At 38.7% G+C, this 142,095-nt stretch overlaps 3 protein-coding genes across 3 annotated transcripts; 2 read left to right on the top strand and 1 right to left on the bottom strand.

Moving 5' to 3' along the window:
* Positions 1 to 414: 414 nt before the first annotated feature.
* LOC138733412 (betaine--homocysteine S-methyltransferase 1) lies at positions 415 to 17,931 on the bottom strand. The gene is made up of 8 exons (XM_069880580.1): positions 17,844 to 17,931; positions 14,021 to 14,153; positions 9,803 to 9,921; positions 7,692 to 7,883; positions 6,987 to 7,134; positions 5,913 to 6,095; positions 2,017 to 2,245; positions 415 to 1,539 (listed from the first exon to the last, which is right to left on the bottom strand). The coding sequence occupies exons 1-8, from the start codon at positions 17,880 to 17,882 to the stop codon at positions 1,365 to 1,367; spliced, it is 1,218 nt and encodes a 405-aa protein (XP_069736681.1). The 5' UTR covers positions 17,883 to 17,931; the 3' UTR covers positions 415 to 1,364.
* Positions 17,932 to 18,070: 139 nt separating this feature from the next.
* DMGDH (dimethylglycine dehydrogenase) lies at positions 18,071 to 60,541 on the top strand. Its single transcript, XM_069881169.1, has 16 exons — positions 18,071 to 18,129; positions 19,441 to 19,606; positions 26,155 to 26,253; positions 27,536 to 27,700; positions 28,132 to 28,336; positions 33,344 to 33,592; positions 34,809 to 35,007; positions 39,663 to 39,832; positions 40,001 to 40,154; positions 41,023 to 41,188; positions 43,729 to 43,859; positions 45,118 to 45,335; positions 46,149 to 46,306; positions 47,371 to 47,430; positions 59,481 to 59,615; positions 60,325 to 60,541. Exons 1-16 carry the CDS (start codon positions 18,071 to 18,073, stop codon positions 60,538 to 60,540), a joined length of 2,550 nt encoding a protein of 849 aa, XP_069737270.1. The 3' UTR covers position 60,541.
* An 8,841-nt stretch (positions 60,542 to 69,382) lies between these two features.
* On the top strand, positions 69,383 to 133,755 carry ARSB (arylsulfatase B). Its single transcript, XM_069880731.1, has 8 exons — positions 69,383 to 69,629; positions 72,726 to 72,912; positions 75,277 to 75,467; positions 76,022 to 76,229; positions 99,388 to 99,631; positions 109,497 to 109,567; positions 132,675 to 132,803; positions 133,340 to 133,755. The coding sequence occupies exons 1-8, from the start codon at positions 69,384 to 69,386 to the stop codon at positions 133,603 to 133,605; spliced, it is 1,542 nt and encodes a 513-aa protein (XP_069736832.1). The 5' UTR covers position 69,383; the 3' UTR covers positions 133,606 to 133,755.
* Positions 133,756 to 142,095: the final 8,340 nt, after the last annotated feature.

The raw sequence follows: 142,095 nt of genomic DNA, 5'->3' as shown, positions 1-142,095 counted from the left end.
ACCTCAAGTTTCCTATTAGAGTGTTGTGTATTTAAATGTTTCCTGAACTGCAGAATATCAGCATGAGTAGAAACAATGAAATAAACATATACATAAAAAGTAGTCCAACAAAAGCTTTCAACATTAACTCTGGTATTTTCATAAAGGTAGCAGCTTCAATGTAGAATGCGTGGGAACAAGATTCTAAAAAGAAATAAATTGCGTAGTATTTCACAAAAATAAATTACAGAAATGTGTACTTTTTGGTTTCCAAGAGTAGTGATACCCTTCTTAATATAACCATTCTCAACAAGTTCAGTGCATGGGTTATCTTAACTCAGGTGGAGTGATATATTTCCTAAAAGGTTTTTTCATACCTTCTTATAGCAAAGATTCTGGGGCGAATCAGTCAGCTTAAAACAAATCATGGAATGTTCCACTGCTCTCATAAGCAGGAGTTACATTTTAGGAAGCTTCTGGTTTTAAGTGCTATTTTGAGATAACCAAGTATTTTCAATGAGGTGTCCAGAAATCATCTGAATATTTTGAAGATCAGTTGTTTACAGCAGGTACGCAATTCTGTTTGAGCTCTTATGATTTAAGGTGTGAAGATAATACAGTACTCTTCCATCATCTTACTTTTAATTTATTTGACTTTTTTTCAATTCCAGGATAATGTCTTAAGCCTTTCAGTCTTCAGAGGAGTAAATTTTGTATACATGGCACCTTGTGTCTAGAACAGTGAGTTATTTACCTTGTAATTTCTCTTTCTGAAAAGTTCTCTCAATTTTTCTCCTGCATATAAAAAATTTCTGCAAGATCTCCTTCTCCTTACCTTTTGATTCTAAATTTAAGATGTATTTTCCAGTTTACTCTTATTCTCTTGAAGGAAAGAAAGCAATTAGAGATAACTGTGCATCTGAAGAATTGGCAGCTTGGCTACTTCAGCTACCCTGAAGTAGACCTCAACAAGTCTCGAGCTCTGAGGAATATCCTGGATAATCCCAAACTGAAAACAGACTCAGGAGTGCAGCTCCATTGATACTGTATTTATAGCTTTTTCTCATTCCACAGGTGAGTTGAGCCATTTATTACCTTCCATGTATTTCTTTGTCTACCTCATTAATGGCATCTAGCTAACAGAAGCACAATTATTATGAGAATCCAATCCTTCTTCTATATATTACCTAAACTAATTGTCTAGAGAAAGATTTTACTATCAAAGTTTGACACATTTAATCTGTAATCACATTCTTTCTGCATTTTGTCTCTTTCATTAGGTGCTAACCTATAAATCAACAGGGTACTCATCTTCACAGATTTTCTTGTGAAGCATGAGATGGTCTTAAGATAAATCATTCCAATATTTACACAGCTGCTGTGGATTAGATCTTCTGTTTCTGGAAGAGCTCCTTCAGCTGTTGTTCGCTAGTTGGTTCTTTCTGTTGCATCAGCTCCTTGGCTCCTTTGGTCACTCCCCAACCATCTGGCTTTGACATTGAAGGACAATATGGCCTGCCTGAAGCAGGCTTCAGTTTCTCCCAATACTCCTTCCTTGCCCTGAAGAAAGAATAGGAAGTTTAGGTATCTTCCCCGCACCTCACAATACTAAATGAAACGTGGCAAAGGGTCATCTAACTTCCACAGAGTACTTAGATACAGAAATATGAATGAAAGCATGCCATGAAATGCTATACGCCTTTCATCATTCAAAGCAATACTGTAAGACAATCACCATCAGGAGCTGGTTTACAGCAGTCTCTTAGTTTTTGATCTTAACCTTCATGAACTATTTTTGCAGTAATTCAGGCCAAATCTTCACTTTAAAGAGTGATGAGAATTTCTGGAACTCTCCTACTGCCCCCTTCACCCCTCTCCCTGCTCCCATATCAGATTTAATTCTTCAAACTTATTAACACATAGAATGTTTACAGTGATATTTAGATGACCGTATCAATTAAGCCCGTCTACTGCTTGGACTAATGTAAGATTTTGTAAGGAATGTGTTGGTGTGTTTTCTAGTTCAGATAGACGTACCTTGCTCTGACCCATGGTTTGGTATGCATGCTCAGGCTATTGCCCCAGCTACCATGTTTATCAGAAGCTTCTGGGAAAAATCCTCTTTCAGGAGCCAGCTCCTCAGCTATTGCTCGGATATGATATGGCTCAAATCCACAGCAACCTCCAATGTAACGAACTCCTAAGTCATAGGCCTTCCTTGCGTATTTTTGAATATCCCATCTGGTTGCAATTCTTGGCTCCAGAGCTGCAAAGACATTCATATGTCAAGTTTCCACCATGCTCCATTTCAGCACATTTTAGGTAAGAAATTGTGTTGCTAAGATATTTGCATGCTGTTTGCAGAACTAGTTATAGATGTACATGTTTGAGCTGTCATGCTAGAATTAATGATGGTAACTTTCAGAGGTTTACCTTTTAGATTTTGCTATGCTTTGTTGATCTCTGCTTGTTGTGAGCTTTTCTGGCCTTGCAAAACAGTACCTCATATATTCTGAGACTGATCAAGCCCTAAGTCATGCTTGCCATTCTGCCAGAGTCCTTAGCTGGAGTATTGGAGTACTTCCAGTGTTATCCCTGCATTTCCAAAGAGTTCGTAATAAGCAATCACTATCTGGGAAATCTTACGACAGTACTCTAATCTGTGGAAGGAGAAGGTATCAGTCTACCAGAAAAAGGAATAAGCTTGCTCTGTATTCCTCAGGAATGCTTGCGATACTTATTTACATTATCAGTTGGTAGCAGCCAGTCATTTCACTGAGAGCTGGGATCTATGGCTATTTCTTAGCCCATCCCTTACTTAGTTAGAATCCCAGCCATAAGCAGCTTGCTGCCTCAAACCATCTCATTCCTTGTGGAAAGTTCTGTGTGTATATAAGCTAGGATGCAACCTTTATTTTGAACCCTTCTCCCTGTTGCAGGTTGTGATGAGCACAGAGAAGGGATAACAGAGCTAAAAGGAAGGACGTGTGGAAGAAAAGGAACAAGAAGTGAAAAGAAGAAGGAAAAGCACGTCTCAAAGGGAAGGACTGGCAGAAATCAAAAGAAAAAAACAAGGTCTGACGAAGAAACTTTAAGGAATAAAAATACAGGAATAAAGGATCAAGAATCCTCCCACTTCTTTATGCATATCAGCAGGAGATGGTTATCAGGTGAGTGCAGCGTTATGTCTGTGCACTGAACAGTCCACTGGGTGATGAAGCTGTGGCAAGGTAGTAAGACTCCAACACAGCAGAGAAGTAGGATTCTTCTCCCTGCACCCTTTCAACAAAATGCCTAGAATGTAGTAAAGTGATACAAAGCATCTACTCTAAGTCCACTGAGTATTTAAGAGGTAGATTCAGAAAATAAAGGCAAAAGGAAAAAAAATAAAGTGTTCTCAAACAGAAAATTATTGGTCTCAGAGGGGAAGACTGGACAAGGGAAAAGTAGATTGTTTAATATCAAAAGGAAAACCAGATGAAGCTATCTTAAAAAGCTGTTTAAATAGAAGTAAGCTTGTGTGCAGTCCTGCAGAAGAAAGAAAGCACCAAAAGGACAAATTAATTAATTCTTTGTCTCTCATATATCATTAAAAAACTTATGCACCTTGCACTCGATTTATATCTGCATAAGCAATTAAAGTCCAAAGGAACAGTATGGATTATGAGAGCACTGGAGCACCTCACATACAAGGAAAAGCTGAGTTGTTTTTATTTTAATCTAGAGAAGGATCTGGAGAGACTTCTATCATTTCAGGGCAGTCTGCAGGAAAGATGGGGTGGGGGCTCTTTACCAGGGATTGTAGAGATAGGACAAGGGGTAATAGTTTTATGCTGAAAGAGGGGAGATTTAGATTAGATATTAGGAAGAAATTCTTTACTGTGAGGATGATGAGGCACCAGCATAGGTTGCCCTGAGAAGTTGCGGATAACCCATCCCTGGAGCTGCTTAAGGCCAGCTTAGATCAGGCTTTGAACAATCTGACCTAGTGGAAGGTGTCCCTGTCTTTGTTCCTTTCAACCCAAGCCATTCTATGATTCAATGAACCAATCCCTGTGTTTCAGGAGTGCAAGGACAACAACAATCTGACTTCTCTGAAGAAAAAGGGATAAAGCCCACCATAAAAATCAGGCACACATGGTGAAACATGATGATTGAAACAAGCAGTGTTGTATGAAAAGAAGTTGCCCCATAGATCAAGTTTTCTGGGATTTTCCCCTTCCCAAAACTGATTAACATTCTATTTTCCATGCTTGTCAAAGCATTTCTTTTCTTAGCTTTATTCAGAAATAGATATCTATAGCTTAACTGTATATGATAACATTTATAGTAAAAAGAGAATGAAATTTTCATCAGTTTTTGATGAGAAGTTTGTAACCTGCTCCTGGACTTACCCACTCTCTATATATCTACTTTTGAGATAATTGGGTATGCTTTGACTGAACAGGACATTTTTTTCTAAAATATCGTCCTTGCTTAACTTATGGCATTTGAGAGCAATTGCAGTAACACAGAAAGGAAAACACAGAAAACCTGAAAAAGTTCTACAGATAAATAAATACTGCTGGCATTTAGATGCTGGAGTTTGCTGATAAAACATAGCCAATGCTTTTCTAGAAACTGAGATCTTGTCAGTCTGTACAGAGGTTACGTACACTTCAAATATCTAAATACTGCTTTGTGCACATTGCCTTCCACAAAATACAGTTAACTGGGTTTAACAATGATTTACCAAACTGCTTATCTGCTGTCAAGTAATTAGTTGCTCCTCCAAACCAAAGAACAAATCCTTCAATTTGCTTGATTACTTACTGCATCTGTTCTATATTTTTTCCTTGCAATAAGAGGAGTTATCAGAAGCAATGAATAGGACAAATGAGTTCCTACCGCTTTTAATCATCTCAGAGTATTTTCAGAATTCAGACATGTTATTATCATTTAGTGAATGCCTCAGGCTCATGCTTTATTCTCTTCTCTTTGGTTATGTAAAGATTTAAAAAAAACCAACCTTCCTGAAAATCACATTTATCTTTCAAATTTTTTTTCTACAAATTGAAGTTTCAAATGTTTTAATACCTTAGAGTCTGATCTTGAAAAGTACAGTGCACGATACCTGAAAATGAAAGCCTTTTTCTAATAAGCTTTAAGATGTTGGGGTTGATTTTGTCTTCTTATCTCAAAGGGAGTGTGATCTACATCCCAAGTAAAAATAAACCCTAAATACACACACCTTAATACACAAAGTTGCTGAATCTTTCAGTCTTTGTAGAATTTCTCATGAACATACGTGTGATGAATCTATCTCCAACTTGCTAATCCATTTTTTAGCAAGATCAAAGAACATATTCCCTCTTCTGGTTTCTCTCTAATCTTACTTATATTAGACAGTTATGCTTGCAAAACTGAGCCATTAGGAGTACAATAATCATGTACCTATATCTAGCTCTATATGTACTTCGTACATGAGATCCCTATGCAGGTAAACATTATAGGACTTGTGGGATAGATGTCATAATACAGAATGCTGGGGAGCTCCAATGCAAATGGACTTAAATCTGTGTGGGTTTTAGTGTATTTGCTCTCATAAATTTCTTTCAGGTGTTTACAGCTGTCCTTAACAAGGTTCTATAACACAAGGAAGAAATACATCCTTTTAACTGAGTTTAAGTTGTGGCACTTAACACTGTTTTCATCATAAATTCACTTTCAGTACTATCACACATTGTGATACTACTGAAATACTCTCACTATGTGGATGATCTTTAATTCAATATTACATGGCAGTCCCTCTATGGGAAATATCAGACAGATTAATCGGGACTGATCCTGTTGTATAGAATTCACCTTGCAGCTTCAGCTGCAGTAAAAGCTGGAGGCGGGGAGGGAAGGGAGCATGGAGGAAGAGAAAATAATAAAAGATACCCGTGTCTTACCAAAGGGAAATTCTGGAAGATCGATAAAACCCTGCTTTCCACAATCAGGTGTATGGAAAGCAAGTGGCTGGGACATCAGATGGGCTTTCAGTTTAGCAGCCTGCAAACCCTCTTTCATCAGTTTCACAGTTTCCAGCGAAATATCTGGATCAAAATGGCAGTTGACTCCAACAATAGAAGCACCTAGGAGAAGGAAGATAACTTGAAGTCACACTTCCTGAGGAACTGGGAGTTGAAAGTTCTTAGCAGTACCACTCCAGGAGCAAAGCTGTCCATTTTTATTCCATTTTTATTATGAAAACATAAGTTTCAAACAAAGTTGGGTTAGAGCCAGCCTCAAACCTCCTGAGGCTGATCATTACATCTACACCTCATTTGCACTGCTTTTTACCTTCCTGATAATGAAACATATCTCACACCCTCATGCAGCTGCTTTTCTTATCAGTGCTTAATCCATGAAGACTGATTGTGTACAGCTACATATGCAAATACTGGCAGGTTCCTAACATAGGTTCTGCCTTTGGATTTCAACTCTAGCTCCTAAGAAGAAGAGTAATTCAGAAGAGATGTAATAAGACCCTGTACCATCATTCATCGTGCCTCTTCCCATTGTCCTGCAGAAAACATAGTCTTTGGTAGGCAATTTTTTTTCCCTTCATCTTCCTATTCTTTTATCGTGGATTTGAACAGTGCTTCATACTCTTCTAAAAACATGAATTGATAATCAAAGATGGCTTTGGATTCTGCTTGTTTCATAATTGTGAACCTAGAATTTGTGGTTGGCTCTGTGTTGAAATTTGAGTAGGTTTATGATTTTGCTTTATTCAGTAATAGCTGCTATGGCTATTGCTCCTAATACCATCCTGGTTAACAAGGATTTCATAGCTGCACTTTCATATGCTATTTACATGACTGCTATGGTAAAGTACACATAAAGAATTTTCTACAGGGTCAAAACTTTTATCAGACATAATTGGGAAACTACCTACTTGAGATACACACCCATTTATCTCAATACTTAAGGACTTTACTTTGTTCCATGTTTTTAAAGGGCATATTAAAACAGATTCTTACCAGCCTTTACCAGCTGGACAGCACATTGTCCAGGCGACACACCGTGCATGTCTCCTTCTGGACCAATGCACATTGTAGCTGCAACTGGCTTTCCAGACTCCTTCAGAACTTCCACTGCCCAGACAGCCTCTTCAACATGTTCGAAATACTGAAAGAAAGGAAAACTGGACTACTTTTTTTTCTTGGTGATGAAACATAAACACATTAATCCAGACCCCAAATGCACCAGCAATACAATTTCTTCATTCTTATCCAATTTCTACTGACAGAACTAAACAGAGATCACTGGCCACATATTTATAAAATTATTTTAAGTCAGTAATTACAACTAAATTATAAAGCATACATATATACATACGTATATATATACTCTTTGTTCAGAATAAGAATACCTATACAGGAAGTTAATGAGAAAGCTATCCGCAAAGAACACTTCTGATCTAGAAAAGTCACCTTAGGTTGACTGCTTGCTGTGTATAGGAAGAAAGAGGAACTAGTCAAGATCACATTAATCTAGCCTCTTGTACCAGTACAGATTTCAAGGTCCTGTTCTAGGAAGCCTACAGATGCCACTGTGCATTTAGAAAAATACCTGATATACTGGAACAAAAGCATAATGGAAAATTTTAAAGGATGAAGAACTACATGCTTGGACTACCTAAAGACTAGACATCTTAAAGACATGCACTTTTTTTACAGATTTACCTCTGCAATTAGGAAGTCCACATTCTTCTTCATAAAGACTTCTAGTTGCTTTCGAAAGGCTGCTTTAACCTCTGCTTTATCCTTGCAGCTTAAGTATGATGGTGTTTGACTGACTCCTCCAGCCACTAAAGCATCACCTTCATTAGCCACTTCTCTTGCAATGTCACAAGCAGCTTCATTCAGTTTCTGGCACTGTGTAAATTTAGATTGTCAATTTTTTCTGGTCAGAGATATGCATGTAATTTCAGAGCACAAAATGAACAAAAGAATCAAAAGTCATAATGGCTTCTTCATATTGTTTTATAATTTCCATTTATTTTTACATAATATTGACTAGGAAAATGAGCAACTTTCAAAAAATAACAGACACTAGGAAACAAATTTCTTGACATGTCTAAGTTATCATATTATCAAATATTACAAAAAACATATTACCTTTAACATATCTTACAGAAGCAGTCTATAAAAAGCAAATATTTGGTGTGAAGTGGAATTTTCTTTGTCTCTTATAAAATCAGTCAGTTACATTTAAGCGTATGCTTTTATTCTGATGTTTTGAAGGTGAAAAACAAAACACGCAGTGATTTCAATTGATTTTTCATTTCTTAAAATGTATTTTAGTACTATGATAGTTTTTAAGATTTCAGATATAATATTCATATAGAGTTATTTAAGGCATTTTTAAAAAGATAGCATTATTTATCTGATGTTCGAGTTACTGATTTGAGAACAGTAAAGGGAAGTACCTCTCTATATATGTTTTGTTAAAACACCTACACTGAAAGACCTATTTGGTCTGTATCTTAACTAGAATGACTAGACAACTAGAAGAGCTTGTGAAAATGAGGTTAAGCTGGGAAAAAAAAAGATTTTGGGAAAAGAGTCATTATTTTGTATAGATAACAAATACTGACTAGAGCAGGTTTCTCTGCAGTCCATGGGCTACTTAGAATGTACACAGGTTTCTCTCAGCTGAAGTTTTCCATGGCTGCCTCAAAAGACCTAGCTGATAGTCTTAAAAAAGGCTGTTACAGACAGATTGTCTTCCATTTGCACTTCTGCTCAGGTACGTGTTTGGGAAATCCAGGAGGTGGAGCCATAAACCAATTAAAGCCTGAACGAATCTTTTTCAGGAACTGACAGCACATCACCTTGAAAGCTTTCCTGCAATGCATTCTGAACACCAAATCCTCTCCCACCCATTCTTATAATTTTGCAGTGCAGCAAGAGTTGCAGCGTGGCCTGTTCCAGAAGGACTGTTTCTGGGACTACCATCCCAGACATTTAAATGTTGCTTTTGTCGAATGTAAAGGTGCACCATTTGAGATAAATTTGGTCATATGACATTTTGGTATGATCTCTTAATTAAGCCCCAAGTGTTTCCCTGGTGTCCAGATTGCTCTAATTTCTGACTTGGCATATCTTCACATATACAAACATATTCTTTCCTCCCTGCCCCCTGGACCAAAAGGGAAAGAATCAGAGAAAATACTGAATGCCAAACCTCCTGGTTTCAAAGGAACTATCTAGGAATGCCTATGCCAGGAGTCTCAGAGGAACTGGGGCCTGCATCTAGTGAATATACCCAGCATCCTACAGCTCCTTTGTGTAGCAGGTAAGAAAACACCAAGATGGTATTTTGGTTGCTGTAACAGATTACCTTCATACATTAGAAGGGGAATATTGACCACAGTGTACACCTTGGATTTTTCAGTTGTCATTGAAGACATCTAAAAAAACATTCCTTTCTCTTTAGCCACTCATTCTCTATGACTCTTCACTGTTTTTGCAGTTGATTTGTTTCTTTGGATGTTAAAGCACTTATTTTTTGTAACAAACCTCAAGTAAACTATCTCCTCAGATGGGAAAAACATGATGTGGGCATCCTCTTTCCTCTCTTCTCAATGCCCCATTTTGTTGGGGGCTTTTGTGCTTTAACCTTGTCTTTCTTACTATTCCAAACTCTGAAATTGCATCATCTTATTTATTGGTCCCCAAATACAGGCAGAACTGTTACAAGAAATTGTGAAAGTACTCAATAATCTCTCTACTATGCCTTTTGAAATAAATCTATATATTTCATATCTCCACCAAAACAGAGTTTTACTCACACTTATTTTCTCAGCTACATAATTTCCCCGGTTCTCTAGTTTGTCCTCGCTAGCATAAAAAGTGAATGTCTGAAGAACATTGGATCCAGCTCGGAGAAATTCCCGGTGAAGCTGGCGAACTGCAAAGAATTAAAACAGACAAAGAGGAGATGTTTTATAGAGATATTACTGCTGTTGTCCCAAAATTAAATGGTTATAGTAATAATGTTACTGCAAAATAAGTGATACTGTGTTTACTATAAGAGCTGTTAGGTAAGAGTAGAAGCAGTACACTAGTCAGCGTAGAATTGCTTTCTTTTCACCCTCAGAACATTAGGCATAAAATGTTCTCCTTAGTCTCTGCTAAGAATGACTGAAGATCTTCATTTAGTTTATCAGTAGATTCAGTTTTGCGTGCCACCTTGCCTATCTTTAACTTTCTGAAGTCCTTCAGGTATCTGAATTTCATGTTTTAGAACCGCATAGTGGTTTAGGAAGGGAAAACAGATCTCTGATGAAAGAACAAAACAAGGAGTAGCAAACAAAAAGATCATCAAATGAAAAAGCCATATTTTCTCAGCTTCTAGACTATGAATAAGAAAAGAGAAAAAAATCTATGGCAAAAAAATTAAGGGACAAAATTATATTTACATGTAATAATATGGCATTCCATTACCTCCTCCCTCCTCTATTTTTTATTTTCTAGTTTTCTTCTCCTACAAAGCTCTAGTCAGCCAAAACCAAAGCTCTATTTTGCTAAATATACCCTGAATTAAAAGATTATTTGTTGTGAAGTGACTCACAACACAGACTTAATTCTTCTCAGAAGCCAGCACATGATGATTTTACCACAGAACCAACACTTTCTTTGAAGGAAAGGCTGGCGCTGCTTTAAATGGACAGATTTCCTGCATTAAGACTTTGACAGGCCCTGTAATGGTAGTTCTGCTTCTTTCGCTGTAAGCAGTACACTGCAATCACAGCAGGAAAAGAACATGAGCTGTCAATTTATTTCATATACATACCCACAGAATAATAATTATCATAAATTCTAGAACGCTACTGATCATGTGAAACAGAGTTAAAGTGCTCAACAATGTATAGCAAGTACAGGAGTAACTTACTTCCTAGATACTGTGCACTGACACAAGAACACAGCAGTTTCTGGGGCTTGAAAATGTTTTCCTGAAGTTCTAGTTTATCATACCTCATTGTCTACAGACAATCTGTGTCATTAGGGAAATGTGTGAATGTGTGAATGTGTCGCGAATTAAATCACTCCCTTCAGGTGCAACAAATGCAGACTCCTATGCCAGAGAAGCTGAAACGGTGGTTTGAGTTGCTAGAGTCAATCTGCATACATGCAGGCATGCCTGTTTTCAGTGAGGAAGCAGTGTAGTGCAGTGCCTCTTGCCTTTCTCAACTAATACAGTATTTGATTTCTAATTACAACCTTGGGTAACCACAGTCTGATTTAACACAGTGCTTCCTTTCCCAGCAGTCACAAAGACCTATCCAGGAATAGAGATTATAGAAAAGCCACAGCTCAAAAAGTTCCTAGAATCTGCCTGAACTACTAGGGTCAGATTTCAGTCTTACAACCCTTATGCAGAGTCAAAACCTTCCTTGTGTAGGTAGTATTTTTTTTTCCCCACAGCATTAAAACAGGCTATTGATCTTAACCGAAAGGCCTGTCTGTGTATGTTTCTAGTGTCAAGTAGTTTGTTTTTCTATTGTATCCCATGAGAAATCATTGATGAAAACTAGTCAAGAAATGGGAAAAGGAAAAAAGAGCTATAAATACTTTCCACAAATGCTTCATGGCACTTCCATAATAAACCAGAGTTGTTTAAACCAATGTTTAATGATCTTTAAACATGGTTCTTGCACTCCAAGAAGAATGCTTGTGATTCGTGTAAACAAGGATGGTCACATAGGTAGGCAAATTAAATATAACCTATCATATATGAACAAGAACGCTATACCCCAAACTACCAGCTATGTCAATAGGAGACTCTTGAATGTGTCTACACTTTGAGGAAAGAGTAGTGTCATAAGTGTCAGCCTGGATCTCATTCAACTCCAGGCAAATTGTTTTCATTAGTATGGTTTACCGTTACTGTTAGCAAGCCCACAAGAGTCTGCGCTATCAAAACCCCATACCACTCTAATTTACTTCTTGTGTTGACTTCCAGGATGCTGCTGAAGCTGTGTTTTCCTCCACTATTTGAGAAATGGTGATAACAGCCACATATGAGGCTAAACAATTTTTAACAATTTGATGCAATTTAGGACTCAGGTGTGTAACACTGAGTTTTCACTTCAATCCACCATGAGTTGGACATTTCACAAAAGACACAATTTTAAGCTAACAGAAGATGGAGGCAAAAAAATGCCTATGCATATTGCTCATCACAGAGCAATATCTGACCTGGCTCAGTAGATGTCCTTTAATCCCATTTCTACCGTTGTCAGTCTGGCAAAATTTCTCTCTTATAATGATGACACTGGGCTTGAACTCACAGTTTCTTTTTTTTTTTTTTCTTATTACATTCCTCACTACATTCTCAGAACCTCCCTCCTTTTTCCTCCTTCCTTATAAAGGCAAGAAGGTCTAGTAGTTGCATGGTTTTTATACCAGCTGGCTCAGACAGTTGCTCCTTCTGTTCTCTACACCTGCTTTCAGAGAAACATGACCCGCAAGCACGCAGGAGCAAAAAGAGTAATGGATAGAAGGCAGCACACTGCACTAAAAGAAATGAACGCATTTCCAGCAAAGCCTGTATTTATAAATAGCCTGTAAGGGGGTTATAAAAATTGTATTACTATGTGACAGATATAAGCAATATGTTCTAGCAACTCTGTAGCAATTCTTAGAAGGCTGGATCTGCGACTGCTCATCACTTATTAAGAGCAAATGTGTGTGCCAATTTAAGCCATCCACAACTGTCTCCATGTAAGGCAGTATCTTGCATTCCCCATTGACTGAGACTTGCACTTCCTGAAGGGACATGTGGAGAGGGCCAAGAGCTTCCCCTGAATGGGAAATAAAGAGCATGGGATAAGTGCTATGATTTTTAAGATAGAATGTGTAGGGGCCAACGAAGACAGAGGCAGAAAGAAACAGGGAGTGTTAATAGGACGTTTCTTGGTTAGATGAGAGTCAGCAAATGAGGTCTTCACCCCTTAAGCCTTGCTGGATGTTTCCATTATCTAAGATTGTCTGTGACCCTAAGTTAGGCATGCTACACAAAGTGACACTTGAAGGCTGAAATAAATAAGTAGGATGAATAAATAACTAAGGTGTACAAAGCAATTTAATAGAGACTGCTAAGAGCTCTCTTCTTCCCCTCCTCTTCTTTCTTCCTCTTGTATAGAGGAAGGACTAACTTGGAAGTGCAAACACTTAGAACAAGAAATCTTGTTTCCTCAGGATATTCAGAATTGACTTGTGGAATTAACTGCATATCATATTACTAGGGCAAATTCTTTCTTGTAATGAAGCATACATAAATAGATTAGCATCTGCTTTTGCACTATTCAAGCTAAACACTACAGTCTTTATGCTGGAAGGCATAGAATGATTGCTCATTTTGTCTCCCTGTGCTTTAAAAGAATTAGTCCATTAAATGTTTATTGCAGTTCTTAGGTTCTTATGAGGTTTATCATTCCCCATTTCACAGTAGAGTCAGATACATTAAAAACTCCTCTTCCATTCCACTGTTTATTAAAAACTGCTGTTTTCCTCAAAAAACTAATAAACAAACAATATTAATTTACAACAATATAAAATTCCAGAATGGCTAGAACTCAACAAAATGGACAACTGTGGAGTTCTTTTCACAAGATGTTTTAAATGATAAGCTTTATATCAGCTCAAGGACAGACTGAACAAATCCATGACAGACAAATCACTGAATGTTATTAAATACAAAGGTACCATATCTAGGCCAAAAAGTCCCTGGGCTGCAAATTATTAAAGATTGGGAGAGCATTCAGAGAAGTATCACTATATGTTTACACTACCCATATTCTTATTCAGCCAACTGATTTTGGTCAGTGTTAAGAGTAAGAAAAAAGGGCAAGATGAGCATTTGGTCTATGGATCTTCAGGCAGTGTAATTCTACAGTGTCAAGGATCACTTCTATTTAAAAGCTTACTACAAGTTTGTATACACTTATTGTTTATCCAACCATGTTTACATTCACTACAGGATTACTATTTTGAGCAAAACTGACCTGCTTCTGGGTGTTCTACCGTCGCTTCAGGAGTCCAAGGTCCAGCTTTTACATATCCCCTCTTTTCAAGAGCAATAACAAATCCCCCATCTCCAATCACAATTTCTCCAGCATCTAAGCGCTCTAGAATACCCTGAAGAAAGCAGGGGGAAAGGTTAACAATTACAGTTCTTCAGTTTCAGGGGCTTCCTTTGTCTTCCTTGCCATTTCCTGTTTTTGCAAAGCAGAGTAAATATTTATGGGCTACCAGAAACATCTTTGCCATAATAATAAAAAGTAATCAACTTTCTTCTTGAAATTCTCTTTAAAGAATGGTAGATGGTCTATTTTGGAACATAAAGCTTTAATATGTGCATGTATATTACATAACAGTTCTCATTCATCATTTTTATTGTATGCCAGAGATACAGCCCTCAGAATTAGAAATTAATGGTCTAACTCGATTCCTATGAAAGTAAAACACCATCTTAAATTTTCCTGTAAAATATAAGAGAAACTTCTTAAAATGAAATGCTGGTATCACTTAGTTCTACTTTTTGTTGTACTTTAGCTATGAATTGCCATCTTGACAGAGCCTTAGGAAAAGTAGCTCATGATACAAGATGGCATAAGGCATTATAGAAAAGTGAGCATGTAAAATTCTCCTGCCAAATAAGACACATTTCAAAATGCTGGCCTCCATTTTCTGACAGGCTTTTTACTGGCCTGGGTTTGCTTGTGAAGGCTCACAAAATGGAAGAAAATCCTGCTTGTTTTGCACAGCCCTGAAATGTTTTAAGATGCCAAACTGCATACCTTACAGTACTCTATGATTAACCTTCCTTCTTCCTAGAAGCAAGGAAAGGGAACTGGTAATTAATTTTTTTGTAAGACTGAAAAACATGAGAATAACATATTGGTTGCAACTGATGTATATTTATCACTTCATTCCTTTCATTGGTTCATTGGCTTGTCCAAATTTTTAAAAAAAGTACCTCACTATTACACAAATAGTATCAATTTCTGCAATTGGATTACAACCGTAATTCTATTTACTTTAAAAGTGGGACAACAGCAGACCCGTTACATTAACAAAGGTACTGGTACAGGGAAAGAGTTAATCAAAAGTAAGACTGAAATTTCTTTCCCCCCTAGAAGTTCAGTAGATGAAATTTGAAGGAATAGGAAAAAGAAAAGCCTTGTGGCCATCAAGTTGAGTGTGGTTTTCAGCTGAGAGGAAGGTTAGGGGTTTTTTTCACAATTATTAATTTCTCCTTCATTAATTAAATTATCTCACACCATACACCCAGGAAAGCAAAGCAATTCTATGTGACAGTGAAACACTTGTACCTCAGCATTGCCTTTTAGGTTTAATGAGAGCGTGTCTTTCCGGCAAGAAGAAGCACCGTACCACTATGCTGGTGCCAAGTGTAGCAGTGTAAGGCTACTTGGAGGCCACAAAGCCTGACTGAGAGGGCCAGCATTTTTAGCTCAGGCACTGACACAGCAGCAAGGTGGCAGGACTCCTCTGTACGTTCCTGCCGCTCAGATACATGAGCTTGGCTGCATGTTGGCGTGCAAATCTGCATCACATTCCATTACACATCGTGGACTTGCCAAAATACTGACCTAATTAATACAGTGTGTAAGCTTTTATCTTTATTTCAGCAGGACCAGGGCAAGACTCAATCTTCAATACTCAGTCTCTAAAACTCAATAATTTTCCGTAAGTCTACCAGTCATGGTGGTCTACTAGAGCAATTCTCTTCTAAGCGTAACTGTCAGGAGGCTTTGTAAAGATTGTGTTTGCAATTAACTAATTTGCATTTGTAACGCAATTCCTCAGACAGGGCCAGAGAAAGACACCCAAGCGATCACTGTTTGAATCCCCACTCCCTTTGCCTGCCAAAGAATCTTTTGTAGATGGAGCCTGCTTCAGAAGCTTACTATGCAGAAAACAGGAGAGTAAAAAAACCTTTTAAGTACAAGCAGCCTCAGTCATTACTTGTTAACTGACCATTAAGTAACAGATACATGTTGATATCATAGACAGATACTATATTTCAATGCACTACGACTAACAGATCTTTTTTTCTTTTAAGAAGTCACTTCAAAGATTTAACAGTTTTCCTTCACAGTTCTAGCTTTTTCTAACTGCATTTTAAAATAATCTTCACTTTTGACAGAAGCAACATAAGCCATGACTGAAATGACCATGACATCTTAATACATAATATATTGTGATATATTAAACCCAGCACTGGGGCATCTAATGAAGATGACGTAACCATAAAGAACAAAGTACTTAATACACACTTTGTCAGTTCAGATTGGCTTAAAATGGTAATAACTTTTAAAAACTTTTTTGCATGTCTGATATAATCTCTTCACATCATTTTTACTTTACCTATTCTGGGTAAAGTATCATTAGTTCAACCAGCATACAGCTAGCATAAGTTCTGCATCAACATTATTCTGTTCTATCATGGATATCTACAGCTGGGTGCTCATGCCCAATCCAGATCAAAAATTGTATTGTCAAGTAATCCCGTAGTACACCGATCTGGTATTAAATAACAAGAAATACTGTCTGTAAAAAGCTACCCAAGACTTTTTGGTTTTGTCCATCTTTTCACTGCTTTACTTTTGCTACTATGAGTGAAGTTGAATCATGTCATCTATACATCTATCCACGGAAAGAGTGCAAATATCTGTATGAAGATAATCCCTCAGTCACACTTCAGGAATGTAACCAAACCATATCAGTGAAAAGCTTACTTGGTCTGCCTACCCTTTACTCAGAGGAAAGAAATGCGTCTCAAAGCAACTATTCAGATCTTGGGTGGGACCTCAAGAGAAGAGGTCTCTTCTCTAGGAGGACCCCCAAGTGATTGCCTTCTGCTAGGTGTTTTAAGTCGTGTAGTGTGAGTATATGCCAATACAAAAAAAAAAAAAAAAAAAAAGAGGCAAAGCAAATACCTTCTCCCTTCCTTTATGACTGACTTATCTGCAAGTCCCAGACAGAGCTCAGTCTTCTTTCCATATCCTGTTCTCTTACTCTAGACTGAAATGCTACACATAAAAATGAGTAAACCCAGTTCTGAGTAAGAAATGTTCTACTAGTGATCATTGTGTTCTTCTAAATGGAAGACAGGATAGGTGGTTCTTCTGACCTTCCCAAGCAGCAGTGCAAGGTAACAGTACTGCTACATGTCAGAATTTGATTTAGACATTCGCCTTAACAGCCAGGATGCCTGGATGACTCTTTACACTGGCTTTTTGCTTTAGCTAAATGAGAGTGCAAAGGCCATGAGCATGTGCACCAATATTACAAGCGCTGTTGATATTCAGCCATTTAAAGCAAGGGAAGAGCAATTTGAGGCTTTTAAACAGAGATAGCAGGGCTCTGGAGACAGAAACAATAGGTTATGCTTAAAATATTTACAGTTTTAACGTGCTGCAAGCACTGCTTAGTTTGCATATTAAATAACACAAAGCAAAATTACTGTGAACTTAGGTGGCTCCAGTCTGTGTGTTAGAGAACTCTAAGTTACACAAGGTGTTACAGCATTAAGTTCAATCTATTCTATCTATCTCGTAACCATGTCCTCATGCCTTTAACGTCTGGGCAGGCAGGTAGAGTCACCTTAGCTCTTCGCCACACGAAGACAGTTGGACTCAATGATCCGGTGGGTCTTTTCTAACCTGGTGATTCTATGTTTCTATGATTCTATGACCTCACCTACGGAGGCGCAGATCCCTCCCGGTGCGGAGGGGACAGCGGCGGGGCATGGGAGGAACAGGGAAGGAGGAAAAGAAGGCAGGCAGGCAGGGGAATCGTTACCCTTTTTCCCTGCTTCGCGGTCTTCCCGATCGGCAGCATCTTCCTCGCTCAGCGACGCCCCGACGGCTCGTCACGAAGCGCGGGATGCTCCAAGCGCTCCGGACGCGCTTTTTATCGCCGGGGGACGGGGCGGGACTGCGGGAGACGCCCCCTCAGCCGGCCCCTGACCCCGGGAAGGCGGCGGGAGAGGCGCGGAGCCGTCGCCCTGCATCCCTGAGGCGGCCGGGATGAGCGCGGTGCTGCGCGGAGCCCTGCGCCGGCTGCGCCCCCCGGGTGCCCAGCGGCGGTGAGTGCTGCGCGGCCGGGGGGCGGGAGGTTGCTGGGCTCCGCCGGGCTCTGCTGGGCTCTCCTGGGCTCTGCTGGGCTCTCCTGGTCTCTGCTGGGCTCTGCTGGGCTCCGCCGGGCTCCGCAGGCTCAGTAGGGGAGCTGGTTGTCAGCGTCTGTCTCCGGGGTGTTACACAGTTTACTGCAAAAATTAATGTGTAATCTCAAAGAAGAAGCAGTGTGTGGTACACCTGATACAGAAAACCTGTGGCATCCCATGCTCCCAGTTATTTTACTTCTCATTCTTTTCCACACAGTGAGTGAGCCTGATGCGTATCCAGCACCTGCATCTTAAACGTCGTATTGTTTTATAAGATCTCCATTCGTAACACATGCAAGCAACAGTTGTGGTTTCTGAGTGTAGAATGGGTGAAAGACTAGTTACACATTAGAAAGGCTTCTGCCAGAGAAGTTGCAACAGCAAATGTACAAGGAGGGAAGAGATAAAATTGAGTATTGATTAACTGTCCTGAAGGGAGAGGTACTGTGGCTTCACAGTACCGTTACTGTATTGCTACCTTGTCTCACAACCAAAATAAAAAGGCTTTTATAAAACTAGCATAAAGTTCCTAATCTGGCTGGCTTGCTTGGCTGCCCGTGGCTGGGGCTACAGAAAGGAGGATCAGATGAGATGGAAGAGAACGGTGTTGCCTGTGGCAGTCGTTTTGGTTTATGGTGGCTTGAAGCGGTTGTGAAAATGCAGCATGTAATAGCAGGTGTTGGCCATTGATGACAACTTGTTTCTATAACATTTTTACTTCAGCAAAGTAGAACATGTCAAAATAGACAGAACATGAAAACAGATACTGTTCCTTGTTCCTGAACACATACACCAATGTAGTCTGCTGATATTTGCTATAGAAATTTATTGAAGAGCCTTATTAGGCAGACATTCTTTAAAGACTGTCTCCTTGTGTTGCATGTACCATAACACTTTTGAAAAGGCAGGATTGGCACTGTCATTTCAGGGGTACAGTTTCTTATTCAGAAGTAAGATCTACATATAGAGGTATATTGGACAAATAATAAAGATTTAAACTTGCAAGTGGAAGCCAACTTGCTTTGCTTATTGTGTTATTACTGCTTATGTATATGACCCTTGAAGAGCATTTACTGCAAAAGAAGGTAGGAGTGAACAGGTTAGCTTTTAAGTCAGGTGTGTCTAGACTCCCAAACAGTCACCCAGTTATGTTATGACTAGAGCAGTAATCAAAAGAGATGAACAAAAGTGCAATAATTTTTGTAATTATCTGTAATTTTTTTTTTCCTCCAGGGAAGAAACCTCATCTCCTTCCTTGGGGAAAGATAGAGCAGATACCGTGATCATTGGAGGTGGTTGTGTTGGTGTGAGTCTAGCCTATCACTTGGCTAAGGCTGGCTTGAAGGATGTTGTTCTGCTAGAAAAATCTGAGCTCACTGCGGGATCTACATGGCATGCAGTAAGAAATGTTTTGCTAATCTGTCAGTTTAACAGTGGTCTGTGTATCTAATGGTGGTGCAAGTTTCTTTACCTTTATATTCCCTGGCTTTCCAGACATGAAATATCTTGGTTATTTTATACATATTTTATACATCTACATGTTTTTTACTTAATTTTATATTTTTAGTGCTGAGGTCTTTATAGATTAATATAACATAATCTATGAATTTTGAAAAGTTGCCTCAGCTATCCGTAGTTTACTTTTCTCATTTGTAAAAATTGGGACAAAGAGTGTATTTTGAAATTACTGGAAGGTGACTTAGTAGTATACATTTTTTTGCCAGTTAACTGGATTTAGGCTTTAAACATTATTTTAACTTGGACTTTTAAAATTTATTTTCTTTCTAAGGAAATCTAATTTATACTGCAGACATTACCATTGGAACTGATTGCACTGCTATGCATAAACCAAGAATGTGAAATTTGGCTTAATAGTAATGTAATTTTTTTTTTTATGTTTGTGTTATCATGAAAAAAGAAAAAAGGTGGTTGAGAAGCAGCATCAGTGTCCAGTTTGCAGAGAATATTACTGTCCCAGAAACTGATTCTTATTAGAGAATTGAGTTTTCTTTCCGGTCACTGCTAATGTTACACAAAATCTTGGAGGAGTAAAGCTAACACTGTGGGGTTTTTTAAGGCTGAATGTTTGTCTGTACTTTAAGGAAAAAGACATACAGGTAACAATGACAGGGTGGGGATACTTTCTATAATAATGATAATCACATGGACATATGAGTGACCAACATGCACGTATGCAATTACGTAGTTTCTGTCAGTGTCTGGAGTAGGCAATGTAGCAAAACGCAATTACGCTTGCCACAATATTAGAAACTTTTCTATTTATTTCAAGCTATGATTACTTGAAATTGGGAGAATGTTATCCCTGTGTCTAGCAATGCAAAAGAGTAAAACCCAACAGTTTACTGTCTCCATAACTACTCTATTACTACAATAGAGCATTTATGCAATACTTAGAACTATAGCATCTTCATGTCTTTCAGGAACAAATTAGGGAGCATGACTCGGAGTATATTTGATTTGTGATTTAATGCTTCTCCCACGAAAGGAAGACAGTTTGAAATGCTACATCTTAGTGCAGATGTTTAGAGTGTTTGGGGCCTTATGAGAGAACAATAGTAAAAAATGAAATTTAGAAACGTCACTGCCTGAAATGTAGAATTAGGTTTATTCTTCATTTCATTTGCTTTTCAACAAACACAGCAGAAGAAAACATATTGTATAGAGATAAGAAAAGCAAAATTCAGTAATTGCATCTCTTTTAGACAGAGTAATACCACAGATGGTGTAGTTCAGCAAAGAGAGCAACGCCATACATAGTGTCAAAACATACATTTTGTGTGTTGAAGCATGACTATGAAATGCTGATATACTTTGACTTAAGGAAATGAGCGAGGCACAGACTGAATTCTGTTCACCTGATACATATACGGAATATAGATGTGTGTGTAAAAATAATAAAAATAACAAAAATGCTCTCATTGAATAAGAAACAAAAAAAATGAATGGGAGGTTGTGTTTCCTTTGTCCTCCTTGTTACTTATGACTCTAGGTTATTGCTGGTAACCATGTAAAAGCAGCAGCAGAGGGCTGCTTCTGGCACCTGCTGCAGCAAAACTTGATGTGAGGAACACAGCAAGACACCTTGTTGTGGGAGAGGTTAAGGTGGATAAATATTTGGTAAACTACATGGTTTACTGTCTCTTCACTGAACTCAGTATTAAAGTGCTGTGTCTGAAGATGAAAAGGTTGAGAAGCCTGTTTCAGATGATGAGAAACTTCAAAATTGACTGTGAGTTCTTTGTTGTACTGAGGGCTCTGCATTTATCAGTGGTTTCCTCACAGCAATACAGTACTAGATGGAGATGAAAATTACACATATACTTAGCGTGTGAAATGGCGTATAGTATATTGCTTGCAGCCACAAATTTTGAAAGTCTAGTTCAGATATTTCTGTAGTATACCACATTCTCCCTCTTTCACAGTCCAGTAAGTCCTGCTGTAGTTCGGGATCCTGTTTCATGCAGTTCATATTCCTACTTGTGCTGTTGCTGAAACATTCTTCCACTTCTTAGGTCTGAGATAATTGGGCTGACTTTCATGCATGTTATTATAACAGCACAGAAAATGTGCACATTTTTATATTAGCAGTAGTAAGAATATATAAATAGCAGAGAAAGGGCTGCTCATTTTTTGTACCTATCTAGCTATGACAAAGTAATGTTTGTTATATGTCTGTATATTAAGTCAAGGTTTTAAGAACTCCTGAAGTTCTTAAATTTTTATTCTGCATGTCATATCATTTGCAGTCTAACTGAAGCCCTACAGACTGAACCAGGCATATATAACTCACTCAGCAAACAGATCTTTTTTGTGTGGTTACTTGTTTGAAATGTGTTTTCTAAGAAAATGTTTAACATATTATTCTGTTATGTGACACTTCTCCCTGCAACATGCAAATGATTTTGCTGCTGATGGGTTAATAAAGAACAGCACAAACCAAATGAAAACTTGGTACAACTTGGCCAAACTTGCAAGAAGAGAGGATATAGGGTATAAAGTGTTAATGGCATTTTCCTCCAGAATGCTGATTTAATAATCAGACTTAGTATAAAATCTGAAACAGATTGGAACAGTACTAAACAGATACACAAACATTTCAACGTATAAAAATTTCAGCTGTAAAATGCTTTAAAATCTCTGTGTCAATTATCATAGCAAGGTGGCTATTCTTAAAACTGTTATCCTAGATCATGTTCTCCTACAATAAAAAAGTCTTAAAAAATAGAGGAAAACCTAAAGCAAATCTGCTTCAAACACAAGAATGCTTCACCTTTTAACTCAGAAAAGCAATTAGATGTGTTGGAAGGCCCTCTGGGCCCGGTTGGCAGCTCATGATTGAATTCTGGAGTAAAAATGAAGTGTATAGGAGGTAGAAGCAGGAAAAGACTACGAAGAGGCAATTTAGAAAAATTGCCTGGGTACGTGGAGAGGATATTAGGAAAGCCAGAACTCACCTACAGTTAAGACTTGAAAGAAACATAAAAGACAACAAGAAGAGCTTCTACTGCTGCATCAGTAGTAGTGTAAGGCTGAACAGGGAAAATGTGGGACTATTGCTGAATGAGGTGGGTCACAGTCTACATAGATAAGGCTGCAATACTCAATGCCTTCTTTGCCTGACTTTCACTGACAAAGTTTCTCAGGCCTCTGTGCTCTGAGCAGGGTTCAAGGAAAAGAGGAACTATCAGTGGTGGATGAGGATCGAGCCAGGGATTACTGGGATCATTTGACTCATGTACTTACATTGGACCAGATGGACTGCTTCCAAGAATGCTGCTGATGGCATTGCAAGGCCGCAGATATATCACCTTTGAAAGACGTGGAAATCAGTGAAGGTGCTCAACAGTTGGAGAAGGGCATCTTTAGAAAAAAATCTAAAGAGATGAGCAGAGGAGCTGAAAGACAGCTAGCCAAACTTTGATTTGGTTTTTTGGAAAATCATATAACAACTCTCCAATCTGGGGCCATAAAAGAGAAAAAGGTGATTGGGAAGAGTCAGCATAGATTTGCCAAGTGTAAATTGTGTCTGACCAAACGTAGTTGTCTTCTATGACAAAATGACTGAATTTATAGAGAAGGGGACAACAGCTGATATCACTTACCTAGACTTTAGCAAGACTTCAGACACTGTTTCCCATTATATTAATGTATTCAAAGAAGATTCTCTGGATTGTATGGACTGTTTTAAGCCTGTATGGTCCCTCTCAACCTGTTTGTTTTATTGTCAGTATTTTATGATTCTATGAACTTAATTTTTATGTAGACCAGTCAGGTTGTTGTTTCTCAGCCGCACTCCTGAAATCAGAAAAGTTCATTATCTGAAGCCAAGAGGTATCCAATGTGTTAAAAATTCTCACCTTCACTTAAAAATATCAGATAGAGAAGTTCTGATTTAAATCATGCAATTAAATGCTCTTGAATGTATATGGTTATGTAGCTGACTTGCAAGTGGTTTGTGGTTTATTTGGTTCAAAATTACTAACAGTGACCACTAGAATAGGATTTCCCTACATCTGTAAAACATGTTACTACATTTGGAAAAATAACAGAAGACCAGAAAATGTGTGCATAAGTACAAGAAGACAGTAAAAATAATATGAGATAACAAAATTTGTAAGTACAAGTAAATTAATTATTCATTGGATACTGTACATGGCTAAAGAGATCCAAACATTTTATTTATTTATTTATTTATTTATTTATTTATTTATTCTGTTATACACAGCAAAAAGTCCCTTAGGACTTATTTTTTAAGAAACAAGTTTTAATTACCAAAATACTCCTGGGTTTTAGTCTTAGGTAATTAAAATAAATGTGTTCCAACAACATAGAAGCATGTGTCAAATGAGATAAAAAGCACTTTTAGTCAAATACCTAGTGTCCAGTAGTGTCTAGTAAGATGATGATCTGGTATGATAATAAGAAGAGAACAAGCAATGTTTTTTCAGACTATTAATTTAGCTCAGGGACTTTGAGTCCAAAATGCCTGCTTTTTGCTTACGAGAATTATCTCCTTCCTGCAGATTTTAAACTCAGATTGGTGAGATAATAAACAATACCAAACATACTTGGAGAACTAGAGCCAAATTTATGAACAAGATACAGTCAGAGCTGAAAAATATAATACTAGTAAACAGTTAATTTTGCACTTTATTTCCCCCTTGTTTTAATTTGGCATTTCAGCATTTCATTTGGTGCACTATGATATCAAATATAAAATTAAAGCTATCAGAAAGATGAAATCCTTACAATGAAAGGCAGGATAAACTTTTAACCGTGTCTAGTGTAAAGGCATACAATTCATCACACTCTTACTCTGAGGATACAGAGTATCTGTTATCTCAGGCAGCAAGTATGATTTATGATTTTTTGACGGAAATGATATCTGAGTGTAAGCAATCTGCGAAGAGCAATTTGAAGCTAATTGTTTCTGAAGAAAATGATCCAGTCTTAAATGTGAAGCTGCACTAAGAAACACAGGTCAGAAGAGGCCTTGGTTTAAAAAATGAGGATATGTGATCTAATTCATGCACTATACGTTGGTATTAATTACAGAGAAGAGTAATGTTAAATAGGTTATTAGCATCATTAAATTAGTTTGAATTAAAATATGTCTTTAAAGAATAGTAAATCTTGCTTTTGTTATTCATATGCATACAGTTATTGTATACAGCTTTAAAAGTTAAAGCCTTAAAATGTGTAGCACAGAACATTGTTGACAAGTTAAAACTGAGAGTAGTTAATGTGTATGCATACTAGGTAACTTAGAAGGAAACTACCAAAACTCTGCTATGAATAACTTTTCACCCTTATGTCTCCCCTGCTGTTTTTTTTTTCTTGAAATCACAGTGAACTCTAAGGTGGACTCTGGTGTCTAGCTCTCCTAAGTGAAGCAGCCTTGATCTGTGAATAAGCTGTATTTTAGTTAGCAAAATATGATCTCTCTCTCTATATATATCTTCATATATGTGTGTGTATATATATATGTACAAAATATTTGAATAAATGTGGTTTCTCATCCTGAAAACCTAAGGTAATGTTACATTTCTGTTGTCTCTCTTGGAAGAAGGGTTTTAGTGAGAAGTCGAATTCAGGATGTACAAAAGTGTATGCTTGACTCCAATAACACTTAATTTCTGTGTTTTTTTCAAGTGATAAATGTCTGAAGTTATGAACCACATTAGATTGTTGTTGCTGTCTATTGTAGGCACGTGAACAGTTTCCTTATACGTAGAAGAAACCGTAGTAACTTCTTGATCTTACCTTCACATGAACCCAAGAGGGCTTGACAGCCTAAGTCAGACTGGGTAAAATGAATTGCAAAATACATACAGTAATTTCCTAGTTACTCCTGAATTGCAGTGATTACTCCTAAACTACCACAAGAGACAACTGTTTAGAAAAGAGGAATAACAACTATTTAGAATAAAGGAATATTGACTTTCACACCCTATGGTTCACAACCTCAGACAGTAATAAGTCTTGTTAAGATCTGGTCTTAGTGAAGATTCGGTTTCTCTCCAGTCTCTGTTGGCAAGAAGGGAATATCCCTCTACAGGACATTTAATCAGTTGATTTAGTTAATCAGGAATAGAGTTGTGTGTCTCTTCCAAAAGATTTTAAAGAGACAACTGAATAATTTAAGGAAGAAAGGAAACCATAGGAGAGAACAACGGCAACGGTATCATGGGTTCACAAATTTGATGAGAAATAACAGGTGGAAAAACATGTGTGCAGAGAACAAGAATGCTGTAAGTAGGGAAAGGACTTTATTCTTGCTTTTGAAGTAGTTGCCTCTATCCATGTGTTGCTTTTCTTTGCAGTATCTTGACAGTCCATTTTTTTTAATGACAGTTAGAAGAAGGGAAAGAAAACACTGCATTTCTAATCATATCTGTATGTTGTTATTCCCATTTCTTATTTGAGGCTGGTTTAACTACTTATTTTCATCCTGGAATAAACCTGAAGAAAATCCATGCTTATAGCATTAAACTCTATGAAAAACTGGAAGAAGAGACTGGACAGGTAATCTCCTTAACCTTTTAAGTATTAATTCAGGTCAATACTAACCTTAGTAATGGTCTTACAAAGAAGTTTGGAGTTGACAGGTTGCATATGTGTGCATTCATGTCTATCATGAGGCTCCCTTTTTATTGAAATATATTCTCCTGCCAGCGTATCTATGCTGTAGTCTGGTGCTTAGTTGCTAAATGTTTTAGATGATTTCCCCAGATCCCTCTGAAGTTTAAGCAAATGGTTTTCATAAAACATCTCAGAAGCCTGACAGACTGAGGGTCTGCAACTTTAGCTTGGTATAGAAATTAAAATAACAACAAGGATCTGGAATGACTGGATTGATTATGATACTTGCCAGGTATAAACATTTAAGGTCCACTTAAACATTCACATGATATGATGCTGTCTGTACTTGTGAAGTTTGCTGCAATTCTTCCCATCGCTTTCAGAGATGTGTTTTTATCTAGTGACTTAAGAAATGGATATGCAGAGGAATACAGGAGTCATGTTTTTTTATCTGGCATCACCCAGCCATATAGATTTCATTTACTAAGTGCATGCTTCTTTCAGACTGCTGCAAAAATTGCACGATCCTTGCTGTACTTGCATACCAACTTGTAATAAAATGCTTTTTTCTTCTTTCTACTGCTCGGCTACTTAAGATGCTACAACTCATTATCCTTGTGAGTTCCACTAAAAGGCTTTATGGCCATATTAGTGTCCTGTGAGGTAACATAGAAAAGGTGAAGTAAATAGTGTATAACCAAAAGTGAAAATTCAGTGTCCAGCTATATAAGGATTTCTGCTTTATGAAAAAAACTAAAAAAGGCAGGTGGTTATTCATTGTGTCAATAAAGGTGATTTGTAAGTTTAATTTATTTTGCAGCATCTCAAAAGAAAATTATGGGGGTTATAAATTTTAATATAAACTATTACATATTTATTTTTGAGATGCATGTCATTCTACTTCTGAAAGTGTATGAGTGCACAAATTCAAATATTAATAAAATCTTATTAAAATATTAGTATAATGAAATTCAATAGAAGTTTTTAGGACTGTTTTGAAGATATTATGTATTAACCTAGGAAGTTAATTTTATAATTTTTTAAAATTTTAATATCTTTTGGAGTTTACATTTAAGTCCTGTTCCTTTGAGGGCACCTAGCTTATTTGATTCTTTTCAGTCATGTTAGTGGCAGAATTCCTGCAGACTACCCATAGCATAGGAACGTGCATTTATGGAGATAAGTAAAGGTTCTTTCAGTAATTTGCTTTCGCTCATCATTTTAGGCTGTGGGGTTTCATCAGCCTGGCAGCATCAGAATTGCTTCAACCCCTACTAGAGTGGATGAATTTAAATATCAAATGACTCGTGCCGGTTGGCACCCAACAGAACAGTACCTAATCACACCTGAGAAAGTACAAGAGCTATTTCCCTTACTGAACATGGATACGGTAAGGAATCTAATTTTATATAAAATAACATCCTTTCTGATTACGTACTTGTTATATCAGATACATAGGCATAAAGACTGTTTCCTTTATACAAATTGTACAAGAATGCTTAGTTTTCAGTGGAAGAAGTTGCATTAGAAGCTAAAATAACTCATGCAATTTAGTACATTCTAAAAGCCAGTGTACATACTATTTATTATAATATATAATATTGTAATCTTTAATTGCATGGAAGAACTGAGCAACTTTACTTCCTTAGATCATTTTTAATTTGGATAGCCTTAGCCATGATATTATTATATGTTTTGAAAATTTGTTTTGATTTCACTTTTTAAAGTTTACTGCATTCAAGAGTAAAGCATTTTTTTAAAAATTATTAATTTTGATAAGTTTTAATTGCTTTAATTTTGTGGGATTTTACCTCCACTTAGGTTTTAGCTGGCCTGTATAACCCTGGAGATGGTCATATTGATCCCTATTCTCTCACTATGGCCTTGGCTGCAGGAGCCAGAAAGTATGGTGCCCAATTGAATTACCCCGTCCAAGTGACTAATCTGAACTCCCGATCTGATGGAACATGGGAAGTTGAGACTCCACTTGGAATAATTCGAGCAAAGAGAATTGTGAATACTGCAGGTAGTGTTTAACATAAGGTTTGGTATAATCTTCTAATTTACAAACTAGCTGACATGGAGCATCTATACCGATTTGTGCAGATTACAAGAGTAAGTAATACATGTTTTTGAACATTCACTTGGTTTGTGATAAAAAGTACTTTGCAGTGTCATGAAAATTTAGCTCTTACACTAATAGTCACGGAGTAGACATTAAAAATGCTTTTTTTCTGGTTTGTCCCCAGCAGTTACTAGTCAGATTATCTTGCTAGATTTTAGTAGCAGAAGAGACTTTCACTTGTCTACAGTTAGTTGTGTAGAAGAGAGGCTACTGTCCATGCATATTATCCTCTAGGATCTTATGAAAGCTACTTAGGAAGGCATATGGGATGTACATATGAAATAGAAATGTCTTCATTTTTTTTTTTCAAAGAGACTGAGGATTTGCAGCAAATGAGATAACCCTGCCTATTTCACTATTATCTTTCCCAAGGATTTTACTCTATCCACATATCCTTGAAACAGAAGATTTCTGTTGCCCTTTGAATAGTATTTTAAACATGTGCTTGGCTTAACAATACATTTTTTCACGTAATAAAAATTTCGTAACTCAAAAGAACCTATATTTACATATGCATTTTTTCTTCTTCATTCTGCTAAAGAAGCCAAACTAGCATTTCTGCTTCAAAGACCTTTTGGGCAAGAGTCCTTTGGATTTTTGTTTATTTTCCTAAACAAATTGATAGGTCTAAAAATCTGTATTCAACATAAACTTTTTTTGCTGCTTTGTATAGGATATAGGGAACTATAGTATTGATGAAAATGTTGGCACCTCCTGTGTGAAAAGTGCCTTCTATTTCCTTCTAGAAGGCTTTGTTTTCAATTGTTTGAAAACACGCTGAATATTTACCACTCAGATGAATTTTTTTCAGACTCTGTCTCAGATTGAATCATACCTGCATTTTTAGGGCATGAGTCTTTTATACATCCCATCTCAGTGAACAATCAGGCTTCAGTAGGAAGCTGTGATGGCTCAACAGAACTTTCTCCCATTGTTCAGATGGGACAAGTGGACTGAGAGCAAGTATATGTCTTTACAGTTCATTTCTATATCTGTGCAGTGGAAAATAAAAACTATCTATTTCTACTGCAAAGCAGATAAAATGAAGTGGAGCAAGGCAGGGACTCTTCTTGTTGGTGGGTACAATAACTGTGGCGGACAATTGGAATTATGAGTGAGTTGGACTGGAAAGCAAATAGACTGGGAAAGTAAAACGTTTTGGAAATGTTCTTGGAGATGCTTGAGAGGCCTGGCAGCAAGTGTAGCACTTGTGTACTAGAGGACTGGCTGAATAAGGAAGCTCGAACTAGGAGGGACTGTGGGGATGGTGACAGCTGGGATGACACGACAGGGAGGGATAGTGGGAGTGGATGTGAACTGCTTCATCAAGGCAACTTGAGCTGGAGCTTTTTGGACAAAAATATTAATAAAGATACTTGAGGAATGCTTGTGTGTGAAACAGACTGGAAAACTGAGGTTCCCTGAGCTGATTGGGCATGACAGACTGGCAAAAGAGCAAGGGAGAGGTAGATGGGAGTAGATTGGAAGGAAGAGAAAACACATGGGCCAGGATTTGATAAATAAGGGAGGCTGACTTGCATATGGAGACAAAATAGCTGAAGAAGGATGTAAGGACTCGAGTAAGAAGAGTTTGAGACAGTGGAAAAGAAGACCAGACATGGGACTGGCAGGAATGGGGAAGAGATAAAATTGGCACAGAGATATTTGGATGGAGTGGGATAAAAGGGCTGAACTCTGGCAGGATAAGATTTACTGGGTGACCATTCATTCTTCTGTCTGGGTTACAGACAGTCCTGTGTTAGATCATTCCAGGCTTTCAGTAAAGACTAACTAGAAAACCCTTTCAAAAGTCTGCTTTCTCATCATATGCCTCCCATACATAGATGATCGCCCACTATTGCTATAAGCCTAATGAAAATAGCAGGGATATGAAAAACTTCACCTTGGGCTTCTAAGCATGCTCATGAGTACCACATTGTTACATTTTGGAGAGAAAGAGTTCAGTTTGCTTTTTTTAAAAAAATTTTTATTTTTTTTCAACTGCACAGACAGGGAAACCAAATTAAAACAATTTTACTTAGACCACAAGGTCAAGCACTTAGTAGGTGAAAGGCACCAACATTTGATTGCCTTTGGACTGTCAGATCATGGCTTTCTGGAATGAATTATGGGACAGTGTTCAGTTACAAAAATCACAAGCTCTTTTACTAATAGGATCCTTATGTTATTTGTTACACAGTACAGATATATTGGTCTGGGAGTGATCCGGGATTATGGAATTGAATGGCAGCTTTTTTGGCAATCAAACTTCTTATTTAGGCTACAAACTTCTAGGTACTCATTATTCCTAACTATTGGCTCTGCATGATATGGATAGAGTATCACAAATGCAGTAATTTCCTCGTATTTCTGTAGCGTAGTTATCTATCTTAGACTTGTGTATCAAGCTAACATTAGGAAGACTTTTCTAGTATATGCTTTTCAAAGTTTATTTGCAAAGATTAGAATGTACCCTTGTGAAATTTCCCCAAGTCTTTATTATTGTTTGATAAGTTATTAAATCAACAACATGATTAGTGAATTCTCTTCAGTAGTAAACTGTTCAGCCAAAATGAATATTTGAAGCTCATATTGCTTAACGTTGTGGCTAATGGTGTGAAATCAATACTGTATAACAAATATCTCCTATAAATGCTCTCTCAGCTAACATTCATTCTTCTTCTCAGCCTTGCCTCATTCGACTACAGAGCATGGTATAATTCAAAGCTCTTATTTTAGGCTCATGTTGCAATATGAGCAGAGAAAAATATATCAAAAGACTCTCTACATTCTCTCCCCTCCCTTATTCCCTAAATAACATCTGCTGTGAAACTGGAACAAACTAGTTCCACCCAATCTTTAGGGGTTCCTTATGTGAGATTTCCATTTTGGAAGAAAGCCGATGCCTAATAAATAATCCTTGACATGAACTAACTGATACTGAGCCTGCTGAAGTGATTTGCAGCCTATTTATATAGAAATGATTGATTAAAGTCTGGAAAAATAGCAAATTTAGTTTCTATATACACTATATATGTGTATATATAAGCACGTATTTGCAGACATGTAGACACTGTGCATACAATCATTACACAACACAGTGAAATAAGATTTTCTTTTTAAAAAACAGAGATAGTCAGATTATGTAGTTCATCAGATATGCTAAGTAATACCACCATCCACCACTAAATATTTCAGCTTCAGATGTTTGCAATCTATACAATTTAATCTTCACAAATGTCTTAGTGGGATAATTTATGCCTTTGTTTATCTCTACTATGTGTGATAGAACTTGACATCTGTTTCCAATTAAAACTTTGTTTCCGAGAACATACTCTTATTTTTTCCATATTTTGTGTATGTAATAGCTTTTGCATATGGTTCAAAAACTTTAAACAAAGAAATTGTAATATTTTTCATTTAGTAAATGACAGTTGTTATGCTAAGCAATTAAATAAGTCTTATGACAATATTTAAGATTTTATTTTTAAGAACTTTGAACTATTTGTCTTTAATTAAAAAATAATTTTATAACAGCTTTGTTTGTAATGCAGTTCTGTAAACCTACCGGCTAACAAATTTAATATTTTTGGAGGAAAAAAAGTTAAGTTTCAAGGACCTAAAGTTAAGTCTACCATTTTTGTTTTCTCTGAATAGCTTGAATATGCTTGTTCTCTATTTTCCCACTGATGCTGTTTTAATGAGTAAGTAAAATAGTGAATTTATTAGAAGCACATTTTCAGAGAATTATTTCTTTTCCTAATATCCCTTTAAGTCCAATCCATTTTGACAGAAAAGCAGTGCATAGTTCTAGACATGGAATTGTCTGCTACTTCACCTTTCCTTCTCCTTTGTGGACAATTAGCTGATATTACCTTATAGTAGTTTTCTTTGTAGGTGACATGGGAATGCCCAAATTCAGCAAAATTCTCTAAAGATTGTGAGCCTCCACTTAAATCCACATTTGGTCCAGGGTAATGGAGGAAATACTTGCAGATGTGCCAGATTCCCTGCTCTATGTGTTCCAGCCTCGCAACAGATGTAAGCCATGATGCAGAGCCCAAACTAATACATTTGGCAGTTAAGAGGCTTCCACTCTTGATTTTGACATAGGTGCTTCACTAAGTGAATTTGCCTTACCAGCTTAACCTTGACAAGGAAGAATTAAGTCTTGTTTGACTTATGCCTGGTAGTATGCATGAAGGACCTTTAGCAGGCTTCAAGGGCAGGTGTGTTGCTTGCATTTTCTGGTTGCAGGCTGTATCAGACCTTTTAATTGGACAACTATGGGAAAGCAGACTGACTACTCAGAGTATGAACACCATAATGAATTGATTAGTGTGTGAGAGCGTCATATGGGTCACATCGTGCAAGTGAAAGAGGAAGAAAACTTAAATTCTTGAAGACACCTGGCTGAAAGTATTACCTTACTCTATTAGAGTGCTAGGACTTGACTGCTTGTCAAAGCATTTGAGCTCGTTTCGTTGATAGTAAGAAGCTAGGTTAACATCTATAGTGTGAGCTAATTTATTCTGATTTTTAAGTGTCTCTGACTTTGCTAGGACTGCATTGCAGATCTACTTTATTGAAATAAACCACAGAGTTTGTGGGACTGTTAATTAAATTATCTTCTCAAATTTTAGAAGATTAATTTTTATTTTAGCAATTACATTTTTTTAATATATGTATATTAGAATAATGGACTAGAATTAGGAACAAGGACATGGAATTATAGAGGGAAAATTATGCTGGACTATATGAATTGTAATTTGAAAATTAAAAGTATGGAAAAAATTCTTTGTCACAATCCATGAAGCACAGTGCTTCATGCAAATGTTTTACTAGTAATTTCCATTCACTGAAATTAATCTTTGAATTTTTTTTTTTTTTTTTTTTTGCTTTCTCTAGGCTTCTGGGCCCGTGACATAGGGAAGATGATTGGCTTGCAGCACCCTCTCATACCTGTTCATCATCAGTATGTTGTGACATCAACTATCCCTGAAGTGAAAGCCCTTAAAACAGAATTGCCTGTGATTCGTGACTTAGAAGGATCATATTATCTAAGGCAAGAAAGGGATGGTCTTTTATTTGGTCCATATGAAAGTGAGGAGAAGATGAAGCTGCAGGACTCATGGGTAACACATGGAGTCCCACCAGGTAATTATGAACACTAAATCTTCAAACTTGATAAGCACTAGCACAGATTTTAATGTCTGTAAATCCCAGCCTGTCATGCTGCCCAATGTGATGGAAAATAAAAAAATATTTGCAATGCATGATTGTAATGCAGAAACTTTTTTCCAAAGAATAGGTTTAACTTGAATGATAAGAGTGAATAGGAATAAAAATATAACATTAAAAAAGCATGAAAACGTAAAACCGCACACATCTACAACATAGTCTTACCTTACTCTCTGAACAGGTGCCTGTGTGCTGTGATTAGATGCAGTCACCAAGTCCGTGTTATGTACCCTTTTGCAACTGAATAGGGATTTTTCTAAACTGTAGTTTTCTCCTGCATACTGACAGGGGCTCTGGATCTTTCCTGTTCCCACAGAGGAAATATGGTTGTCACGTAAGAACACAGGTATAGCAAAAGAATGTCTTAGGCAAAATGCCATGCTTGGATACGAGCACAAGAAAGCTGTAGATCTTTTTAGAATTTTTGTACAAAAGAAAATTCCTAATTATGCCATATTGCTACTTTCAAAAAAGATCACTTTGTTATATCGAGGCTTCAACTTTCTATTCAGTTATAGACAGAAATCTATATTAAATCAGTAGTGCTGCTGTTTTAAAAAATCACTGTGTTTTCTAAGAAAGAGCAATCAGCATTGTTGAGATTTGGATTGCACCATCACAACTTCCTTAACTTGTTGTCCCCACTAGTGCCAAGTCCCTCTACAGAATAATGATCAGTAGTGCTTAGAACCCAGACTGAAGGCTGAAATATATTCAGAAATTCAATAAACACCATGGAAATCATAAGTTAATACAGCAAATATATTTCTTCCCCTTCCCAAATTGTTGGTGTATTGAGAAAAATAAACGGGTCTTATTACAGTCGAAAGACGTTTTTTGTATTTCTCCACTTTCTACTTGCTTTGTTGAATTTGTGTGACCTTAGGGTTAAATAACTATGTATAAAAGTGTAACTGCAGTGATAATAAACTTGATCTGCAGGTAACTAGGGGTTTATGCAGACCATTTTTCTCCTGAAGGATGGCAAAGCCTTAAATGTACTCACTGGTGAATTCTATATAACTTTCTGTAACCATGTAAATTTTTAATCTATGTAGATTGCATAACTGTATATAAAATGTAGTAGTTTCAGTGTTATTAAGTGTATAATAAGAGACATATATTTGTGCAGGTTTTGGAAAAGAACTTTTTGAGTCTGATTTAGACAGAATAATGGAGCATATTGAGGCTGCTATGGAAATGGTTCCTGTTCTGAGAAAAGCAGACATCGTAAACACAATTGCAGGTCCTATCACCTATTCTCCAGACATTCTTCCTATGGTAGGACCACATCAGGGTGTCAGAAATTACTGGGTAGCTATTGGTTTTGGGTGAGTAAATTCTTCACTACATCTTTTGTCTGTCATATTGTTAAAATGCAGTTGGCACAAGTTTTGCACATTTGTAAATGTACGGGGGTTGTTTTGCACATCTTAAGTAAAATGTAGTTGGAAGTAGTGTTAATTACCCCTATTTACATAATAGAAGCTCATCTTTCTTACTTCTTCATAACTCTCACTATTTTTTGAGTTTGTTTCCTCCTTTTATTCTGAAGGCCAACATCTACGACAATTCATGAAGCGGCAAGAAATTTCTATGCAGCGAGTTAAAGTCATAAAAGTCCTGGGTTTTACAATACAGTTTCCAGTTCATTTTGTGTATTGCTTTAAACTACACCATGTTCAGCAGTTGTGTGGTATGTGCAGAAATAGGTGTCTCTGAATTTGGACAGAAATGCATGGTGCAGGAAGAACTCTTAAAATGAAGTATTAACTTTTGGGTGAAGAGTTAAAGGCATACTAATCAGGAGACACTGCCAGCTCACTAGGCGACTGATTGCTTTAGGAATAGGAACATGGTAATAGTTCTGTCTGTTGAAGATTGAGCTGAGAAGTTATGTTGTTGAGTGTTGAAGGAAAGCAAGTTAGGAGTGTGACAACAGGAATGAGTATTTTACTGGTGTCATTCTCCTGCCCATTACGATATTTTCTTTGACTGTGATTTATTATACATCTTATATACTTCAGTTGCACTTAAGTCAGTACTAAAACTTACTGACTTTTCTTTTAATTATCTTAATTTGACCATTGATCTAAGATGAGTAGAATGAACTGAATGCAATTCCAGGTGCATGTTATTGAGCACATTGTGTTTACATTGTTTATCCAATTGCCTAATTTGCTGTTCAAAATCCAGCTTAGCTTTTTGCAGTTTTCTTTCAATCCAAACCAAACAAACCCTCAGATCATAAGATAAGGCAGGATCACTAACATGCTTCCCGAGGCCCTCAGAATAAAAGGGTTTGGTAATTTTGCAATGATTTGTTGTGAAAGGTGTTCACCTTTGCTGCTTGGATTTAAAAAAAAAAAGTTATCTTTTAGTAGCATTTGCAGAACCTAGTTACAAAAGTGGTTTGCCTTGTCCTTGTTCAGGAAAAAGACTTGCAAGTTTGTTACTCTACTGCCAGACTTTGGAGCCTGTTTTCCTTCATTGACGTCAGTGGGAGCAGAATCAAAGTTCCATGCAGGAAAAACTGAAGAGCAATACTATATGCTTAAGTTTCTTTAAATTATTTATTTCAGAAATGTTATTAATCTTAAAATGTTTAGACACAGGTTGCAATTATGTCACTATCATTGGATTGCTTTGTCTGCTTTTCAGGGGCTTTTGACTCTGTTCTGTGTTTCTGGGTCACTGCAGTATTTCTACCAATGTTGTAATTTTTTATGTGCATTAGCAAATCCTTATCTTATAGTGAACTAGCAGGGACATTGTGACAGAGGACTTAGTGCTGTTAGTTTAGAGGATTTTTGTTATCTAAAATTAGCAGCTTGCTAGACTTTAATGTGCAAAAATGTTAAGTATAGTTAGCAGAGCCTGTACCAGTGTTTATTATTAAGGTTACTCAATGCTTTCCATTTTCAGTTACTTACAGCTTTGAAAATGTTAACAAGAGTAGCATGGACTTTTATTTAAAAAAAAGTCAAAGCAGTACAGCCATTTCAAAGAACAAGATAATCGGAAGGTATCATGTTGTTTTGCTGTGGTAAGGTTTTTGGGCCAAAGTCTTTCTTTTGAAAAACTCTAATCTCCCCATTTTCTGAAAGTGAGCTTAATATTTGGCAGAAGTGACCATTCTCCCAGAGATATGCCTTTCTGCCCTTCTTCACAAAATGTATCCATGAGGCCTCTTCAGGAGCATCTTTAAATGTTACATCTCGCAAGCACTTAATAGAGACTCACTTAATCTTGCAGAGTCCTACATTCTATCTACAGTAGTGTTCCACAGCCAGAAATTGAACAAGTTCTCCTGCAGAAATGTGATAGAAAAATGAGTAAACCTGGGATAAAGTAGACACTAGGAAAGAGGAATGGAATGAGTTGAAAATCAGTGAGAAGAAATGACTCATCAACGAGGCTCAAGAATAGGACAGGAGCAATGGAGAAGATAATCTGGCAGGTACTGGAAATAAAGAAGAAAGAGAGAAGTGCAGTTTGTGCTCATTAAGGAAATTTTCTTTAAATCCTCATATGAAGAATGTGGTTTCTAAACCATACCACTCTTCACAGCTATTTATAATATTCTGTCCCAGCACAGAAAATGTTTTGTTCTTGTGCAGCAGAACTGCAGGGGTATATTAATTCAACCAGCTTCCCATTATCTGAGACAATGAGGGATTTGGGCACCTTGCATAATAAAAAATCTCTGGCAATGTAGGCCCAGTTAGGAGCACCAAAATTAACTGATGGCAGAGTCAAAGTGGCAAATCTGTGCAGAGTGCACTGGCCGGTCTGCCTACGTGCAGTACTGTACCTGTGGTAGCAACTCCACATTACAGGGTGGTCTTGCCCCCAGAGTTACCCTGCCATTGGCTCAGTGGTCTTCAGCTGAAGCTAAAAATCTTCACTGTATATAGTATGTTGCCACCCAGAGTCATGCAGTGGTCTCTGTGCTGTGTTCCCCTGTGCTTTTGGCTGTGGTGGAAGATGCAGAGGCAAGTAAGATGTCTATAATTTCTTTTCAAATTGTTTTTGAAGGCATTATAGCTATAGCCACAAAACTGATACCTGTTAATAACAGAGAGTTGCCTGATTAAATTAACTCCAGCAATGGTTGGCTCTTCTGTAGTACTTGCAGAGTGGCAGTTTAGAGGCACTCATCCTTACATCCTTTCCTTTTTTTTTCTTTTCTTTTTTTAATGAGATTCCTGCCTACTTAGTTGAGTGCATAGAATTCATAGAATCATAGAATAGTTTGGGTGGGAAGCGACCTTAAAGATTATTTAGTTCCAACCCCCTGCCATGGGCAGGGGCACCTCCCACCAGCCCAGGCTGCCCGAGGCCCCACCTAGCCTGGTCTTGAACACCTCCAGGGATGGGGCAGCCACAGCTTCCCTGAGCAACCTGTGCCAGGGCCTCACCACTCTCATGGTGAAGGAATTCTTCCATACATCAGGCCTAAATCTGCCCCTCTCCAGTTTACACCTATTCCCCCTCGTCCTATCACTACAAGCCTTTGAAGCAGTCCCTCCCCGGCTTTCTTGTAGCTCCTTCAGGTACTGGAAGGTTGCTGTAAGATCTCCTTGGAGCCTTCTCTTCAGAATGCGAAGTTCATGAACAACAGCTCAGTTTTGATTTAGCTTCACTGTTTGGTGTAAGTGTCTGTGATTTAAACACTACATGCTAATCTAAACTTGGGTTTGGACAGACTTACTGTTTCTTCAAGGATTTTTCTGTTGTGCCCGTTGGAGCATTTCACAAATAACTTAGAATTTATTTTCACATCTTCTCTAGATATGGGGCTTTTTTTAGACATGACGAACTAATTCACAGAGGTATTAAAATAAGAAGTTTTAAAACATCCAATCTTAATTATCTATTAATAAATGTTTTGGTGTCAAATCTGAGGTGTCTGTATAGTCATACACAGACTGAGTAGCAACACACATACAATGCAGCACAAGGAAGGTTCTTGTCCCCAGTTATCCACTTCAAGTACCTCACAGGAACACATTTCACATACAGTGTTTTCCCTGTGAGTGTCAATATGTCAAGCATTTTGAAAGTTAGAATTATAAACAAAGTGCTTAGGTGAGGAAAACTTACAAATTTATATCCATCACTTCATAACTTCTGAGCATTTACCTTTGCTGTCCAGTGTGGTTCCTTTAATGCACGTTTCTAACAGGATATCTCCTATACAGTCTGATCCGTCACACACTTTCTGTGTAGAAACGGGACAGGCTTTTTCTATGTACTGATAGCAGAAAACTTCTACATGTTTATTTTGTTAGCATAGGCTTCTGGAATCAGTTCTTTGTACTAGAGAACATTTTGTCATTGTAGTAGAGAACAGAGCATATAAAACAATTGAGTAAAAGCAGCTTTTGTCTCTGGCACTACTGCAAACAAGTTTTCTAGTTTTATCTGTGGATCCTCTGCATTTCCTGGTTCTTAAAAGCTATCTTGGTAGTATTGTCTTTCGACTTTTGCTGCTGTTGCTCGTCACAGTAATGTAAACATTCAGTGTACCTGCTAAAATATCTCAGTCTGGTTTGCATATCTGAGTCTGGTCTAACCAAATCTCATTGAAAAAGAAGGGATATTGTGTGACTAGGAAATGTATTTAATAAGTATCAGAAGTTTGAGAGCTTTCTTTAGTATTAATTATTGGAGATCTAATGTCCCTGGAAAAGATTGTTAAATTCTGAACTTTAAAGAAATAAAGAACTTGCTATAATCTCAACCACTGCAAATGCTATACTTTAGCCATGAAGTTTTCCTGCTTACAGTAAGGCAGTAGAATTATCCATCTGTAAAGTATACAGTCCAGGAAAACAAGACAAAATAGAAAAAGAAAAAAGAAAAAACAATGGGAAAATTTAGAATACTTCAGGGAGTCTGTTAGTAGTATATGCTAGTACTGACTTTGAAAAACAAGAGAAAGAAAAGACTTGGCACTACAGGACTTTTTCCTGTTTTTAAGGTATGGCATTATACATGCTGGTGGCATAGGAAAGTACCTCAGTGACTGGATTCTTGAGGGGGAACCTCCATTTGACCTGATAGAATTAGATCCCAACCGATATGGAAGGTGGACCACCACTGAATATACAGCAGCCAAAGCAAGAGAATCCTATGGTTTTAATAACATTGGTAAGAAGGTATTTTTAAAAAATTAATTTGTATCCTGAATATTAATTCCAACAAAGCCTGCCACTAGATTTCTCTGCTTTCATATATATATTAATATATATTCTATCTTTGGCAATGTACAAGATTTAGTATGCCATGGGTTTTGGTTTCTGTTTTTGTTCCCTGTAGTTGGTTACCCTAAAGAAGAAAGATTTGCTGGGAGACCAACGGAGAGAACCAGTGGGCTCTATGATTTGCTGAAATCAAAATGTTCAATGGGCTTTCATGCAGGATGGGAGCAACCTCATTGGTTCTACAAACCTGGAGATGAAACTGGATACAAGTAAATAAAAGATTACCTTTCTTCTCCTGCCCCCATACCACCTATAAATTTTCATCACCACAAGGGTCAACTGAGTTATGTTTAATAAGAAGCATACATTTGTTCATTTCAGCAGTTATCTGTTAAGTAGATCTTCCATTACTGGTTTTTTTTCTATAGTTTAGAATCTATTTCATTCTTATAATGCAGACATTTTAAAACGCACATCAAGGTATCCTATAACTCTTCTAAATATGGGGTATCAGGGAGCAGCCCGTCTCAAGGAAAAGATTAAAGAACAATTTGTTCATTAAAAATGTATGTTTTTCTCCCTTTCTTATTATTTCATCAGGAGCACAGTACAATGTTTTCCTGAAAAAGCTGAATCCTCTCTGTAAAAATCTCAGGAAAGGAAAAGGCCAGTCCTCTTTTCTTTAATTTTCTGTGCCTGCTTTCCTAGTTACCTGCTTGCATCAGGGACCATCCAGTGAATAGATGTTTTCCACAGGCATACTGGAGTCCCAATCTAAATGAGGCTCATAAAGGAATAGAAATGTGCTCTGCTGTTCAGAAATAAAGCCTTTGACACCTTAAAATCAAATAAATGAGTCAGCAACAAAGTATGACAGGCTGCTACTTCTTGTAACATTTGAACAGTTCACAGTTTATTGTACAAAATGGTTGATAAAATACCAACCGATATCCTTCTCTGTTGTTAAAGGGTTTTAATAATTAAGCTATGTTAGACCATGGAAAATACTGGGTAAGCTACCTACAACTAGGAAAGTCTATCATTATGAATGATCATTAAACTGAAGAAACTGAAGACTACTTTCAGATGAAAAGAGCACAAAATTTCCAAATCTTATGTGTGAATGCTCTGTTTCAGACCCAGTTTTCGGCGCACAAATTGGTTTGAGCCTGTAGGTCGAGAGTATAAACAGGTTATGGAAAAAGTCGGTGTGATTGACCTGTCACCATTTGGCAAGTTTAAACTAAAAGGCACAGATTCTGTTAAGCTGGTGGATCATCTGTTTGCAAATGTTATTCCAAAGGTAAATGGGACAGTGCTAACTGTTTTAATGTAGGATTTAGAGAAACAAGATCTATTTCAGAAAGGGAAAATTAAGCATAATTTTATTGCCGTATCTTTCAGGTACCAAACACTAAGATACTTTGGAGAATATGATGTCTCAGGAGATATGTCTCACTGAGTTAGAAGCATGCACAGTGGAGCTTATATGCTAGAGTAGCCCTATGTAGAAATACCTTTTGGCACAAATCATTGAATCATAGGATGGTTGAGGTTAGAAGGGACCTCTGGAGGTCACTTTGTCCATGCCCCTGTTTAAGCAGTTCACCTGGAGCTCATTGCCTAGAACTATGCCCAGATGGCTTTTAAATATCTACAAGGGTAGTGACTTTACCAGCTCTCTGAGCAACCTGTTCCTATGCTAAGTCAGTTCTATGGTAGAAAAGTGTTTCAAACACAGAACTTTCTGTGATTCAAGTCTTTATCTAAAGACATCTAAGTGAATCTCATCCGGAGTTCTTTTATAGTAGCACTAGAATAACTTGGCAGTTGCCAGCCTGATAGTGCACTGTACTGCGGCATCTTCAGGCAGCAGAGGAGAACAGTGGAAGGTGCTCCTGCCTGATGTTGTATTCTTTCTGGATGCCCAAGGGGATAGTGTTGATAGTTTTGTTTTTTTCAAGCGTGACCTGTGCTTACTTTCCACCTCCTTCATACTGACTCTATTTTACAGCTGACTGCCTGAAGCAGACAAGGTTGCAAATATTCAGGATATTCAGCTTTCATCTCACACCTGTCCTTTCTTTACAAGTGTGGCTGCTCACAGATCCTGAGAATATGATCCTGTTTTCAAAAACGGAATGCCGTGACAAACTAGCCCAGGTTTCTTCTTCTTTGTCCTCAGCTTACAGTAGTGCTCCATGAGTCCCTGTATATTCCTGCTTCACCAACCACTCTCATCCAGTGTTTTTAACTTCAGAGGTACACCTCCAGCAAGCAGATTGTCCCTTTCCAAATTACATGGGATTTGCTCATTTCAGCACAGAATGTCATTAAACTCTTGCTGTAGGTGATGGTTTAAGATGCTTCAGGTAAGAGACAGAGGAAGAATAGGGAAAGAGTAGTTACACTGAAACTGTTGTTATGAAAGTAGATAAGTTCTCAGAGGTCAGAGCCAGATGAATAGGAAGGCCGTACACAAGAACGATGCCCTGTAGGTTTAGAAGACAGAAGAACCTGAATGGCCACATAGTCATATGTTTTTACTGTATTAATTTTGTGATAATGATCTAGATTGAAAGTTTGTTTTCCTTTTAGCTGGGGGTAGAGGTGGAGTAACTCTGTCATCAGTGGGTAGGAAACACTTGCTGTGTAGTGGTGGGAAACCAATTTTAAACAGGAAATTGTGAGAACAGAGCAAGTGCTTTATATGAAATTTTGTTGGTGTTGCTAAGAGGAAAAAGAAAGACAGATGGAAAAATGGAATGAACAGATTATCAGTCCACTTAAAAACCCCAGAACTCACAACAGTTGATTATTTAAGCTGTCTGATTCTTGGTACCATTCATACTTGGCTGCATTAGAGAAAAAATTGGTGAAGTTACTGGCCATATACTTGTATCACAACCAGGCTGGGTCTGACTAACGTCATATCCTGAAAATCCAGTTCTGTGCCTGTAATATGCCTGTAACTATATTAGTGTAATATGATCCTGGGAAAGATTGTTGATATCTGCAATATTTTTCCGATTTCCATTCATTGTCTGGAATCTGTGCACCAACTGGCTGATTGACTAGGTTCTTATGAGAGCATAATGAAATGAGAGAGATTAAATTCCACCTCTGGAACCAGACCAGCACAACAGCAATAGCACATTCATATTTCTGTTTCTATATCTATATGAGCATGTATACTTTTTATGGTCACAGCCATGTAACAGTTGTTTGAAGTTGTGCCTCTAGAGGTCTTGTTCCTAAAAAGAACCTAATTCACATGTACAGGGATGTACATTCATCGTCGGCAACTACGTAGAATGTAAAAGCATACATAAATCAGGCCCACGAAAGCACAAGCCAGCTCAGTATTTCTTTCTTTAAACTAAGGAGCAAAGTAATTTTATCCTTTTGGGATCTGAAAGCCTTATTCACAAGACTGTAAAACAATATTTATGTTAGTAATGTAGAATTTTTTAATCTGATGATCAAAGAACTAACAAATTTATTGAATTTACATAGAAAATGCACTCTTAAATCAAATATACCACAATTAACAATTATTTATTAATTACATGATATAAAATACAATATAATATAAGTAATATTTAACAATATTTATCTGATTTCCAACTTTTCATTTTTTCTGTGAAAAAGATGTGACATTTTCACTGTGAAGTTAAGCTTAGCCAGCTGTGTCTGCTCCTGTTATGGCATAGCACAACAAACATAAAACCACTGTTCTTTCAAGTAATTTCAAGTAAAGACATATTTCCATGTATTTCATGATGTTTACAAATTCAAAGGTTTTATTTTTCATTCTTAATAATTGCGAATTTGATTCTGTAGGTGGGTTCCACAAATATAAGCCATATGCTAACACCAAGAGGAAAGGTTTATGCTGAGCTAACAGTCTCTCAACTGTATCCTGGTGAATTTATGCTTGTAACTGGCTCAGGGTCTGAACTCCATGATCTGAGGTTAGTTTATTTTTGATACAGTAAGTACACAGTGCTATACACTCACATTAATGTAAAAACCTTTTTACTTAATGCTAAACTCTCAATTATTATTCAGCAAAGCTTTTGCTAGGTTCAAGAGAGTTCTGCTTATTTATTGATTTTTGTTTCTTAGAAAGTTGATTGAGTTGAATCCTGGAGTCACATACCAGATTATTGTTGGTGTAAAAAGATGGACGATTTACTGGTAGTTATGTAATACACTGTAATGGATGTAGTCCTTGTTTTGTTGTTGAACCCATTTGTGTTTGGCATTGTATAATGGAACAGTATGGTTGTTCTTTTCGAATGTTTTCTCTTACGCAAAAAGGAAAATTGGCATTAAACATGGATGACCCCACAGGCACTGACCTGGCCAATAGGGACGGGCAGTGCAGTCTTTGTGATACTGTGATAATGTCTTGTGCTTTGGTCTCTGGGGTCATAAAGTGAAACAATAGAAAGACAGAAAGAAGGGAAGAAAGAAGAAGCAGTTGCAGGATGACTTCATTAAAATGCTTTTCATAGAAGGACACTGCAATATATGTACAATAATGTACAGTTTCATAAGAGTGCCATGGGAGTCAGTAGGGTCATTGGCCCACTCAGGAACTAAATGGCAGAACCAGACCTGATACATTTACCTTTACAGAATCTCAGCAGTCCTGCTTGGTACTTCCTTGTGCCTGAGATCTTTTAATACCACTTAACAAAGTAGTACTTTATAAGATTTTTAAATATACTCTTTCAATTTATTTCAGGAGCTTCTTGAAAGAGAACATCCAGCTGATGCTTTTGATTAAATCAAATCGGACTTCCTGCCAATGCTTTAAATACTGTCTTCTGGAAGGAACAAGTCTGATTGTAGATTTCTGTTCACAGAGAACAAATTTTTACTAACACATTATGGATCCTAAGGCAAATGTGTCATCAGTTCCATGATATCATTTCTTTCTCTTATCTTGAAAATACTGTTCCACTCATTTAAATTTTCTTCTTTCATGGCTGTACCCCAGCTGCCTCTGCTCTTGTACCTGTATCTCACCAGAAAACTCTGTTTAACATTAATGATGGATTTGGCTACCTAGTGTAATACGTACTTCCATTGGGTTTGAGAACGTGTAGGACTTGGAGTTGCTGGGAAGCTGAACACTAATAAAAAATATTTCCTCTTTGATCTTTACCTAAATCAGTTATTTTTCATTAAGAAAATAACATCAGTGTTGTGTTTTACACGCAGATGGATAGAAGAGGAAGTAACAAGAGGTGGATATAAGGTTGAAATTGAAAATGTGACAGATGATATGGGAGTACTTGGTGTAGCAGGTCCATATGCCCGACAGGTCCTCCAGAAGTTGACAAGTGAGGATCTGAGTGATGGGTCGTTCAAGTTTCTTCAGTCTAGACTTTTAAAACTTTCTGATATTGCTGTTACTGCTATTAGGATATCATACACAGGTAAGTAATAAATAAAACAGACTCTTAAGGAAAGATGCAATAAATATAATAGTAAGAGTAACTTAAAATATGTTGAAAATCAATATCACCATGTATTCATAAGCAATAGGTTAATCACATTTTTATATAAATGCGTGAGAAAATGCAGTGCGTTGATTTTCAGATGTGATCTGGTCAGGGTCCCTGCTGGATTTTCCAAGACCTTTTTCTCCAAAGAAACCCCATAGTGTAAATATTTATTTTACAGAACAAAAGTCCAGTTCTGATAACCCCTGTGGTATTTGCTATGAAACCAACGTCAAGAATTGGTTTTGGATTACTTTATATTAGTTTCTACCAAGTGCCTTGAAAATGTAATTCTGAACCTTGTAATGCCGAGCATTCTGAAGCAGCTGAAGTCCTTTTTCTGTTGTTCTAAATATGGCACAGTATGCTTGTTTTATGCTTATTCTCATGCAGTTGCATTTGCTGTTCACTTGCCAAGTCACAATATGCTTTTAATGACTGTAAGCTTGATTTCTTATTGTGACTTTACTACATGACTTTTATTTATCTGTTATCCTGATCCCTCTCCCCACTAATTTCAATTAACAGTTTAAAATAGTGTAATAGCGCTACTGCTGAAGATATAGGACACATATAATCTGATAGTCCACACAGGGAATTAGAGTTGTATATGATAGCAGAATTGACCCTAAAATATGAATTAACACTTACACCACTGATCCTCACTTTTAACCAAAAATATGACTGTATATATTAGGATTTTTCATTGTTGGGCTGTTGGAAACATTAATCTTGTTTGTATAACAGGTGAATTGGGCTGGGAGCTCTATCATAGAAAAGAAGATTCTGCAGTTCTTTACAGTGCAATCATGGAAGCTGGCCAGAAAGAGGGAATTGACAACTTCGGAACATATGCTCTGAATGCTTTAAGGCTTGAAAAGGGTTTTCGAGCCTGGGGTGCAGAGGTTAGGAAGCAGATCTTCTTTATTATTCTCTCTGCTTATTTTCTTTTTTTCGTTATGAATATACAGCATTTAGTCAAAACTAGCTCAGGATAGTATTTGTACCAGTTTCTCAATTTAGCATGAAAAGAAAATTTACCTTCAGCTGGTAAAGCTGCTATAATTCTGAGCAGTGTCTTTTCTAAATAAAAATAACTAGATTAACAGCACTGCTATCAAAGACACTCTTATTTTGATTCACTGATGTTTTTCTCTTGTGTAGAACAAAATTAGGAGGATTTTGCTGAGCTCTAGTCTATTGAAATCAAAGGTTTGGTTACAGATTCTAAAAATGTTTCTGTAGTATTTCTGTAGTAACTACGTCATGAGAGGCCAATTATCCTTGCTTCATAAAGTATTCAGAACTTTTTATTTTCTGTTAGCTTGTTTCTGCTATGTTTGCTCACTCACTACTCAGGGGCCGCAGAGAATTTGGGGAAGTCAGTATTTTTCTGCTTATCTGAAATTTTTTTTTAGTTACTTTGGAAAGGGAATAGCTCAGGAAGGTGAAATGGTGGGCATTTAGTGGTTCTTTCTGTTTGCCCAGTGATATTTTTTTCCATTCTGGCTTCAAATGTTGCGTAACAAATCATCTCCCCTACACCTCATGGGAAGATGGCAAATAAAATTGTCTTTGTATTTTATTTTCCACTCCATCTAAGGTATTTTCCTGTGTTGCTATTAGTGTGCATACCTCAGTTTTTCAGTCTCCTGCACATTCCATTCTGCTTTGCTGAAAAGTCTTGTTTCTTACTGAAAAGTGTGTTTAATTTGCATATTGAAACTTCAATGAATTATTTATAGGTCTGTACTTTGTTAGGCATAATAGTAGATCTTCTGTTTAACTCATATATAGGAAGTGTACGGTGTACTCAAATGGAAGTTACAGGTATGCAGCATGGAAGACATTGACCCAGGAGTAAATAGAAGGCTGCATGGCATAACTAAATAAATAATTCCCACCCCATAACCCAAAAGTTATGATAGTCCAGAATGTATGGATAGTTAATTTGTTGTTTTTTTAACAGATGAACTGTGACACTAATCCCTTGGAAGCTGGACTGGAATACTTTGTAAAGCTAAACAAGGTATGTCTTTTTAGTTTCAAAGTTTCAAGATTATTCCTTTAAATGTTTGAAAAGAAAAATATCATTGTCTGTAAAATAAAATATATTTAGAAAATGAACAGATAACTTTTTTCACTGTATATAAGAATAATTACTTTATTAAGCACCGATTTTCTTTTAAAAAGTTTCCTATTTTTCTGTGCATCTTGCTAATAAAATTATACATTACATTAGGACTTTGCAAATACTCAATGTTGTCTACAAGAAAAATAACTGTGGTTTATTTTTGTAGAGAAATTTGAACTGTGGTTTTGTAAACATACAGTATCTATTTAAAAGCTGAGCTAAGCAGTTCATGCTGTGAAAACACTTTACTTGCTTATTCTTTGTGAAGGACTTGACTGTAGGATCATTTTCCCTGGCTACCACTCTGGTACATCTGTTGCTGAAAAAAACTATAAATTTCTTTAGAACTGATGACTGACAACTTGGTTATGGGTCAAATATAAGTTAATATCTTGTTTAACAAAATAACAATTAGTTGCTCATGGAATTTCTGAAGAGGTCCTCTGCTCCTGACTTGTTCCTGCCTGATTTGAAGTCTAGAGAATGGGACAAGTTGAATTTAAATATGCAATAAAGATGAGAATGTGTCACTTGGTCTTCTTCCATCAACATTCTCATTTTCTTGTATTTGTATTTTATCAAATCAAACCCTATCGTAGTCTAATAGGTACAGAAATGTTTTTAATTCTCTTTTGTGTTTCAAAAGAAATCGAAACCAAGTGTCCTGATTCTGTGAAGCAGAGGATCTCTCCATGAAACCTAGTGAAATAATTTCCTGTGCAGCTCTAATGTTATCTGTTTCTACCGATTCACTCATCACTTCAAACAGCAGTTCCCTGCACAGCAGATGTGGAGTTTCTATTGTAAAAAGATCAGGTCCTGTGCATTTCAGATCAGGTGCCGTAAATGAGGGGATATACCTGACTTAATCTTTTACCTCGGTTTTTCATCTTTAAAGTAAAGAAAATGCCAACATTTTTACTGAAGGGAAATGAAGAAGAAAAAGCAATGTTGGTGAGATATTTCATCTTTACAATGACAAAATGTGATAGAGGGACAAATTCTCTTCTTATTTATATTCCCTTTATACCTGCAAGGATAATAAGTCAGGTAATAAATGACCCTTGATCTTTTTTTGCCATGTTACATGGATGCATTGTGGAACTGATAAAAGGAATCCCAAACTTTAAGTTACCAGCTCCAAATAAACAATAAATCTTAAAACGTTTGATATGCAAGAATTGTGGAGGCATGTTAGACCTAGAAAGTTGCTTTTATGTTTATAAGACAATTCCACTGACATTAACAGGCATGAACACAGGAAGATGCCTTTCTTCAACTGTTGAACCTGGCTGGAGATGTTAAAGTTCTTCAGTGGCTGCAAGATTGATAAAACATTAATTTTTGTCCTAAGTCAACATCAGTGTGTGCTGTAGCAAGAAATACAAGTTCCAAACTTGTTCTTGCCCATCTATGCAGCTCAGCTACTGGAAGGCAAGGTGCTCCCAGGGATGTCAATGGCAGTTATTATATGCAGTGGAGTTCCAGCTGTTTCCATTGGGTACTGTAATTTTGCCCTTATCAGAGAAAACAACACAATTCAGAATTTTATGGAACAAAATTCTGTTGTATTTACTCATCAAGGAGTTTCCCATCTTGAGAGCATTAGCAGAATTATGGGAAGGGAATGAAAAATGTTACTGCTGCTGGGTTTTTTTTCCATTTCCATTTGATATATCTTTTCATCTGTTTGGTTGGGAACGGTTTGACTGGGCATGGAATGCATCTCCAGCATACATGCAGGATGTCAGCCTAAAAGATTTGCCAGTCTTGCTGAACTAGTGTGAAAAAGGAAATAATCAATGTTTACTTATTGACTCAAATGAGGGCAGCTGTGACTCTGTGTTGACACTGCAGAGGTACCTGAGCTAAATCGGATGTTGGAAGTGATCTAAACACTGTAGCATGAGGCTCTGTGAGATTATTTACTCTGCTTCTTGGCAGCTTGGGGCCGTGAGTCCTAATTCCATGCCTCTGGTTTTGGTGTCTGTTTGGCATGGCAAAGACCTCAGTGTTCTTTAGATGCCACCATGACTGAAGACAAGTAATATATTTGGAATACTTGTAAAAATGAGAGAGGCAAACAGGTGCAAGCTGCAAGCAACAGATATTTAAATCTGTTTGACTTCTTGGGCTGTAGGGTTACTGACAGGGATTGTTCCTTTAAGCATGCGCCCCCAACTGGGGAAAGTGCTGATATCTGTGTAAATTAAAATCAAAATGCTCTGTTCAGTTAATGTGCTTCTTATTGTGCAATAAGCAGCCGAAATGGCTGCTTAAAACGGGCAAAAAGACTTCAGCATAAGTGAATTTCAGTGGTATGTCATGGAAAATGTAAACAGTTTCTAAACAGATCAGTGAATAAACAATGAAATGCCAGTGAAGGTAATACAATTAAAAAATATTTTAATTTGTATGAGAGGACATTAAAATATCTGGGGAATAAATATGAAGAGATGTAAATTCCCAATAAAATTCTGGTATTTCTCTGTATTTACAAAGTTTATTATGTACATCATCTTCAGGTTCTTATGGACTAGTAATTTTTTTTTGTGACAAATAACAGGAGAAACTCTTAAAAGCTTAAGTTGACTTTTTTTTTCCTCCCTCCACAGTCTGTTTAATTATACCATGGCAATAAGCAAACCCATTTTCTCAGAATTTCTGTAACAATTTTCGTTTTATCAGCAAGGCTGAAGAGATGGTACAGCTCTAGGTGGTTTTCTCTAGACTCTGCTAGATAGTACTTATTTCTCAGATGCTGGTATTCCTTCCTTGCATAAACAAGCAGGATAGGCTGCAGTTAAACTAAAGTGGAGGGATAGTAGCAGAATTAATTTGTGTCCATAACTTCACAACAAAATCTGTCCGGTTTAGAGGTGAGATTTTTTTTATTACCTGTTGTCTTCCTTCGGTTGTCTTTCATTTATTAAGTTAGGTAAGTTTTTAGATTGCTTGTTGTTAGGTAAGTTGTTAGATGACTAATATTTTCACCTGCTACTAACTACTAAATATTCCATAGAGTCCTAACGGTCTTTGTGGTGGGAAATTCACAGAATGTCTTTGAAGAAGTAGAGGTTGCAGTTCCTTTTTCTCCACATTCCAAAATACTGTTTTAGTTCTACTGCATACTTGAACTTTCTCAGGTTCAAGTGGTCAAAGATACAGTGTATCACCTCTGAATACTTTCTATTTTTAAAAACACTGGTTTAAATTTAATGGTTTTTTTCAAATATTATCATAGAAAAAGATAAGCAAACACCAGATATTAGTTTACACTAGACCTTTGTTCTTTGGCAGAATCAACTGCATCTGTGTTTACCCAGCCATATGTATGAAAGACCTGTCAGTCCTGAAGACCCCATAGTGCCAAGGGCAGTCCATTCTAATTATTTGCTTGCTTTCTGTTAGAAAATGTTTTCTTACTACACTTTAAACTTATCACTGATTATTACATTCAGTATTAATATACAGAAAAAAAATTTTCTTGTTTCAGAAGCTAATTCTTCAAAACCTGCTAGCAAAAGAAGCTAGGTCTTCAAAACCTGCTAGCACGTACCTGTTTGGTGTTCTGAAGTTGTCATTTTTAGCTTATTCAACACTCTCGAAACAGCATGTTTTTCTCCTGACTGAAACACCTCTATGTCAACTTGTGCAGCTCATAGAAATAAACTCTTTCAGAAAGGTTTTGCTTGTGAACCCTATAGCACAAACAGTCATCAAGAGCGTACAGCTATAAAATTCTGCAGTTAACTTTGTAGGTTTGTGAATTGTTTAGCTGTATCCAAGACTGCCACCTCCTGGGCACTCCCTCTCCGGCAACAGCTCATTGCACTGTGGGCACACAACGCGGTTGATGATGGAGACCTTGCTCTAGTGCAGTCTTCCAGGCTGGGATAGGAGTGCTTAGTTAACCTTTAATGTTTGTTTCCACTAGAAGAAAATACTGTTATCAGAGGCAGTGTTTCTTTGTTGCAGCACTGTTTACTTACTGGGGCACTTTCTTTGCTCTCCTGTTTTCCCAGATTATATAATACCCAGAATCTCTTCTCTGTCACTTTTTCTTTGGTCTACTCTACCAGCACCTTTTCCGCTGCCTCTTTCCCTGTCTGCTTCTCACTATTTGTCTTATCTCTACCAACCTTACTCGGTGACTGCCTGCATTTCAATGTCAAAAAAATCCATATCTGTCTTCTGAATTTGGCATTGGATTTCTGAGGTGTCTTTTATTATTGCGCATACTAGACACGTGAGCATTTAATTGCTTCATTTTTTATTACTAACAGAAGTTGTGTCATGCCCAGCAGCTTCACATAGATGAGTATATGAGTGTAAATCAAAGATACAGTCCTTGTGTGTTGACTTAACCTCCAGCACAACTACACATAAGTTATCTCATGGAAAACTAGGATGACTAGTTATACAACTGCTCCTTCATCCTTTTATTTGTTTGGTAGCAGTTTAATCATATAGGCTTACGGTCTCTTCTTTCCTGTCATTTGCTTCCCTCTTGTTCGCTCTGGCAGAACTGTTGCTCAGTTGTGTCAGTCCAACTGATTGTGTTGCCATGGTCTAATGTGATACATCCTGATTTATTAAAGCACAAAATTATAGACATTTTTAGGGAAAAGCTTTGGGTTTTTTTCATAATTTCACAGATGTAGTTTGGAAAAAGAACATGAAAGAAAGGTTGAACTGGCACAAAGCTACTGCCCAGCTTGGTGTCATCTGCAAACTTATTAAGGGTGCACTCAATTCCCACATCCAGATCATTGATTAAGATATTAAAAAGAATCACAGAATCACAAGGTTGGAAAAGACCCCCAGGATCATGAAGTCTAACTATTCCTATCAACCACTAAACCACGTCCCTGAGCAGAAAGATGAGTGTTGATCTCTTCTCCCTAGTAACAAGTGATAGGATGAGAGGAAACAACCTGATGTTGGGCCAGGGGAAGTTTAGAGTAGATATTAAGAAACATTTCTTCACTGAAAGGGATATTAAGCATTGGAATAGGTTGTGCAGGGAAGTGATTGAGTCATCATCCCTGGAGGTATTTAAAAGACATGTAAAATAGAGCACTTACGGACATGGTTTTGTGGCAGACTTGGAAGTTTGGGTCTACAATTGGACTCGATTACCTTAAGGGTGTTTTCCAAACTACATGATTTTACTATTCTAAATGCAGAGAGCATGCCCTTGAAAAGGGAGCACTAGCAGTATTATCGGTCCTGCCATGGGCCTCAGGGGCTCTGGGCATGAACTCCACTAAGTGCTAGGTGAATAGAATGGAGAAAGTGGCAGAAAAGATGATGTGACATGCTGTTTCTGGGTCTGTAGCATTGCAGCACATGTACATTTATATCATCATCTGTGTAAAATGCTACTGTTCTGATCTGGTGTCTCTATGCTTTAATAGTCTGTAGTGCTGAAAAACACTGGCATGAAAAAACAACGTTTCACCCACAGGAGAGTCATGGTGAGTAGGGGTAACCAGGAAAGCAACCAACTGTAACCATTTGCTTATGTTTTCCAATTCTTAACAGATTTTTTTTTCTTAAGCAATCACTGACTTTAAAATGGGAGCTATGTTTGCACTGCCATAGCAAAAGATTAATTTTTATCTTCTCACTTCTAAAATTCCATATAGGGTATATAGGGCAGGCATAGTGGGTGCACTTGCTATCCAAATCTGCCGTGAGCACTGCTCCAACTTGATGCTGGACAGGCCAACCCTCAAGAGTTTCTGTAACTCTCCCTTATTGCCATTGTCTGCCCTTCCTTCACTTTTTCCAGCTTGCATCCCTCCTGTTCTGAGAGTAACAACTGCAATAATGAACACTGACACCACTCCACAAACTGGTATAAGGCTGCGTTTTGTGCTATTTCTACTCCATGCAAAAAAGGGAGGAGGGAGGAGAAGAAAGAGCACAGGCTTTACTGAAGAAGGGATAAGGAGCCTGGGGGAAAGCAGAAGGTTCTGGAAGAGGATGGAGTGATGGGAAGTTCCTAGGTATTTTAGAGGGGGAAAGAGTACTTTTGTTTTCCCCTTCTCTCTTTCACTCTCCATCTGTAATGCCTATTATATTTTTCAGTGTACTTTTCTACCTAAATCCTGTCCTTATCCAAATTAATATTTAGTAGTATAACCATATTCTATCGTTACTTCATTTGATGTCCAGAGGATCATAAAACAGGATATTTATTCCATAAGAATATACAGAGTATGAAACACATTAGAAAGAATATGCTATGATTTTCTTACCTGTATGAAGTGCACACCTAGGTCCCTCCCAGTGCATTTGTTGGACCACGTAAAGGAATAAGCACCCGCTGAACTAGGAATTTTGAGCCAAAAATAGTTCAATAATTCATCAGTTGTTTGCATCACACCAGTTTCTTAGAGCTGGCTGTTTGCACACAAGAAGTGCTCAGGCAGACTGAGTGAAAAGTGCAGTGATACAAGTGCATACTGACTGGCCACATCACCCTTAGAAAACTGTTTTGTGTGGCATAAGCTGTAGCTTTGGTCAGCTGCAGAAAATGAAACTTACCAAATACTTGCTACTTGCAGAGGAAAATTATCTTCAGGTATTGCCCTGGTGAGGGGGTTATCATTTGGATTGTTACCCTGAAATTATTCAAGACCATCCAACTAAGAATAATTCATTTCAAAATATTGCATTGATGCTGTCTCCAGTGTATTGTAACACAATGATTACAGCAGATTGTAGCAGCTGTTGGTGCTGCCCTACTCAGTTGGGTTCCTTTTTGTGCATAATTTGGCTGTATGCCCACAGTCATAAGTAGCATACCAAATAAATTACATTTCATTATTAAGAGATTTGCATATCTTTGCTACCAGTTATTGTTGAATGTATATGACACTTTTCTTCCTAGATACCTAGACTCTATTCCTGTTACACTGCTCAATATAAAAAAATATATAATCACAAGTTTTGTAGATAATCTGTTCATTTGCTTCCCTTAGCCACGAAATATTTTTAAGGAGCATTAGAATTAGGATCTGTATACCTTTGAAAGCCAAGCACACTTGAAACACTGTAAGTTAAACTTTTTGGGGTACATCACTGTGCCTAAAAAGTCACCTCATTGGTTAATATGTCATGAACTCATTTTATACAAGACAAAAATAAGTATTTTTATCTTGTGCTATCAAACAGATGGTAACTTATGCAAGGTAAAAGGCTGATGAGGACGAAGGCAAGACAAATACATATGTATGTATATATATACTGAGATAATCAATGATCTCCCTTTAGTTATATGCTATATGAAAATGTTAATTGATTTATCTTTGTGATAGGATTTTCCATTGTAATTTGTATGTTAGGTAACAAAGGCAAAAAGCTCAACCCATCTTTTTTGTTTGTTTGTTTTACCTGGTAAGCTGCACTTAAATTAAAGAATATGAAGCTAAGCAGTAGACACTGTCTTTTTCTTGTATCTAAGAAGTGTTTTTATTTTACATGAAAACCTTACATCTGCCAAAGCTTAACGCATTGGGAGCTAATGCCATGATAGTGGAAATTCTTCTGTGTTTCAGATTTAGCTTATTACGACTCTCCTTACTCTATGTAGTACAAGTTTTAGGTTGTTACTACATGTCAAGTGATTGTTATTTTTAAAATGAGCAACACTAAGAACATACACATATATATGTGTATATTTTGCAGAGTTTGATTTCTTCATTACCTCTTAGTTATTTTTCCAGGGTAGGGTTCTAAAAAGACAACAATATTCTGAACCTTTGGCAAACACAATATAGCAACAAACAGATCTGTTACATGAAGTACCACAAATCCATCTACAGTCAGCATAAAAACTGTTTAGTGATTTATTCCAGGTGGCCAAAACCCTGGTCCAGTTGAAAAAATTGGATAAGAATTTAATTTTCTGTCTGTAACCAACAGGCGAAGAATGATCCAGTGATATGTAGATTCTAAAGCCTGCTAGCTGCTTGCATTAATGGTTTCCATCTCTAAAAGGTAATTAAGAGATGGAAGTAAAAATTACTTTTTGCTGTCAACCTCAAGGTTCCAGTAATTATTGTATTAACAAAAGTTAACTGTCATCTATACAGTTAATCTAGAAGAGACCCATAAGAGCAGTACATATCTGTTACCAGGTCACACTCAAGGCTCTGATTATGATTGCTGCATTGACCTTTATGGAAATTGTTTTTCCATTTCTAAATGAGGAATTCACAGAAGTATAAGTTAACCATAAATCCTGAATTTAAAAAAAATCCAGAACACCAAATGTGAAAATAATAACTATTTTATAAGGCTTTCACTCTCTCCGCATCTATATGCTTACATGTATCTTGAATAGCCTAGAAAAAAGAAGCTGTACTCTCAGTACAGCGGTTGATATGTCAATGCTGTGTGATACAGCATTCCAAGGACACTGATTACAATTCTTTCCGCTAGAAAACCTGATGGTGACTCAAGGTGGATGGTGACTCAAGGTGGATGGTGACCCTGTGTGGAAAAGGACAGAGTAGAAGAGTGCTGTCAGAAACTGGTTCTGAGAACCCTGCCTAGTGCCACTTCTATGTTACTAAGAGACTTAAAAATGGAAATTCACAGGCTTTCATACTGCTCTTTTAGATACATAGCGTATTAATAACATCCACATTGAGTTGGCAGATATGGCGGACACAGGACTGAAAGGAGATCTAACCTTTTCCAGAGGAGCAAATGGAAGGCCCCAGGGTATATGACATTGTGTTTGAATATTGTGTTTGGTTACCCAGTAACATTCCTCAAGACTAAATACCAGATGCTATATTAATATGTATTGGTATTTCTGTGCATCATGCTGTGGTGTGCAGTCTGATTTGTCCATCAATGGAGAAAGGAAGAGCTACTGTTGTCATCTACCTGGACATTTGTGAGTTCTTTGACACAGTGCCCCACAACATCCTTCTCTGGACTGTTTGTTGCATAAAGAATTCTCTGGATGGTCACATTCAGAAGGTAATGGTCCAGATGGACATCAGTGACAAGCGGCATCCCTCTCTTTACTGTGACCAGTGTTGTTTATTAAGTTCATCAGTGCTGTAGACAGTGGAATTGAGTGCATCCTCAGCAAGTTTTCAGATAACACCAAACTAAGTTGTGCAGTTGATGTGCCTGAGGGGCAGGATGCCACCCACAGGGACCTGGGCAAGCTTGAGAAGTGGGCCCATGTGAACCTCAGGAGGTTCAACAAGGCCAAGTGCAAAGTCCTGCACCTGGATCAGGACAGCCTCCAGTGTTAATGCAGGCTGGGTGCTGAAGGTGTTGAGAGCAGTTCTGCCAAGAAGGACCTGGGGGTATGTACTGGTGGATGAAAAGCTGGACATGAGCCAACAATGTGCATTCACGGCCCAGAAAGCCAAGCATGTCCTCAGCTGCATGAAAAGAAGCATGGATAGCAGGTCAAGGGAGGCGATTGTGCCCCTCTACTATGCTCTCATGAGATATCACCTGGAGTGATATCTCACCTGCATCCAGCTCTGCAGCTTTCAGAACAGGAAAGGCATGAACGTGTTGGAGTGGGTCCAGAGGAGGGCCACAAAAATGATAAGAGGGATGGGACACCTCTCCTGTGAAGAAAGGTGGAGAGAGTCAGGGGTTGTTCAGCCTGGAGAAGAGAAGGCTTTGGGGAGATGTTATTGCAGCATTTCAATACTTATGGAGGATTTATAAGAAAGATGGAGACAGAGTTTTAACAGGACTTATAGTGATAATACAAGGAGTAATGGTTTTAAACTAAAAGAGGGTAGATTCAGACTAGGAATAAGGAAGAAATTTTTTATGATGAGGGTGGTGAAACGCTGGAACAGTTTGTTCTTGGAGACTTTAGCTGCTCCTTCTGTGGAAACATTTGAGGTCAGGTTGGACAGAGCTCTGAGCAACTTGATCTAGTTGACGATGTCCCTGCACTCTGCAGGGGTGTTGGACTAGTTGGCCTTTAAAGATGCCTTCCAATCCAAACCATTCTATGATTCTGTGATTTGCATTTCTCATTGTAGGCATTTCCTTTCATATATGTTCCTGTTTAGTAGAAATGTAATTCTATGAAAAGTGAGAGAGAACTGCCAGTAGCTGATTGTTATGTGGTCTGAGATCTTTATATATTATCTTTTTCAGCAGCATTTTGAAAGTTATATTCCAAAATAAATCCTCACAGTTCCTTCTTTTTCTGATTTGGGCTGTATTTCATGCTGTCTTTTCCAAAGGAGGCCATCTGTGATCCTTACGTGCTGTATCTGCTTTATTCTCAGTTGGTCCACCTTGGTTTTCAGACTAACTGCTCTGCACCTGTTTCATAAGCTGTTTTCTACCACAGAGTTCTAATCTTTCAAAGTTCAAGAACTCTTCTTTGCTTTAGTGATTTCTTTTAAGCCTACACATAGACACGTGAATCTGAACAGGAGCTACAGAAATCATGAACTAACTGCATAGTAAGCTATTCCAAGTACAAGTATAATATGTGTTGCCTGTAAATCTGACAGTGCAATAATTCTCTGTGGAAATTCAAGAGTATTATCAGAAATAGAATTTTTGACATCTTCAACAAACATTTCCCCTCCTTTCTCTTAAACACTCCTCAAATGAATATAATTCCTGCTTCATACCCACTAGAGATGTCACAGTGCCCTCAGATCAAGTGTTTTAAAATAGCTTTCACTGCTACTCATCTTCTCAGCAAGGTCTAGAGAACCTTGTACTTGTTATTATGTTTCTTGCCTGTGGGTGTAAACTGGTGTGGATCTGGCAAATTAGTTGAATACAAGTCTTTTGTTCTGCTTGATCTATACCTTTAAAGGAGGAATGAATACACAGAATTTGTAAACCATTCCTCCTAATATTTGCTGCACAGTTAGTAGCAATAATGATATCCAGTTTGATTACTATTTTATCCTCTGTTCGAACTGTCAGCATCTTTGGAAAAAAGCTTTTTTTTGGTTCTTGAGGCATTCTGTGCAGGATTACAAAGCTTATAACAACTCTTCATACTACGGCTTCTTTCTCCAATCTATTATCTACCCAGTCAATTAAATAAGGAAGTTGTCTTAAGTCTTAGGAGATAAGTGTGAGACAAATCAGGTTCACAGCTACTGGTAGGCAAAATAAGCTTTTATCTGTGAACCTGACTGTGGAATCAGGCTTGCTCAGTGGAAACAGCTCAACAGGATCTCATACAGCAAATACTGTCTTATAGAACCTTTAGAGTTCAGAGACTTACTGACGGCTCCCCCAGTTCTTGACACATATTTAGGCAGTCTGCTTCTTGAAACAGAAAAATCTGCTTGTACCTTTTTAGGGAGGCTGAAAAGGGAGGCTCTAAATGCTAGTACTATGCTGTATCTAACATGGTGCACTATCCCATAAAATGGTAGACATGGGGAAAAAACATACATACTGTGAAACAAGAGTGTGGACCAAACTGACAGCTCTGCCGCCTAGCGGAGACACCAAAGTGAAATAGTAACAAGTTACTGTCACAGTTGCTGATGGTATAAAAAAGCATCTATGTCCACACAGGGAGGCCAGAGCTTTAGGATTTGGGATGTTGGCATTCCATTTTTTTTTTCAGAGAAACTGAAATAAAACACAGACTTCTGGTTCACAGGCTTAGTTGGGAAGACAGTTTTGTAACACGTCTCACTACATATGTATTTTCACTACACTTGTAATTATGTTAAAGGACTAAGATCTAGAAAATCTAGTGTACTAAAAGTTATCAAGACACAATGTACCAATATAAAGACACAAAAATAGACGATATAATATCTTTCAAAGATTCATTTGATCTATTTTTCATAAAGAATACTTAAGTGATAGGACGATAAATGAAGACAAATTTAAAGGCTTGTATCTCTCAGCTTTTTGGAGAACCTGAAAAAACATTTGTCATCTATGTTTTTCAGCCAGCAGACTTTACTGGAAAGAAGGCACTAAAGCAGATTAAAGAAAAGGGGCTCAAACGACGATTGGTATATCTCACCGTGGAAACAGATGATGTTGATCCAGAGGGAAATGAAAGTGTGTGGCATAATGGCAAGGTAAGGACTAAAGATCATATTACAAGAAAATAATGCTAATTCTCCATGAACAGATCTAACTTTGTATTTCAAGTGTGAATGTGTTACTTCTGTTTTACTGGCACAGAACAGTTTGGAGCTGTGATAACCATTTTCTAATCTTCAAGAAGGAAGCAAAACCTAACTAACCTACAGAGAAAATGTGAAATAACATCAATTCACAGAAACAAGAGTTGAAATAAGCTAATGTATTAACTCATCCATTCTCTTCCCTTGCAAGTTCACTGTAGTCCTAACAACACTTTTGCTATTCACTTGAAAGAAACAAAGCAACAGCAAGGTTTAAGCCTCCACACTTCAAATTACACGTTGAAAACCTCAATAGCAGCTAAATTACAGTATATAAAAACCATATACATCTGTATAGTGTTTGTTACAGTGAAAACTAAATTGGACATAATAGGAACAGACTTTTTCTCAAGGGGAAAAACTTCCTGGTTTAAGGTCACATCTCCCATAGTAGGCAATGTTATAAACTGAATGATGCAATTGAAACTTGCTTAATATCCTATATGCCAAAACTAGTATATGAGGGGTGTGGTTCTTTAGTTTGTTTCTTGTTGGGTTTTTTTTTGGTTTTTGGGGATTTGGGGGGTTTTTTATGGTTTTTTTTAAGAAAACATCACTGCATCTTGAAAATAAAGGTATATGTTTCTGGATTTTTTTTCAGGTTATTGGCAACACCACATCTGGAAGTTTCAGTTACAGTGCTCAGCAGAGCCTGGCTTTTGCATATGTTCCCACAGAACTCAGCAAAGTTGGACAGAAATTGGAAGTTGAAATTTTAGGAAAAAATTATCCAGCAAGAATTATACAAGAGCCACTGGTGCTGACTGAACCAACCAGAATGCGCCTTCAGAGAAAGGGTGAAAGTCCCAAAATATAAATATAGATGAGGAAACAGTAAATTGTGCAGTAGGGAATAGTTCCATTAATACACATTATATTGAGAGAAACGAACTACTCAGATTTGCTAACTGCTAAACACAAGATCCTCGTTGTCACACATAAGCGACAAATTAGATGGTGTAACCCTCTTGGTTCCTTGCATGGGCTATTCACATTAGAGAACTGAGCACAGTAGACGAGCCAGTATGTGTTCTCTTTTCTCAGTAGCACTTGTGAGCAGAAAGTGGCAGGGAATTAATAGGTTGTTGATTCAGCTTGCTTCCACATTGGATGGGAGATTTGAATTAATGTAGAAATTAAGTGAAAAGAAAGTTGCTCTTGATATTGGCCAATAGCAGAATTTTCTTCCCCCTTGACACTCACAGTTGCTCCTTAGCCTCTCCTTGGGATAAAGTAGCTTATTCTGGATCCTTACAACATGACATAATAAACTTATCATTAAAATAGTATCACTAGTTCTAGCCTAAATGCTTCCTAAAGAATTAAAATACATCCCAGTGATCATTAAATTAATAAAGACAATATTAAAGGCTAACTGAACCGTTAACACTTTTTTCCGATGTGTCATTCTGGCAGAAATTCTCACAGATCAAAACTTGTTCTTCTTAATGAAACAGTTCTAGGAAGTCCATTCTTCATTATTTTATATGAATCATCTGGTAAATGACATGTAATATTCTAGAAAACACAGGAGTTCAGAGAAGAGCAACGAAGCTGGTGAAGGGGCTGGAGAACAGGCCTTATGAGGAACGGCTGAGAGAGCTGGGGTTGTTTAGCCTGGAGAAGAGGAGGCTGAGGGGAGACCTCATTGCTCTCTATAACTACCGGAAAGGAGGTTGTAGAGAAGAGGGTGCTGGCCTCTTCTCCCGTGTGACAGGTGATAGGACAAGAGGGAATGGCCTCAAGCCCCACCAGGGGAGGTTCAGGCTTGACACGAGGAAAAAAAATTTCATGGAAAGGGTCATTGGGCACTGTAACGGCCCACTCAAGGAGGTGGTTGAGTCACCTTCCCTGGAGGTGTTTAAAAGACAGGTAGATGAGGTGCTGAGGGGCAAGGTTTAGTGATTGATACGAATGGTTGGACTTGATGATCCGGTGGGTCTTTTCCAACCTAGTGATTCTGTGATATATTGCTCAGTTTTGAACAGAACTTGTTCTGTTCATACTATGTTATGGATTTACTGTTCTACATCTGAAGAGCTAGACTGACACCAGAGAACTGATGTTCTTTCTTTTCTTGTTAATTATAGATTGAACAGCAGTAAGAGCCATATGTTGTTATGCAGAAATATTATCAGTGAAAAACAAATTAAATCCCCAGCAGAGGACCTTTATTCAATATTAACTACTCCATGACTTTAATAAACAGGATTGGTATAATGTAAATTATAGGAACATGCTAAATTATTAAAACATTCTCCTGAATTCCATAATATGCTCAATAAATCTTTTGAATAACAATGTCACAATTGCCAACTTAGGAAGAGTAACATTCCACTTCAGAGTTTAGATAAACCTTTCTGTGGTACATATGAATATGAACAACGTCTAAAATGTACTTTCTGCAGAGGAGCTGGTGCCTCTAAATCTTGAGCGAAGAAGTAAATGTATAAATAGAATATACCAGGAGAAACGCAGTTTGAATAATGAACACTTGCTGTTGCTAAAGTAAGCTGACATTACATTGTGCTTGTCTGAATATCTTTAACAAGCAGATCAAGATAAAATAAACAAATTTTGGCAGGTTTGCAGGTAGTACTATCTGGAGTGAAAAACCCATTCTCTGTTATGCTTTCAGAAATGGTTTATAGTTCTTTAATACTTCACTAAACCTATCAGAAATGTTAGTTTTTCTAAAGGTGACACTATTTGTACTGAGGCAGTTAGCCACTATGTTTCCGTAAGAATTTAAGAAGCCCAAAATACACACACTACAGTGTTTTTCCATTTAGAACGATAGTTTTGAATTTCAGTATTTCCCAAGAAAATGCAAATTCATTAGACACCATGTCCTATGGTGTACTGTAACAGTTATACAGAGACAAGGCCTCACCTATAATTTCCTAATAGGCTTCACTATTGCAAAACTTTGTTTCAGTGATAGCTAATGCATCCCAATCTGGAAGTTAGAATCAGTTTTGTAACTCCTTTTTCTAGCTTCAGAGAAAGAAGTGCTGTTCATTCATGTGTCAACCAGGTTGGTCTGCTGGTGCAGAAGGTGAAGTCTTTCATTAGCCTGAGCAGAACAATATTAACCACAGATGAAATTCCTTTCTACAGGCAAGTAAGCTCAGAAACTGTACCCTCATGGGCTTGTTCTGCATTTCCAGCTGTAACCTCCCAACAATTAATTTCTCCATGTGGCTGATAAAGACAGCTACTTGTCTCATTTTACAGTGTAGTCTTATAGAAGACCAAACTTTCATTTCCTTTTGGGCTTTCACATTGATGGCTGTTGTCACCCAAATCACATGAAGATCAGGCTTTGGTCAGTTAGTGTTCATTTAGTTTCAAGATTTGGGGAAGTAGAAAAAGTACTTAGTGTGCTGCTTCTGGGACAAAGCAAAGTAAAGTAAATTTTCTTTCCTGCAGACAACTTGTAAGACCAAAAGAACTCCCTGTTCAGCACTGACCATAAATAAAACAAACGGAGTATCTGGCAGCTTGTGCGGTCTGTTGCCTCTTAGGAACGGCAGGGCTTTCTGCTTATCAATTTGTTCAGGAGCAGAGTTGTCTGAAGCAAGTACGGGATGAGTATAGAAGCATGTATCTGTAATAGTCTGGGAGGGCTTTGTAGCTGACATAGCTTCTTTTTACTGCTCTGGTTCCCAAGCCAGCTTAGTGAGTATTTATTAGGGTAGCTCAACATTGCAGCACTTTGCACAGCGTGGATAAACTGAACTGTAAGGTTTGTGCCTACAGAGGGGTTCACACATTTAAGACAATCTTTCATAGTCATGAAAACAATTAACCTGAAGAATACGGGAAGGAGGAGGGGAGAGTGTTCAGCAGCTTTCATGGTTTCCTGTCACTGCTTTTCATTATATGTTGTGATATGATGTTGCATAAACTTGTGGTGTCAGGATACAGCAAGAGGAAGTGAATAAGAGAAAGAATGTTTAAGTAGTACATCCATGTTTTAAGACATGTTTTCTGCCCTTTCACAGCCTTAGATATTTCATAGAATCATAGAATCATAGAATAACCAGGTTGGAAGAGACCCACCGGATCATCGAGTCCAACCATTCCTATCAAACACTAAACCATGCCCCTTAGCACCTCGTCCACCCGTGCCTTAAACACCTCCAGGGAAGGTGACTCAACCACCTCCCTGGGCAGCCTGTTCCAGTGCCCAATGACCCTTTCCGTGAAAAATTTTTTCCTAATGTCCAGCCTAAATCTCCCCTGGCAGCACTTCAGGCCATTCTCTCTTGCCCTGTCCCCTGTCACTTGGGAGAAGAAGCCAGTTCTCTGGACTCACTCCAGAGCCTCAACATCCTTCTTGTGGTGAGGGGCCCAGAACTGAACACAGGATTCAAGGAGCGGTCTCACCTGTGCTGAGTACAGAGGGAGAATAACCTCCCTGGACCTGCTGGTCACACCGTTTCTGATCCAAGCCAAGATGCCATTGGCCTTCTTGGCCACCTGGGCACACTGCTGGCTCATGTTCAGTCGCTGTCAACCAACACCCCCAGGTCCCTCTCCTCCAGGCAGCTTTCCAGACAGACTTCTCCTAGTCTGTAGCACTGCACAGGGTTGTTGTGCCCCAAGTGCAGGACCCGGCATTTGGCCTTGTTAAACCTCATCCCATTGGACTCTGCCCAGTGGTCCAGCCTGTTCAGATCCCTTTGCAGAGCCTCCCGACCCTCCAGCAGATCGACACTTCCACCCAGCTTAGTGTCGTCTGTAAACTTGCTAAGGGTGCCCTCAATGCCTTCATCCAGGTCATTGATAAAGACATTGAACAGGGCTGGACCCAGCACTGAGCCCTGGGGAACCCCACTTGTCACTGGCCTCCAGCTGGATTTAACTCCATTTCCCACCACTCTCTGGGCCCGGCCATCCAACCAGTTTTCCACCCAGGAGAGTGTGCGCCTGTCCAGGCCAGAGGCTGACAGTTTCCTAGCAGAATGCTGTGAGAAACTGTGTCAAAGGCTTTACTGAAGTCCAGGAAGATACATCCACAGCCTTTCCCTCATCCAGCAGCCGAGTCACTTTGTCATAGAAGGCGATCAGGTTAGTTTGGCAAGACCTGCCTTTTGTGAACCCATATTGACTGGGCCTGATCACCCGGTTCTCTTGCATGTGCTTCATGATAGCACTCAAGATCACCTGCTCCATGACTTTCCCTGGCACTGAGGTCAGACTGACAGGCCTGTAGTTCCCTGGATCCTCCCTGCGACCCTTCTTGTAAATGGGCACAACATCAGCCACCTCCAGTCCAGTGGGACTTCCCCAGTCTTCCAGGACTGTTGGAAGATGATGGAAAGGGGTTTGGCCAGCACATCCACCAGCTCCTTCAATACCCTTGGATGAATCCCATCCGGCCCCATAGACTTGTGGGTGTCTAGTTGGGCTAGCAAGGCTCTGACCACCTCCTCTTGGATCATGGGAGCCTCATTTTGCTCCTCTAGCTCCTGGGTTTGTACACAGAGGGAACAACTTTCTTTAGAATTAAAGACTGAGGCAAAGAAGGCATTAAGTACCTCAGCCTTTTCCTCATCCCCTGTCACTGTTGTTCCTTCTGCATCCAATAGGGACTGTATGGTCTCCCTAGTCCTCCTTTTATTATTTATATATTTATAAAAGGATTTTTTGTTATCTTTCACAGACTTTGCCAATCTGATTTCTAGTTGAGCCTTAGCCCTTCTGATTTTTTCTCTACACAATCTCACTTCCCTCCTGTAGTCCACCCAAGAGGCCTGTCCCCTCTTCCAGAGCCCATAAACATTTATCTTCTTCTTGATATCACTCAAGATATCTCTGGTCAACCAAGCTGGTTTTCTCCCCTGCCGGCTTTTTTTCCGGAACATGGGGATGGCTTTCTCCTGAGCTGCTAGGATTTCCTTTTTGAAGAGCTCCCAGCCCTCATGGGCTCACTTGCCGTTGAGTACTGTCTCCCATGAGACTTTGCCAACCGGCCTTCTGAAGAGTTCAAAGTCTGCCCTCTGGAAATTTAATGCTGCTGTCCTACTAACCACCCTCTTCACTTCACCTAGAACAGAAAACCCTATCATCTCATGATCACTTTGTCCTAGGCATCCACCTACTGCCACATCCCCCACAAGGCCTTCTCTGTTCACAAACAGCAGGTCCAGGAGGGCACCTTCCCTTGTTGGTTCATTCACCAGCTGTGCAAGGAAGTTGTCTTCCACGCACTCCAGGAACCTCCTAGACTGCTTCCTTTCTGGTCTATTGTACTTAGGAAGATTGAAGTCTCCCACAAGAATGAGAGGCATGGATCTAGAGATTAACCCCAGCTGTTTATAGAAGAGCTCATCAGCTGCTTCTCCTTGGCTGGGTGGTCTGTAACAGACTCCCATCACAAAATCTACCTTCCTTGGGCTCCTCTGGTTTTAACCCACAGGCACTCAATCTCCTCATCACCACAATCCATCTCAACAGTGTCCAAGTCCTCCCTTACAAAGAGGGCTATCCCGCCTCCTCTCCTACCCTTCCTATCCCACCTGAAGTGTTTGTACCCCACTGTAGCTGTACTCCAGTTATATGAGCCGTCCCACCACATTTCCATGATGGCAACAACATCATAGGCTCCTTGCCCTATGACAGCTTCCAGCTCTTCCTTCTTATTCCCCATGCTGTGTGCATTGGTGTAAATGCACTTCAGCTGAGCTGCTGAGCCTTCAGCCCTCTTAGAGGGAACAGAGTTCGTTCCCAATTGCCTGGTAACTGGAGTAGCTAGTGCCAGAGTGCCTGTATCTCCCTTAGCACCCTCAGGTGTGTTCTCCCACAACTTTCTGTGTGGTGATGTACTGGTGGTCCACACCAGCACACCCTCTCCGAATCACCAGTGCCCCATGTCCAGGCTCGTTCCTGTCTAGCCTGGGCTCAACCCCCTCCCCCTTCACATCCAGTTTAAAGCTCGATTTATGAGCTTAGCTAGGTTTCTAGCAAGGGTTTTAGTTACCCTAGGAGACCCACATGTCCCATCCTTAGCAAGAAAGCCTGGGGGTGCGTGAGCCACCCCATGATCAAAGAAGCCAAAGCCCCTCTCCTCACACCAGGCTCGGAGCCAGGCATTAATTGAATTCTTCTTCCTGACTTCCTGCTCCTCTCTATTTAGCCTTGGGATGGAGCAGAATACTATTAGTGCTCCAGAGCCCTCCATCATGTTCCCAATGGCCCTCAAGTCATTCTTGATGGTTTTGGTCTTTTTGCTTACTAGATCATCAGGATTTCATCAGGATTATAACTAAGGTAGTGGTTGTTGATAATATTGCTTTTGAAGATTACACAGTTTGAAGAAACAGCTCTGTTAACATAGCTGTTATTTCTGCTTCAGGGTTGCTTCACTTCCTTCCTACTCATTAACAGCCACAAACACCATCTTACAGCTAGACCTAGGTCAAGACTTCTCATCTGAACTAATGAAAATAAGAGAAAAAAGCACTGGGTCACTCATGATTTTGCAGAAGGGGCAGGCAGGCAGGGGAGAGGATAAGAGAGGCAGCTAATGGTGGCAGGAGAAAGCCCATACACTTTTCTCCTGCAGGACCGTTGGCTGTCTCACATGGATCAGTTGCCTCTTCAGTGACGGTGGCAATTTTTCTGTCCCAGGACAAAGCACAGGTTAGCAAGGAGCAAGGCCATGGCTGTTTTGGAGGTGCCACACTTTGCTAATGCGTAGAATAAACTCTGTTTGCAGTAGTAAATCTGGATGCCTGCCATGGTGTCATGTATGAAAGAACATATAAGACCAAATTTCATATTTGTACCAGAATGTACTCTGTCTGCACATGAGTAGAGGAAGTGTTGACTTCCTTGGAAACACAGCTGACCTGAAACACAAGCTTGCTAATAGTTCCCTAGTTCCCCAAGGAAAGGCTCCATAGCTTAAAAGGGATGTTCCATGTAGGAACTGGAGAAAGATGAACGGCAGCATCACTGAGTTGGTTGTTCCGCTAACTCCGGTAAGAACTCTGACTCATTTCACAAGCTAATTGGTCTAGAGCTGCCCTGTGGGAGCAACACCAAGTATATGGAAGATTAATTGGGACTATGATAAAGCATGAAACTGGTACCAAGTGTATTAGAAGAAACATTATTAACAAGACCAGGTGTTCCGAGCTAAACACATATGACAAATCTTGAATGTGTGAGAAGGCAAGGCTGGAAAAAAAACCCTGGGAATAAGTGAATCAGAGACGTGATTGAAAACAGTCAGGACAGCGTGAAATAGACAAAACCAAAACCATCCTGTTTGTCTGAAGTACGGAAGGCTGAAGAGCTGTATAAAGATCTGCCTGAATCAGAGAAGCCAGTAGTACTTTCTTAACTTGACTCCCTTATGCCATGCTGATTGAAAGAATATGCTTAGAGAAAACTATGAGGTCTGTGCCTCCTTCACCGCCACTCCACCTGCTCTCACCTGCAGCTGCGACCCTGCAGTTGTGCTGTTCCCACCTGTGCGGGGCTGGGGAGGGAGGGCAGGAAGGAGGGAGAAAGGGTCAGAAGAAGGGAGGGAGAGAGGAAGGGAGAGAAGGAGGAAAGGAGGGAGGGAAGAAGGGAAGGAGGAAAGCAGGAAAGAGGGAAGGAGGGATGAAGGGAGAGAAGGAGGGATGGAAGGAGGGGGGGAAAGAAGGAGGGAGAGAGAGGGAGGTAGGGAAGGAGAAAGAGAGCGAAGGATGGAGTAGGGAGGGAGTGAGGGAGGGAGGAATAGAATCACCAGGTTGGAAAAGACCCACAGGATCATTAAGTCCAACCATTCCTATCAAATACCAAACCATGCCCCTCAGCGCCTCATCCACCCATCCCTTAAACACCTCCAGGGAAGGTGACTCAACCACCTCCCTGGGCAGCCTGTTCCAGTGCCCAATGACCCTTTCGGTGAATTTTTTTTTCCTAATGTTCAGCCTGAACCTCCCCTGGTGGAGCTTGAGGCCATTTCCTCTTGTCCTGTCCCCTGTCACTTGGGAGAAGAGGCCAGCACCCTCACCAGTCTCACCAGTGCCGAGTACAGAGGGAGAATAACCTCCCTGGACCTGCTGGTCACGCCGTTTCTGATCCAAGCCAAGATGCCATTGGCCTTCTTGGCCACCTAGGCACACTGCTGGCTCATGTTCAGTCACTGTCAACCAACACCCCCAGGTCCCTCTCCTCCAGGCAGCTTTCTAGCCAGACTTCTCCTAGTCTGTAGCTCTGAACAGGGTTGTTGTGCCCCAAGTGCAGGACCCGGCATTTGGCCTTGTTAAACCTCATCCTGTTGGTCTCAGCCCAGCGGTCCAGCCTGTTCAGATCCCTTTGCAGAGCCTCCTGACCCTCCAGCAGATCGACACTTCCACCCAGCTTAGTGTCATCCGCAAACTTGCTAAGGGTGCACTCAATGTCTTCATCCAGGTCATTGATAAAGACATTGAACAGGGAAGGGGGGGGGGGGAAGGGAGAGAAGGAGGAAGGGATGGGGGAGAGAGAGAGAGAGAGGGAGGGAGGAAGGGCGAGAGAGAGGGAGGGGAGAAGGGACAGAGGGTGGGGAGAATGGAGAGAGGGAAGTCACCGATCCGTGCCGGATCCCGCCCCGCTCCCGCCCGCCGCGGGGAGGAGCCGCCCTGCGCTGCCGCGGCCGCAGTTCCTGGTGCGGGGATGTGGCGGCGGCCGCTGTGCCTGCTGCTCTGCCTGCTGCGGCTGTCGGCGGCGCGGCCGCCCGCCCCGCACCTGGTGCTGGTTCTGGCCGACGACCTGGGCTGGGGCGACGTGGGCTGGCACGGCTCGGCCGTCCGCACGCCGCGGCTGGACGCGCTGGGGGCCGCCGGCGTGCGGCTGGAGCGCTACTACACGCAGCCGCTGTGCACCCCGTCCCGCAGCCAGCTGCTCAGCGGCCGGTACCAGGTAGAGTACCCCGCATCCCCGCATCCCCGCATCCCCGCATCCCCGCATCCCCTCATCCCCGCATCCCCTCATCCCCGCATCCCCTCATCCCCGCATCCCCTCATCCCCGCATCCCCTCATCCCTTCATCCCTGCTTCTGCCTGCCCTCTGTGGGGATGCGCTTGCGAGGAGGATGCTGTGTGGGAACCGCTCATGTTTGCATGCGGTCGGGGTGTCCCGGCTCGCGTTTGGCTTTAGTAAAGCTAAGCGCAGGTTTGGCATAAGTTACTCCGCTCCTGAAAAACTGAGGCACGCTATGCGCTTCGCTTGTAGCAAAAGGCACGACAGTGTGTTGTGAGAAGTATTCCTGCCCTAGTCAACTTCTTCTAGGTACTACTGGATGGGAGTGCAGCCAGCATGCAGCTAGAAGCTGATAAGCACTACCTGTTCACTTTGTGCAGCTTGTTTTCCAACGCAGGCTTTAAATGCATCCTAAACCCTTCTTCATACACTAACATAGGTGTGGGATTTGTGCACCCCCTGATGGAGGGCATGCAAGCTGATCCTGAGTCAGGGCATCTAGCTGCCTTGTAGTCCTAGTCATGAGTTTTTGCATTATTAGCAGTAGCACATGTGTGAAAATTGGATTTTATCGTACTGCTATACTCTCCCTCCCCTTTCTCTTTATTGCAACTTTGGCAGTTGGGGTTGTTCAGCCTAGAGAAGAGAAAGCTCTGGGGAGACTTAATAGCAGCCTTCCAATACTTGAAGGGGGCCTGCAGGAAAGTTGGTGATGGACTCTTTACCTGGGAGTGCAGCAGTAGGATAGGACAAGGGGTAATGGTTTTAAGTTAAAAGAGTGATTTAGATTCGGTATTAGGAAGAAGCTTTTTACTGTGAGGGTGGTGAGGCCCTGGCACAGGTTGCCCAGGGAAGCTGTGGCTGCCCCATCCCTGGAGGTGTTCAAGGCCAGGTTGGATGGGGCCTTTGGCAGCCTGGGCTGGTGGGAGGTGTCCCTGCCCATGGCAGGGGGGTTGGAATGAGATGATCTTTAAGGTCCCTTCCAACCCAAACCATTCTATTATCCTATGAAAAATGAGCTGGGTAGAAAGAAGAAAATGACAGGGACAGAAAGGAGAAATCTCACAAAAGGTTAAGTATATTTTGGAAACTTCCCCTCTTTCTCAAAAAGTTCTCCACATGCCTGTTAACCTTACTTAAGATTTGTCAAAGAAACTGTTGGCAAGGTACATAAATGTCACCCTGTATTAGCAGATGTTACCTCTTGTTGTTGCGCTGAAGTTGTTGTAGGTGGTACTTGTTTACTCTTTCCAAACATTTGTTCCCTTTCTAGAGAGAATAGGAAGATGTAATCAACTTTTTTATTTTTTCACCAACTCTTTACATTGTTTTATGTAAATAATATTTTTTTTTCCATTTTGAGTCTTTAGAATACAGGTCACACGCTGAATATGCTTATCTAGAAAAGGGTCAGGGTTAAGTGGACACTGCTGCGTTTAGTCTTTAAAGTGGAAGTAGAAATGCTTATAGTTCAGTCCTAACTTAAATTTGTTGTACGCACTTGGCTTGATAACTTAATCATCTTTGTGTTGACCTTGTCATAAATAAGTAAAATAACATTAGAAAATTGAAGTAGTTTTTCTATAAAATTGAGCAAATATGTTGTTTGCAGGAAGTAATTATGTAGCAAATATGTGGAGTTTTGCCTTGGTTTACCCATTGCTATGATTAACTGTTGCTTAGAGATTTGAAAAAAGTAATTTAAGTCTAGTTGTAACTAGAGCTGGAATTTTGATGCTCATCTTGCAGTCTGTGAAGAAGTAAGAGCAAAGGTTTATTAAAGTTACAGATTTTTTAATTATTATTTTGCTGTCTTTTTTTTTTTGCTTTTTAGAGGCAGTGGAAAAAATTACAATGCTTTGCTAGCTCATATCTTTCACTATATTAATAATCTTTTTGTAATACTGCATTTAAAAAAAAGAAAAGGGAAAAGAAAAAAATCTTTCCAGCACCCGTTTCAAAGAAAATTAGTAACTAGTAGGCCGTTTGTGAGAGTCTCCTTACCCACTTGCCGAAGATCAGGGCCTAATTGGTTTAAAAGTGAGTTCTAAGTGTCACTAAAGTGATCCTTTAATAGCGAGTCATGCAACTTGCTATACTGGAGTACTTAGCATAGTTACAAAACCTGATGTCTTGCACTTTAGGGGTTCTTGGTTGTTTTGTGCTTTAACAGCATCAGATTACTAGAAATATTTAGTAAGGAAGATACCTATACTTGTATGTATGTGATTGCTGGGCCTAGGTATAGGATAGTGTGAGGGTTTTTTTCAGGAGGAGATGGGGGAGTTGAAGAAAGTCAAGTTATAGTACACAGTAACTGAAGAGGTTTCTTACATCAAGCAAATAATACTTGAGTATTTTTATCAGTCATGTTTTTGTTAAGAGATACAAAATTCGCCACTTGTTTGAACTGTAAACTTAAGTGGAACTATTAGAGGTCAGCTCTAGGCAGCATCTAAAACTTGTGTTATCCCAATATCCAAATTCTTTCTTTTTCGTCAAAGTACTCACACTCACTTTAAGCATGTATATATATATAATGAGCATATATAATGTACTTCTAAAATACCAATGCAAAAAGTGCTCTCTTAGCCTTTATCACCTTTTCCTCCGGTGACTGTCCTTTGGAAAAGGCAAAAGGTTGGTAGCTTCACCTGCTATGCACCTTTTTTACCCTTTTCCTTACCATTTAAAATCTTTCACTCCCTGGTGAGATGTCCCTTGCCTTCAAAGAGACCATAATGGTGATAGATATCTGTTAGATTTTTACATGAAAATGCAAAAGGCTTTGCTTTTTTTTATTGCACTAGACTTATGCCTGGGAATATTTTGTAAACCTCTGCAGTGCTGTTTCCTTGTCTTCCTCCATACTCACCCTGCCCCTCCCCTGTGACCTCATCTTCCTTGGTGCTATGTCAGTGAAGACAAGAGGTCCTAAAACCCAATGCTAGCCTCTGGTGTACCTGCTTATAAAGTAGCCTACAGGAACGTGTTGCTGGGTTGTAACTAATCTCACATGCTTCTTTTCTCTGCTAGATCCACACAGGTTTACAACACCAGATAATTTGGCCGTGCCAGCCCAGCTGCCTGCCACTGGATGAGAAACTCCTCCCAGAGCTACTTCAAGAGGCGGGATATGTTACTCACATGGTGGGGAAGTGGCATTTAGGGATGTACAGAAAAGAATGCCTTCCAACCCGCAGAGGATTTGATACTTACTTTGGTATGGTTAGATTTAACATGGGCAACAAATATGCTGTTAAAAATTATAGGAAACTGCTTGCTTCTTCTAGGAAAAGCAGATTTACTGTTAGTGTATAAGTAAGTGAATATTTGGGCATGTTTTTTTCCAAGTATAATTGCTATAAGTAAGATAGTGCCTTAAAAGCATGCCCAAGCCTTACAACTTACTGAGGAAAATAGCAAAATTATTTCTCTCTTACAAGTTGCATTGAATTTTCTTCCATAATGGTTAGAAGATTTAGGGTGTAGTGATGGGTTTAATTTTATAAGTTTCTTTAATCTTGAGCACTTTGTGTTAGATCAGACAGCACACATTGTTTGCTCTGCAAATATGTTACCGTTCTAAAAGCTGATATTTTTAAGAAATGGATGTCATGCCACACTGTGTTCATGCTCTGTGAACAGACTAGTGGGTTTTGAGAGCAGGTAGCAAGAAATATGGTGTGAGACCCTCCGTAAAACAGTATCCAAAAGGTATGAAGTCAAATCCTCAGGTTAAAAAAATAATGCCAGAATTAGGTTGTTTGATAGTCAGTGTAGTTTGTAGCCACTCATCATTTATTCTTTCTGTTGCAAATGCTCATGTCCCAGTATTGATGGGGTGTTTATTAATTTTGCACAAGTGCTGCAGATTTTATGTTAATCAGGCTGCCTGTAATACTTCTCATTCTGCACAGTACTGAATGCAGACTTGTCTGTCTCCGCTTGATTTATTTTAGTGCTTTCATTGAATGGGCAATTTCAAAACAGTCTGTCATCTTCAAAATAATTTGGCAAGCTGTTGATATTATTGCTGGCTGCTTCCTTGGCTGAGAAAGTAAGATACAGAGAAACGTAGGTTGAAGTCTATGCACCTCTTGTCTAACCATAGGTACTTGAATGAAGAGCCTGTCTGTGCTATGGGCCCATTATAAATGTGGACAATCCAAACATTCTGTCTCTTCTAACTCTTCAAAGACCTCAGGGCTGTAGTTTCATATATATCCATATATATTAAGCTAATATGTAGAGATTGTAATATAACAATTTGTTGCTTAAAATACATGCTTCCATACCTTCATGGGAGCTTTGTATCTTTGTGAAGACGTAGATGTAGATAGGCTGGTGCTTGCCTTGAAATCTCACCTTGAAGCCACGTAGGCTGTTATTACAGTGACCTTAACACAGGCTGGCTCTAGGTATGGTTGTTGGATGCCCAGTGTGATGTTTTTCAGAGAATGTAGGAGTTTAATCCTATAATGTTCATGGAATTACAGTAGGTGTTGATTGCAATTAAGAGACATTAGATTCTTTGTCAAACTTGATGTAGTGTCTCCTCCACAGCAGCAGCTTATGGCTCTGAGTACAGTAACGTAGGCAGTCTGTCCACAAAATACCTCTTTATGCTTTTCTCCTAAAGATGTACTTTGTTTATATTGTTTATGTTGTATTTTATACAATATAAAGTTTATATTGTATTTAAACTGGAACTTGATTCTTTCTGTACATACATTTTTTTGCACAAGCAGTTGTACTTGAAGCTGCTGAATAAAAATTCAAATGGAGTTCCTCCATTTTGGATTTTTGTCTCCAATTTTAGTTTGGCTTTGCGGAACCTAAGATTATATTTCTGCAGGTTCATCTGTTTTTTTCAAGGGATTGGTGAGTAAATCTGAAATGTAACCTCCAAAGTAGTTAATACTGAGATTAATAAAAATTTTGAAGTGATTTGTTTCTGGTGGATAAAAAGAAAAGGCACTCAATGCTTAACAGGATAACCCTTGAAAGAAGCATATCTATACCTCTAGAATTTTTGCATAGTTTTATTTGGGTATCTTTAAATAACAGTGTCTTTTTTTCACCACTTGGTGTCAGCAGTGGATCAGAAGTTGCTTTACAGCTGACGAAAATGCTTCATGCTTGAATGCTTTAGAATAAATTAAAAGAAAAAAAATCCAGATTTTCTAGTGGGAAGAGGAGTCAGATGAAAATACAACTATACAAAATCATATAAGCTTAAAATCAAAGTAGTACACGGAGACATCACTGCCTTTGCTATCAATGCATTAGTTTAGTGCTGATGTGTTTGATACCAAGTTGTGAATACAAAGTCATTGAACTGCTTTCAAAATGTTTTGTGTGTTTTGAAGTTATGCTTACATTAGCAATAAAAAGTTTATAAATTATTAAATACTGAGCTACTTTAGCCTGGCAAGGGGTGTTACTACAGATGGTCAAATGTTGGATGCATGTTTCAGCTCAAGACCAGTAAAGTTTTGACACTTATTTTTCCCTACGACCCCCCGCCCCATGTATGTTTTTGCATTATGTTGGCCTGTTTATTTGACATCATGTCCTGTTTTAGGCTATCTTCTGGGGAGTGAAGATTATTATTCTCACGACCGTTGCGTCCTCATCAAAGCAAAGAATATAACGCGCTGCGCTGTGGACTTCCGAGATGGGGAAGAAGTTGCAACTGGTTTTAAAAACATGTACTCCACTAATTTATTCACAGAAAGAGCTATAGACATTATAGCCAATCATAAAACTGAGAAGGTACAGTCAGCAGATGTTTTTGATAACTTTAGCACTAAAGACTGTTTTACAAAAATTAATGAAATATTAATGAGGAGACCGACACTTGAGCCGTAATTAGAGGCTTTTCATCAGAGTAATTTGTAGAGCTAAATGTGAGATGTAGTGCTGGTAAAACTTGCCTTGTCTCCTGTCAGAATCAGCTTTGGCTGCACAGCCCTGGCCTGCTACCCTTTTCCATTTCTTTTTTAATAGTATGAGTAATGAATTTATAGAAATTATTTAGCATGTAGTTTCCTCTTCTCAAAAGAGAATGGAAAGTTCAGTGGGAGAAATTTCATATAAAGAAATTGTTAACAACTATGTTATGAAGAAAAGATACATCCAGTATTTTTCACGAATGTCCTTTTTAAAATTTTTATTAGTTTATGCTTAGGTATTAAAGAGAGAAATGTAGAAAAAATCAAAACAGAGCGCCCACAGTTGTTGATGAATGATGGCTGCTTTTGCTGTAGTAACTTTTGCATGTAGTACTTTATGTTCAACTAATTTCCATTCCCTCCCTTCCACCCCAGCCCCTCTTTCTCTACCTCGCTTTTCAGTCTGTCCATGAACCTCTTGAGGTTCCTGAAGAATACACAAAACCTTATTCCTTCATTAAAGATGTAAAGAGGCGCCATTACGCAGGGATGGTGACTCTTATGGATGAAGCTGTAGGAAATCTTACTGATGCTCTGAAAAGATATGGTCTTTGGGACAACACAGTCCTTGTTTTCTCAACTGGTAAGTTCATTTAAGTATTATTTCAGTAATAACTTTGATACAGCATCCAAGATGCTGACTGCAGAGACATCTGACCCCTCTGTCTTTCCTCCATGTGTTTTCTAACTATGGAAGGGTGACGGAAGTAAAATCACTTTCACAGAAGGAGCAGTTTCTTTCCTGCTGCTTATATATTTCTCAGGCATGTTGAAAACAACACTGAAGAAGTGCCAGTGTAAATTTGCATGCTCCTATTGGAGTAAAAGGAGCATTGTGAAAACGGAGGAGTACGGTGAAACTGGAGGCAATTAACTTGTTGCTGACATTGATTAGTATCTGTCAGAATTGAATCCTTAGTATCTGTCAGAATTGAATCCTTACTGGGAATCATCTACTAAATTAATTTGTCCTGAACTATAGGTAGCTGCCCAATCAGTCTATAAATTGACACATGCTGCGAGGGGCAAAAACACGCAGACGGCGAGCAGTTGGCAACCAAACCTCTTTATTTCCATAACTTTCTTATAACGTGCCATTTTTGTCTTGCTTGAAATATTTCACTGGCACCTTACACCCTGGTGAAGTCTGTTAATAAAAAAGGATGCCAAATTACAGGCTAAGTTTTTGTTATGTACTAGCACCTAATCTGATTTCTAGTTTAATAGAATGTATGTAATACATTACCAAGCAGTCTCCATTGTTACCAAATTAGAACTGAAACAGAACCTTTTAGAAATATAATTGCATAAATGGGTTTCAGCAACATAGTTATCCTTGTTTGGTTGGGAGTACCAAGTCGCTTTTCAATGATTACAGCTGCTGTTTTGCCCAGGCTGTACATGTTAGGGCTTTCAAAATGGCAAATTAATTCTCTGTGAACACTTTAAAAAAACAAACAAACCAATGACAGCAAAAAAAACTCCGAACTCCGTGTTTTGGTGAAAATGCAGTGATGTTTTTTTGGGTTTTTTGAGCTGTCCCCTGTGCACTTGGAATCTTGAATTTTATTTTAAGTCCAAACCTGTTTGCCTTATGGTGTTACATTTGCGTCCAGGTTTTGGCTCTAGCAGGATGCAATAACTTTTCTATGCCTGTTTCTGTTTACAGTATTTTCATATTTAGAACTGAAAGTAAGCAAGGTCATATGGAAAATGATACCAATATTTATTCCATATGGAAAAAGATTCAGTCTTTGCTGATGGGGTCCTGATAGAGTTATTTCAATGATGTTTGTTCAGCACATTGTGGAATAAAACTAAAGGCATCTGTGTTGGAATTACAGAGTATGACCGAAATAAAAAGACAGGGGTTTTTTTGTTGTTTAGAAAATATTTTTTTTCCAAGCAATGACAGAACACTCTGCTTTTAACAGTAGTTATTTTGCAATCAACTACAGGTACATTTCAACAAGAGTTGGTCAGGAAAATCCATTGTCTATGCTGTCTGGTGGGACCTTCCTTGAGTTAATTGACATTTTAGACTGGTAGGAGTGGAATATAATGATTAAAATGCAGGAAAATTTGATCTAGATCAAGCAGGTCACGGGACAGTGATTAGTTTTGTTCAGTGTTCTCTCTTCGCTTCACATAACTATTCTTTACAGGCATAAAACATTGCATGCATTAAAGACCCAGTTTTGTAAAAACAAATGCTGAAACCATTAAGCATTAAGAAAAAAAAGGGAGGGAAAAACATGACAACTATTCAGCTTATCTATATTATACTTATTGCTTTTGCAGGTGGTGTGTTTTAAAATTGGTATTAGAAAGTGGTTGAAATGAAACATGATATGGTCTGCAATTGAGCATCTTGTTCGTAAAGTTGTGCTATGTGAGAACTCTGCACAGCTTTCAGGACCTGTGTAACTAGGAGTCTTAGCTTGTGCTGGTAGCTATGAGTATATACTCATATTGATGGTATGTTATTACCCTCAGCTCTTGAGGGCATGCCTGCTTGATGACGCTGTGCCCCGTCTCCCTGCTCTCTCCTGCTCTCCTGGGACTAGATTTTCCTCTTTCTTGGTACGTTGAGAAATGCATTTCCCTCTATGATTAGGAATTCTCTTCAAGTAGTTAAAGACATAGGATCATAAAAGCACTCTGTTTTGTTATAAACCTGTGTGGTTTGATAATTTTACTGCTGGAAACCTGTGGAGGAAAAGGAAGTGAAGACCCTACTCAGTGGTACTAGATTCATTACTATTCCCTGTTTACTTGTAGCCAAAATTAACACTTGGGTGTTTACACTTCTCACTGCTGCAAAATTCTACTCCCCAAATAATTTGCAAGTGATCACTTGCTTTTTTTGTTATACTGCAAGTAGCATTGTAACAGACATACAGCCTTCAGGCTGATTCCTGCACTGTTCAGTGCTGACCCCAGACTTAGAGGTCTCTTTTTTTTATTCTTCTCTTTTTTTATTAAACTGTTTTATGTTCCTTCCTATTTGTATATGCTGTGTCTCAACCAGGATTACCTTCAAATTGGAAATACTGCACACTTTAAAATGGCCTTATAGAATCTGTAGAACTCCTCCAGTTCCTTTTTAAAGTGGCATGATGGAGACACCAGGCCAAAAATGAAGTAATCTGGTCATTAACAAAGTCTGACTCCATCAGTGTGTCATGTAAATCAATATCTCTGGTGTCTTTTTAAACACATACACAAGCTATTTCTACAGGTAGATAAGAAAAAGAAAAAAGATGAGATAGTTCAATGATATGTAGTGTTATACTTGTGTATAAAGTAGTTTGAAGAGTCTTGAAAGATGTCTTATAAAATAAAGGTTGCTTTTATGGAGCACCTTTTACAGTGAAGATACAAATAAGTCTACACTAATGAAATCACTGGTGAAAATGAAGTTCATGCCTGTTTAAGTGATGTGGATGAAAGCGGATGCAGCAATGTCTTGGGTACCTGTGGCCCTCTATCCACTTGAAATCAAAAAGAATGGTGGTGGGGTGGGGTGTATTTTTCTTTTTTAGGAAATACAACAGACTGTAACTACCAACTTTCCTGAGGAGGCCCTTTGTTTAAAATAAATAAAGGTCATAAAAAGCATCCAGGGGATTCAAATTTACCTCAGCACTATTAACACTGGCTTAGAGTCCAAGTTTTACTTCAAACATAGACCTATGATTTGAGGTAAGAAGTGGGGAATTGCTGTGAACAGCATGTGTTTCTAGTTTCTGCAACATACTACAAGTAATTTCAGTGGAAACTTGCCAGTATTAAAGCAAAGGATTCTGACCTCCAATTTCAGTGTTGTAGTAAAACTACTGTCCTTATCTTTGTTTAACGTTCAGCTTTTTAATCTACTAAGTAACTGTGGAGCAAAACTCCTTACTGTTCTTCCTTCCAATATGTCTGTTAAGTCTTAGAACTGGATAAGCACTGCAGTATCTGGTAGTTGCCATGAGAGGGCTTCGAACAGTAAAAAGTGTGGAACTTTTCAAGCTTTAGTTCACGTTGCTAAAAGGAAAGAACATAAATCCTTTCCATAATGGAGCATGTGACAGTGACGACTGTTTTCACTCTGAAAGAGTGTCTTTTTTATCATTTTAGAGTTATGATTTATAAGAGCACAGATTGTTTTGGACTTACATATCAATGTTTATACAGTCTCTTTCTCACACACCCTGGATTTTTTTTCACCCAAAATTTTATGTTACCCTAATAAATACTTATCTCAACCTCTACCCTGCCCTTCCCCCCGTTCTACCCACGTATTGTGGCTTTTGTCTAATGAAATATTGGGGATTTTTAGCTTATTTCCAGGTCCTGCTTTGGTAGAAACCAGGGATCTGACTTTCACTGGTTCCCTGGGGGCAGTTTTTTACCTTCTCCCTGGTGTCTTTATTCCTGAATGAACTCCTGCTCCTCGTCTTCTGTCAGTAAGGGAGTTCTGAGAGACTTCTAATTGCAGAGTATCCAAGCCAACTGAAGAGCAGCTTGCTTAGAGCAGTTATTCTCTGGCTGTGGTGTTGGAGGTGCTGATGTTGAAGACTGTGTTGTCAGATTTTCTTAGTAAACCTACTCTTTAACCTAACTACTCTAACCTGTTTCAATGGGTCCTTTCAGGAGGTTCTGAGAGGTTCAGTACGTTGCCAGTGAGGAAGATGCCAGAGCATCTACTGCCTGATCATCTACTGCTTCCTAAGGGGAAATAAGCACAGGCGCCTTAGCTACAGACACCTTCAATCATTTGTTTGAGTTCCCAAATATTACTTTTCAATTTCTTGATTATTTAAGCTTGTTATTATATAGCCAAATGTTGCAGCTGGTGTATACTTGCATTGGTCAGAGCATAGTGAAAGGTGCATGTGGTTGGTCTGCTTTTATTCTTTTTTAGGCTTTTTCTATATTAAAATATGAGGAATAAGAATAAACTTTTTAGAAATAGAAGAATATATTTGCCATATGACTCAGGTAATAGTAATGAGACATCTAGACTGTTTTGTAAGAATGTACTATCAAAGGCAGAAATTTTATTGTGTCGTGGAAATTAATTTCAAAATGAAAACTGAGGAGATGTTGATAGTCAATATATTAATTCCCCACCCCCTCTTAAAATCCTGTGAAAAAACATAATGTTTTATAGGAGATGTTTATTTATTTTTCCTTCCTTCTAATATTAACTCCTCCCCATCCACCCTGCAAACTGGAGTTCCTGAACAGAGGGTGAACTTGTGCCAGATACACCCCTTTTTTTTTTGCTCTGTGTTAGAAATTCCAACATAAGTAGAATCTTGATTTTTTTTCTCCCTGTTTTGAGCAAATACCAGTGCTTAAAATGAAGTTCATTTGTAAATGAAACTCGGGAGGGAATTTTGCACAGAGGTGCAAGCAAGGCATGGTTGTGTAAAGCTTTGACTTGAGCATGTCAATAGTTATCCTAGCAATTTTTTTTCTCAGACTGAGATGAATGCTAAAACCAACTAATTTAACATGTTAACAATGTTTAATAATTTCCCACATTTCTCAAAAGGTTGTTTTAAACTATGATTACTATTAAACTACACTATTTTGTTTTCCATAATAGACTTTAAGAAACCATTACTCTTTGTGTCAGATTCTTCTAAACCCAAACCAGTGATTAGGTTCAGTGCTCTGTCACTGGGACAAGTCCAAAGTTTCCTGGACTATGTCTCATTTAGCTTTCTTGCTGCAGACATGTGAACAGTTTGTTAGGTTATTCCTTTTGGTTTTAGGTTAAAATTTCCTTCTGTGTTTCTCTTTTGTTTAGTGATGGTGAATGCTAATGTAGACCTGACACAACAGGGTCTGTAACTACTGAGTCCTGTTTAATTACTGAGACTGCACAAAGAAAGCAGTCGCCTGAAACTATGTACTAGGATTGCTTCTATCACGAAAGCTGTACTGAGAGGAAGGGGGAAAAAGGAAAAACAAAAAGAAAAAAAGAAAAAAATAATTCAATAGGATGAAAAAGGACATTGTGCATGCTGCTTTTCTAGGGCTAAATATGTAACTATTGGAATCTTGTGTACATCAAATGCATTTTTTCCCCATGAGATCAAATTTCTTTTTTTTTTTCTTTTTCTTTTCACTTTAGAAAAGTCAGGAGAATAAAGAGTCAATTCTGAAGAGTTACGAAAACACCATGGATGTCATTTTATCTGAGCACAACACAGTAAAAGTTGCTCTGTAAATGCTCAGTAAAGTTGCTCGGCAAATGGTGCTCTGATGCAGGAAAGTTATTATGTTCCCTTGATGGAAAATAAAAGCCTTATGGGTGTATTTAAAGCATAACAAGAATTACATTAGCAGAATTTTATAGTAGAAGGTATGGTTTTCTGCTTCTGTTGTCCCTCTAATGGAAAGGCTTTCAAGGTTCTTCCATCACAAACAGACAAAAATCTGTATTAAGCACTGTAAATATAATAGTGCATCAGCCCTCTAAAGACACTTTCTTGAGCGGCTTTTTTGCTGTTTATATTGAACCTTCAAGGTTACTTTTTTCCACCAACTGTATGCAGCATCAGATTAAAGTGTACAATGATGTTTTTTCATCATCTCATCTTAACCAAATTATTTTGGTTCATTTCATTGGAAATATGTTTTGTGTTAGCTATCAGAGGGAGTGTGCTTGCATTTATGTCACACTTGTAGCATGATTGAAAAATGCAGCAACAAATGGATCTTTCAGATGCAATATGGGGAAGCAGGGAAGAACTTGAGTTCAAATTAAGGGCAAAGTTATTCTCTAATTCATGCTGTGAGCCTCTTATCCACAGTGTAGATCTCTGCTGTGTATTCTGTACTTCTTTTTTTTTTTTTAAATTAAACCTCTGTGGGAGTTCCGTACTTGGAACACATACAGAATAAGCATTATTCATGCTGTGAAGATCAGAGGGGAGAAATATTCCCCAAATGTGATCCTTTACCACTATTATCGACAGTGCTCTCTGTTTAACTGAATCACAATCATGAGCTTAAATCACACAAAGGAAGAGCTCTGGAGTCCTGTTCTGTGACCTAGACTTTCAGCAAGAATGTTGGAGGTCAGAAATGATATGCATTTACAGAGCTGTGCATTGTAGCTGTCTGGTGCTTGCTTGCATCGTGTCCAGCACTTGTAAGTGCTGTTTAATTTCCTTTCATATGTACTAAATTCACCTTGAAAGTTAAAGAAGTTTTCTTTTAAAAAAGGCAACAGCTAACTGCCTACTTGTTTTGTTGATATTGACAACTGATTGTAGTGTTACATTCAGACTTATGTGTATGAGAATTGTGCATGTAGACTCATCTCCTGCTTACGTCCATCACTTAATTTTTAAATAAGTACATATTAAATATTGTGTAGTGGTATCATGTCCACTAAATAACTATGAGTCTTCTAAACTATAGTATGTTGCTTGTAGTTCCTCTTCTTTGCTTTTTGTTACTATGAACTACTGACTGCATCCATAATTTCAATAGCATTTGAAACAAAATCATAAAAAACCCCACTTTTGCATTATGGAAAAGAGATGTCGGCACTTCATGTAATCAAAACTGCTGGGGCTTGGCTTTTCTGTAGTCTCTCTGTCAGAAACAGGCAACAGAAAGAAAGGTATAGGGATGTGGGGTTTGTCACATCTTCTGTACGTTTATCTTCATCTGAGGTTGTTTGCATGTTGTATATTACACCTTTTATTTGTATTTAGTTGAAAACTTCAGAAATCTGCTTTGTAGAAATATTGTAGGTAAAGCGAGTCACTTCATTGGCATGCTCGTTTTGTCAAGACACTAACATTGTTAAATTGGCTTCTTAAACTCTGTAGGTTCCATATGAAATAATTTCATAGTTAGCTTTTAATATACTTCCCAATTCTGCTCCAGTTGGATGGATCCTCAAACTGACTTCCATCTGGTTTTGATTAAATATAGGAGCATGGTTGCTCGTAAAGCCCCAGCCCTCCAAAGAGGCACTATATATATATATAAATATATATGTATGTAAAATATGTAGCAAATGTTTACAGAATTAAACTGTAGATGAATTTGCATCTGAGTCCTGCACTTGGGGCACAACAACCCTATGCAGTGCTACAGACTAGGAGAAGTCTGTCTAGAAAGCTGCCTGGAGGAGAGGGACCTGGGGGTGTTGGTTGACAGCCGACTGAACATGAGCCAGCAGTGTGCCCAGGTGGCCAAGAAGGCCAATGGCATCTTGGCTTGGATCAGAAACGGTGTGACCAGCAGGTCCAGGGAGGTTATTCTTCCTCTGTACTCGGCACTGGTGAGACCGCTCCTTGAATCCTGTGTTCAGTTCTGGGCCCCTCACCACAAGAAGGATGTTGAGGCTCTGGAGTGAGTCCAGAGAAGAGCAACGAAGCTGGTGAAAGGGCTGGAGAACAGGCCTTATGAGGAACGGCTGAGAGAGCTGGGGTTGTTTAGCCTGGAGAAGAGGAGGCTGAGGGGAGACCTCATTGCTCTCTGTAACTACCTGAAAGGAGGTAGAGAGGAGGGTGCTGGCCTCTTCTTCCAAGTGACAGGGGACAGGACAAGAGGGAATGGCCTGAAGCTCCGCCAGGGGAGGTTTAGGCTGGACATTAGGAAAAAGTTTTTCACGGAAAGGGTCATTGGGCACTGGAACAGGCTGCCCAGGGAGGTGGTTGATTCACCTTCCCTGGAGGTGTTTAAGGCACGGGTGGATGAGGTGCTAAGGGACGTGGTTTAGTGTTTGATAGGAATGGTTGGACTCGATGATCCGGTGGGTCTCTTCCAACCTGGTTATTCTGAGATTCTATGAGATACCATCTTAGTTCTGCTATCTTATTATTCTTTGCATCTCTTGCCAAGTTCAGCTCCAGCTATGCCTTGGTTTTCCTGACCCCATTCCTACACAACATGGCAGTGTCCCTGTACTCTTCCCAGGATACCTGTTGCTACTTCCATTGCCTGTGCATTTCCTTCTTGCCCTTTAGTTTGACAAGCATGTCACTTATCCATGCCAGACTCTTGCCATACTTTCCTAGTAGCTTGCACCTAGACATCGGGGGGTTTCATGCTCTATGAAAAGATCCTTAAAGGTCCACCAGCACTTTTCTGCTCCCTTGCCCCGAGGGCAGTTTCCCTGAAGCCCTACTAACTCTTGAACAGCTGGAAGTCTGCTTTCTTAAAATTCAGGGTCCTGACTTTATTCTTCACCTATCGCCTATCCCTCAGAACTGCACGCTCCATCACTACATTGAATTATAGAAAATCATACAAAAGCTCTGGTGGAAATACTTAGCTTTTTATAATTTCGTATTTCAATATTCCTTTAAGTAGTTGTTTAATAGAACAAAAATGTAAATAAACTGAAGTCTGAAATTTTTTATACATAAATTTTGAGGTTTGCTTTGTAACTGATGTTATTTTGGACAACACAGAACTGCCTCACACAAAGCTTTCATATTTAATTATAAATATTGCTTCTCCAAGAGGCTTGCTTTGTCAGTCATGGACAGCCTTTGCTTCCATGAATTCATGTAGAAACACAGGGAAAATCTACCACTGATTGACTAGGGAATGAAATATGCAGTATTGTCTGGTGTGGGTTAAGAATTTGGAAGAAGCTGCAGGTTCTGTAAGATGGCCTTAGACAAATAAGTAGTATCTGAAAAAGATTACTTGAATCCTACTGAGATGTTCTGGATCTGTTTCCCTTACCTGCTTTCTTTCTTTTTTTATTATTTCCATACCTGTATGCACATATAAATAAAGAATTGGTTAGTACATCTGTTTTTTATATTTATGAATACTCCAAAATTAAAGTATGCTCCAAATAAACACCAGAGTGAAGGCCAAACTCTACAAGAGAAACCAAGAAATTCCAAATAAAAGCTCTGCACAACTGTGCTTCATATTCTTTTCTCTCTCTCACTTTTCATTATCCCATGTTATTCTTACGCACAGAATAAAATAGATCTACATTTGTGGATGATTTCACTGTAGCATGTGTTAAAGGAGTAAGATTTTTCCCTCTGCCTTAATTCATGGGAGACTGAAAACAGCAGAATTTACTTATAGTGTCAGAGTTATAGATGTGCTGAACGCCAAGAAACCAAGCATCTTACAGATTGAGTTTAAAAAACTCCAAATAAATACTAAAATCTGCAAATGCATGTTAATTATTCCAAATTACAATTAATGTATGTTAGGATGTATCAGTTAAAAGTTGTTTGACTTCAAATTTGGAAGGAAAGGGGTTTGTCACAATTCTGTGCCCTTGTGTGTGGATTTTCCTGATCATGTGCTTCTCTAAGATTTAGAAGGAATGTAAGCTTCGGTGGGTCTAGTGTTGCCCAGCTCCTGTGCATGCAGAAAAGAAGGATATTTTTTTAACGTAATAGGGTTGGGAACTATAATGGAAGGTTTTAATATTGGATAAAAATATGTTAAATAGCTAAGGATAGAAGAAGGAAAGTGTCCATCTTCAGAGCTACTGAAGCTGAGTAGAGTGAGTTTGAAAGTAGTTATGTTAGCAGTAGATATTAAGATTTGGCTGTGGGTGAGTGTAACAGATTGTTTAAATGTCTGATGTAAAACTGTCTTGTAGAGCTCTTACTGCAGTGTCCATTGCAGGCTTTCTGGCTCTTTGTACCAGCTCTGGAACTAATAGGCAAGTTTCGCTTCCTTTTGTAAGGATCCTTGTTTGTGTTTTTTAGTTCCCTACAGCTCAGTCTTAATCTTCCCTCTACTTTCTTTATGAGTTCCTAATAATTGTCTTTATGCCCTTTGTTGATCTCTTGTGTCTCTGGATACATTCATATGCTCCCTCTGACTGGAATATCTGTCTTTTATTATACGGCATCTATCTTTAAAGTTCTTAAGCAGGAAGAACCCACACACACACTTTTTAACTGAACTTTGAGCGGTGCTGCTGTGTGGAATGCTGCCTGTGTCTGCTCTTAGGTTTGACCTCTAATTGCGTTTTCTCAAGTTAAAATATAGCGAAAGCTTTCTGTACACTGAAGTGAGCTGATCCTGAATTCTGTATTAAGATTCCAGAGTTACTTGAACTTGGTTGGGAAGAACTAGAAATGTGCAGCAGTAATTTCTCTTATATGTTAGAATAAATGGCTTTAACCAACTATATATAAAAGCAAATAATGCAACAACCATAGGCATGTTTTTCATTATTAACTTCTTGCATTATGTATGATCTAGATGTTTAGGCTGTGCAGGAGATTGTTAGTGATCACTGCAGAGAGCTGCATGTATTGGACCACTGAACTGCTTTTGATACCTTGCAAGAAGAAATGAATGATGAAATAGAATATGTTGATGTCTGATAAGCAAAATTTAATGACAGTTTTAATAGTTCAATCTCAAGTTTGCTTTTTGTTTGCACTGCAACGTTGTAACACATTTTGCAATCATGTAAGTATTTGTAACAAGTGGACTTTAACAATAACATCCTATGCGTACTTTTCTGCAAAGTCCAAATTTTTTCAATAGTATTCTTCCACTATTGTTCTCATGGGGGTAAAAAAAAGTCTCTTTCATTACTTTTCTCATGAAAGTTGGACACAGTTGCAGTTGTATATACAAATTATATGGATTCATATCTGTCTGCTTGAATATATCACACCTTATGCTGCCATCAATCTGTATTCCAGAGATTTCAATGGATTGAAAATCAAAAGTGTTAGCTTAAAGCAGTTTAATAATTACATTTTATGGACCACAAATGGTTTACTTTGAATAGGAGATATAGACTGCTGCTGGCCAACAGTTACAGTTCATTAGAAAGTCAAAGGTAGCGGAAAAAATGCAAATGCAAAAAGAAAAATTAAAAGAAAAAATGCATGCCTCAGGAGGAAGAATGGCTGTGTAGACAGTGATGGTGATGAGTGGGACTAAGGTTAGGGGCTTTTTCTGCCCACAGGTGCCTCCTTTCACAGGCCATTGCCTCTGAGGTGTCTCAGCTGCATTCAGGGAGTGCATGTGGCTTCCTGTGATTCCTTCCAAGTGACCTTGGGTAGCTTGAACATTTTTAATAGTTACAGTGGTTTCAGTTTATTAATCCAAATAATTTTGACAGAAATATATCAAGAGTAAGTACTAATGCAATTATACAAGCCTTTTTAAGGAACTGTTGACCTCTTGTGTGATCTGAGAGCCTCTAATTAGTGTAACTCTTAAAGTCAGTTTAGTCAGAGCCAAAAGAGCAAATCTTGCTGCAGCCTAAGGCAAGTGAGGAGAGAGGGTTTGGAAAAACATGGACCTGGAGACACTGACTAATTTAACGGGTCACTTATTCTGTAGTCCCCAGAGAGACTTGAAGTTGGATTTTTGAAGAATTAATAGCTCCTTTTCGAAAGTGGGAGCAGGGAGAAGATGGAACTTCTGGAGTCACACGTATAAGTCAGGTAGTTGTTACTCAGAAGAGCAGAAGTTCTTCTGAGCAAGACAGAACTGCAACTGTAATTGTGGAGACTAGGGGAGCCCACCACTTCTCTTTTCTTGCCCTTGTTTACAGTCACCCTGCCCATTTGACTGAAACAGCAGATCTTTACCAATGCAAGTTTGGACTGAGCAGGCTAAGTAGTTTGGTCAATAATATGAAAGAGATGATAAATTCTGACTGTTGGTGGCATCGGGGATGATGGGCAATAGCTGGTGGGCTTCTCTTACAAACACAGATTAAATCATAAAGTGTATATGCTTTATGGCTTTAAATCACTACACTAGATAAGGAGTTTGCAGAGGAAAGAAGGCAAGATGTCTTCTGAAAATGAAGAGACTGTATTTTTTCTGAAGTATGAATATACTGGGGAACACTTGACCCTCCCAGTCTAAAGGTCTGTTTATAATGAAATATTGCCTTTGAGCAGATGAATCTGCTGGTGCATTATGGCTTTTTCTGCTTCTTACGCAGTATCGGGAATGGAACAGGAATCCAGTTAAACTGTAAAGGATACTGCTTCCAGAATAAACATTCTAAGAGATGATCATTAGGCACAAAAACATTAAAACAAAAATGCCCACCAAAAGCAAAATAAGCGTTTTGACTCTTCCTTTGATGTTTACAGCTGTTTCCATTGTGCATATGAACGGTTCCCCTTTGAAACTGCTGAGAGTTATGTGTGTTTATTTGAGGACTGAATGTGGTCTATAAAGTAGATAGTTGCCAAGATGAGAGGTTTCACAACTTCAGGATTCAGGAAATATGATCAAAAGTGGCAGAAAGTTCAAGGATTATGATGTTGGAGAGAGGTTGGATCTTGCCAAGAGGAAATTGCTGGTGACCTTACTGAACTACCATAGTGTCTTACAGGCACATTGCAGAGATTCAAACATGGGAGCAATTAGAAGTGGGCATGTTTTGGCAGGTAGGTAGGAAAAAAAATAGTCACAAAGTTGTAATAAAATAATTTTTATTAAATTAATAATTTTGAACGTAAATGCTCCTTCTTGTCACTTGCTTGAATGTAGCATTGATGTTACACAAATAAGAAGGAGGAGTATATTAGACAGACTGTAAACACTAGATTTTTTTCTGATTATTTGGAGAATATAGATTCTGTTTTATCCAGTGTAACATCCCTTTTATTTCAGATTCAGCAGTGTATTATTCAACTGTTATTACCTGTCACCCAGAAAATATGTTAAAGAAATTAATAACAAGCAAAACTTACTCTGAAATGCTCATTCAGCAAGTATGTTCTTTGCCATCTCCCCACCTGGAAAACATAATACGTTGCTGAAAAACAGGTTTATGAATACTGGTTAAAAATGCTGCTTAGATCACTAAAGAGGAAGAAAATTATTTATGTGGACTTCATTTTTATGTCTTTATGCCATTAGATGTTTATTTCTTCCTTCTAGTGGATTGAGCCAATATATTCTGGGTATAGCTAGGGCCCTAAATAATTAACAGCTTGAGTCACTCCACTCAAACAAAAGTGATGTGAAAAACAGATGTAAATCTGTCCAATTGCCGGAATCAAGTCATAGTTTACACTGTGTAAGGCCAATGGTTGTGCCTGCAGTTAATATCAAGAAGAAGAAAAAAACCACGACATCTGGCTTAGAGCATATGAAATCGAAAAGTAGTAGATGCACAGGAGGAGCTCAGCTACTGCTGAATGAGCTATGAATCGCTGAAATATTTCTGACAGTGGTGGCCCTTCCTCTCCTGCTGTTAGGAGCAGACTTCTAAATTCCCTGGGTTGAGATTTCTGCTGTCCCTGGGCTATCTTGAGAATTTTGACACGGAGCAGTTTTCCCTGGCTGCAGACAGTTTTGTTGGAAGGTGCCCATCTGCACCACCTTCCTGTGTACAGGCTTTTGCTGGACTATGCACAACCCTCTTCTTCCTCCCCAGCCTGTCTCCTGAAACCTTTCCCAGCTGTATCCTGGTGTGCTAAACTGCTTAAATTAGCTCCAGATTGCTCTGTTTATTGTGTGCCATAGAAGTGAAAGAAAGCAATCAGAGCAGCCCCCCTTTAAGTAAACACCAAGGAAGAGGAGATACAGGATATTAGAGGGGAAAATGCAGGTGCTGGGCACAACCCTGAGGCTTTAATGCGTGTATGTTAGATCATTTGTCTCTGCTGTTTGCATGTGGATTTAAGTTTTGGCAGCTTCATATCCCTAGAACTGGCTTTTTTTGTTGTTGTTTTAAAGGAGGAAAGAAGATGTTAGGTCAAAGTAGTAATTTCTGCCCTCACACCCACCCCACCACTCCCCAAGAATGACAAAACTGGAGAAAAGTGAAATAATGAAATCCTAAGGCTGGCAGCCTTCCTGGTAGGCCATGCGCACATTAGTGCTTCTCCTGCATATGAAGTCAGGGACATCTTTTATTGTACACCACTCTGATCAGCAATAGGTGTAAAACTAGTTTTCTGCTGGCTCTTGTCCTCGTGTTGGAAATGGATCCTCTTTTCTTACCTTGCAGCTGCAGCCTAAAGTACAAAACCAGCAGGTCTGAGGTCAGGTATTTTCCATGCATCTGGAAAGATGGATGCATTAGTTCATTAGTTTTGGCTGATTGCTGCTTATAACAAGGTGTCCATAAGCACAGTAACAGTGGCCTGACTTCCTGCGTTTTTTCCTCCAAAAGCTGCTATAAATATGCTTCCTAATTAGATCCATAACATTGTTGGTGTAATAGCGTTATGTTTGTTGTAAGAGAGTCATGCTGCTTTCAGAAGCAGAGGAAGAGACCCACATGTATTCAAAATAAACTTCCGAATGCTTTTACTGAATAAAAACATCTAGGTGTTGCCAGCTATTAGACAGTCTCTGCACTTAGACAATTTAATGTTGATATTCAGTGCTTCCCAGCATACTTGCAGTCATTTTTCAGTCCTATCCAGTCCTCCTTTTATTGAGCGTCTGTCTGCCATATGGACATACCTCTTCCGTCTGGTAGGAAGAGGGAGGGGATGTACTTGGGAACTAAACATTCTTCTGAGCTACAGCACGTATTTATTTTAAATGGAAAGGGGGAGCATATGGGACAGACTCCGTTGTTCCTTTTAGCAAGGAGAAACCCCCTTACTTCCACTCTCATCTTCAGAAAGAAATTAATCTATTAATCAGAAGCAAGAAACTCTGACAAGTACTGAGAATTACTATTGACTGTATTTCCCCTTCAAACATTTTGTACACATATGTCATGTTAGATTATCTACAGCTGATGGCCTTAGTATGTTGGCAGGCTTTAATTTCAGGAGTAGCAGGAGGTAAAAATGTTCCTCTTTCTCATTATTTTGAAGATGCTTTAATTTGACAATGTATTGAAATGCCCATATCTGCATTAGAAAATAAACCAGATCTGGTTTGGTTTTTTTTCTGGTCTGTATTGACTTTTAAGATACTGTGTGGCTTTAGACAAGCCTTTCGAACAGAGCTTGGCATGGTTCACGTATCAGGCAGATGTGTGCTGGATCAGCTTACTGCAGGGGCCCATGATGTGAAATTACAGGGTATAGGAGTTTTCTCTGGCAGATTCAGAAAAATTAATCCATTAAAAAAGGTAAGAGCTTGAGCTCAAGTGGAAAACAGAAACAAAGAATTGGGGCATGCAATGTTGGGTTTGAAAAGTACTATAGGTACAGCAAGAGCATTTGTAGCTCTTTTCAGCAAAAAAGGAGACCTAGGTGTTTGTAGCCAGGAGCTAGAAATGTTAGGCTAGATCTTTACAGATTTTAGTGATTGGTTAAAGTTATTAAGCACCAGTACCTGATAAACGATTAGTGAATTGAGTTGTGATATCTAATTTTTTTTTTTCTATTTTGAGTGATTCCTAATTGAATACTTCCTTTAAATGTTGGTTGGTTATTTCTTATTCTGTGGATATATTAGTTATACACACACTGATTCATTGAACGTTTGGAAGGGTATTTCTTAATATGAACTTAGGTATGCAAGGGTGGTTATGTATTTAGATTTATTAACCTCATTTCATAACGTTTTTAGCATTTTGATTTTTCTGTGTGATTTCAAGCAGTTTTGGTCTTTTGTTACTTATTACTAAAAATTCATTTATGCAGGATTTGTTGTATTTTACCAAAATACTTACCCTATTGAATTGTGCTGAAAGAACTCTTTCTAGTTGTTGTAATATTATTTTTTTTCTTATAGGAAATAATTGTTTTCTGGGGTTATTCTAATAAACATTTTCCATATTCTTGCATCACTCTTTGTTCTTGAAAATGCCAAAACCAATTGTTAAACTCGCTGTGATAATTAGAATTAGTAGGACACATACTTAGGATTAAAGCTCTGCCATTGTAATTGAGATTGTATGATACATATGACAGACTTTAAACTCTCTGAAGAATGAGAATGGAAGGTTTAGAATAAAGAGAAGTTAAGGGCAGTTTATGTAAACTCAGGACATTTTTACGAGGTATTCTCACTATCTAAAATGATTTGCACACTAAATGTATTCGGCAAGGGTGATTTTTTTTTTCCCTTTTGTAAATAAACTTGTGAGTAGCTCCTTATTTGGACTAAGAAAATACAAAAACTGAAAAGAAATACTGGAGATAAAACTGCTTAATAACAGCACTAAATACAATCCTGGATGAATCTATGGAAAAATTCCAGGAAGCCCTCTCCAAGGAGCTAGTCTAGAACAGTTTGCCAGGCACGTCAGCAGGACTGCAAGGTATAGCAAAATTGTGGTTGTAAGAAGAATGCAGCAACCTGAATGGTCACAAGGGAGAAAAAAAAGATGCTTTTTTTTTCCCCATATATTTTAAATAAAGATACTTTGCTTCTGTGTAATTGAAACAAGATTTAGTCAGTTAGAAGAAAACATGTAGCTATGCAACAATGCACACTATTGCTTTGGAATAGTATTAAAAAAAAAGTGCATTATTGTATTATTTACAATTAATTATTAATGTATAAATTAATTATTATTAATAATAATTATTAATGTATTATTTACTATTTTTAATTTACCCACTTAAGTCCTACATAAGAGCTGGCAAAAAAAGCATTGATGGAAAGTCTTTAAAGTGAAGTCCAGTTTTTGGCCGATTTGCATATAAAATAGTGCCTCTGTTCTAGAGCATTAGTGTGAGGCGACTTTATGAGCAGGAGCTGCCAAGGCAGTGTGTGCAGGCAGTAGAAGCTGCAGAAAGAAAGTCACTTGGGTCACTTGTCCACGTGGTGAAGAAAGCATGTTGGTCACACTGTGCTTAAGTGTTCTTTGGAAACTCTTCTTACAGCATTTTTCCCACCATCCAAAAAATAAATCACAAAGGTCTCTATAGCTTTTTAAATAATTTTTCATTCCACTACATAGGCAGTAAAAATTTGTGTGCACGCAACTGAGGGATATTAAGGTTATTTTCTTAGAACATTGACCTTGTAATATATTACAGGACTTGTTTCCAATTAATTTCTTCTCCCAACATTAACTTTTGAGCCCGTTGATCAATTTAAACTGAATTAATCAGGGGAGTGATTTCTGATATGAAGTTCTGACAAATCTATTAGTGCTAGTGACACTGCTCTTGAGTTCAGTAACCACTGTGGACTTGTCTTAGCAATAAATGCACTCCAGTAAAAGATATTTATGAATCTGGGAAGTCCATTTGTCAGGGTTAATTCTTGAGTTAAAACTTTTGCCTTTTTCAGTTTTCCATTGTCTAATGTAAATCCCAAATGAAGCTTTTCCCACAGTTTTATCTATTGCTGATTTGGGTTATCTTCAGAGGGTGAAGCAGACTGTTGCTTCAGTTCCAGGGTAATTGAAAAACAAAGTGAGTCCATCTGAAGACTTGATTTCATACATGCTTCATCAGTTATTGCTCTCAGAATTCTTTTATTGCTGTATTTTTGTTGTCCAGCGGCTCTTCAAAGAGGTTTTAGTCATTAAACTCTCTTAGTTACATACATCCCATGTCACTGCATGTATATACTGCCCTAGTCAAACTATTTGGCAGCTGGCAATTCTTCAGATAATTGTCTGGGAGAAACAGAGGGACTCTCTTATTTAGTTTTGTTTATTGATGCCATTAAGAACTTCTGCACAACATCTTTGACAGTTTACAAATTACAGATTTTACAAATTAACCTCATTCTCATCTATATGATAATGAATATTAATAACAAAGGCAGATGTTTGTGAGAAAAAAACATTGGCCTTCATTTTTAAAGACATATTCAAGATGCACAAGCTTTACTTTGCTCTTACTTTGTGGTGGAAGGTTTTTATTAAGTTGAAAAAAAAAATTAACAGTGCCCTTCATTACCTTTAACAAAACCCCCACAGTTGTTTGAAAAATACTCACCCTCTGTTGTACAAAGTTTTTTTTGAAAATAGATTATATTATCTGGTTTTCTGTGTGGGAAATGTATCTTATTTTCATCCAAAATCTTTTGAGAGTGAGTACGGATTTTTTTGTTGTTTCAACTCGCTCTATAAAGTATTTTAATGTGGCCAACATTGTATGGATATTAAGATGGGTGAGAAAGGGGTTAGATGTAAATAGAAGTATGAGGGGGAAATAACATAGAAATAGTCCTATAAGAAATTATTTTTTCTTGAACACATATTTGAGTAGTTGTTAGAGTTAGCAGATATTTTAATCAAAACAGAAGAGAGAAGATCTCACTAAAAAAATCTTATTTTTCCTATAGCAATTTCTATTGTATGTATTTATTGAGGATCAACTTTGCCAGTACTTTGAAAAGTTTGAGTTTGTGTACTGTGCTTGACTATTTAGAAGACAAAAATTATTTCATCTGGAGAGCTTTATATCAATCTGTTTTATCAGGATGTATGTCCCACAGGTACATTCATATACAGAAACCCACATAAAATGTAGCAATGTTTTGGGTTTGGAAGCATTGCATTGATTTTGAAGGCAGGGGGGTTAGACCTACTAATTTTGTTAGTATCAGTTCCAATGAACTTATGAGCCTGTTCAGTGTGACAGGTTTGTTGTTTGGGTTTTTTTTAAGATGCATTTAGATCCTATCAGATTCTTGCTCCTTGGATGCTGAAGGACAACACAAAATTAAAAGAGAATTATGCTACACATAAGTAATGCAAGCTGCCAGAAAATGATAATAACCTGTCTTTTTTACCTAGGGATTCTTCTGACCAATTTCTGACCTTCACAAATATTTATTTCTCTTAGGAAACTGTTCTGTCTGTGACTGTGGTTCCCTCAGATCTAACTGTTGCATGCTTCCTCCCTAATGCATACACCTTTCTCTCTAGGATTTTTGCTTTCACTTCCACAGCAAGAATGACACCTCTTCCCAAACCAGAGCAGCATTGATGTTTATGTTACAATTACTGCATTACACAGATTTCTCCTCAGTCAGTGGGACTGATGTTATTTCAAATGTGCACAACTTGGATTGAAACTAGCTTTTAAACTAGCCAAGGTGCTTCTGTTTCTCTCCTTTATTCTCTTGTTTTGCCATATATCTTGCATGTCTTCTATGCCTTTTTTTTGTTGTTGTTGTTGCTAATGATAACGCCTACTATGAACTCTATTTTAGCTCATAGTTGTATCAGCAAGAATGGCTCTACCCACTGTTCTTTTTTATTGTTGCAAATTTCAGCTTGTAGAAGAAAATTCTCTCAGAATGGGATAAAAATCATCTTGATAATCTGCTCCTTAAAATAACAGTGATGTGAATGATAAAAATACTGTGAGAAAATAAAGGTAGCTAAACACGTATCAAAGCAAGCCAAACCAAGCAAAAAAACAAAGCTCTTTAAAAACGTATGATACTTCCATTTATGAGAAGAAACAAAACTGTATAAATAGCCAGGTAATGCTAATGCCAAGTACCATAACTTCTAACTATAGCCTTATTATCTTCCCTTTCATCCTTTCTTTAGGGGCAAGAGCTGGTTTGTTTTATGATTTTTCTAATGCACATAATATGTTGTGGGTAGTAGTGAAGTCTAAATTATATAGATGTAATTGCAAAAATTATCCTTACAGATAGGAAAAATATGCTCACTGGATTTTCCAGACTATTTCACTATTATTTTTAATGAAAATCATATTTGATGTTTGTCTTCAGGAAAGAGGTAATCAAATCTCATGCTTGGTGGAGGTTTGTGTTTTCATCTGAAGTAACATGGCTTAAGATTTAATTATAAGAAATGTTCTAAATCAGGGCCTCTAGCTGTAGGTACCTTGATTCTAAAAACTTTGCTCTGGAGACTGTCTGCTGAGATTAGATATTAGGATGAGTAATGGAGAGAAACAGTTGTAAAAATGGATGATAAATCATTCAGGAAATATTGTTTTGAAATAGATTTAGGATTGGATATGAAATCAGTGGAGTACGTGAAGCAACAGTGATCTGATTTGTCTCTTACCTGAATGGATATTAAGTGTGTGTTTAAAACTGCTAAGAGTATACATATGGACTTTGGATCTTCTTTGGTATTCAAGATACTTTGCTAAAATAACATGAAGTGTTTGTAAGGATTAGCTTGTTTGAGAGAACACGAGAATGGCCATACTTTCACAGACAAGTGATCCATGTAGCTAAGCATCCCCTCACTACAACAATGCCTGGTGGCACATGTCTAAGGAAGAGTTTTGTGAAAATTTTCAAATCTTCAGCAGTTTGTGGCTGAAGAAATTTCTGAAACGGAGGTGATGTCTTTTCAAGTAAGAACTATCAATTATTTTTTAATCTTCTCCAGTGCCTTTCTGAACCCATGCAAGCTTTTAGTATCAATTATATAATCCACAGCAGTATCTTAGGGGAAAGGTATCTGAACATACGCACTCACAGAAAGCATTTTGTCTCTTGCTGTATAGACGTCCCCTCTAGGTAAGATGGATAGGACTCTAGTTACAGTCCTGTGGTGGTTGTTCTTGCTTTTTGTTTGTGCCATGCCTATACCTCATGCAATCAGTGGCTTCTTGTTTATTCCCTCCACACAACAGTGTTGCTTAGTGGTAAACTTAATAGTTCACCAACACAGACTCAATTATGATCTTTCATTATTACATAACTTGCTCCAGTTATTTATAATTGCTGTCACTTACATATAAACTGCCAGTGACACATCAGCTCCATTCTGCTTACCTAGGAAGGAAATAAACTTCAACAATCAAAACAGAAACCATCGTTTCTCCTACTTCAACGCTTTCTTGATAACTCAGTCAAGAAAATAAGCAGAAAGGCTCTCTTAACCATGAAGAACTGTGGGAGAATGAGTAGTAATGTTCTAGCAATGTGAGAATGAGAAGTCAAAATGACTGGGATGAACCTTATTTCCTATATCAGGTTTTCTCATTTACATATAAGGTGAACTATCAAAACAATTGCCCCTCCCCTTTTTAATCTTAGTGTACCATGTCTGAATGCTGATGCCACATATAAGCTTTTGGAGGTTATGTAGTAGATAAACTCCTCGTCTCAGGGAATTTATTGTATAATGAGACTGGCACAATGTGAATGTCTTCAACTCAACTACAGAAAGTAAACTAAGTATAATCAAGATTTGACTGTAGGCCAGGAATTTCACCCCTTTCTCTCTATATTCTTCAAAAATACCGTCTACTTCTATAATTTCCTTGCTGCTTTGTTGCTGATATTCAGGACTAAAAAAAAATCTCATGCACTAGTATGAAACTGATACATGGTACAATGATGATATTTAATATACTTAATTTTTGATCCCACTGGATGGCCAGACTGCTTTAATAAAGTGTAGATAAGGTACCTTTTATTCTGAGGACACCAAAGGTTAAAAGCTACTGAAAGCTCTGTCCCTTAAGTACCCCGACAGGAATTCCTGTTTATACTACAAGTAGAAGGAATTCTTGAAACTGACTTTTTTTTTTTTTTCCTTGTTTAACTGGCAACTGCTTAAATTCCCAGATCTCAATGCTCAACATTGATTTGTGGGAAATAGCTCTTAATTTATTTATTTTTTACCCAAGAGTGCTGGACATGCAAGCCCTACCGGAAGCCAGTTGGACCACAGAACACTTGACGCACTTCAGATCATGTTGTTTTTTCCTAGTGCTTCATCTGGCTTAGGCTTCCAACTTTTAAAGTTGTTACAGAGACATTCTGTGTCAGTAGAAAGATTTTCACAGTGGGGTTATGTGTTGATTCCTGATAAATAAAAGAGGAGAGAGACAATTTTGTTGTGGTTACGGTAGAGTTCTGTAAGGTGTTGGACGTGTGCTACTTTTTTCTTCCCTCAAATTCCTGATCTTTTATCAGAAGATACAATATAAGCACCTCAAATTACAGTATGTGTCACTTCAACAGCTGTTACTTGATATAATTTTAAACTAATTAAAATACAGAAAAATTATTAAAAGAATTGCCATCAATGTCTCTTCTGAGATCATTACAAAAGGTTTGAACAAGAAAAGTTGCACAGCAGTACGAAAAAAGACTTCAAAGAATCATTAATACTGTTAACTTCAGGAATCTGGGTTTTATAAGTGTGGAAGCTTGGTCAGAGATAGTTACATGTAACTATCTTAGATTCATGTAGGTATTTCTGAGTTACTGTAGTCATGGTTCAATTTTTTCTGTAACCATCTTATATGTTGTTCTCACCAAACACACTAAATTCAGTATATTCCTGAATTGCTTCAGCTATTTTGACTAGTTTCAACTCATTTTGTTAGGACTTTCTTCTTCTGCCTGAACAACTATCTGTTTTGTGTGATGTTACAAATAAATGTGACTGCCTAAAAATCTAGGAAAAAAATGATTCTGAACTGGGAGTATGGGTATTGTCCTGACACTGGAATAACTGTATTCTGTTTTACATAATGCTTTGGAAAACAATGTATTCTGAGTACTAATGATGGCATTGACAGCAGCTCTTCTGGTGGTCTGTGAAATAGTTGGAACTAAATTCTTAAAGTGTTTGATTCTGGAAGCTTTGGATGTCTAATGATATTTAGAATTAACATCAAAGTTTGCTCTTAACATCTTGAAATCATTGACTTGTAGTACGATATAATTTCTGCTTAGCAATAACTTTTTGTTGTGGTAATTTGTAAAACACTGGTAAGAATTAATGTCTGCTTGTTACATACTCTGGACATGGCAACATGTTGTATGAACCACTTAAAAGCACCAGGCAAGTACTTGCATGATGCATCTATACTGTGAAAGTACTCTTTCAAATGGATGAATAAATATTGTAGGGAGGATTGTTCTGTTTCTTTCTTCCTAATAATTCCTTCTAATTACTTGCTTTCCAGATAATGGAGGGCAGACCATGGCAGGTGGGAATAACTGGCCGCTGAGAGGAAGAAAATGGACCCTCTGGGAAGGAGGAGTAAGAGGAGTAGGCTTTGTTGCAAGTCCGTTACTGAAACAAAAAGGTGTAGAAAGTCATGAACTCATCCATATCTCTGACTGGCTGCCGACACTGGTGCATCTTGCTGGAGGACATACCAATGGCACTAAGCCCTTGGATGGCTTTGATGTTTGGAAAACTATCAGGTAACTTGCATGTCAAATCACTGAGTCAGCTTTCAGATATGGGAAGAATTTAATCAGCCCAGAGAACAGAGCTGGAACTCGATGTGGGGGGAAGAGGGAATATATCCTCAAATAAAAGGAATGTGAAAGTGCAGTTAACTTTGCCATCCATGAGAGAATTATACAGACTGCAAATTAATCGTGGTCACAGGTGCAAAATGGACATGCAGGTTTAAGTTGGTATGCTGAATTTATCAGTATGGACACAAGAATGCACAGACGTGGTATACTTCTTAAGAGCACTCTGTGATCCAGCAGTAAGGTAACTAATTTTGCACAATAGGGACCCCGCCCTTCACTCTGGTATGTGTCTGGAATTGGGCATGTGGGAAATCCATGCAGACACTAAACACACAGAGCATGGATTCCACTTTGATGGTTTGTTAGCACAGGACCTGTCAGGCTGGCTCAGAGTTTGAATAGGTCTGTATCATGCTGTCCCATGGCTCAAAATGCCTGTGAGACTGAGTGCAAGAGGAGAAATTTTGCACCGTTCCTCACAGTGTTCTACTTGAGAAACTTGCTTCCAGTGGCCTGGAAAGGAGCCCTCTGCTTTGCAAAAAAATGGCTGGATGTCTGGGCCCAAAGAGGGTTATTGGGCACTGGAACAGGCTGCTCAAGGAGGGGATTGAGTCACCACCTTGGAGGTATTTAAAAGACAGGTAGGTGAGGTGCTCAGGCATATGATTTAGTAGTTCAGCTGGACTTCGTGATCTCAAAGGTCTTTTCCAATGTAGGGATTCTATGATTCTAAGTAGCTTGATTCCTGAAAGGCCATGATGTTGTGCCTGATTTAAGCAAGCTGGAGCACTCAGGAGCACAGTTCAGACATGCTTGATGGCTGGAGAAAAGAGGCAGCTTAGCTCCAGTTGGGTTGCCATTGATACCAAGCTAATGACTTCTACTGGGCTCCCTTTGACTATGTGCAGCTCTCAACCTGACTGGATTAACTGGGATATCTCAAAGCCCTTTAGTTCAGATAATGGATCCTTCTGTGCTTTAAAAGAAAAATTAATCAAATCCAATACATTTCTCCTCTAGAGTAGAGTAAGAAAAGTGGTATCGCAGATGCTAGATACTGGGGACTCTGGGCACATCTGAATTTTTGCTTATTAATGGTGCATTGGGCTTGGCAGAGTTGGCAGAATAGAATGTGGAAGAAAAAATAAGCATTAACTGATAAAGGTGATCTTTTTACTGGAACAAACTGTCATAAGAAATTGTAGTTGTACTGATATCTTCAACTGAGATTTTTCATAGATGATCTTCAAGATCCCTTCCAACCCACCCCATTCCATTATTCTATGGTATTCAATCAGCCCTTCATCTTCACTCTGATGTTCTTTTGTTCTGCTGTAACCGATTGCAAAGTCCTTTAAACCTGAGTTTCTACAGAATTTTAAACTTACATGACTAACCCATAGTTTTTCAAAAATTGAATTGTGACATTGGTTTAAATGTCTTTGTTTCTTCCTTTTCTGTGCTGTATGTGATATAGTCATTGATGGGGCTAGATCTTGTTGTCTTTATTCTTAAAGGTTATGTTTATTTCAAATGGTCTTTGAGTATGGTTTTGCTTTGCATAAGAACCATTTAGGATGCTAAAGCAGAATAAAAGGACTGGCAATTCAATTTCCTAGATACCATTCATCTGAGAATGTGTATTGTTTCTTTTGATAGGCTTTGTTCTGTTCTTATAGCAGTCAGAGAATATTATATTGTCTGTTACAACCTTACATTCCCTTCTGAGGGTTCCCACCCCAGCTTGAAGGAGAAATGTAGCAATTTATGTAGCAGTTCTGAATTTTCTGCAGTTTTCTGTATGGTACATTATGATAAACACTGCCTTTTTTGTGTGTCTTAGCATCTTAGACTATCAATTACCAGAGTTAGTTCCTAAACAAATGTGGGCAGGATTGTTTGGGTTATGGATTGAGATTAGAAATTAAGAGTTAGAGCAGGCAGAGTTGCAGAATCACAGAATCACTAGGTTGGCAAAGCCCCCCGGGATCATTGAGTTCAACCATTCCTATCAACTACTAAACCGTTGAACCTGTCTACCCATTGCTGATTAGCACTTCGTAGACCTCAAAGTAAAAAAAATAAAAACAAACCAAAATTAAAAAACTAAACCCCAAAGTACGTCCAGCCCTCCATATATTGAGTTCAGAATTGTTTTGTTTCTATGCTTAGTGGGATTACTTGTTTTAAACTGCTGGGCTTGTTCTTTCTTAGTGCTGCCTCTGTTTCTGAGGAGCTGTGGGACAGTTTTCTGTATTAGTCAGAGATTGCAGAGACTCATGGCCTTGAGCCTAGGTGTGCTGTATGGCTCTCTTCCAAGTGGGAAAAATAAGGATGTATATAATTATGGTCAGGGACCATTAACTACTGGGAAGGAATGAAGACTCTTTTCCAGCCAGAGACAGTGAAGTATTTTACATGCCAATCTTACTATGGGAAATAACAGAATCACTAGGCTGGAAAAGACCCACAAGATCATCGAGTCCAACCATTCCTATCAACCACTAAACCATGTCCCTCAGCACCTCGTCCACCTGTGCCTTAAACACCTCCAGGGAAGGTGAATCAACCACCTCCCTGGGCAGCCTGTTCCAGTGCCCAGTGACCCTTTCCGTGAAAAATTTTTTCCTAATGTCCAGCCTAAATCTCCCCTGGCAGAGCTTGAGGCCATTCCCTGTTGTCCTGTCCACTGTCACTTGGGAGAAGAGGCCAGTGCCCTCCTCTCTACAACCTCCTTTCAGGTAGTTACAGAGAGCAATGAGGTCTCCCCTCAGCCTCCTCTTCTCCAGGCTAAACAACCCCAGCTCTCTCAGCCGCTCCTCGTGAGACTTGTTCTCCAGCCCCCTCACCAGCTTCATTGCTCTTCTCTGGACTCGCTCCAGAGCCTCAACATCCTTCTTGTGGTGAGGGGCCCAGAACTGAACACAGTATTCGAGGAGCGGTCTCACCAGTGCCGAGTACAGAGGGAGAATAACCTCCCTGGACCTGCTGGTCACACCGTTTCTGATACAAGCCAAGATGCCATTGGCCTTCTTGGCCACCTGGGCACACTGCTGGCTCATGTTTGGTTGTGTGTCAACCAACACCCCCAGGTCTCTCTCCTCCAGGCAGCTTTCTAGACAGACTTCTCCTAGTCTGTAGCACTGCACAGGGTTGTTGTGCCCCAAGTGCAGGACCCGGCACTTGGCCTTGTTAAACCTCATCTTATTGGTCTCAACCCAGTGGTCCAGCCTGTTCAGATCCCTTTGAAGCCTCCCTACCCTCCAGCAGATCGACACTTCCACCCAGCTTAGTGTCATATGCAAACTTGCTAAGGGTGCACTCGATGCCTTCATCCAGGTCATTGATGAAGACATTGAACAGGGCTGAACCCAGCACTGAGCCCTGGGGAACCCCACTTGTCACTGGCCTCCAGCTGGATTTCACACCATTTCCCACCACTCTCTGGGCCCGGCCATCCAACCAGTTTTCCACCCAGGAGAGTGTGCGCCTGTCCAGGCCAGAGGTTGACAGTTTCCTAAGCAGAATGCTGTGAGAAACTGAAGTCGAGGAAGATACATCCACAGCCTTTCCCTCATCCAGCAGCCGAGTCACTTTGTCATAGAAGGCGATCAGGTTAGTTTGGCAAGACCTGTCTTTTGTGAACCCATGTTGACTGGGACTGATCACCCAGTTCTCTTGCATGTGCTTCATCATAGAATCATAGAATAACCAGGTTGGAAGAGACCCACCAGATCATCGAGTCCAACCATTCCTATCAAACACTAAACCATTCTCCTTAGCATAGCACTCCATAGCACTCAAGATCACCTGTTCCATGACTTTCTCTGGCACTGAGGTCAGACTGACAGGCCTGTAGTTTCCTGGGTCCTCCCTGCGACCCTTCTTGTAGATGGGCACAACATCCGCCAGCTTCCAGTCCAGTGGAACTTCCCCAGTCAGCCAGGACTGTTGGAAGATGATGGAAAGGGGTTCAGCCAGCACATCCACCAGCTCCTTCAATACCCTTGGGTGGATCCCATCCGGCCCCATAGACTTGTGGGTGTCTAATTGGGCAAGCAAGTCTCTAACTACCTCCTCTTGGACCATGGGAGTTTTGTTCTGCTCCTCTAACTCCTGGGTGTACACAGAGGGAACAACTTTCTTTACAATTAAAGACTGAGGCAAAGAAGGCATTAAGTATCTCAGCCTTGTCCTCATCCTTTGTCACAGTTGTTCCATTTGCATCCAATAGGGACTGAATATTCTCCCTGGTCTTCCTTTTATTGTTAATGCATTTAGAGAATGATTTTTTTTGTTGTCTTTCACCAACAGAAGAGGGAGGGAATGAATACAATGTTTACTAGCACTGCTAGGGAATAGGTGACCTCTTGTATTTTCGGGAGTGCCAACCAGAGGTTGTCTGCCTGGAGCAGGGAAAAAAAATTCCTTTTTTGTGAATTGTTGGGCTGTTCTTTGGCTGACCTTGCAGCTGAAATGTCAAATTTCACGTGATATTCCCATGTAATCAGGAGAAATGAGCATATTAAGTTTCCTGATCATAACTCAAAAGGTCAGTTGTATACTGGAGAGCAAACAACAAGGGCATGATGCCCTTTTGGTGACATCTGATGGAAAGTTCATATGTTACTCATAATGAGTGAATTTGAATTTTACTAGGATTCTACTTCATTTCAAAAAAGTGAATTGGTAGCAAAACACCATCTGGTGTTTTATAGCCCAGTTTAATACAAGTAGCTAAATATGCTTTTATGATTTTTTTCTTTTGGTGTACTTCAGTGCTAAGCTTACTGTTTCATAGGTTACAAATTTAAACCCTTGATTTAGTTATTTGAAAGAATGTAAGAGGCAATCCAATAGATAGACTCAGAAGTCAATAAAATATTGGATTCATTCAAGTGTCTGCCTGATCTCTGTCTCTAAATGGTCAGTTTTCAAAGAGTATGTTCTTAAATGGTATTTATATAATTAATATAAATAATATAATTCTGAAAATAACTATACATATAAATTTATGTGTAAGTATGTAAATTTTAATATAGATAACAGTAAAAATAATGTAGAAATCCAATTCACATTTTAAAATCCTAAATATAAATTCTGAAGTCCTAAACCAAAATTAGCTTTCTGTCATGATTTTAAGATGATTGATAATCCAGATTAGGAATTATATTTACATAAGACTGGTTAATATTAAGTTCTTGTAGTAAATGGAAGTGCTGAAAACCATCTGTGCATACAACTGTTTGTTGTATGCCTCTTCTGCGTAATATTGACTTGGAGAACCAGAAGAAAGTTAATGCTTAGGAGAAAATGGCATGACAATATAGAAGTCATGAGCACATGTTTCTTATGGACAAAAGTATCCTCTTTTGCATTCCTTTTAGCTATCTATACTTTACATTTCTTTCATGCAATGCATGAAACTAAGGAAATACAATATTGTTGTTCTCATTGTTTGAACCTCTTAGGTAAAAAATTGCATGATATTTAAAAGCTCTTGGACAGGGACTTTGAACTCAAAAGCTTGCCTGCTCTTAACAAACTGATCAGCTGACCTAGTAGTGTAGGAAATACTGTTGCAACACTGCAGTGAGAGACCTAATAGGAGTGTAATTTATTTAAAACAGGAACTGAAATAAAAGCAGGTTTGGCTTGCATTCTCACAGTCTGATGCTTTCTGTTATCAAAAGATGTGTGTCTAAGCCCAGCAGCCAGTCACCAGGGCAGGGAGTTTCAAGCCATACATCTGGCAGCCAGTCACCAGGATACTTGTGACTAGATGTTACGGCCGGGATCTGCTGTGATGGTGCAGAAGTCCAGGATGACAGCTCTGCAGTCCTTTGAACATCTTTTGTGTCATTCTTAGTTGGTAATCATTCACAGGTTCTGGCTATACCTTTTGCACCCTTTTGGTGCTGCTTCTCTGTCCTGTCCCACCAGGTGCCACCACTGATTAGTCTCCTGCACAGTGAAATTGGCCTGGATGTGTTGGCATCTTGCTGACCTACTAATCTGGATGTCCTTGACACAGGCCATTATGAGAGCCCTTTTCCCGCTGTGTGTTCATGCTGTTGTCTCCACATGCAGATTTTCCCAGTCTTTCTCTGTTCTTGGCCTTTCAGCTACAGTTTTCTACAGTAAAAGGTGGTAGGCCAACAAAAATAATCAGCAAAATTTTGTGGCAGCTTATCTTTAAATGAGTAGTTCCTAAATTTTATTTTCCTCCAAGTATTTGGAATTAGATTTAGCTTTCCCTTGAATATCTCTTAACTCCTTTTTGAAAATAACTTAGGATAGTGTCACTGTACCAACCCATTTTAGGATATTCATCAGGCAATTCCAATCTCAGATATAAATCTTCTGTGTAAATCATAGTAGACTGCACTTTTCTAATACCTTAGGTTTCCATGAGAAACACTACAATATAGCTGGAACCTCTAGACCCATGTACCTACTAGAAGTATTTGAAAGTATGGTGATAGTATCACTAATATATTTACAAAAATGGTAATTGAGAATACCAAGAGCGACTAATGGAAAGCGATACTTAAAATGCAACTAGTCAAGGAATCTAAACTGTACGGCATGTTTCCAAGCAAGTAACTCAAAAGGCACTTGTGTTTCTAAGAAACATCTGTTCTCCAGATGTTTGCTACTCCATTGAAATCAAGACACTAGGCAAAATGATTTTTCTTATGTAGGAATTTGCCCTGGCTGATACATTGTTTTGATATATTTTGTTTTTCAGTACTGAATATCTACTATGTCTGTGCTCAGAAGAAAGATTTTAGTTTGCGTGGAAAACCAAGTGGTAGAGCTCATGAAGCAGTATGATGGGCTCTGAGAGATTCAGGATAAAATGCAGTTAAAATCACTAATATTTCTTCAAAGCTGGATAGCAAGTGTAGGCTTTCTACACATACATTTTGCAGGGCAAGATTCGGTTTTATATTTTTATAATGTTGGAATTATCAGAATAGAATGGATGAAGTAAATGAAGCAAGACCAACTTGAATTCTTATGTACCAAATGGATACATTCATTTTAGGAATTAAACACCTGTTTGACCAAAAGAAACCCATTGTTGTGGTATAAATTAATGCTGAAGAAAGAGCAATCTAAAGTTGAGAGTAATGTTTATTTCCAGCCTATCTGAAATATGAATATTTTAGGAAAGTGTGTACAGATATGACCCAGAGAAATACAACATATGGCAAGGTTATAAAGGCTCAGCTTTTGCTGACTGACACTGAGGATGTTTTTGTGCAAGATAAACATATTTACTCAGAAAAACCTTGGATTCCTTCCCAAGGACACCTTCTGCCTATTTAACAACAAAAGTTAAAGATCATATGTAGATGTTTGTTCATGTTTGCCAAGAAGTAATAGATCTTTCAGTATGTTTTAAAAACCTGCCAAAGCAGAAGGTGTTCTCAGCCTAAATCTTTGTACCAACTCTGAAGTTATTCCCTGTGTGTTCCATGAAGACATTTGGGGTTTTTTCGAAAACAACACCTTTGAACTGCTTAATGAAATAGTCAGACATGGTAGAATAATGACCTGACAGAAGACAAAAGTTCCTTATTTTCAGGGAGAGGGGCAATGTATTAGAATACTGGAGTCTAGAAGTAACTGTTCTAAAATTAGAGCAATTGTAAGATATGGTTACACTGGAAGCTAATGGAGTTAAATCCAGTTGGCAACCAGTCACAAGTGGTGTTCCCCAGGGCTCAGTTTTGGAGTCAGTTCTGTTTAATATCTTTATCAACTGTCTGGATGACGGGAGCAAATGCTTTCTCAGTGAGTTTGCAAATGACACCAAGTTAGGCAGGAGGGTTGTCTGCTTGAGGACAGAAAGGCTCTGCAGAGGGGTCTGAACTGGATTGATAGACTGAGATCAGCAGTATGAGGTTCAACAAGGCTGAGTGCCAGGTCTCCCCATGCAATGCTACAAGCTTGTGGAAGAGAGGCTGGAAAGGTAGAAGAGTACCTGGAGGTGTTGGTCAACAGTTGACTTACTGCAAGCCAGCAGTATGTCCAGGTGGCCAAGAAAGCCATCATGGCTTGTATCAGAAATGGTGTGGCCAGCAGGAGTAGGGAAGTGATCATCCCCCTGTACTCAGTACTGATGAGGCTGCATCTCAAATACCGCGTTCAGTTTTGGACCCCTCACTGCAAGAAAGACATTGAGGTACTGAAGTGTGTCCAGAGAAGGACAATGAAGCTGGTGAAGGGTCTGGAACACAAGTGTTATGAGGAGAGGTTGGGGGAGCTGGAGTTGTTTAGTCTGGAGAAGAGGAGGCTGAGGGGACACCTTATTACTATCTACAACTACTTGAAAGGAGGTTGTAGCAAGGTGAGCTTCTCCCAAGTAACAAGTAATAGGACGAGACAAAATGGCCCCAAGTTGCACCATGGGAGGTTTAGGCTAGGTATTAGGAAATATTATGTCACCAAAAGGGTTGTGAAGCTTTGGATCAAGCTGCCCAGGGATGTGGTGGAGTCACTGTCCCTGGAGGCTTATTAAGGACTTGTGCATGTGTGCTTAGGGACGTGGTTTAGTGGTGCACATAGCAGTGCTAGGTTTCCAGTTGGACTTGATGATCTTAAATGTCTTTTCCTACCAATGTGATTCTATGATTATATGATACTAAGATGCAGGGATGGGGAACTGAGGGAAGTTAATATTTCATACACGTTTTGGGGAAAATATTTTTGTTGCAGCTTTATACACTAAATTGATATCAATGTAGGTTCATTTTTGTATTTCTTTTGTATTAATTGCAAGGAGGTATTATCTGAATACATTTAATCTTCTATCTGATCCTCCTTTTTAATTTTGTACTTATTCAAAATGTGTAGTATCCAGAAGTGGTTTTAGAAATGGAATAGAGCAATAGTCATTTTAATTGGCTGTTATTGAAAATTTTACATTGCAGGCAATTTTTTTTTCATTATATGTTTTATTGTTAAAATAACAACCATTTTTTGTATTTCTCCTAAGTTTTATATTACCTGATTTTTTTTATTCTTAATGTCATGTGATTTAGGGGCTTTGATTGAATTTTTGAGTCTTACAATGAAGCTCCTTAACAAAAATAAAACAATTTATTTGGCAATTTCTAAAAAGCTGCGTTTAAGTTGACTGTCAAGTGATAAAATACTGTTTTGTCATGAAGTAGCTAAGTTTCTTTCTAATTAGGCCTTCCTACTCATGTTGCCCTTTATGAGCAGTAAATTTCTACTGAGTTTTTTAGGACTGGAATTTACTTAACTGAGAAAATTTATGGGTAAGTTCAGAGGCCCATTCTACACCATCCTTGTGTAGTCAATGGCTAGAAAGAGAATGATGATTTTTTTTTTCAAAAGAAGATTCAGAGTATCTAAATAATTCTTGTGACCTCAATTACAAATTGATGGTAGGTTTTTTGAGAGGTACCCAATGCCTCCAGTGTTTTTTTGAGACACTAAAATGTTTTCAGCATTCTAGATGATGAGTATCATTCAAATATGCAGTGAACACAGTAAGTGCCATTCCAGCTTACACTTCGTAGGAACAATTCTGTACTCTGTACACTTGTAAATAATCTCAGTAAACACCAGTGATCTCAGGGAAGACTGATAAGGGCAAAAGCAGTAGCTACTAGGATGGAAAAGAACCTCTGGTTTGAAGTTGATAACAATTAGCTTGTGGTTATAAGCTCATTCTGTATTAGGATGACAAAAAGTCTGAAAATAAAACATGCAGAATCCTGATGAGCTGCAGAAGGAAATTAATATTTCCTTTTGAAATCTCTCCTAGTGAAGGAAGACCTTCCCCCAGAGTGGAACTGCTGCATAACATAGACCCCATGTTTGTGGATGACTTTCCATGTAAGTATGCTACTGATTTTTCAAGACTTATTAAACATAGAGTTTATCTTCTGAACACTCCTTGTTGTCCTTTAGTGAAGCATTTCCTGATAAGCAAAGCAAAATAGACTAGGATGCCTTCTGCTTTTAAGTAAATTTCTTCAAAATACAAAGACATTATCCCCCAGATTTGGTAAGTACTTACTGAATCACAACAACTAAACACTTCCTATTTAAGGGAGCTCTGAAGCACTGCTGAGTACTCAATAAAGTACTTCAAGGCATATAAATGTTGAGGAGCAGCCATGTACCTGAGATGCACAGGGACACACACTGCCCAGACCCCAAACCAAACTGTGCCTGCATTGTGGGCAGGTGGCTCCCAGTGAACTGCTTGCCCTAGTGGATCTTGACACATCTGGAGAGTAAGACCTTTCAAATGGAAAACTTGAGTTTATGAGAAGCTGAGAAGTTCCAAGCCTTGTGATTGCTTTTGTTCCATAATCGCATGGGTTGGATTTTTAATGTCACAATCACAGGAATTGGAGCTTAAGTTTGGCAATTCTATAGCTCTTTAAGCACAGTCTGTTTTATAATTTAACATGATTAGTTTGCTAAGGACTGCAAACTTTTCAGGCAGAGATTTTTTTCATGCAGAACATTGGAACAGGTCCTTTCCAGTGTTTTTATAGCGTTTCTGTATTTCATTAAATAAAGTAAATCCAGGGAAAAGAAAAGTAGTGCAGTGGTGACTGTGATCTGTAGCCTGCAGCATAAATACACATGTGCTGTAGTAGCTGGATGGAAAGGGGTAAGGTGGCAATGCACATCTGGTTCTGTGGTGCTTTTCTCAGAAGGGGCAACTTGGTGCATATCTAGTGCTAGCTTGAAAGCACCACCTGCAGATAATTCTTACATACTGACTGCATTAAGGTGTAGCTACTCCAATTTCCCTTCAAAGGATGCTCAGTGAATCGTAGCATTCCTGTATGTTGTTATGCCCTGATGTGGTATTCTCAGGCATACTTCAGAGACCATCTTTTCCATGTGGGAACTGCCAAGATTGAGCTCCCTGAAGGTGTCCAAGTAGTTAAGTTTCTGGTGTAAATAGAAGGCGGATGAACAGAGGAGGTTTTCAGGAGCATAAGCTTAGCAAATACTTTCCTGGATTATTTCTATGGTGACATACTCTAATGATACTTAACTGTTTGCTACATACAGAGTGTCCTTACTTTTTGTGTGCATTACATGAGGTGTGGGCAGGGAGCAGGGCAAGTGGATCGTAAATGAAATTTTCATGTGGGATGAGATGTAACCTTTAAGCATCACAGAGGAAAGTGTATGTTTGCCTGTAAATTTGCAATGGTTTTATGTGCCTTTCAGAACTGGAGTATTAAAAACAAAACCATGACTCATCACCCATGTGCCTTTGTGCACCATATAGGATTTCTTTGTCTCTTCTCAGCAAAAGCCTATCATTTTTACAAGTTACTGTGTGCCACCTGTTCTACTTTCTCCCTTAACAGTGCTTTTGGTCAGGAGCGGGTAGAGTTGGCCTCCAAATTAGTATACCATACATTTTTCTTAAAGGATTCGAGAGTAAGTAGTTGTATTTCTGATAGGTTTGACAAGATATATCACTGTTATACATGACAAACTATACATTGAACTGTGTTTGTTTCAGATCCCTGCTTTTTTAATTAATGTACTGTTTCTAATGCAGAAAAGCATGTTAATTTATGGCCCACTGTTGGGGAGAAGAAATTCAGCTTTCTTTGTACTTCATCTGTTGCCATAACATGCTTGAATTCTTATAAGTTAACTGGAAGTTGAAATGGTTTTGTGCTTTGCAGGATGAGTTGTATTATTTATGATTCTGGTTTTGACCAGTGAAATTATGCTTTGTCATATAAGGACTAAAATTTCTATTTAGCAATCTAAATTATGAGGAGTGACTGTGTATGTATGCAACTCAGCTGATTTCTACTTAGTGTCTGTTTTTCATTTGTGCAAACTGAGTAGTAAGTTTAGAATTAAGATCCAGATAAATTATGTTGGTGTCTTTATTGTGGAGGGATTCGGGAGACACGAAGTCTGAAATATATAAGTGCTTTCATATTTTCAGCAATTCTGACTCCCATTGTATTCTTTTAAAACAAATAACCTTAAAATAAACTACCCATACACTCTTTGTATCACCAAGGTGAGTAAATGTGTGTCAGTCTGGAGTCTTGCTCTTTCCTTGACTGCTTATTGTTTCTTTGTTTTAACTGTTTTGAGATCAGAATACTCTTTTGCCTATATTGCTAAAATATATGTGTGTATGTTTGTCTGGGTTCTTTCTCACCTCCTGTCTAGTCTTTGGCCTTCTTTATGCCCATCATGCCCTTGTCCTAATCCACTTTAAAAAATCACATTACCTGAATTGTCTTGTGTCAGATGAAGTATTCGTATTATACTAATATTGGGGTTTTTGTAGAAATTGAACTAGAAGGTAAAATAATGACTAGACAATACAGACAAGTCAAATGTTTGGGTTTGCAGAGTACTGTGGAAGAGCAAAGAGGGAAATTAAATCTCAAGATACTGTTTAACATAACCAAAAAAATCTTTCAGGACATTGTGGCTAATCAGGCAAGTTCTGAATATAGAATTATTAATGAAGACACTGTACTGTTGTAGTTGTGCACACATGGAGCATTAAGTTATTGTTGTACTTGCACTCAGTGTAGGTTCTGTACTCCTGAACTCATGAGTGCTTTAGCATATAATGTATGCATTCTTTTAACATAATATTTTTATTAATGGATGCATTTATTTTCGTCTCTGAATAAACTGGTGCTATAAATTTTTAGTAACATGAACGATGACTTGTGTAATTAATTAGGTTTATTTGACTGAACTAGGAAAACTGAGCTTTGTTCTGTTCAGACTTTTTACACTAAAATAAGCATTCCTTTGGGGAAGTATTTGTGCAATAGATGTAAATTTAGTGCAAACTCTTCTGTCACAGTGAAGCATTCAGCAGAATGTTAAGTTAAAGATAGGAAATGCTATCTTGATTACAGAGCTAAATACATCTTTGCTGCTGTATTTTATTAGAACTGACCCTGACCTGCATGTTTACCACTCATTCGGTAACATCACATAGCTTTTCAAGCTCTCAGACTGAGCACTGATTTCTAACCCCTGGGCATCAGCCAGGTTTACTCCAGCTGATCTGATGAAATTACTTATCAGTATCCACTTACCTTTTTTTCAGGAGGTCATATCTAGTGGTAAATACTACAGACCTATAATAGTCTTGTATTAAAGTGTTGTACTTCTGTCTTGTTGGTAGTACTAAAGAGCATAAGAGAGAAAACTGTGTAAACTAGTTTATCTGCAGTTCCATTTTACAAAAAAATGCTGACAGATCTCACTTCACTGACTCTTTCAAGTACTCATCTTGTCTCTGAGAGGGTAGACTCTATTCATTTAAATGTAAACCTTTCCAGTGATCTGAAACATCTTGCAGTATTTTGAACTATAAGTCCTCATTTGTAATTTTCAGTGCTAATAAAGGGAGTTCTGTCATTGACAGCAGACTTTGCTCCCTGGAGTGGTCTGGGATAAAACCAAAACTTTCTCTCAGTGAACTGATGTGGTTTGCAATGCAGGCCTGCCACAGTTGTGGTGATGTAATGGGGAAGGCAGTCAAGCAAGAAACTAGGGTAGGATCTGCAAAAACTAGGACGGAGGTGGGTGGGTGGTTTGCAGTCTCTGTAGTGAAGCCTGTCCAGTGGTGAGCTGTTGCCAAGGTGGCGAGCCTGTCCTTTACCTTTCTCCCATCCTTTCCTCCTTCCCTTAAGTTGGATTTGGAAATCACACAGCAACAAGGTGAATTTTCTGCCAGATAAACTCTAGGACTGTCCTGGGTGGTGGGTGATGTAGTTTCTACTACATCAGCCAACTGAATCAGCTTGCCCTGCAGCTGTATGACTGGGAGTCAGGGGGAATGTGTGATTGGTGGCAGATGGAGAGACTGGCCACAGGATCCAGCAGCTAGATCAGCTCAAGCCACCAAGGAACCTCAGCCAGAGGCAGTAGTTTCATTGAGTTTGTGCTCTTGTAGGTCATTGCTGCTATGAAAGAGGAAATCCTGCCTCCCACAGCACTTTATCACTGCTCACCTATCTAGCAGGTCACCAGAAGAACATGCAAAGCCAGGCTATAAACCAAGTCAGAATATTCAGATTTTAATAACCCTCCATTTTTCTTTTCTTTGGACATATTTTGCATATACATAGTCAAGTGCTCATTTTAGCACACAGGATGGGATAAGATCAAGTTCTGGGAGACAGGTGAGACTGATTTCTGTTGGCTCTGAAATGAAACCCTGAGGTTTCTGTTTCATAATACACAATGAAGTGATCCAGCAGGTTTCTGCTGGGGATGTGCTTCACTTCCTCCCTTCCCCACTCGTAGCTGCGTGTTCTTGATGACTGTTTTGAATCCATTCTGGCACTCTTCATGCACTCCATGCAGCGATACAGCTTGCCAGCCTCGTTTTCCTCTGTCAGGTAGGTTGAAGCTGCACATTGAAGGGGCAGATGGATGCCAGAAGCAGCACCAAGTGGGGTGAGGAGAACTGTGCAGCTGGAAGTGGGGAGGCAGATTGAGAGCCAACCCTCCTACAGCTGTCTGTCTGCTCCTAGAGCCAGAGCCCCAGGGGAAGGAGTCAGGAACTGCACCTTCTGGTTGGACCTCACTGTGCTAAACCAGTCTGGTGAGCTCTGCAGATGGAGCTGAACTCAGGCTCCTCAGAGGTGGTTTTTCCTCTCCTTCCTTGCTCAAAGCCCTCACTGTTGTCTCTCTAGTTGTTTCTTCATCACCGTGTTGAGTATTTTCAAAGGTGATGAATGTATGTCTTAATCGCTGGGTCTCAATGTAAACCTGTAATTTATTAGATAGTCTGCAATTAAGTAAAAAGCAGGACACTGCTATGAAATATTTACTGTTGTCTAGGTTTGAGTCTAAAACATTCACATTTTCTGTTAGTTTAAAGAGTTTGGTGGTAAAATAGGAAAATTAAAAACAGAAACCTAAATTTTGTTGAAACAGAGTAATTTTCTCTGTAAATTATCTGTTAAGAAAGCACAAATGAAGTGCATAAATTAACTTAAAAGTTGCATGAATAAAAAATCTGGTTTATGTGTTTTGGAATGAAAATAAAATTAATTAACCCCTTTTCTGTGTCTTTGTCTTTAAAAAAAAAAAAAAGCCAAGTTGTTGATGGTTTGGCAGCTGTGCGAGTGACATCAGCTCTTCCATTGTGAAAGATCTGCCTTCTTTTAGACAGCCTTATGGCATTTCATCAAGTTTTGGTGATTCAGCTGAATTAAAACCGAACTGGGTTTAAGTCTGAATTCCTCTAACTGCTAAACCAAACATATTTCTAACCATGCAGTCGTTGGTAGATGGCCTGTCTTAAAGCTGTATTGTAACTTTATATCCCATAGAAGGCAATTTTATTTTGAGAATCAGGACTAAATCATAGGGTGAAAGGAAATGTACCCTTTGATTCTGAGTTGATAATTAGAATCTGTCAGTACACACTGTAGTATTTTTTAATCTGATTGCTGAATTTATTAATTCAGTGAATTTCACCAAATTGTGTAGAGTACACTAGTAGCATCACTTACTCTTCAAAAAGAATTCTAATTCCTTTAAATTAGAAAGATGTATTAAAAATAAATATGTTTTGGGTGGGGCTGTTTTAGGCTGAAAAACTTTTACCTTCATTTAAAATTCCAGACTTAACCATAAACTAAAACTTCAAAGGCATAATAAAATTGTAGGCCACTAATTGTGGTCAATTTATTTTGAAGTTATCTGTTCGTAGAGGCAGACACCCAAGACAAAGAGCTCGTAAAAGCATTTTGTGATTTTTCTCCCAACATTTATTTGCCTTGAGCAAAATTAATCAAACCTTACATTGCTCTCCTTGACGTCTGAAAAAAGGTATTACCTCATATATTGTGCTATTAATTTTCAAAATAAAGGATTACTTACAAGCGGCTAGATCTGCTGCATGCAGAATGAATATATGATATATTGTAACAGAGAAACCATTTGAGTTCTGGGACTGATGAATCATCCATGGGCATTAAAATTGCATCATAATGACTGTAGCATTATATATTATATCCATATGTGTACCAAAATCGGTCATCTTGATGAAGGAATAGACACTCTAAGCACCTTTAAACCCCATTTTTTCCTTTTTTTTGCCCATGTGAAAGATGATTCATGAGACTTTGCAGGCCAGAAGTGATTTCTTTCCCAGTTTCATTACTGGTGATGTAGCTGGGTTAAAATTACTTAAGAATAAAAGTAAAAAACCAGTCCCAGGTAATGGAGTTATTCAGTAACGGCAGAAGTCGTAGGCATGTATGGATGATTATTCTGTGTGGAATGGGATAAACACGTTCAGTGTCTGTGCCAGGCTAACAGGCTAAGACCAGAAATACACTCTCAGAGGCAAAAATGTGCAGAAAAGCAACCAACACGGTTAGCCAATTGAGCTTGCATAGCGATAGCTGGAATGAAGAACGGTCAAGAATGGAAAAAAATTCAGATATGTTCTTTGTTTCTCTGAATTTTTCTTTGCAAAATTATACTTACATCTGCTGATCATCTAGACTCTGCCATCTTTTCATTGTGAGAAAACAATAAATTACTACAACCCCCTGTAAGTATATAAGGCAGGAGTAGACAACATGTAACACTGGAGGCATGCGTGGCCCTTAGCCACTTCACTCAATGCTTTTCAAGTTGCTCTGGCAGTTTTAGGCAGAGCTCAGCTCCACTCCCTAATGAGCGGCTGCCATTCCAGCCAGCTCTGATGCCATTCACATCAGAAATAAGTGGTGTTTTTCTTCTGGCTGTTCACTAGATGAAGTTTCTGGGGTGTAGCTCTTGCTTCTGGGAGTATGGCCTGTGGTTATGCATCTCAGTGTGAACCATCCATCACTGGGTCATTGAATACTAGGTGTATGGGGATGGCACGTTCAGTGAGCTTCATAAATACTAATTCCCACGTTTCCTTTGGGATCTAGGTAATCTCTTTTAAAATTTAGAAATGTTAAGTCACTTTATCAAGTGTCCCATTGCAGTATCACAACTGGAATTCACAAATCTCTCAGTACTACTTTTGTAGTGATTCATTACATTCTATACCAATTTTAAATTAACACTAGCATTTTATATTTTTATGCGGATCTTGGCATAAGTTAGATTGTTTTTCATATGAAGTACCTCTGAGCTGGAAACCTCTAAAGTTTTAATTGTGCACAGGATATTAGAGTCAGGTTACACACTGCTCAGTTCTGTTTACCTTGAAGACTGGTACCTTACAGTGGCACAAGTGGGGTTTGAGTGCTTCACATGTAAGGCCATTTCAATTTGGCCTTTGATGTCTTCAGTAATTCATAGATACTGTTCCATTCAGTTAAAATTTGTTTCCTTAGAAAAAAAATTAATTTTTTAAATTATTTTTTTCCATCAAAAGTGACAGTTGAGATTTCCTTTTACTATGACTCATTTTCTGATGTTTGACCTTCTATGCTATAGTAATAAGTTGCTTTTACTTAGATTAGCTTTATTTTTTAAATTCTGTAATTGTATAAGAATGTAATAATCTGGATAAATGCTTTGGCATGTAGATGTTCACAGGTATTTTTTGCTGCTGTGAGTAATTTTGGATTTTACTCTATTGTTTGTGTGTGGGTTTGGTTTTTTTTAATGATATCATCTGTTGTAAAAATCAAGGTGAGTACTTTGAAACAAGAATGAGAGTATTTTTGTATGCTTGCTTTTGTTGAAATTTAACATGTATTTTGGAAAGTAATAGACTGAGCATAGTATTATTGCATAAATCTTTTGTGATCAAACTTTACTGTGAGAAAACTGAAGGCATAATAGTAAATCTAAATGTTCACAGCATCCAACTAAGTGAATTAAGATAGGTGAGCTTTGCTGGGTGAGTTTGTCCTGTCCCTTGTCAATATAGCAGTAGGAAGCTATAGTGTTTCAAGGCTCATCTGTTTCTTCAGGATCAGTCTTGTATTAATTCTTGCAAAGTTAAGGTCATGGCTATTCCTCAAATGCATTTTTATTTTAATAAATTAACAAAATGACTCAGAGTTTTGTAGAAAACTCATTATTGCCATAAAGTGGCAAAAGGTCATAAAATGTCTTTTCTCACTGAGGTAGCAAAACCCTTTATTTTTTCAGTAATTGTCACAGTGTAGGCTGGAATAGCCCTTGACATTTCCAGATCTTCCTTGTTGAGGTGAAATAATTTCTCTATACATCACAGTTAGAAAAAAAAAAATTAAAAAATCAGTTAAAAGTACTTATATGCAAAGGCCTTGTTAGCCCACAAAGCCATCCACGCTTCAAAGTGACTGTAGCAAGCTTGTCCTTCCTTCTGATACGTTTTCATGTTCTCTTGCATTAATTATCTCACCTACAGACACTTGTGGAACTTCATGAATGTACATTATGAGTGAGGATGAGTAAAACCAAAGGTCATACAGATGTTACTGAAATGAAAAAACATCACTTTCAAAGAGCTACTACTGACTATTGAGCTGTCATTTAGAAACTTTTAGAAATACCATGCAATACATGATTTATTTTATTCATTGTAAGTATGAAGGAAGAACTATACGCCTTAAAAGACTGAGAAGAAAAGCAAAAATGTATTTGCTTTATCTGTATCAGGAAGTAAAAGTGTAGCTGGAAGAAGGTGTCTCATGGGACTCTGAGCTTTTTCCAAAAATATGCAACATTTTCTCTCCAGGAGGAAGAAGAATTGCCTGTATTCTGCAGTACAACAGTAACAACAGCTGTTCATAGCACTGCAGTAGGCCTAGAAATAATCATGAAGAACTTGGTCAGCTTGCATATCAATAGTGGTTTTGGTTATTGTGAAGTTGGAAAATGCTACTTAATCAGACAGCGCTATTCAAAGCTACTTTGTAAATACTAGCTTGATTTGTATGAGACTTTTTTTGTCTTTGGTGCTTCATAAGAATGCAGAAGTCTATGAAGCACTAAGTGGCCTACTGATTATAGTTTTGTTAATGTCAATGCAAAACCAGTTTGCTCACAGACAACGTACTCGTATATACATTACTTAAAACAGTCTAAATAATCTGCTTGGACTCAGAGTTAAAGTCATACACTGAAACTTTAATATTTAAATTTTCCTGTAGCAGAAAAATATATTTTTTCTATATTTCCCCATAGATTTTTCTCTCAGAAAGATTAAATTTGCAATGGACGTAAAACAGCTACAAATCTTATAGAGCAAGTGTTGATCAAGATTTCAAAATATATGTACTTTCTGAGACATTTTGGCCTTAATGTTGATGATGGTGACTGTGTGTGTTGTGGTAAGTATCCATAACATTTTCTCCTGCCCATTTCTCCATCTCTTCCCAAAAATCTAGTCATGAAAGTAGGAGTTAATTCAGAGAAAACGGAATTATGTTCCTTCAGGTCATAGATTACAAGAAAGAATGGGTCAGACATTTCTAGTATTATCCATTATAATTGGGAGGCCTTAACATTTTCCTGAATTTTGTGGAAGATATCTGTGATTTAATTTTAACAGTTCATTGACAGAGATTTGCTGAAATTCAGCAGTCTTAAGACAATTTGTGGAGAATCAAGCCAAGAGATTGGCGTTTTAGCTAGGACTGGTTATACCCAGCTGACTGCCTTGTGTGCACGAGATCCCAGGAGTGAATCAGTTGCAGGAAGAACTTGAGTTCCTTTGTGCCATGGTAACAGTATGCACTTTGCCAAAGCAATAGGCAGAAATTCTTAAAAGCCCTCCTGGAGTTTGCTTGGTCTTGTGCATTTCTTGATGAAAACTAAGCAACATGTTGCTTTAAAGAATCAAGACTAGCAAGATAATTTTTGTCATGACGTTTCCATTGTATGAAATTATTACATAAATTTCCAATGCAGTACCATCTACAAAGTTTCTACTGCATCTATGTAAAACACTGCAAAATTTTCTGTTTATGGGCAAGTGACAATTTTTCCTGGGGAATCCTCATCTACTTCTATCTAAGACTCTTTATTTTTCTATAGTTATAGGGGAAATAAATACTCTCTCTTTTCCTCAGTTCCGTTTATAAATGTATGGAGAATAGCCATGTGTTTCCATACTCTTGCTTTAGTGGACAAACAATAATTTATGTAGCATGCAGTTGGCTAGGGCTTTTGGTATGACCTGAGAATTTCTTCCTTCTGGGAGGAAACTACTGGGCAGTTGGTAAAATGCTGAAGTTCAGAAGACGTGGTTTTAGGATACAACACTGACCACAAGGAAAAGTTGTAGTGTGGCTTCCTGATTTTAACTGCAGGGAAGTTATGGTTCTTGACTTGGTGTTTTCCTTTCTGGCTGCATGCTTCTCTAAGGAATCGAGTGTTCAGGTGCTTGTTACGTGAAATCTGCTTTTATTCTGCTGCTTCAGTGCTTCAGGGAACATGAAACAATCTGTTTAAGTAAACAGTTTCTAGATCTTAACTTCTGAGCTTAGTGACATGGATTTTACAGCAGGGAGAAGGGATCTGGAATGTGGTTTTCTCTGCTCATCCATACACCTCAACTTTTGGTAGCAATCATGAGGTTATGTGCTGTTACAGATTTTATGGATTCTATTTTCTTAAGCTTTTTTTCTGAGACTTGGTAAATCATGTATTGGTGCTTTTCTTTTGACTTCAGAATCACTTTAATTTGGGGAAAATTTGGGGGAGGGGTGTGATTAAAATATATGTATTGTTGCCAGAAATTATTGTTGTGAATCCAAATAGGGAAGCCTTTCATACAAAGGTTTCATGGAAGTTATACTCTGGCTACTGAACTGCATGGATAAAGGGGATTTTAGCTTCATTTGGTTGATTAAGAGATGTTGGTAGGGTGTGAATTCTTTGTTTGTTACTACTAACACTTAACCAGTCTGAACTAGAGCTCACTGGAATTAATGGAAAGGTTCCCATTAGTTTCAGTGTGGATTTCTTCAAGCCCTGACAGAACTCCTGCTATTCCACAGTTGAGTATTAGTAATGGACAATGAACCTGCCAGTCATGGAGGTTTTGTGTGTGTGCATGTGGTGAGATTTCTAGGAGGGTGAAGACTGCTTTCATGAGAGTAATTTTTATGTGGCATTCCATAATATTTAAGAAAGCCTGTGATTTTTTTTCTTACTGCTTCTTCTATATAAAACAGTCTAAGGAGATTTGAAGGAGTTTATTGATGGAAATGCAATCACCTGTGATTTATTTTTTTTAACTGCTTGGGTTTTCTTTCTGTTCTGTTTAATGAGCATCATGTAAGTTAATGTTTCAGATCCTTATAATAAAGGGAAATGTTTTACATTAGGACAGAAACAGTGATGTGCTTTTATTTATTTTAATGGAAGCAGTAGAAGAATGATACCATTACCATTTTTCTGGCAATATATAGAAACTGGTGAAAACAATAGGAATTTCTTGCATGATTAAAATGTGTATTGATTTTAAAGACGATAATAAATATACTAGAAGATACTCTTTTTGTGTTTGGGTTTCAGATATGAGTGAGTTTTGGTTTGCTGGTCCTGGACTTCTGTCAGAGGATCTCCTCTGTGTCTTTGATAGACTACTAATCAGATCACAAGAGGCTGGGAGGCATATGCATCCCGTTACTATGAAAATAATACCGATTATTGTTTGTTGCCTTTAAGTTCTAGTGGAAGTTGCCTTTGTGGTTTTTTTCTCAGTCTTTGATTCAGCTGTTAAGCAGAATTGTACTCTGTGACATAAAGTTGTTCACTCCTCTCTGTTTTATTAAAATATTTTTGCGGAGTAAAGAAATTTTTTTTCAATTACTCATAATCTCAGCAGAAATTAAAAAAAAAAAAAATAATTGAACAGCTAGTTTTTCTCTTTGAGCCATGCCATTACCAGGTGGCAGTACCTTTAGAAAGCCTGTCTTGCTGGAGTAACAGTCTTCAATGAGCTGACAATCTGTATGCACAGGATTGAATTATTTTAAATGCTGTGTCTGTTTTTGGACATACGCATAAGTGCCACTTCATTCCTTAAAGCTGTCTTACTGCAAGCACTTGTTTGTGGTGGTCAGTTATTTCTTGTCTTCTAGCTGTGTGGTGTGTCCTTGTTATGGCTGTGTTCCTTGCTCTGAGGGCACAACTGACAGAATCCTGTGATGGGGATTTCTTGTTGCAGCTATAGCTCTGTATGTCTTTCCAACATCTGTTAGCAAAGATAAGTCTGAAAACGTGAGCACTCCCAAGGCTCCTCCCAAGAGTCTTTCCAAATAAGTATGATTTTATTACAATGCTATTGTAGTGACAATTGTGGCTTATGCAGTGCCTACTATATCACATGGGGCTAGGGACAGCAGGGTGGCATTATTTCACAGAGATGTTCTAGCTGTTCTGATAGCAACAAACTGAGATGCTATTAAAAGAAGATTTTACAAAGCAATGGAATAACGTGGAGGCTTTCCAAGAAACATCTCTGATGACTAAATAAAAAAGTCACGTAATTGAATTTGAGGATGTAGCCAAAATTATGTTTGTTCAGAGAATGTAGTACAGTCCAGTTGGAATGCAGCTGTTACTGGCAAAAGCAGACAATTAATTTCCTGGGTAAACGATTTTGTCTCATTTAGTATCTCAGCATGCTTGAGTTTTTCTTATTGTGGGTACATGCTGTAGTCCCATTCTGCACTGTAGATGATGTCTAGTCGGGTCAGGTGGAAATTGTAGTTGTATTGAATGTACTAACAGCTACAAAGACAATGGAGTTTCACTCAAGATACTTCATGAGGTCTCGAGTAGTAAGCATTTGAAGTGTTTGGCCTGTGTGATACATTGATATGTCCCCTGTCTATCACAACAATAAGTTGTTGATTGATTGGTTACTTTTGCTCCGCATCACATACAATGGGAAGAACCTTCCTTTGATCCTGAAGGGGATGGCAGTAGCCAGGTCCCTGAAATTCCCTGAACACATGAATTTAATAAAGCAGAATGTACATCTAGCAGAGGATTTTAGTTCGTGAGGGGCTGAACATAACCCAACTTTGTAATTTGGTTCTAAGCATTTTCAATCATACTGTGTTATTTCTGAGATGAGAAGATCAGAACTACAGTTTTCCAGTTGCATAGAGCTTTTTGCTTTGTTCTTAAGTCCCTTTCTGATAATTTGTTGCACTCAGTTTTTGTTTTGACCGGTGTTGATGTAATTCTTAAAAAGTGTCAGCTCAATCTGTCATGATCCCAAAGTTTCACTCTAGGACTATGATGAGTGACTCACAGGCCATCATTTTATATATTTTATACCCATGCTGACTGGGCCTGATCACCCAGTAGTCTTGCATGTGCTGTGAAACGGCACACAAGATGCCCTAACCCATGCCCTCCCCCAGCACTGAAGTCAGACGAAGAGGCCTGTAGTTCCGTGGATCTGCAAACTTTCTTGTTAATGAGCAGAATGTCTGCCAGCCTCCAGTCAAGTGGAACTTCCCCAGTCAGCCAGGACTGCTGGAAGATGATGGAAAGGGGTTTGGCAAGCACATCCACCAGCTCCCTCAATACCCACCTGGCCCCATAGACTTGTGAATGTCTGACTGAGCAGATCTCTAACCAGTAGCTCATGGATAAGGGGAGCTTTGTTTTGCTCTTCCTCCCTTTATTCCAGCTTGTAAGGCTGAGTACCCAGAGAACATCTTAACTTACTATTAAAGACTGAGCCAAAGTAGGCATTAAGTACCTTAACCTTATCCTCATTCTTTGTCGCTATTGTACCCCCTGTGTCCAGTAAAGGATAGAGATTCTCCGTGGCCCTCTTTTTGTTGTTGAAATATTTGTAGAAAGATTTAAATTTTTTCTTATCTTTCACAGAATTGTCCAATCTAATTTCTAATTGGGTTTTAGCCCTTCTGATTTTCTCTCTGCATGAGAGAAAATGCGTTTTCTCACTTCATCCCTGTAATCCTCCTGAGATACCTATGTCTCCTTCCAAAGCTTGAATACTGTCCTCTTTTTTTCTGAGATCTACCCAGAGCTCTCTGCTCAGCCAAGATGGTTTTCTTCCTTGCTGGGTCATTTTCTGGCACACAGAGACAGCCTGCTCTTGCACCACCAGGATTTCATTCTTGAAAAGCATCCAGCCCTCCTGGGCTCCTTTGCCCTTCAGGACTCTCCCCCGTGGAACTTTATCAACCAGCCTTCTGAAGAGTCTGAAGTCTTCTGATTCCCCTTCTTACTCCTCTTAGAACTGACAATCCTACCATCTCATTATCACTGTGCCCTACTGTCACATCTCCCACAAGGCCTTCTCTTTTCACAAACAGCAGTCCCAGCAGGGCACCTTCCCTAGTTGGTTCACTCACCGGTTGTGTCAGGCATTTAGACATGCAGGTAATGCAATATGCACACATAGTTGTGGTACAGGCAGCGTCAGGTTTTGTGGTTCATAAAGGGCATTGACTATGTATGTAGTTGCTTATAAGAGAAAGTTTTTGTTACTGTAGGATACTGGAAAAATGTAGAGGCATAGTCAATCTGACACTCACTTGGTCTGTTTAGATTAATTCTTTGGGCAGGGCTCTGTCTCCCAAATAAATAACAAATTAACATTCTTCTGTCCTTCTCCAAAATTGTTCTCCCGTACCCAACATTGCTTCCCTCCACAGTAGTATTGTAGACCACAGTGTACAAAAATATAACATACTTAAAGCAATATTGTTTTGGACTCTTAAGTTTTGTGGTCAGGTCCTTGCTAAATGGCATGTTAGAGAACTGTGTTCTCTTTGATCTCTTACCAACCAAGAAATCTTCTCAACATTGGTCGTTTTCATCATCTTAATCATAGACTGAAGGCAAAATATTTTATTTTTAGATGTACTGTCTATTTATATCTCCATATTTTAGGTTTCTACCAATTGCTTGAGTTGGTCTCACTGAAAGAAAGATGGAGGAGAGCTAAATGAATAAGAAGAGTAATTGATCTATACTTATTGAATCTGTGCAAATATCATATATGTACTTATATAGAATATATATTCCCCTATGTATTCCCCTTCTAAAATCTTAGCTGAAAAATTGCAGTTTATCTTCTTCCTTCTTATTCTTAAAAATCAGATAGCAAAGGTTAAATGAATATACTCTGAAATAATGTTTTACATTTAATGAAATGATTCCATAAATTTATAGTTTAGACTAAGCTAAATTTGTGGAGCCTTTAATTTAAAAAAAATAATCATAATATGCCTTTTCTTTTTTTTAACCTTGAAAATTTACACAATGTGGATGTTGACTATCCTTAAATCTTCTTTTACAAATTTTGGTTACGTGGTACTTGCAATATTTGCCTTGCTATGAAGACATTTGCTTTAGACTGAATGTTAAATATTTCAGAGAATATCAGTGAAACCTGTCAAGAACATCATAAGACTTAGAAAAATAAACATGTTAGATGTATAGGCCTTGTACTGTATAAGGGGTAGAGAACTTCTGATAAGACGTCTAAAGCTGTAAATTGTACTAAAACAGGATCAACCTTTCTTTTATTTTAATTTCCATGTAACATTGCAGGCATCAAAGGGTTACAAAATTATATTAGTGTACAGCAGTACTAGAGGAATTGAAAAGATTTTGAGTTATACAGAAAAAAATGGGATTTTCAGACATTTCTGTCTTTTTCACGCTGGTCAGATAATTTTTTTATTTATTTATTTTAAATAAGTTCCTGTTAGGTAACTAGGATTGTATCAGCCAAGGACTAGATGATTGATTTTCAAGCATATATCAGTCACAAGGGAAGAAGTGCATTGAAATGTTAGCCACCTAAAATTAGTTTGACTTTTACATCTGTTGTAGTTTGAAGTAAATTAGTTTTGTGACTAACTCAGTTGCTGTAAATGACTTCATTTTTCTGAAAGCTAACTGCATGTTTCTGAGACAGTGTTCTCTAAAGAGATAACACAGGGCATTGGTATGCAGAAAGGCCAATGCTTATACTTAACCAAGGCGATCCTCAAACTTGGGGAAGAGATTCACACCTGTGAGGAGGGACGAATAGGGCGGGTGACCCTAAACTGACCTACTGAGTATTACACCCCATATACGTCATACTCAGTATGAAGTTGAGAGTCACAAGGGTCTTGCTGTCTTCTGTGGTGGCTGACACCCAAGTAAGGATATCGTCTGTCTGGCTGTTCCTGGTCCCAGATCCATGTGTTCCTGAGTCCAGCGCCCTCTGAGCCGTGGACCCATTCCCTCATGTCTGCTCTACAGTATTTGTGGTGACATATAGTCAGTGGAGGGGTGAGGGCGTGATTTCATGTATTTGTATATATTTTATTACTTTCTAATTATTTTCAGTATCATCATCATCATCCTCTTCATCTCATTAAAGCTGTAGTTCTAGTTTCCAACCCGCAAGTCTTTTTCTTCTCATTTCCCTCTTTCCCTTTTCTTACAGGGTTGAGGGGTGAAGGGATTTTGGAAGCTCAGTTGCACAGTTTTAGCTGCCGAGATTTAGCTGGGTGGGGCTAAACCATGACAACATCCTCATTTGAAATTTTTATCTCTTTATAGAGACAATGTATGATAATGGAAATGAAAGAACTAAGCTGAAGTTTTCGTAAGGGATAAAGGGCTAGACTCTTAAAGTGCTTAGACAGTAAACTGCTTTTGTGGTAGTAGGAGTTGGCCATCTCAATTCCTTTTAAAAACTGATCCTGAAAACAGTTTTCAGGCTGTTAAGACAAATGATACTCTTGAAATACAGCATAGACTCCGAAGTCATTTACCAAGGATATTTTCTGAAGCATTTGCTTTTTCTATAGACATATAAAAGCTATATGAATACTTTTTGGTGAACTACAACTCCAAACAAAACACTAAAATATTTAGATCAATTTGTTGTAGCATTAAGTATTTGAAAATAAAAATCTGAATGAAATTTCACTGCTTTCTTAACTTGGAGAAGTTACATAATTTCCAAAGAGATTATTTTAAAAGAAGTATAGCAGCTAGTAAATCTCTAAAGTTGGGGTTCAGGAAACAGTGGCTTCTGTTTGAAAGTAAGAAAATTCATGGCAAAAGGTGTGGGATTTTTTCTAAGATAAAAAAAGCTTTTGTATTTCATTAGCCACTGATACACTGGTGATCAAATAGTAGAAAAATAAAACATCTAGCTTTGCACAAGCAAAAGCATCACATTTTTATATATGTGTATAAAGACAGTATGTGTACATGTGAAGAAAACTTGATTTCACAGCTCCATAAAAGGCATCTGTCTTCTGACTGCTGAATATGTCCACAGGGCTGTTCTGACAGCCTGGTTCACCATGATGGAAAAAAACCCAAACCAACAATCTAAAACAGTTGCAGAGAAAACCTTCTTAGGTGCTATGGGAATTAATATTTTATCTTTCAAAGGAAATAAAATGGTGTGACTTCTTTAGTCTGTCAAACGGGAAAAGCAATCCCTGTAAAATTCATACAGCAGAGGAGAAGGCTGCCCAGGCATTTTGCATTCACCTGCACTAGCAGAAGCTTAAGAGTAAAGGTGGAGGTAGCAACTTAACACTTTGGCTGAAGAGAAGGAAAAGGTAAGGCAAATGCAAGGGGAAGAATATCCGAGCTTAAGGTGAGAGTCCTATGATAGGAAGAAGACAACTCATATCAAGCAATATTTTTATTTATCTTAGTTCTATATCTGGTGCTTATATAGAATCACCAGGTTGGAAGAGACCCACCGGATCATCGAGTCCAACCATTCCTATCAAACGCTAAACCATGCCCCTTAGCACCTCGTCCACCTGTGCCTTAAACACCTCCAGGGAAGGTGACTCAACCACCTCCCTGGGCAGCCTGTTCCAGTGCCCAGTGACCCTTTCTGTGAAAAATTATTTCCTAATGTCCAGCCTAAATCTCCCCTGGCAGAGCTTGAGGCCATTCCCTTTTGTCCTGTCCCCTGTCACTTGGGAGAAGAGGCCAGCACCCTCCTCTCTACAACCTCCTTTCAGGTAGTTGTAGAGAGCAATGAGGTCTCCCCTCAGCCTCCTCTTCTCCAGGCTAAACAACCCCAGCTCTCTCAGCTGTTCCTCATAAGGCCTGTTCTCCAGCCCCTTCACCAGCTTCATTGCTCTTCTCTGGACTCGTTCCAGAGCCTCAACATCCTTCTTGTGGTGAGGGGCCCAGAACTGAACACAGTACTCGAGGAGCGGTCTCACCAGTGCGGAGTACAGAGGAAGAATAACCTCCCTGGACCTGCTGGTCACGCCGTTTCTGATACTATATAATGTAGTAAACTGTAGTAAACTGGCAGTCCTGTAAGTGTCCTATGTAAACAGCATTCACAGAACCACTAGGTTGGAAAAGATCTCCAGGGTCATCGAGTCCAACCATTCCTATCAACCACTAAACCATGTCCCTGGGCAAATGTCCAGTGTCCCCCTCAGACAAGCATCACTCTGTTTTCCATAGCTGATACCTCGGATAGATGTTGACCTGTACTGCCTGGGAAGTAATATATTTCTCTCAACAGTAGACAGCATGTTTCTTTGGCACAAGTGCTTGCAATGGGTGAGTGAACATTACTGGCATAGCTCTGTTTATAATAACTCAACATAAGGCAATTTATCTTTTTCTCTTCAAAAAAATCTCATGAAATGTAGTAATCTACCAAACAAATTACAAGCCCTAGTAAAAGCATTTCTTAGTTTAGGAGTTTGGTTTTGTTACCTGGACTAAATAAGAATTTTTTAAAAAAAATTGTAATCTTCTTACTTTAAGTGGCATGCAGGGCATTCTAAGAATATTTTTTGTAGTATGTAAAAGAAATAATATCATTCATATTGTTTATTTGAAGCATTTTAAATAATTTGTCTTGTATAACTATAGAATCATAGAATGGTTTGGGTTGGAAAAGGGACCTTAAAGATCATCTCCTTCCACACCGCCTGCCATGGGCAGGAACATCCCACTAGATCAGGTTACCCAAGGCCCCATCTGACCTGGCCTTAAACACCTCCAGGGATGGGGCAGCCACAGCTCTCCTGGGCAACCTGTGCTGGTGCCTCACCACCCTTGTCATGAAGAATTTCTTCCTAATGTTTGATCTACGTCTTCCACCTTGCAATTTAAAGCCATTTCTCCTAGTCCTATCACTACAAGCCCATGCAAAATGTTCCTCCCCAGCTTTCTTGTAGGCCCCCTCTAGGTACTGTAAGGTCGCTATAAGGTCTCCTCAGAGCCTTCCCTTCACCAGGCTGAACAACCCCAATTGTCCTAGCAGCTCAGGAGAAAGCCATCCCCATGTTCTGGAAAAAAAAGCTGGCAGGGGAAAAAACGAGCTTGGTTGAACAGAGAGATCTTGAGTGATATCAAGAAGAAGAGAAATGTTTATGGGCTCTGGAAGAGGGGACAGGCCTCTTGGGTGGACTACAGGAGGGAAGTGAGACTGTGTAGAGAAAAAATCAGAAGGGCTAAGGCTCAACTAGAAATCAGATTAGCAAAGTCTGTGAAAGATAACAAAAAATCCTTCTATAAATATATAAATAATAAAAGGAGGACTAGGGGAGACCATACAGTCCCTATTGGATGCAGAAGGAACAACAGTGACAGGGGATGAGGAAAAGGCTGAGGTACTTAATGCCTTCTTTGCCTCAGTCTTTAATTTTAAAGAAAGTTGTTGTTCCCTCTGCGTACAAACCCAGGAGTTAGAGGAGCAAAATGAGGCTCCCGTGATCCAAGAGGAGGTGGTCAGAGCCTTGCTAGCCCAACTAGACACACACAAGTCTATGGGGCCAGATGGGATTCATCCAAGGGTATTGAAGGAGCTGGCGGATGTGCTGGCCAAACCCCTTTCCATCATCTTCCAACAGTCCTGGAAGACTGGGGAAGTCCCACTGGACTGGAGGCTGGCTGATGTTGTGCCCATCTACAAAAAGGGTCGCAGGGAGGATCCAGGGAACTACAGGCCTGTCAGTCTGACCTCAGTGCCAGGGAAAGTCATGGAGCAGGTGATCTTGAGTGCTACCATGAAGCACATGCAAGAGAACCGGGTGATCAGGCCCAGTCAACATGGGTTCACAAAAGGCAGGTCTTGCCAAACTAACCTGATCGCCTTCTATGACAAAGTGACTCGGCTGCTGGATGAGGGAAAGGCTGTGGATATATCTTCCTGGACTTCAGTAAAGCCTTTGACACAGTTTCTCACAGCATTCTGCTAGGAAACTGTCAGCCTCTGGCCTGGACAGGCGCACACTCTCCTGGGTGAAAAACTGGTTGGATGGCCGGGCCCAGAGAGTGGTGGGAAATGGAGTTAACTCCAGCTGGAGGCCAGGGACAAGTGGGGTTCCCCAGGGCTCAGTGCTGGGTCCAGCCCTGTTCAATGTATTCATCAATGACCTGGATGAAGGCATCGAGTGCACCCTTAGCCAGTTTGCAGACGACACTAAGCTGGGTGGAAGTGTTGATCTGCTGGAGGGTAGGGAGGCTCTGCAAAGGGATCTGAACAGGCTGGACCGCTGGGCAGAGTCCAATGGCATGAGGTTCAACAAGGACAAATGCCGGGTCCTGCACTTGGGGCACAACAACCCTGTGCAGCTACAGACTAGGAGAATTCTGTCTAGAAAGCTGCCTGGAGGAGAGGGACCTGGGGGTGTTGGTTGACAGCAACTGAACATGAGCCAGCAGTGTGCCCAGGTGGCCAAGAAGGCCAATGGCATCTTGGCTTGTATCAGAAACGGTGTGACCAGCAGGTCCAGGGAGGTTATTCTTCCTCTGTACTCGGCACTGGTGAGACCGCTCCTCGAGTACTGTGTTCGGTTCTGGGCCCCTCACCACAAGAAGGATGTTGAGGCTCTGGAGCGAGTCCAGAGAAGAGCAACAAAGCTGGTGAGGGGACTGGAGAACAGGCCTTATGAGGAATGGCGGAGAGAGCTGGGGTTGTTTAGCCTGGAGAAGAGGAGGCTGAGGGGAGACCTCATTGCTCTCTACAACTACCTGAAAGGAGGTTGTAGAGAGGAGGGTGCTGGCCTCTTCTCCCAAGTGACAGGGGACAGGACAAAAGGGAATGGCCTCAAGCTCTGCCAGGGGAGATTTAGGCTGGACATTAGGAAATAATTTTTCACAGAAAGGGTCACTGGGCACTGGAACAGGCTGCCCAGGGAGGTGGTTGAGTCCCCTTCCCTGGAGGTGTTTAAGGCACAGGTGGACGAGGTGCTGAGGGTCATGGTTTAGTGTTTGATAGGAATGGTTGGACTCGATGATCCGGTGGGTCTCTTCCAACCTGGTTATTCTATGATTCTAATTCTCTCAGCCTTAGATGGGAGATGCTCCAGCCCTCTGATCATCTTTGCAGCCCTCCTCTTATCCTGTTCCAGCAGTTTCATACGCTTCTTATGTTGAAAATTCCAGAATGGGGCACAATACTCCAGGTGGGGTCTCACAAGAGGGTGTGATACTATGGCTTCATATACTATAGCTCAGCAATCAGAACCATATCCTCCATGCTAAACCTTAAAATCAGAAATGCAGACTTACATAATTTTTCCTTTAGGCCAAACATTAATATTATAATTTTGAGAATTAATGTTTAGAAAACATGTTTGTATTTTTTGATCTTCTGAATGTCTTTCATTGAAGAAAGTAAATGGCAAAGATGAGTATTCCCAGTAGCAAACACTATGACAGAATAATACATAACAGTGTTGTTGAAGAGTAAGCAATATTAATCTTTAAACTTTTGTATCTGCTACAGATGTCACATGGCTGTGTGGGAATTTATGTTCCAGAAGAAATTCTTCTGGGGGTATATAGAAGTTTTCCTTAGTGTTTTATAGGTGCTTGGTTTTTTTAACATTAGCTTCAGCACTTCATGATCTAAGATGAGCTGAGTCCTCCCCACATTGTTTATGCATACTCTAAACAAGTAGTCCGCTTTTATAGCCTTATTTATTTGGGAACATTACACGAATGTGATGTAAAGAGGAAACTTAGGTATGTACAAAAAGTGCCTTATTAAAGAAAAACTGATTCAAATTGTGAAGCCCAGTAATAAAATACAGAAATTTAGCAGGACCTTAGTAAAAAAAAAAAAAACCAAACAAAAAAAACAAAAAAAAAACCCCACCAGAAATTGTGTCCCAGCATTTACTTTTCAAACTTTCTGTTGCTCCTTTCTGTCAGATGTATATTTGTCTCACTGTGATGTACAGATGTTAATCTTTTTAGAAACCACTAATTCTGCTTCTAATATTGGATCTCACATGATCATTGTATGTCTCATGGATTCTTTTTCTCAGTGACAAAAATCTGTACGCTAACTTTTCCAAATTTCCTGAACTGATTGAAAGTAGTCTCTTGAAAGATGCTAGAAAATCAATATCCCCTCCTATAAGGAGCTCCAGGTTCCCTTTTGAGAGGGAATTTGCACATAGTTGACACTAGTTTTCTCTGGTATCTGGATATGGGGGCACGTCATATGCAACTCTACCAAAACCAGCATGAAGACATGCTTTACACTGTGTCAAAGGAATATCTCACTGGACGTCTGTGTGATTGTAGCCAGCTCAGTCCAGAGAGACAGATCTCTGTGTGTGGGTACAAGTCAGCACCTGAGACTTGCTTCCTGAAGGGATGAAAGAGAATTAATAGTAGTAGCATTGATTCAATAGATCTTTCAGTGCTGTATTCCTAACTGGAAGAAGATACTGGCACCTATATGGGCAAATTTAGTAAATCCCATCATGAGCATTCTTCATATAGCTATATGAGATATGCATGTAACACCTGTATACAAAATGAGACCAGTTATCCAGACTCAGATGTGATTATTTCACTAGTAACTTTTTGGGGTGCAGTTCAAGTTCTGAGTTGAATATATTCAGTGAATTATGGTACAGATCTTAGCACATATATATAGTAAGTTCTTTATGCAGTACATAAAAATAAATGGATGATACGGCTGTTTTCCAATAGAATTCTAAAAATCACTTCATGCATATGCAATGTACCTTACTTAGTTTCATGTTTTATTAAGGTCTTGGCATTGACAACAGGACGTCTTTACCACAGAGCAATTCTTTTCAATGGAATGTTACACTTTTCAATATATCCATGCATGCAGCAATCCGACATGGAAAATGGAAGTTGCTAACTGGATATCCAGGTAACAAAGTAACTCTTTTTTTTTTTTTACACATATCTCCCATCTGCTCCAAACACGGTTTAATTATGTAGTATATATATTAATTTCTTTTAGTTACTCTGCCAACTTCTCAGGCTTTTGATCGCATGCAAAACTGTAGAATGGGCGCTTCTAAAATCCAAGCGACATATTCTTCCATTTTGCGAATATTTTGTATTCCACAGCAGTGGAGAAATTGTCACAGAATATCTCAAGCTGGAAGGGACTCATAAAAAATCATCGAATCCAGGAAGAATGCCCCTGAAATTTCTTGATTTTAAATTAAGTGACTTGGAAGTTTGAATCCGAATGGTGCAGCATTTTTGCATAAATCCTGTATTCCTGTATAGGTAACCCTGGACAGGAGAGACTGTGATGCTGGGCTAGAGTTAGGGAATGCAGCAAGGGTTACTGGCCAGTGGCTTGTTGAGAGACTGGGTGGATTTGTGTAACTCTATTTCTCTGCATTACTGCTCCCTATCTGAAAATAAACTCTTGGTCTGTTCCTGTTTCTGCAGGCTGCAGTCATTGGTTCCCTCCACCATCTCTATTCAATGAATCAAAAATTGAATCACCTGATCCACCAACAAAGAGACTTTGGCTATTTGATATTGTTCATGATCCTGAAGAGAAAAATGATTTGTCTGAAAAATACCCTCATGTGGTAGAAAAACTACTCTCACGGCTTCAGTTTTATTATAAAAATTCAGTGCCTGTGTTCTACCCTGATGATGATCCCCACTGTGATCCAGCAGTAACTGGGGCTTGGGGTCCTTGGGCGTAGCGCACCACACTGTATCCTGCAAAATATTCCTGTAGCAGAGTCTGGTTTACGGAATTGTGGTCCCAGTCACATATTTCTTACTTTGTTTATTAAAATATTGCTAATTGTGAGCTCATTCCTTGAGTAATTCAGTGTTTCTTATTCTTAAAACGTGTTGGGAATCTTATTTCAGTCTTTTCCCACTCTGTCCTTCCCAACTATTTTATATGAGTTGTTCATAATGTTAAAAATCTGTTGGCTGAATATTCTTTGTTCACAATATACTTTTAATACAGAAGGTAAAACATTGCCTCTCTCCTTGGAAGAGATTACTTTTCTTAAAAAGCTGCAATGAATCATGGCAGCAGGAACATCCAGAATTCATTCATCTTGTTGAATAAGCTGACTTTTGGGTTTGTATTTGTCCAGAAGACAAATTCTATTGGAAGCTGTTACATATCTTTAAAGAATAGGAAAAAAAAACCCAAAAAAACAGTTGACATAAAGGCAAAAATCATTAACACACAATTCCATCCAGAAAAGGGAGCAGGCAGAAATACCCAGAGTAAGAAAAAAAAAAAAAACCACCTCGCACAATACAGCACAATCCCTAGTCCTTATTCACTGTTGATGTATCAAATTGTAGTAGAGCTGTCAACTGGAGTGCAGGGCTGTCAGGCAGAGGGATTTTGACAAGCTGGAGAAATGGTTGAACAAAGACTTCATGAAGTTCAACAAAGGCAGAGTCCTGCACTTGGTGTGGAATAGCCACATGCAGCAGTGCACACTGTGTTATGCCTGGATAAAAACCATTTTTGTAAGGAAAATCTAGGCATCCTGATGGAAAATAATTAGAAAGAGACTTGTTATGTGCTCTCTTGGTGAAGAAGACCAACCACGTGTTGGTCCATATAAGAAAGAATGTGGCCAGCACATTAGGGGAAGTGTTTGTTACCCTCTGTTCAGCACTGGAGCATAGCATCACATTTTGGGTTTCCCTGTACAAGAAAAGTATTGATAAATCAGAGTGAGTACAGTGGAGTGCGATGAAGATGATCAGAGAGAGGAGAGAAAACGGGGGCAGGGGGAGGCTAAAGAAATGAGTTAGCTTATGCTAGAGAAGAGGAGATAAAGGGGAAATTGCTATCTTCAGCTACCTAATGTGAGGGCACAGAGAAGATGAAGCCAGTCTCTTGTCAGAGATGCATGAAGATGAGAAGCACAGCAGGAACACATGGAGTTTCAGTTCAATAGAAGAAAAGGAGAAAAAGGAGAACCTCACAACATGAGATTAGTTGAATATGGGAACTGCAAGGCTAAGGCATCCCTATCCTTGGAGATGTTTGCTCCTTGGTTGGAGAAGACCCTATGTAATGTACTTCCGAAGTTAGATCTAACTTGAAGTTGTCCCTGGTTCGGTGGTAGTGGTGAGGAATGACCAAGTGACCTCCAAAAGGCCCTTTCTGCATGAATTATTCAATTCTGTGATGAACCAAACCTTACTTTTATTGCCTGCCTCTGTGGTAAGTACTCTTTCTTCTCATATTTTGTTTCTTATAACCATAGTTGAGACTGTTTTCATCCTGAAATGGGCTCTGAGCCATGAAGAAATCAGGCCAAGCAACATGTCTCCATTACTCATCAAATTGATGTAAGATCAACCCACCAGCTCTCTTAATGTCTCAAACATCTGGAGTCTGGCCAGAGTTCTGGTACTCCTTCTCAGTGTCCTTAGCCAAGTTCTCAGGCTGCAGAGCTTTAGCTGTCATCATCTCCAGAAAGCACGGATCTAACTGCCTATTTTCTGGCTCCAGGACCAACTCCTATAAATTTCACTAATATTTTGCGCACCTTTTCCCTGTTTTCTCTCATGAGATTTGTGCTAATTATTAGCAAACAGATTCACAAAGAGACGAACTTGATGAATTCATGCATTTTTTCAACAGAAAGATAAAGCATGGAAAAGATTCTTAAGAAAACTGAAAATGCATATAAAAATGAACAGAAAATCCAGTTTTCTGTTACAGCTTATTCTTCATTACACTTCTAAATGTAGTTTGCTGTTTCTACCTTTGTTGTTTTCCTACAAGCAGAAATGAAGCCAGGGCTCTCCAGAAGCTTGTTCAGCTTTTTGTCTTTTTTTCCCAAAGACCATCATGTTTCACTCCTTTGTCACTTCTGCTCCCTTACTTCAGTCTTTTTTCTATTCTGTTTCATTCTCTGTCTTCAGCCTTGAAGGCAGGGAAAGAAGAAAAATAGTTTGAGAGGAAATAATTCCCCTATAGTAGGAAAATTTATATCCTGCGTGGTTTGGTTGGATATGTTTTGGAACCCTGTTTCAGACCAAGGTTCAATATCCTCCTCCATTCATTCATCAGTAGCTGAAAGCAGATGTTTGCAGCAGGATATGACCAGGGCAAACATATGTGATTAAGCTCTTGAGGTTGTCTTTCACCTTCTAAGCTATCACTCAGAGCCTCAGAGATTTAACTTCCAGGTATTTAGTTGCCTTCAGTGCTACTTTTTCTCTTCCATGAGGCTGCACAGCCTTTCCATTGGGGTCCTTGGGCACATTGCGTAGCCTTACAATACCTTGTAAATTGTTGGTATTCACACATTTGCACATATCCACAGCTCAACTAGACACTGTGTGAAGAATCTTGTGTTTGTTTATGACCTGCTTCCAGGTAATTTGATTTTTTACGGGTAAAATACACATGCCGTGACAGAAACTCTTGCCATACTACATTTAACAACTTTCATATTAACCAATATCTTTAAAGTATCAAAAAAGAATTTATGTCCTGTAAAGGTTGTCTCTAAACTGATACCTGATAATGTCTTCTTCCATTTCATGAAACACGTTTAAGCTTTTCTTTCTATCATGTGTGACTGTACTCTCAGCTTCTGCTCAGATTTTAGCTGACACATAGCTCATGCAAAGGCCTGATGTGTGCTGGGAGAAGTGCCCTTAAGTCAAGGTGAGAGCGACACATAGGCAGCCCACAGGAAGGTCTGCAGGTCATTACGCAGCCATTATCACCTGCAGCTTGCTGTCTCCTGCAGACATAATCCTTGTTATTGATTGTCTGGCAGTTCCTTCAGAATCCACTAACTTATGGAAATGTTACAGACCAAACTTCCAAGCTGGAAAGTATAAGGAACTTCAGCTTATCCAAAGGGCTTTTGAAATTTTTCCAACAGCAGCCAGACTGCTGAGGCTTTCATGCTTTCTGGTGTGATGCAAGGAAGGCCTCCACAGCAGTGGAAAAGGAAGGACAAGCAGCATCAGCTAGGTAAGTGTTTTGCTTATAAGTGTATGAGTTACAAGCCATGAATTAGCTTGTGAGGTAGAAACCTCATGAATTAAGCAATGGTTTAATGAATTCACATGTTAGACTAGTCTGTACAAAGGGAACTGAGCCCTGGTTTGATGTGTGTGTTTGTTTTCTTTCCTAATGAGCTCATAAAATAATTTAGACTATGTTGTCCTGTAATTTGAGAGATCTGAATGGACCGTGATAATCTTGGCTTCACAGCAGAGTGCTGTTTCACTTTCAAGCTTTTGATGACTCTTTATGATAACTCAGGCCCTGGCTCTGTTATTTGCTGACCACAGGAAGAGATCGAGAACATGAGCAACAGAACCTTTTTATAAGCTTTTGCATCACCTTGATAAAGCTTGCATCTTCTTTCAATGGCTCTGGAAAGGCCTTTATTGCAGTTCTCTTTCCTAACTATTGCAGTTTGCTTATTTTATGCCAATATAATTATGTATGCTGGTTATAACTTCTCTGTTTAGTACTGCAACTTTAAGTTTCATAGCCTTATTTTCTGTACCATATAGATCATAACATGGCTTGGAGGTTAGGATCCTGAAAGAGTAAGTTGTCAAATCACCTTGTGCAACTTTTAGTTACTGTTTCTGTACGTCATGCATCAATGATACAGTTTGTTCTTCAAATGCCTTTTTGAAATAAATCATCCAAATATCAGAAGTTCCATCAGTTTAGTACACCATTCCTTGTTTGTTCAGAATGCGTTCATTAATTTATTCTTGCAATCAAAATGCAGATGGAGAAGTTGGCAGCCACTCCCCCAGTATATAAGGCAAGTAGATCCTATGAATTTACATCATTCTAACTCTTAAAAGGCTTGGCTGTTTTTTTCATTGTGCATATTTATTTAGTGCTCTGTCTCAGAAGCAGACATGTGAGACTAGAAAGCTAACTGTTCTCAGTCAATACCCACATGCCACATTTTAGTTTATGGTAGTAGTTACAGGATGTGGTTGACACAATAACAAGGGACTGGACTCAAGGGTGGGGGGAATTTCTGTCCTACATTCTTGTGTATCATTTAGCCTCAGTACTCATATTACACAAGGAAAAATATTTGCCTGCCCACAAAAGTGGAAACTTTTGTTAATCATATTTTTATTACAGGTACTGTTCTTTTTAAGCTGATATCTGGTTTCATGGGAAAAAAAAGATATTCCCCAAAAAAGTAAGATATTCCCAAAAACTGCATCAGCTAGCTTCTAAAGCTTGGGTAATTAATGTGTTTTAAATGTCACCTCTTTGGCTAAAGTTAGAAAAAATTAAAGAATGACAATTTAAATTCCAGAGGTATCTTGCAATCCTGCATATCCTGCAATCTGCATTTTAATATCTTGCTGATATTCTAGTTCATATAATTCATCTACTAGGAAGAGACTGTGGAATGTTACTGTCTTCTGTGTGTATCAAATTCACCCTGTATTTTCTCCTGTTATATTTTAAAATCCAGGGACTAATTTTCTTAGCTACAGTACACATAATTATTTATTTCCTAAATATTTTCCATGGGTGGTCCTTTATAAAATTTTTTAATTGAATTAGGTTACGGAAAAAAACCCAACATCTGGCTGACACGTTTAGATTGGCATCTGCAAGGAGTTGTATACTGTGCAGCTGTTTCAAATTGGGAAATACAAGATTCTTTATATGTTTTGTGGTTACTTGAGTAACATTCAAAAACACAAGCATTTTGAACTCTCTAAATAAAAATTCATTTCATCCCTTTCCAAGTTAAGATTCATTCCTAATCTAGCAGACATCTGAGCATTTTGAATTCAAAAGTCTTCATTTTTGTATTGTAGAAACGAGTTAAGCTTCAGAAAAGTATTGAAGGTTAGGATGAGTGCTCACACTGGCAAATCATTTTCCATTGCTTATTTACAGAAAGATGCACACGAACAAGGAAGGGACAATTTTATAAGCAGAACAGAAGATCTGGAACTATTGTTGAAACAAAGGCCCTGTATTCAGCCTGAAAATAATTTGTCCAACTTTCCTAAAGTTGATAAATGGGTCTTGGATGAAACTCTGAGTTTACTGCTCTTCAGAACTTTAAACAGAAGAACCCAGAGTTTAAGTCTTTGTGGGCTGTGTGGATTTGAAGCTCCCTCTGTGAATTAGCCTTTCATCTTACTTTGTGATGAAGTGGTTTAATGGTGGTAAGATATTGCCAAAGCTCTTCCATGTTTTCTTCAAGAAGCAGCAAATGAACTTGAGGTTAGAGACCTGTTAGACCTGTGCCACCCTATTGCTCATTTAACCGAGAGTCCTGATGGAAGGGGTGACAGTGACAGAGCCGCTGATGTAAAATGAATGGTGGAGTCTGCCACATAAGGACACACATTTTTGTATGTGTAGCCATGTTTGTAATCCTAGGGCCATGGAAACCCAAATGAGGAATAGACAAGTGAATCACAAAACACAGAAGTCAAACAGTTTAAATTAAAGAAATCTTGACAAAGAAAAAAACATAAAATGTTAAGCAATACATGGTGATCCAGAATCTAACTGTAGCTGTGGGCTGTGCTTAGCCTAGGAACACCAAATCATTTCCAAGACGTAACAGTTGTCAAGAGAGAATTTGTTTTCCTGGCTACTTGCTACTTTGGCAGCCACCTCAGGCACCCTTCCAACTGTACCCCAAGTCTGTATCTCTTGTAAAACTAACTTTAGCTTGGACGTGATGGAGGGGTCAGAGGACAACTCTACAGGCTATCCTTCCCTTGGCAGCCCCTTTGCAGCCCCACCCTAAGTGGACCCATAGGTTTTGTGTCTCTAACTATAAATAAGATGAGGTTTGTAATAGGAAAGTAGTGATTTTGCTAGGAGAAGGGAAAAAAACTCACCAATGCTAAGTCTGAGGAGATTTTTAAGCAATTTTTTTTGCTAGCAGGTTTCTGTCATTTTTCAGCTGCAGGAAATAGACTTGTCTGGTTTCAGGCTTGGTTTTTATGTGGGAAGATTTTGGTTAAATATATGATGTAGAGAGTTCCCTGGGGTCCTAAGCTGCTTTTTCTGATTCCAGTGTTTTCACATGTCTTCTTCCTGTGTTGCGCAATGTGTGTATGAGCTCATCTACATCAAGCAGAACTGCTGTAAGGAACAGTAATAGGGTTTTGGCACAGAGCAGGTGGAGTGAGTCAACCCTCCGACCATGGATGGCTTCAGTGACAGCCCTTGTGATAATTGCATACCATGGTTAGCAGAGGCAAAGAGGATGATGCATTAAGTTCTTGTTGCATTAGTATTCTCTCCGGAGAGTGTTGTTTTTGTGGGGTGGACTGAGAGATATTGGAAAGGTTGGTGATATATCTGCTGCCAAGTTTCAAAAAAGTGACTACTGGCTGCTATCATCAAAGCAGCTCACGGATGTTGATCCCCTAATTCTGGCTAAGCTCAACAGCAACAAAGGCTGTTTTGTCAAAAATATTTTGTCTGCAGGGCTATAGTTAGAAAAAAGTACAGTCAGAATCACTAGATTTGGAACTAAGGAACACAGTGCTTATTTGAATGAGTCTTCAAAAGCCACAAAAAGGTACTACACCAAAGCCACAGTTCTAGGCTGCCAGATTCTGGCATCCAGGACAGTGATAAAAATAAAAGAGCTCTGTCTTGCTTTGTGTCATGCATTCTTGTGATTTCTTCAAGCAAACAAGGAGTTAGAATGCAGTGAATACACTTAGAAACAAAGTAAGCTGTGTTTGGTATTCAGCAATGCTTGTTGAGTAGTTACGGGCATAGAGCCACCAGTAATGAATGGAAAACTTTGATCAGGACATCTGTGGCCTGCCCAAATCATTTCACGGGATCTACAATTCTGCTAGGCTCATCACTCAGTGGTCTTGTTAACCAAGGATGTTGGAGCCTTTCTTCATTGTGTACATTCTCGCAGCACACTCGTGAAGTAGGAGGCATCAGTTTTTATTGGATAGAAAGCTCTGAAATGGCTTATTCAAGGACAGCAGAGCCCATAAGTTAGCCTTACATTTATCCTCCCTCACTGGGGAAAAAACGTTCAGCGGGTCTCTCTGGACAATGAGTAGGTGAATGCTGAGTGCATTAAGTCAGAGGCTTGACTTCACTTCTAGCAGAGATACTCTCAGTTCCAGCTTGACTCTACATAAGCCCTGTAAAAAGTATCTTTTTGTTTTTCTCCTCCGTAGTTACAGTTATGGCAATTTTGTAACTCCAGACTTTCTCAATGTTGCTCACCAGTGAGGGGTTATCCATGAAAACAGTCAATTTCTGGAGGATCATCTTTTTTTTCCCTCTGCCCTGTGTATTGTTGGTTAAGAGGATCCTTTTTAAAAGACTCTGAAAATCATAACTGCCATCCCAAGAAACACAAAAACACTGCTGCCCTGTAGGTGGCCCTTAACAGATGTACTGTATTTTCACTTTGATTCTTGTTCCATTTGCTCTGTTTTCAAATAACCTTTTACAAGTCATACTTGATTGATAAAGCACTGTCTGAAATAATCCCAAGGTGGCTATTAGTCTGGTCTGGTCACACTCCCCTGCCCTAGTACTGACATGTTATAGAAACAAAGTCATTGTCCTGCCTTTTCAGTTCTGTTTTGGCTTTACTGTATAATGAAGAGAGTGTGGTCATGGTATATTAAATAACTGGATAAGAGCAACAGATAAATTACCCTTTTTCTACTTCTAGATAAAGCTCCAAAAGAGAAGCCTGCCTAAGAATTTACTGATCATTTTCTTTTGCCATAAATTCAGCCTAAAGAAATCCAAACCAGCTGAAATGGCACAGCCTTTGGCTGAGTACAAACTAGGCATATTTATAATATTAAAGAAGAGTTATAAAAGTATCCCAGCTGGATTTTGAAAAATGTAGGAGGGAATAGAGTGGAACAATTGCATTTCTGTTTGTATTTGCCCTACAAAGTAACCCACTCTGAAGAAATATTTACAGAAATGAATCATTGAGAGATTGTCTCTTAGAGGCAGCAGATGTAAGGTGTCTGAAATTCCTTTGAGTTGTAATTGCTTGTGTATAATGGGATTTTTTGTTAATTATTTCTGTCCACATTACTGGGGGATTAAAGGTACATTGTTTAATGTGGAGAATCTTTTGGAATTCACAGTTTTTCTGTATTTTCTTTACAGCAAAGTAAAGTCCATAATATAATAAAAAAAGGCTAAAAGCAAAATTTTC

The sequence above is a fragment of the Phaenicophaeus curvirostris genome, chromosome Z, assembly GCF_032191515.1.
Source record: "Phaenicophaeus curvirostris isolate KB17595 chromosome Z, BPBGC_Pcur_1.0, whole genome shotgun sequence".
NCBI lineage: Eukaryota > Metazoa > Chordata > Aves > Cuculiformes > Cuculidae > Phaenicophaeus > Phaenicophaeus curvirostris.
Note: the sequence above shows the minus strand (reverse complement) of the source record. Positions and strands in the feature narration are given on the sequence as shown.

Bases quoted from the DNA above. Each gene is read 5' to 3' on its own strand.
- LOC138733412 (XM_069880580.1), bottom strand. From the start codon at position 17,882: ATGCTGCCGATCGGGAAGACCGCGAAGCAGGGAAAAAGG. The intron at 14,154-17,843 runs GTAACGATTCCC...TGCTTTCTTCAG, and splicing joins CCGCGAAGCAGGGAAAAAGG to GGTATTCTAGAGCGCTTAGA. The intron at 9,922-14,020 runs GTCAGTTTTGCT...AATTCTTTGCAG, and splicing joins GGTAGAACACCCAGAAGCAG to TTCGCCAGCTTCACCGGGAA.
- DMGDH (XM_069881169.1), top strand. From the start codon at position 18,071: ATGAGCGCGGTGCTGCGCGGAGCCCTGCGCCGGCTGCGCCCCCCGGGT. The intron at 26,254-27,535 runs GTAATCTCCTTA...TCATCATTTTAG, and splicing joins TGGAAGAAGAGACTGGACAG to GCTGTGGGGTTTCATCAGCC. The intron at 47,431-59,480 runs GTATGTCTTTTT...TATGTTTTTCAG, and splicing joins ACTTTGTAAAGCTAAACAAG to CCAGCAGACTTTACTGGAAA.
- ARSB (XM_069880731.1), top strand. From the start codon at position 69,384: ATGTGGCGGCGGCCGCTGTGCCTGCTGCTCTGCCTGCTGCGGCTGTCG. The intron at 75,468-76,021 runs GTACAGTCAGCA...CTTCCACCCCAG, and splicing joins CCAATCATAAAACTGAGAAG to CCCCTCTTTCTCTACCTCGC. The intron at 76,230-99,387 runs GTAAGTTCATTT...CTTGCTTTCCAG, and splicing joins AGTCCTTGTTTTCTCAACTG to ATAATGGAGGGCAGACCATG.